General features: G+C 35.8%; 4 protein-coding genes across 4 annotated transcripts; 3 read left to right on the top strand and 1 right to left on the bottom strand.

The window, feature by feature from the left end:
* The first annotated feature begins 39,739 nt into the window (after positions 1-39,739).
* LOC121429420 lies at positions 39,740-47,472 on the top strand. The gene is made up of 5 exons (XM_041626400.1): positions 39,740-40,036; positions 42,637-42,745; positions 44,719-44,921; positions 45,313-45,356; positions 47,347-47,472. Exons 1-5 carry the CDS (start codon positions 39,953-39,955, stop codon positions 47,465-47,467), a joined length of 561 nt encoding a protein of 186 aa, XP_041482334.1. The 5' UTR covers positions 39,740-39,952; the 3' UTR covers positions 47,468-47,472.
* Positions 47,473-50,385: 2,913 nt separating this feature from the next.
* On the top strand, positions 50,386-57,068 carry LOC121430222 (adhesion G protein-coupled receptor E5-like). The gene is made up of 8 exons (XM_041627500.1): positions 50,386-50,478; positions 50,954-51,101; positions 51,566-51,632; positions 51,807-51,873; positions 52,248-52,333; positions 53,375-53,510; positions 54,282-54,323; positions 55,447-57,068. The coding sequence occupies exons 1-8, from the start codon at positions 50,386-50,388 to the stop codon at positions 55,543-55,545; spliced, it is 738 nt and encodes a 245-aa protein (XP_041483434.1). The 3' UTR covers positions 55,546-57,068.
* A 14,195-nt stretch (positions 57,069-71,263) lies between these two features.
* LOC121430221 lies at positions 71,264-121,488 on the top strand. The gene is made up of 21 exons (XM_041627499.1): positions 71,264-71,815; positions 73,885-73,927; positions 80,818-81,090; positions 81,507-81,922; positions 83,089-83,137; positions 87,736-87,999; positions 88,752-88,915; positions 89,738-89,792; positions 90,894-90,998; positions 93,259-93,452; positions 94,339-94,382; positions 99,531-99,639; positions 103,280-103,386; positions 104,478-104,580; positions 104,966-105,113; positions 115,745-115,811; positions 116,918-116,984; positions 117,518-117,603; positions 117,874-118,009; positions 118,826-118,867; positions 119,399-121,488. Exons 1-21 carry the CDS (start codon positions 71,747-71,749, stop codon positions 119,501-119,503), a joined length of 2,646 nt encoding a protein of 881 aa, XP_041483433.1. The 5' UTR covers positions 71,264-71,746; the 3' UTR covers positions 119,504-121,488.
* A 12,917-nt stretch (positions 121,489-134,405) lies between these two features.
* Positions 134,406-135,701, bottom strand: LOC121430220 (dopamine D2-like receptor). Its single transcript, XM_041627498.1, has one exon. It carries the CDS (start codon positions 135,699-135,701, stop codon positions 134,406-134,408), a length of 1,296 nt encoding a protein of 431 aa, XP_041483432.1.
* Positions 135,702-144,179: the final 8,478 nt, after the last annotated feature.

Below are 144,179 nucleotides of genomic sequence, written 5' to 3'. Positions count from 1 at the left end.
CAACCGAATTCCATCTGAATACATCCCGAGTGAAATTTGTCGTGGCCACATTCGGGAGTGTTTCGGAGAGTATTCGGTGGCCTTTGAACATTTCAAAACGAACCTCCACGAATGTTCCGAATCCTTCCCGAATTTTATCCCTTTCGAGGTAACAAAAGAGAATAGGGCCTTCTACCAAATTCTCCCGAATACGCGATTCGGTTCCAGTGTAACCCTGGCCAAACAATTTGTTTTAATACTTGAGGACCAAATACTTGAGACTACATCACATGATCTGTTACAACTCGGATTCAAAGTGATTTGACTATTCATTTACACCAGTCACTACCATTTATTCGAGACATTATAACTGGCGGCCTTTGACATGCTGCACATCTCACTCTCCTTAGCCTGAAATTTTGGATGCCATCAATATGAATAAATTTATCTTAGTTTGTCTGCAAGTATGCGTCCCACTGCTTGGATACCCTATCGTGGTAAGATCTTTATTATTCATTCACTTCATTTCGTCCTGCATTAAATTCATACATACATATTAATATAGAAAATATCATAAAAAATGATAATAATTGCAACTGTGAATACACAAATCAAATGACATTGTAGACAATTAGAAATAAACATAGCAGATAAATTGTATCAGGACAGAGACACAATCCAAAATCATGCAAAAATAACATTTCTATCCAACGACTAATGTATGCAGCTAAAGCAATGTAAAAAATGACATAACGTAACAGCTACGCAAACTGAATGAATGTATTAATATGCATTCTCCCACCACATGAGTCTCCCCCCATCAGACGATTCGATGGAAAACACGTATGGTATAAATTGAAACTTGTGCTTCTTTTTTGGTCATGTTCTCTGACTAACAAAATAATGTAAAAATGGCAGGAATATGCACTCGGTCTCTAATCAAGGTATATGAAAACGGACTCCCCAAGATTTCCTGTAACTTTTAAAAAAAGATATACAAAGTGATTTTGACTACATGCAAATTAATGATTTCTAGATCTTATACTACCATCATCATGTTATTTGTGCGAGCAAAGAAACCATATCAACGGGTATGTGACTCAGCTTTACATACAAGTGGAATGCCTCTGGCCGTCTCACCTGCATCACGCGGTTCAATATAGCAGCAGTGCTGACTTTGAATACTACTCTAACTCGCACAAGATGTTCAGTGATACATGGTTACTCTTATGTCCACTTTTTATGAACTAGACCAATAAACTTACATAGATATGATGGTTATTCAACAAAAAACCCCAACATGGCCAAAGTTCATTGACCTTACATGACCTTTGACCTTGATCATGTGACCTGAAACTCGAACAGGATGTTCAGTGATACTTGATTACTCTAATGTCCAAGTTTAATGAACTAGACCAATAAACTTTCAAAGTTATGATGGTAATTCAACAGATACACCCAATTCGGCCAAAGTTCATTGACCTTTGACCTTGGTCATGTGACCTGAAACGCGCACAGGATGTTCAGTGATACTTGATTACTCTAATGTCCAAGTTTAATGAACTAGACCAATAAACTTTCAAAGTTATGATGGTAATTCAACAGATACCCCCGATTCGGCCAAAGTTCATTGACCCTAAATGACCTTTGACCTTAATCATGAGACCTGAAACTTGCACAAAATGTTCAGTGATGCTTGATTACTATTATGTCCAAGTTTCATGAATCAGATCCATAAACTTTCAAAGTTATGATGGGAATTCAACAGATATCCCCAATTCGGCCAAAGTTCATTGACCCTAAATGACCTTTGACCTTAGTCATGTGACGTGAAACTCGTGCAGGATGTTCAGTAATACTTGATTAACCTTATGTCCAAGTTTCATGAACTAGGTCCATATATTTTCTAAGTTATGATGACATTTCAAAAACTTAACCTCAGGTTAAGATTTGATGTTGACGCCGCCGCCGCCGCCGTCGCCGTCGGAAAAGCGGCGCCTATAGTCTCACTCTGCTTCGCAGGTGAGACAAAAATGAATAATGAAGTTTGACATTGTCGACGCCATTTTATTGAGCAAATCATGCAATTACTCGATTGTTTTCTTTGTCGGGTTTAGATGAGTGTTGAACATGAGAAGTTATCATGCCTCAGCTAAAAGCGTGTATTATTTTCACATCCAGGCATGCAAGAACAGATAATACAAGAGTGATCATTTATTTTTACATTTGTAACAGTGTTGAAACCTCTTTTATCTTAAAGGGAAATGAAACCCTTGGAACAAGTAGGCTTGTGTCCAAACAAAAAAAATCAAAGAATAAGAACAAAGAAAGTTTGAGAAAAATCGGACAAATAATGAGAAAGTTATAAGCATTTGAATATTTGAATATTGCAATCACTAATACTATGGAGATCCTCTCATTGGCAATGCGACAAGGATGTGTGATGTCACATGTGAACAACTTTTCCTTTTGATGGACTATAAAATACCCTCAAAGTGTCTCTTTTTGCTTTTTCTTATGGTGATACAACTCTTTATCCAAGATGTATTCTTTAAAAAATCTGTATTACATGCCCTCCTATAGAAAGAAACATGATCTACTGATAGATGTAATAAAAGAGGCAATTTAAGTGAAATTTATACTTAAGTAATGGGGAGAATTGTTCACAAGTGACATCACACATCTTTGTCGCATTACCAATTTGAGGATCTCCATAGCATTAGTGAGAAGAAAATGCTCATAACTTTCTCATTATTTGTCCGATTTTTCTCAAACTTTCGTTGATCTGTTTCTTTGATTTTTCTGTTTTCACACAAGCTATATTGTTCCAGGTTTCATTCTCTTCTCAAAGGGAATAGAGAATAATCATTGACGGAGCAGTAATCACTGCTATCCTCCCTTTTCGAAAACTTGGTGAGGCCGAAAAAATGTTTCTGCCGGAAATTCAACCCGGGCCCCAAGCATCGGCGTACTTAGATAGGCAAAGATGTGCTGAATTATATACTTATGATAGAAGCATCACTAGATTGTGTACTTAAAATTGTTAACATGGCTAACCGAGATCAATGGTGCATCAAAGTTATAAAATAAAATGAGCTTTCTTGTATTTCATATTTGATTAAGAATAATATTTAAATCTCATTCTTACAGTCAATTCCAGTAATCACAATGTTCCAGCTTTGACGTTCTTTAGGCGAATTTGTCATAATAGCTGAATTTATTTTTTGTACATTAGTTTCAATTCGTAGTAAATATTTTTTTGAGGGGTTCCCAATATGGGGCGATATTTGCAATGCATCTCCACATTAATGTGGCCACATCAAAGAAGATTTAAACAACCTTGAGGCTGGTGCCCGAAAAATTGCATTTAATGGTAGCTTTAAACTATACTAAGATCTACCGTTTGGGAAAACACTATTTACTTCCAGGTGTATATTTTCGCTAAAGTCCACCTCTATATCGCGCGGGAAGGTTAAAAAAGAACATCTATACCCATTTAGTTTCATTAAAAGTAAAGATATAAAACAGTCTGGTCCATGTCCTACCATAATTATGTACTGCCTGTGTGTATCATGGTCAGTAACGTAATTTTTACATTTCTCTTATTTTCTTTGCAGTTGATAACTGAGGCTAATGGATCTTGTAGTGTTCTGTCGATCCGTAAGTTGTTATCAAATGATGTTATCCTACCAATTAGCTCCGGTTTATTCCTTACTGGGAAATTACGGTAGACTGATTTTCATTAACCCTTATGGATTTCGATCAAGGAGGGGGGGGGGGGTATATCCCCCTGATATTTAGATGGGAATGGCCAGTATTACCAACCCCCAATACTTTCCGGTGGAACCTCACAGTATCTAAGATGAATTGTATGACAAGTATAATCATGATGATAAGTAGTGAGTACAAGATCACCATGTTCATGATGACACTGATAATGGTAATAAGCATGATGACCATGACTTGTATCGTTATCGAATGAAACCTTTCCTTTTAGAAATTGTAAGAAAGTAATGGATGGAAAAGCAAAAAGTCCAGGATGAAAGATAATATCTTATTCATGTTTCTGTTGGCATACATGACATTATCTTTTAAAAATTCTCCCTTTCCTACAACCATTTGCCCAACATGCCCAGTTTATTTCACCAGCCTTTTGAATGTCACTTTGTTTGTTTCCTTTATCCCGGTTTATGATGTATATCAAGTAAAGAACATTAGAAATAAAGAAAAAAAAGAACTAGAGTCCTCAGAATGGTTAATTTTCTGGCCATTTTCCCCCAAAAAATTTAGCTCTCGCTTCGCGCTCGCAATATTAATCTCGTCCTCTCATGTAATTGATACAACTAGTCTTGTTCTGTCTTATCGGCTATTCCCCCCCCCCCCGGTTTACGATCAAGAAAAATAGTAGTCAAGAAAGAAAAGTTAAAGGAAACGGTGAAAACGTGATCTATTTTTAGAAAATATGTTAAACTGCAACACAATATCAGATGTTTGCCATATAGGTCGCTGTTCTTGCTTGCTCACTTCGCCCTCTTGCAGTTTTTTTCTTATATTTTTTTGCCCTTTACGCCATGTCTGCCATTTTTTGCATTTGCTATGCCCTTGACCACCAAAGAAAAATCCCCCCCCCCGAGAACAAAATTTCTGTCAGTCATCTCCCAACCATGAACACCGATCGACATGAATGTTTTCCCTTAAAAATCAAATACATTGGACATTGGACACGTGTGATTTGCCATTTTGCACATCAGAGTATCTATAATGAACTGATATGCATTCGTATCAGAACCCACAAAACCTTTCAAATGTTTGTCCCAGGACAGTGAAATATTTAGATGTTAACTATAAAAACAATCTTCGATTACCGATATAACTACCAACATCGAATAATGATAGTCTTTACTGTTGTCTCACAAAGTTCAAGTTTCATACCATCTCATAAATTTCCTGGTGCTATAGCCAGTCTAAAGCTTTAGAAAAGGGTAAATATTGTGAATGTAGTACAATATGACATTTCCAATAGTAACGTGAAATAATAATTTAATGTTCATTTTCGTTCGTATTTTTGTTTTGTTTTGAATAATTAGTAATTAGTATAGCTGCATTTACTACGTATCTATCTCCCTCTCTTGGTAAAGATTTCATATTATAAAAAACAACACCTGGAGCACCAATCTAACATCAGAAACCTGCAAGGATTTTTATCTAATTTTTGTATAGGACAATTCAATACTTAAAATCCACCAAGGTACCAAAATTAGCAAAATATGTAAAAATGCAGTCACATTTGCATTTATTTGCGAAATCAAACCGATGACCAACAATTTTTCAATTCGTCGGGAAATTTTAAACATGTTATAAATTTCTGCGCGAATTTGAATAATCGCAGCTGTTAGTTCAGTAGATGTACGAACCCAAACACGAAGGGTAAATATGATTTACCATTAGTTACCATTTAAAACGACAAAAAAATACCTTTCGCCAGCCATCGCAAGGCATATTTCAGGCAATTCGGTTAGATGTGAGGGGGCCTTATGGTATGAGAGGGCCTCAATTCAGTCATTGTATTTGAAAGTCTTGAAAGAAGATACTTATCAGAGTAGTTTCGTTTATTTAAAAACAGTAAAAAATAGGGGAAAAAATAGACAACTATTTTTAAAAGTGAACAAGAATTATGCTTGTGCTTAATAAATATAATAATTGATTTACGGACAAAAAGATCAGAGTTGCCGTGCTAACCATTGATCTTGCTTATTATATTTCAGCCACAACTGGAGTGGCATGTCAAGAGCCTGAAAATGCTCTCTTTCCTGAACCTGAATGTGACGCTGGTGTAAGGAGTTCTATTTCAGTGACTAGTGCCAACGTCACACACTCTGGGATCAGCGTGGACGCCACTTCAGCAGCTAATGACATCATACAATGTAGCGAGAAGTCATGCATAGAGCTGGCTTTCTTTCTCCTCGTCCACTACTCAGAACAGTACTGTGTGACGTTGGTGGACATTGGAGGTGGTATAAAAACGTTAACAGCAAATATCGCAGTTTCTTATTCAGGTAAGAGCAACTTATTATTAAAGAGATACTGATCAAGAAAGGAGTGGGGGGGGGGCAGGAGTGGGGAATTCAATTTTCCTTGATGTGACATCTAAATTGTTTCAATCAATCAAATGATCCTATGGAATTATGTATTAAAACTTGAATGGCTGTCAGAATGGGAACTATTAAAACGCCATCGGGCATTTGGGGTCTTTCGCTACAAATTCGACCTCGGAGTCTATACTGTGGATAACCGCTTGTTAAACGATCTTCTTTCGTTCACGTCTGCTCCTGAATCAAGGAACTAATGCACAATTTTTGCAACTGATTTTGATGTGATTTGTTTTAAACATCATATCAAAATCCGCCATAACAAATTGATTTATTTAAACGATATTTTGGCTCGCTCGTTTCCCTCACTCATTTAATTTAGAATTAATCTTGCCCTTTTTGTCGTGTCTTGCCTTGAAATCTTTAGTCATTACGCTACTGACCTCCTCCCAAACTAGAAAAATAAAAACCAATCAAACAAACAAACAAAAAAGATCCCTCACAAGAGAACAAAACAGCCCCCAATCTTGAATACAGATCGACACCCACAGCTTGCCAGTATTCATGCTAGAACGGTGGTTTACTTTGAATTCTATAAAGATAATTATGAAATATGACGCTGTTATTGACAAATTTGCAATAGTTTCTCAACTTCTCATTCAAATCATTCCTAGTTAATATTATTTCATTATTGTCGCCATTTCACATTTTGTTCTATACATTCAATTAACTACTTTTCAAAATCAATGTTTATATTATATTTATCAATTAATCTCCTGTTTAAATCAGTTTCAATTCAATTTCTTCTAGTTCACAATTATCCAATTCGAATTATTGATGCATCAAGGATTACAGTTACATTTGCGATTAATGAATTTTAATGAATTTGCATTTTAATCATACTATTAGGTATTTATATTCAACAATACTTGCGTTCATTATTATTCATTTCAATGATATGTATTCAATTTTGATGTATTGATTTATGTTTTAATTTATATGTAAATGCATCACAATTCGGCTTGGCCGCCATGATGTATGAGTTTTATCAAATAAACCATTTATCTATCTATCTATCTTAAACATTTTATTGACGTCGATGGCGCTCTTAAATATTGATGAGCGAAAAGCAAATTAGAAATCAGAGAGCCGACGTCATGTTAGCGGTGCGATTGTCCGAAAACAAATCACAGAGTGGAAAGCGTGTTGCGATTTGCTTTTTGAGTTTTTGCAAACAGAGCCACAGAGTTTATTTTTGATAACACAAATTAAGAATGAGAAATTAGAAAAAGCCCCAAAGTATGATTTCAATTTTCTGTTTAACTACAAAAACGAAATCACAGACGTTTTTTCTCGTTGTGATTTATTTTTTGTGTTTTCAAAACTCAAACCACGGGGCTTTTCTGTTTTCGCTTCTAGTCCAGCCAATCTAGCCAGAATAGTGGGGTAACCCACCACCTATTGCAACACGGGATATTCGGGGTCCGACCACTTGACCGAAGGTCCGCGAGGCCGAGGGTCCGCAAGACCGAGGGACCGCGAGACCGAGGGTCCGCGAGACCGAAGGCCCGCGAGACCGAAGGTCCGCGAGACCGACTTTTTTTTTCATCGGTTGCCGCGGTCGAGTGGTTTAAGACGCCTCGTTGCAGTGGCGTAACAGGTGCCTGTTTACGGGGGGGGGGGGGCAAATAACTCCCGGTAACTATATAGTATCAGTGGCGTTGCTAAGATTTCATGACTCATGAGAAAGACACACATATCTCACCAACAAATTATAATGCGAGCACGCCTGCTCACCGCCCTAGCGGTGGTGCGAAACACGTACTGCGCGCACGAAATGTCTCTCTAGGGTTTGGTGCAGGGAGGGCGTGTTTCTGCTAACTTACAGTATACACTTACGATCAGAGGCGTCGATCCTGGGGGGGGGGGATAGGGGGGGCAAACATATCGTTTTACCCCCCCCAATAATTCCGGATGTGTAAAAATAAAATAAGATTGTAATGTTAGACAGAAATCGGCAAGCGAAATTGAGATGCGCAACTCGTTCTTTATTCAAAATCGTGCTCAAAATATCCGTTTTTTCAGAGTGGAATATAAAAATTTTCAGGTCGCGTTTCGCGCTCGCATCACTTCTTAAGCAATAAACCCATACTTTTCATGATAAAATAGGTGAATAGAATGTCCCGTTTTCAGGTAAACCTAAAAAAAAAAAACTCCCGCTTCGATTTGCAATAATAATATTTGGTTGGATATTCATCATGTTCTTTATTGAAAACGTCTATTAAACTGTCAATTTTTTCAGATCGAAATATCAAAATTTTCACCTCGCGCGCTTGCGTCAATTGTTTATTTAGTTACCCATCTTAATCATTGTTACCAAAAATGCTTGGAATATCAAGCTTTCAACCGGCAACCGATGAAGGGAAAAAAGTCGGTCTCGCGGACCTTCGGCCTCGCGGGCCTTCGGTCTCGCGGACCCTCGGTCTCGTGGACCCTCGGTCTAGCGGACCTTCGGTCTAGCGGGCTGTCACCGGATATTCCACTGCAGTTCTTTCCAGGAAGGTCCCCTAAACAACACACTACAAGTCCCCAAAAATCCAAGCAATGAAAATTTATGAAATTTGCTTATCATGCAAATTAGCCATAAAATAGAAAAAGAAGGGAAATAATCCAAAGATTACAAAATAAGTATACAAAACAATTTAATTTGAATGAAAGTTGATAATAAATAACTGAATTCAATGTTTTCAATCAAAAGTGCAAAAAATTCTACCTCATTTGGCTTTTGCATATTATGCAAATAAGCATTCTATATATGGAAAAAAATTCAAGATATTACGATTTTCTCATGACTGCTTGAAAACATTTCATTAATGTTGACATTTATATCAAACTATCACTAAACATGTTAGTTCATCACAATGCCTGAAAATCAATATGCAAATTAGCCATAAAAAAAAAATAAGGAAAAGATTACAAATTAAATGTCCAAAGCAAGTAATTTGAACAAAAGTTCATGATGAATAAAAAAGTTCAATGTTTCTATTTAAAAAAAGCTAACAAATCTGCCTCATTTGCATATTATGCAAATAAATATCCTTACATGGAAAATGTCAAGAAACTTTGATTTTTCTCACATTGATTGCATTGAAAACATTTCGGTTGTTCAATTTAATATCGCTTTCACTAAGAATGCAAATTTGTCCTTATATAATTTATAATCAAGGAAAAAGAAGTTCGCTTCCTAAAAGCCGCGTTGTTTGTCTGACAAGATGATGGGATTGGCAAGAACAAAGCACAGTATTTAGATTGGTGTGAAGTTAATGGGACCGACATAGACTTTCTCGAAATGTCACTGTTTAAAGAAGGGAGGCCAGAAAAAACAAACTTATGGCAGGGATGATTCTAATGAGTAGTCTCTTTAAGAAGTGTAGCAGAGATTCCATCTGGCCTATAGTAGCTTCATGCATGTTATTTTCTTTAACAATTTCTTCAGTAGTTTGGCTATTGTCATGTACCTGCTTGTCTAAATATGTATAATATGGCAATGTCTGTGTCAGGACTGGGTCCATGGTCTTGTAGAGCAGCGTCGTCATCATCACCATTCCCGACCTTTCGTTTGAGGACGCGGACGCTTATTTACAACGGTAGTTGACTTTGGAAGGGACTTTTTGGGCCCGTCATCATGGTCGTAAAACTCAGTCCTGCAATGCAAATTGTGTGATATGAGATTTTTTTTTCGTTTCGCATCTGCGACGGAAACATTCAATATGCGTTTCGTGTGCAAAATTCTGGTTGCTACTATGGTAACAGCGATTTATCCGATTGAGGACGACTTTCCAAAGCCACATTTGACTCCTCCTAGAGCTCGAGAGGCCGCCCGGGGGGCCCACTTCCATTGATTAGTGGATACCAGTAGCGACCACCCGTAAAAGGGGACAGAGTGGGCAGGTACGTTACGTATATAGGCCTATGTAACGTTATAAGGGTGTCAAAACGATGTTTAAAATGCTGAAATAAGGGATATATATTCAATACTTGTAGGGTTTCACAAGCCAAATACTTGTTAAGAGATGCGTTTTCATAATCTGGAAAAGAATTGCTTCCCTTGTTTAGCATGTTTAGGGTACTTTTCGAAACCCCATGGTCGTGCTTGGTATCCACTCATCAATGGAAGTGGTCCCCCCGGAATTTGAATCTAATCCCCATTTCTGGGGAATGTAAAATATAATGCCCCTCACATCGTGTGCGAGAGGCATATCGTTTGTGTATAAGGAGTAAACAAAAGAAACAAAGAAACAAAAGGAAACGAGTTCAAAGGTGTCGCATATGATGTGTACATATCAACGCATGCGAAATGTTCGGCTGGAGAGGTTGATCTTATCCATGAAATCAATTGCCAGTGATCCACCAATAATCCACATTAAATGTAATATCGATTCGATGGACTGTAATGATCTATATTTAAGCCTTCATTCAGTAAGTTTTTCCTCACTCAATATGTTCTCGATTTGTTCGAAAAACCACTTTTTTCTCCATGTCATAAATCTATTTTAGGTCCTGCATTTTGAATATCTCCAGCCATCAGTCGTAATATACATGCATGTATGCGGTACGGGTGTCGCCGAAAGGGATTTTGCACACGAAAAGCAGATTTGTAGGGCCTGTAACCCCCCTGTTACACAAAGCTTAGCATTGATCGTAGAGCAGTTTTCTACGTTTGATTCTATTGACTGTAATGCACAATCAATCTTAAAAATCAAGTGTATGATTAAGCGTTAACTTTTGTGTTAGGGGACCCTAATACTAGCGTCCGTGATGATTGCGAAAGGTCCCAATTATCAGTCGTGAATACTGAGACTAAAAATCTTTTGCCTTCCTTTGATAATGCTATTCCAATGTAGTCATAGCGCATGGTATTAAGGGCCCCCAACACTCTAAATATTGTTACAGCCTGGATCATTGTCAATCCGGTCAAGAAAATATGTATTATAGGTTTGTCTACAAACCCTTTTATGGTCCTCTTTAATGCATTGTAGTAATTCTTAGCTTTACTTTACTGATTTGGAGCTGTAACAGGCGCAAGCCTTCCTAGCCTTACTATAAAAGTCTTGTCTTCTTCCAACACAACGTATGTCCGTTGTCTGCAACTTGTGTCAGAAGAAGACATGAGTAACGATTCGGTTCTTGTCTGAGCATGCATGGCATTCATTCTCCTATGCACGACTTGTCGGATTTCAGTTCAGTTAGTTGTATGATTGCCCAAAGTACATCTGCATCACGGGCGGATCCAGCCTTCGCCAAAAGGGGGGCCCGGAATTTTTTTTCAGCCACATTTTCCCTGATCGGCCGCTCGAAGTTAATTTTTGTTGTTTCTTTGAAAAGGTAGTCCTAATAGTCACTATATATATTATGCTGCATATACTGTAGAGCGCTTAGAGACTTCTGACAAAGTAAGTATGAAGCGCTATATAAGCAAGTATAATTATTATTATTGTATATACAACACACACACATATATTATATATATATATATATATGTATATATATATATATATACATGTATATATATATATAATATCTTAAGCCTGATTTAAAAAGTGTGAGCGCGAAGAGCGAGGTATTTGTTCATTTTATGTATTTTGTCTTAAAACTGAAACATTTTTGGCAATGTTCATGATCCTGAAAAAAAATGCTTATCCAGTATACGTTTTTGATCTGATAAAAAAGGATCTGTTAACGGCAGCTTGTTAGCCATGATGGCGTTACATATTTCAACTATCAAATAATGCGAGCGCGAGCTGAAAAATTTGACACTTTTACCTGAAGAATGAAAAAGGATTTAAAGTATATAACAAAATAATTGATATGAGCGCGTGGCGCAATCTGAAATATTCGAGATTTAAACATAAAAATGAGACACTCTATTCATATTTTGTAAATCATGAAAAGGATGAGTAATTGAAAATCCTTCTACATTAATAATGCGAGCGCAAAGCGCGAGCAGATTTTTTTAAATATACGTTTTGATCATTCTGATCAAAAAAGATCTGTTAACAGCTGCTTGTTAGACGAGAAGACGTTACATATTTACCTATTACACATTTTTACGAATAATGCGAGCGCGAGCTGAAAATTTTGACATTTCTACCTGAAGAATGGAAATTCTAAACACTTTTTGCAATTGTGAAAATGATAAGTCTATGACTTAACAATCGATGCGAGCGCGAAGCGCGAGCGGAAAAATCTGGACACTCTATTCATGATTTGTAAATCATGAAAAGGATGAGTAATTGGAAATGTTCTTACACTAATTTCATATGGTGATCTGAAACTGGATAATGATTTAAATAGAGAAAAAGCTGCGTATCTCAATAAACGCGTGTTTCAGATTTCGACCTGGAACTTGGGTATTCTAAATACCTTTCTTATCATGAAAATCAATAAAGCGAGCGCAGAGCGCGAGTTAAAAATATAAGATATTCCGATCTGAAATATTTTAAGCACCTTGCGGGAAAATTTAGAGGTGGATATGGATCACAGTTAAAAAGAGCTGATATGTTTCATTATTATTACTTTGAGTTTGACATAGGACCGGGACATTCTATAAGAACATCATATGTCATCATATGAAAATGATGACTATCTTCCTATTTCTCTTCCTAAAGGCCTGGTCACACCACCCGAGCGTCGTTGGAGCGGTCGTGGAGCGGTAGGGAGAGAGGATCGAATTTCGCTCACAAAATTGGGGAAAAATCGAAAACAAAAATCGAAAGCAAAAATTGACTATATATTTCCAGTTTCAGATCAGAATATCGAAGTTTTTCCGCTCACCCTTTGCGCTTGCATTATTAATTTAGGAAGGTACCAATTTATACCCTTTTTTCATGATTTACAAAATATGAAGAGAGTGTCCTGGTTTTTTAGGTTTGAAATCTCATTTTTTTGCCGCTCGCATGCATCAATTGTTTGGTTATATACTTATACCGTTCATGATTACAAAAAGTGCATAAAACGTTATTTTTTAGGCCGGAACGTCAAAACATTTTCAGCTCGCGCTTCGCGCTCGCATTATTTAATCATTGAAATATGTATCGTCTTAATTGCTTACTGCAAATCGTCATTAAGAGGTCCCTTTTCGACAAAGCTAGAACGCAATATAAGAGTTTCTGCTCGCGCTTTGCGCTCACAGTAATTATCTAATTTATATAGTTGCATACGCATCTTCTTCAGGTTTACAAACATTCCCCAAAATGTTCAACTGAATTTTTAGGACAAAATACATGGAAATTCAAAATTGTTTAGCTCGCACTATTTAAAATGGGACTTATGAAATTATTACACATTTATGTATAAGAATAAAGCTAAGAAATTACTGTTGGGACATGGGCGTTTTGTCACCCCCTCTAAAAAAATCACGATCACGAAAAAAAGAGAAAAGGAAAGGGAATAGGGTGAAATATAATATAATTTTCCAAATATAATGTTAGAATCTATCATGAACTTGGATTTTTGTAATAAAAATGTCACAATTTAAGCTCGCTCGTAACTCCATTTCGAGCCCCCTCAATTTTTTTTTTGGCTCATTACGCCACTGGGACAACCCCTTCAAAGAAACCAACAAAAATCAACTTTGAGCGGCCGATTGGTGAAAAAAAATCGCCCCCCCCATATTGGCGGAGGCTGGATCCGCCCATGATCTACGTCATATCGCTGGCATTGAACCTTCAGCCTGCGCTTGTGTTGGACATACGTCCTCCGCTTCCTCCTTTTGACAGTGTTTGATGGGAATTCCCAGCGCAGACTACTGAAGCAGGGTATCAGTGAGTGCCCAATCCTTCCTCAGGGCCGTGAGAAAGAACCAAGAGGATGAAAGCGTCCCAAAAGAACTGAACAAACCATATGCAACAACCCAATTGAATAATGCAAACAAAAACACAATGCATAAACACACAGAATATAAACAAGTAGATCCCCTCAGAAACAAAGGACATGAAGGACAGATTCTGGGCTCAAAGTATTAATTAGACGATAAACTTCTTAAATCCTCAATACCTGTGTAAGCTAATATGTGCAATCGTTATTTCCAATGAAAGTGCCACTTACCTTATTTACTCTTTTGTTTTACACTCCCGGTGTTACATAATGTCTGTGTTATCAAATATCATGAATGCGTTTAAGCGGAGTGATTCCCATATCATTAGCAATATCCAGTTGTAAAGAGTTCATAATATACATCTATTTTTGTTATTCTGGATAACTATACTGATCCTATAATTTTACGCTTCCAACTCTTTCCATTTTGTAGTTGCAGTTGTTAAGAAGGTGTTCTATTTAGTTTTGCGAAATCACTGTGAAATAGGGGTGTACTATGATACTTGTACACCCCAGTAAAAGTTTATTTCAATAAAAACAGAAAAAAATAAAAAAACACAATGTTGAAAATTATTTTGAACAAAATCAGGAGGTAAAATAAAAAAGTTTCACAGTTTTAAAATTGTGCTTAGTTCCACAAAACAGTTATATGCACACAATCGGTCTTTTCATTGGCATACCGACCAGGATGTGCATAAACTGTTTTTTTAAACTAAGCACATTTTTTGAAATTCTGCAAACTTTTTTTTTTACATCCAGTTTTGTTCAAATTTTCAGCATTATTGTTTCTTCATTTGTCACTTTTTATTAAAAAAAGCCCTTTCCAGAGGTGGACCCGTCCCTTTAGAGTAATAGGCTTATAATTTTTTAATTTATTTTTTGTAGAGAAATGTTTAACTATTCGATATGACAGATATACGTGCATTGTATACAATAACCAATTTCGGTAAATAATCGCTACATACCGATGAGATTTCCAAAGCTATTATTCCACCCTTCACATAGATTGTTTGTTCGATCCCCATCATGAAGGGCAATCTCATGTACGTTCCAGTCTTCTGGAGGAAAGCGTGGAGGTGTAACTTGTCCATCTGCTCTGACTGTTCCGTTCCCACAGGTGCGGTCAAGATAATCAACCACTTGCTGAAGCGCAGGAGAAGGCATTATGCGACGTAGGAATGCCATTCCTTGAAGTACGTCTTGCGGAGGGAGAAATGCCAAGCCGTCTATCATGCCTTTATAGACAGTAGGGGACCGTGACCCGGAGGAGACAAAGCATTGGGGGGCACTGCATTGTCTGTGAACAATGCCGTGCCCCCCACACCCCCCCATGCTTTGTCTCCTCGGGGTCACGGTCCGCCACTGGCCTTTAGAAGTAGTTTCGGACTTCCTGATCTGCGGAGCATTTGTCCCTACATGCGGAGCAAATGTCGAAGGAGCAACTGTCGGCGGAGCAATTGTCGACGGAGCAAATATAGGCGGAGCAATTGTCGCCGGAGCATGTGTCTTTCGGGTAGCATTTGTCGCCGGAGCGTTTGTCACTAAATGTGGAGCAATTGTCGGCGGAGCAAATGTCGCATTTTGGAGAGCATTTGTCACAGGAGCAATCGTCGCCGGAGCATCTGTCGGGCTACCGCTTCAGTTACCCTGCTGGTGCGATGAGATCTATCAATATCCCCAACTGGATCCAACTGCACTCCTACAGTTTTGTTTCTATGTTTTCCTCTGATACCTGAATTCAGTGTTCTCGCCTTTCTGTTCGGGATTCTGAAGATTCGAAAACATTACCTCCTGCTGGGAAACTGCCGTTTCGTCTACTGCCAACTCGTCCACTCATCACATTGTCTCCCTTTTATTTAGTCCAATGCCATTCTGTCCATCAGCATTCCGTCTAACAACCATAATGAAGGTCCAATATTCCCTTAATTCGTGTACAAATCCGTCTATGACCATTTCGTCTCATAACCAGTATGTCTAAAACCCATTTTATTTTCATTTATTTTGCCCAATTAGTATATGGACGAAATGGTTATTGAGCTTACTGATAATTAGACAAAGTGGTGAGTGGACTAAAAATGAGTGGACGAAATGGCAATTAGACCATATGGATAGTGGACGAACTGATGGTAGATCGAATGATAGTAGACAAGTTTGTAATTGGACGAATCGGTATTAGACCAATCAAAAAGAAGCCCTCCTGCTGTACTGTTCCATGTGGTTCATTGTCCTTTCTAGATTCAGAATGCGATTCTCTTGACCATTCAGCTTCCCTTCTAGCATTTTTTTATCTCTCATTCTTCTTTTACAAGCAATTACGCAAGGCAGTAAAAAATATAGCCCCTTGGTGGGATTCAAAAGAGATAAGAATTTATTTTCCATAGCACTGTAAACTGCAGATTTTAACAAATTCCTGGTTCACAAGCAAATCTTTTATTGGTTGGCAAGTATTGTTAGCTCTTCCATCTTTGATGGAAGTCGGTTGTTGGTCATGGTGAATACTCCAAGTAATGTAAGTAATCCAACAATAAAAGAAGTAATACCTTTTCAGGTGGACGGTTTGAACTTGATAAAAAAAATCCAGGTCACCTGTATACACGCCAAGAGGCTACACGAAATTTGATAAGGTGGGACTACAGTTGCAGATAGTTACCAAAAATCCAAGATTCTTCCCAAGTAGTTGAAGTTCAAGGTTATGTCATTATTCCAAACACATCCATTATTTGAGATCCTATGGAGCATCAATAGCAAGAATTAATAAAGCAATCAAAGTTTCTTGTCCATTTCTTGCAGATGCATGTTTATGTAAAAAATATAAAACATTTCTAAAAGACATGTAACATTATACAGATATTCACTGATAGGGTTCTTTGGACCGCCGGATATATATTTTTCCAAGGGGTTATGTTTTCCCGAAGCGCGCAGAGCTGAGGGAAAATGTGATCACGAGGGAAAATATAAATCCTTTAGGCAGTCCAAAGAATGTATTTTTACACACCCCATCAGTCGATATCTGTTATATTAGATAGCCTTGAACGAAGCTCTCAACTTAAAGTTAGGTCTGCAGTCCGTGCATTAGATTAGTTGTGTATGATATTAACAGTGACTGATGGAAATGGTATATTGTCTAACGCATTGAATGTCCATTTTCTAATCAAAATCAAGTTTGTTTAGGCCTTACTTGTTCGATCTAATTTAGAGTCCAGTCCAGCTCCAGGACCCAAGACAGATCAAGAATGATTGTTGAGCCATGATATGGGGCAGATTCTGATCTAGCTCTAATGGGGAAGAGATAAACATGAGTATGTCAGACTTCTGTTTGTGGTGGTCCTGATCTTTCCGTTGTCGAACCAGGTCCAGGACCAAATCTAACTAGATCTAGGATCTAATGTTTTTCTAACACTAACTTACGTTGTCGTTAGCAATAATTAACGTTAGATTAGATTCTAATCTAGATCTACTCTATATCTAACACGTTAAAAAGTTAGACCTTGGCCTAGGCCCAAATCTAACGTTAGATCTACTTACCGAATTTTATCGTCCAAAAGTTGATCTAATTATTCTTCATTGCTCATCGGACATCACCACAAATCTTTGACGTTAGGCCTAGACCAAATCCAAAAGTTTTAAAAGTAAGGTAAGCTTCAGTCTCTATCTGCTAAACTAACTGTCATTGGCTCCACTCACCATGCTCACCAATAACTTATTTCCGTGTAATTTGTAACGTCTAATCCACAAGAGGGCGCCATACACGTAAAAAAATATATTCATGGACCGGCTGGTCAATATATTCATCGAAGGTGGACCGGCTGGGAAAATACATTGATTTCGATCATGTCACGTGAAGCGCTATGGACCAATCGCGCTTGGCTATCTGTCTTGGCTATCTAATATTCTTTTCAAATTTATATTTCAGTGATTGTATTTTTTAATGGTTTTTAATGTGTAATAAATGAAATGAAAACTGGAATTAAATTATAAAGCTTTGTCGTGTAGGGGCAGTAGGGCATTAATTTTGACAATATATTTTCTACGTTCTTGAAAGCGTTTGCATAGCGGTACAAAATAAATACCCCCTAATTATCTTTCAACATTGTGTATTATACAAATATTGACTGCGCATGAAGATGACTGTTGGTGTCACGCGCGTAAAACATTCTCCATAGACCTGTGTGTTAAAATTGCACTTACGGAAAATTCTTTAAAAAATAAAAGTGAAATTAGATGGTCGAGTGTTTACTGCCATTGGATAGGATATATATCTGACATTCCATATCTGACCAGAGAAGGGTACCGTAGCCAGCTCATTTTAAAAATAAATCGCCCTTTATGAAGATAACTATAACTAGATGGGATCAAATCTATCAACTGAAACAGTAAAATAGCCCTAATTCTTCCGCCATTAAAAAACAGTTCCGATGCGCGTTATTATTATTATTAGCCAAATTGAAAAAAATCGAATGGGTTTTGTTAAACAAATAATAGCCTTCTTGTTGCAATTGGGCTCATGGAACCTGTGTAAATTATCATTCCCGATGTGAATTTCACGCCCGGCCTTCTATCACTCAATGCATTGGCCGAGGGGTGATATTCAGCGAATTGCACTATGGCATCCAAAATGCACTATTCTGCACTTTAACGTCATACCAACTGTTCTATCCTGCACTCTGTCGTCACACCACATGCACCATCCTGCACTCTGTCGGCAGAATGCAAGATAGTGCGGGGTCTGGAATTGTCTATAATTTAGATCAAATATAGCATTCAGGGAAACCCGGTAACATGGGGGAGGGGGTTGTATAAAACAAATAATGCATGCATTCTTCTGCATAGAGGACCTATGAACTCTGCTCGACTCCCCAAGTGGATATATCGCACCCGGTCCTGCGGATCTCGGCGCGGTATATATATTGGCTTTTGCCGCACATACGTCAATTATTTGGCCCTGCATGCACGCGCTTACGTCCATTAGTTGTATACTAGCCAGCCAGTGGCGTTACAGGCGGGGGGGGGGGGGCAAGCTGCCCCCTGGCGGATTTCACCAGGGAAAAAAAACTGGAAAAAGAAAAAAGGAGGGAGAAAGAAAGGAAAAGAGGAAGGAAAGGGAAAAAGAAAAGGAGGAAAAAAAAGTAAAGGGGAAAGTGAAAAGAAAACGATTTTTTAAAGAAAAAGGAAGGAATTAAGCGGCAAAAGGAACGAAAGAACATTTCAGAAAGAACAAATCATTCCAAAATAGGCCTATGTACTGCCATAGCATGATGGGAAATAAATCAAAGGATGACAAAGTGGCAAACAATAGTGCGAAACGAAGGTAGAAAAGAATTAGTCAAAGCTAAATTGGAAAACAAAGAAATGGGATATGAAAAAAATAACACAACCGGGCTGCCGAGGATTTAATAAAAGTAAAGAGCGGGAAGAAGATGGACAGTATACCACATCGTGCTATAAGCTTCCTAAACTTTATGCTAATAAGCTACCGGGGCTTTGCCCCAGACCCCCCACACAGTAGGGTCGCTTCATCAATAACATTCAAATGGCTCTATAACGCCCCCTTCGGGTAGGGACCCTTCCTACATTAAGCCTTATGTTCAATCACTGGCATATAGGCGGAGGGGGGGGGGGGGAGGGTCTTGGTTCCACACTTAAGAGGAAATAATTATAGGAGACAACGTATAATAAAATTAATGGAAACAATGAAATGTGTTGCTGCATATAATGGGAAAAAATCTATCACGTATTTAGAATTTAATTTCAATAGGCACTTTTTGCAGCACGCTTTGCTCACTAGCGACGTTACAAATATTCCCACATTGCTTTGTTTTGCACCCTCAAATATGACAAAATATTTGGTTCATTACGCAACTGGGTTGAACAAAGGTTTTGTGTAAAAGCTATATTCTGTATTTACCCGCGATTTGATTAAAATAGCGGCAATTTGCGAGGTTTAAATGGCTTTGATATGAAGATCCCAACCGCATTGCACTGCCGTATATGAGTATGGAAGGGTTGGGCCATGGCCCCAAAGGTTCTACAACCAAGAGCAAAAAAAAGGAGTAAAGAAAAGCAAAGGAAAAGTGAAGGATATGATTTCATTTACTGAATATAATGTCAAAAAATATCTGAAAGTTAGATTCTCGCGAAAAGGTGAATTTTTTTTCACTCGCTTCGCTCGCTCGGGAGTTGGGACTTATATTCAGCAGCTTTTAGCAAACGCGCCATACTGTGCTCTTCACGCTACTGTCGAAAATAATCCTGTTCACAGTGGGGTAAAGACCAAAAAAAAAGGAATGGAAAGAGAGAAGAATGAAATATATCATTTTCTGAATATCATGTCAAAATCTATCACAAAATTGGCTTTTTGTATTAAAAATGTCAAATTTTTTTCTCGCACGCAAATTTTTTTAAAAATAAATTCTGCCCGATACCCAATATCTGGCCCCCTCAAAATCGTCGCCTCATTACACCATTACGCCTGTTCATACCATTATATGACCGGGAATATTTTGCTCTTGCCCCCCCCCCCCCCTCCCCCCGCCACCGACCCCTGTAACGCCGCTGTAGCCAGCTATATGCGCGCGTACAACACAACTTGTAACCCAGCCCTACGGGGTTACAACTACTATCAGAGGGTTTAGAAGAAATGTACAGTAAGTAAAACCCCTGAGACGATGATAGACGAAATAGCACCTCGTCACATGATGCAGATTTGACCAATCAGAGATAATAATCTTTATGAGATATATAAAACATTTTATTTTACGTGGTAAGATACATCCGCTACGTATCTCGTTACGTTGAAACGCTGTTATAGCTCTACTGGAATCTCACCATGACTTTACTCCAACATAGAGGTTTGCGATCATCCAAGATTGTTATTTTAGTATTCTTTCGGTAAATTTGAACCTCAATTATGAAGATACTTTTCAGAAATTGGATAACAGTCGTTAGGTATGCGGTGGCCTTTTCGTCAACATATGCCGTAGCGAGTCAAAAGGTCGACATACAACTCTTCGTAAGTCGACTTGGCAAGATAAAATATTTAGTAATTTCATCGTCGATGGTGCTATTAAGTCACTTTGCACACACTACGTCGCTTCGTAGGGATCGTAATTTGCGCAGTCTAATTATAATGTTCATTAATGTTACGTCACTTATAATCTGCATTCTTCTTTTTTAAATATCCAATATAGTTCGTAATTGCTTCGTATATACTTTTATTTAGCTATGAAACTGAAGATATTCAAATATAATCTGTTTAAATTCATTCAATTGTTGTGGAGCAAAAAGACGATTCTACACGAAATTGTATGAAGGTGTTAATGTGACGTTTAATGAAATAACCAATGATGCAGTTTTGTTTGACGTCAAAAAATGAAGTACAAGATTGTTGTCTCTAGCATTTTAGCACCTAGCATATAACGTGAAATCATTAAGCTAAAAATTACTACATTGAAGAATATAAATGCGGATAAGCGCATGCAGTGGCATACCGTGAGTCACGGCATTGGGGGGGCACCAGCAAAAATTTTGAGTCACCAAGTGAGCGCGCGAAGAGCGCTCAGATGCTAATTTTGCTGACCTAATAGAGATATTTTAAGGACAGTGTCATAAACGGATATGTATGTCACTGATCACATAATGCGAGCGCAAAGCGCGAGCTGAAAATTTTTATATTCAGACCTAAAAGAGGAAATTATAAACAAATTTTTGTAATCATGATAAGTACCTGTTTCGCTAAACAATGCGAGCGCGAAGTGTGAGCTGAAATTTTTGTATATATTAATCCAATCAGACATTTTAAGGACTATATTTTAGGAATCTATTAAGAGTATACATATCTCACCATAGTATTCTAATGCGAGTGCGAAGCGCTTGCTGATTTTGTTAGATTTATATGCATCCAAACACATAAAGCAATTGTCATTGTAATCATGATTAAAATGTGCATCTCACTTATCAAATATTGCGAGCGCGAAGCGCGAGCTAAAAATTTAGGAAATTCAGACCTGAAGAGGGACATTTTAAGGCTTTTTTTGTAGGAATTCACGACGACCCTACGTATTTCATTAACCAAATGAAGCGAGCGCGAAGCGTGAGCTGAAATTTTTGTATATATTGACCCCAAACATTGATATTTTAAGGACTATCTTTAAAAGAATCTATTAAAGAGTACACATATCTCACCATTTTTATCTAATGCGAGTGCCAAGCGCATGCTGAGTTTGTTAGAATTACACCCAAAGACATACTCTTTGTAGTCATTGTAGTCATGATTATCATACACATCTCAGTAGTAAAATATTGCGAGCGCGAGCTGAAAAATTTGGAAATTCACACCTGAAGAGGGGCATTCTAAGGCTTGTTTGTAGGAATTCGCGTAGACCACTAACCAAATGATGCGAGCGCAAGCTGAAATCTTTGATATTCAGATTTAAAAAAATTGACATTTTAAGGACTTATTTTAGGAAATCATGAAGAGCAGACATATTATCTCACTAATCCACTAATGCGAACGTAAGCACGGACGGGGAATGTTTTATATTAAGACCATAAAATGATATGTCACTACATAAAACAATAATAATTCGAAGGGCGAGGAGATATATTTGGTGTATATTGACTTGAAAACGGGAGGTTTTAGTACAACAGGATTATATATCTCGTTAAACAGACAATGCGAGTATCAGGAACAATGAAGACATAGGCCCTGAGCAAATTATGTTTCATTAAGTTATGTATATTTTTTATTTTTATGTAATATAACATAACATAATTAACAATAATTTCTTCCTTCCCACTATGTTTCTTTCACTTTTTGCCAGCCGATGGGGGGGGGGGGGCACGTGCCCCCCATAGTTACGCCACTGAGCGCATGTAAGGGTATATTGTATTTTTTTTTAAACGTTTTTATTAAGTATAACCATCTCATACACATATCACTAACAAGTTTAATAACAGTATAAAATAACAATGTACAGTATGGATAAGTTACATTTTGATTAAAAAAAATACATACAAAACCAACAAAAGGAAAAGAATTGAAACATAGAAAAGCAATACAGGTCTGTTCGTCTACATTACCCAAAATCTAATAGATTCCATTTTTTAACAAATCTATACATAGAAGTGTCCCTATAAGCAATACATTTTTCTGTTTGGTACACTTGTTTTAATTTACTAATAAACAAGTCAAAACAAGGAAGGATATTAATATATCTACACAGATATAAAGTTTTCTTTGCTACAATAAGGCAATGATTTAATAACACATCTTGCTTGTTTTTAATTCCGAATAAAATCTCTTCATCCTTTACTTGGACAGTTTCCTTTTTAAATTTAGTATGCCACCATCTTAGAAATTCATTCCAAAAATCTCGAGCATGCACCAGTAAGTGTACAATTGTTTCCTGTTCTTGTTTACAAAAAGAACACATCTCATTGTCTACAACTTTCATATTCTTTAACTTTGCATTTACAAGTAGGCATCTTGTATTTATTTTATATTGAAATATTCTTGTTCTTGTATCTGGAATAACTTTAAAAGGCAATTCATAAATAAAACTAAAATCTTCTTTACTTATATCATACCTTGATCTCCAATATATTTCAGAAGTAGGGGTTTGGTATTTATTTTCCTTTAATATCATATTTATGATCTTGGTTGACAATTTTGATATAAACATTTTTTTATTACCAAAAACTATAAAAATATCTAATTTTTTTAAAACAAATGTCTCCTCTCGAAACAACGAGCTTTAACTATCTGTGGAATAGCAGAAACAATTGAACGCCAAAGAAGATAGTTTTTAAAGCCAATTTGTTGCCATTTTAAAAAAGGGATTAATTGACCATTTTCATCAAATAAATCTTGTATAAACCAAATACCAATATTGAACAATTCCTTCACAAAACAACTCACACCAGCTATTTTTATTTGTCTATTATTCCAAATAATACTTTCATGAGAAAATGCATCATGGTTACTCAGATCTCTTAACTCAAAATAGGCATATAAGACCTCTTTATAAAAAGAGGGTACAAATCTTAGCTTTGAACAATCTTTTTTATCAAAATTACAATAGAGTAAAAAGTGCCCACCATATTTTCTTATAAAATGATTGAAATACATTTTCCATGAAGAAGATCCTTCATCAAAAAATCTTACTATCCATTTTATTTTGAGTGCCTTAAACATTGAACGAATATCGATCATATTCAGTCCCCCTTTAGAATAAGGGGCAATCAATGTTGACTTCTTTATATAGTTCTTTTTTCCATTCCATAAAAAAGTATGTATAACTTTCTCAAGTTCTTCTACCACATATTCAGGGACAGATAAAACTGAGGCACAAAATATGAACTTTGATAATGCAAAAGTTTTTAAAATTTGTATCTTTCCTATCAGAGTAAGATTACGTTTTCTCCAAATATTTAGCAATACCTTTACATCTTTGATACATCTGTCAAAGTTAAGCTTTAAAGCTAAGTTAGTATCATAAGAAAAAAAAATGCCAAGACCCTTAATTGGGTTTTCTGGCCACTCAATATCAAAATATTTATCTTGAGATTCTCTAATCGAGCCCAACCACATAGCTTTGCACTTATCTCTGTTTATTTTCAAACCAGAAAAGGAGGAAAATTTATCTATAACTGAAAATGCTTTCTCTGCAGACTTTTTGTCAGCTAAAATCAATGTCGTGTCATCGGCATATTGGGCCAGTTTAATCATATTTTCATTTATAAGAATACCTGTAATATCATCCCTTTGCCTAATCTCACATGCAAAAGATTCAATACAAAGTATGAATAAATACGGGGACAAGGGGTCACCCTGTCTAACCCCTCTATTTAAATCGAAATATCCTGATGAATGTCCATTACTACATATGCAGCTACTGATATTTGTATAAAAAGACTGAATGTACTTTATAAATTTCTGACTAAATCCAAATTTGCTAAGGGTAGAAAAAATAAAATTCCATTCTAAGGAGTCAAAGGCTTTTTGATAGTCTAAAAATAAAAGCAAACCTGGTATATTATTTTCTTTTGTGTAGAACATAGTATCTATGATAGTTCGAATCGATTCACCTATGTATCGATCTTTCATGAAACCTGTCTGGCATGGATGTATCAATCTAGGTAAAACTTTGCAGAGTCTAGTAGCAAAGACTTTGGATAAAATTTTAATATCTGCATTAAGTAGTGAGATCGGTCTCCAGTTTTCTACATAGCGTTCATCTTTTCCCTCCTTTTTAATCAATGTAATAATTGCTTGTTTTTGTGACGTTGTAAATTCCCCCCTATCCAAACTTAGGCTAACCGCCTCTATATAGATATCTTCTAAAATATTCCAAAAAACTCTATAAAATTCGGCGGGAAGGCCGTCATTTCCAGGGCTTTTGTTAATCGACATACTATATAATGCTTCTTTAATTTCTTTCTTATTTAAAGGTTTGTCTATAATAATTCTCTCACTTTCATTTAAAGAAGGCATTTGTAAATTTTGTAAAAAAATCTCCGTCTCCTGGTTTGCGTCGTTTTTTGTTCTTGATTTATACAATGTTTCATAAAACTCCTTTTGTATCTTTAAGATATCTTTTTGATTTGTAATCAATTCCTGCGTATCATCTTTTATAAGAGAATAGCATACTTTTCTTGTTTGGTTTCTTTTTTCCAATCCTAAAAAGTAATCATTGCTTTTTTCTCCCTTTTCATACCATCTACATCTAGCCCTTACCATAACACCTTCCATTTTTATGTTTTCAATTTTAACAATTTCTTCTTTTAATTTATCTATCTCTTGAATTTTGCTTGTATTGTTCACGGTTGTTAGACCCTTTTCAAGGATTTCTAATTTCTTTCGCAGATCATTTTCAGCATTATAAGATTCTTTATTCTTATTTTTTGAGTATTTAATTGTAAATGATTTAATTTGATACTTTATCCAGTCCCATTTTATTTGAGGGTCCATATGCATAAAGTCTATTTTCCATTCTTTAATACTTTCTGATAGTGCTTTAACATAATTGTCATCCTGCAATAGGGATGTATTTAGCTTCCAGTATCCCTTTCCTCTGTTCACGGTTGTTAGATCCTTTTCAAGGATTTCTAATTTCTTTCGCAGATCATTTTCAGCATTATAAGATTCTTTATTCTTATTTTTGAGTATTTAATTGTAAATGATTTAATTTGATACTTTATCCAGTCCCATTTTATTTGAGGGTCCATATGCATAAAGTCTATTTTCCATTCTTTAATACTTTCTGATAGTGCTTTAACATAATTGTCATCCTGCAATAGGGATGTATTTAGCTTCCAGTATCCCTTTCCTCTGGATATTTCACTCAACTTTATTGACATACATACTGCAGAATGATCTGTTCGTAGGGCAGAAGTTATATCAACTTTCTTAATTTTTTGCCTAAGATCACAATCTATTAAAAAATAATCTAGCCTACACTGGACAAAAGGCCTTTTTTGTCTCCAAGTAAAGCAGGATTTATTTACATTCATACTTCGCCAGATATCTATCAAATTGAAATTAATCATAATATCTTTGATCCGTTCAACAACATTTTCTTTTACTAGATTTTGTTCCACCCATTTTATCTATGTTGGGGTTTAAGACACGATTAAAATCTCCAATTACTATGTGTTCTTCACAATTCCATTCCTTTCTGATAACATTCAACAGATCTTTATAGAACTGTATTTGCATGTTTTCTATATTTGGTGCATATATATTAACTATAAGGAAATGTACGTTTCCACAATCTGCATGGATACATAAAATTCTTCCACAATAGTATATTTGTCTGATGTTTATATCTAATCCATTTCTAAAAAGGAAGGCGACTCCTTTGCTGTGGGTTGTTCCATGACAAAATAGCATATTGCCACCCCATTCACTTGCCCAGTAGCTTTCATCCTTTTTGGCAGCTATGGGTCTCCTGCAACATTACAATATCTACGTTTTGGTTTCGCACCCAATGAAAAATACTCCTCCTTTTAATTGCGTTTTGCATACCTCTCACATTTAAAGATAACATATTAAGGACATTATCATTCGTCTCGAAAAGAGATCTGCTATTTGACATATTTTATAACCTGAAAGTTCAAACACGACTAGTAAAAATTACAAGAGAAGAGAAACGAAAAAAAAGATCATAGAGTTCTGGCAATGTCTGTTTATATCAGCCTGTCCCTTGTCTTGAATAAAAATTGCATGCATTCTTAAGGCCCTGTCAAAAAAGAAGAATAATCCAATTTAAGGCCAAAATATCCTGCTAGATCAATCAATACTGTTTCAGTTCACTTGTATTTATCAATGTCTGTGACGAATACTTTCCTAAAGAGTCCTTCTTCAGTTTTGAAAAGTACGTATGCTGGTACATTGAAGGGTATAATTGCGAAGAAACCTTGTTCTCTCAGTTTTCTCTTTACTGGAAGTAGCTTCTTTCTATCATCTCTCACTGATCTTGCAACATCATCTGTAATGAATATTTGTTTACCCTGCATTCTTTTTTCTTTCAGAGATGACGCAGCAGATTTCAGAACTCTTTCACGATCTCGGAATCTCAAGAAAGCCACGTGAATTGGCCGAGGTGGTGTTGAACTAGCTTCTATCTGAGATTTTGCCTTTTTCCCTGGAGGACTTCTGTGTGCTCTTTCAATCTCTATTGCATCTCCATTTTCCAATTTCATAAAGTTTGTTATGGTATCTGATATGAAATCTGCACAGCCGTTAAAGCTATCCTCAGCTCCTTCGGGAATACCCCAAAATACAAGGTTATTCCGCTTCATCCTACTCTCCATGTCATTACATCTTTCTTCTATCTTGTCTATCTTTCCTAGCTTCTCTTCACCAAATTCTCTCTTTTGACTCTTTATTTCTTCAATTTCATTCATAGCATATTCAAGGCAATTCTCAATATCGCCTACTTTCTGCTTAGTGGTAGAGAATTCTACTTCCATGTGTTGAAACTTCGATTCCATAGTATCTAGCCGTGTAATCACGCACTCGAGCATAGAAGTTATCTTATCAAGCTTACCATGTACAGTATTGCTGCTATCAGTCCCACTCGCAGACTCCTGTGCTGGAAATGAATCGGGTGCATCTTTCGAGAGCGGAGAGGCCATTTTTTCTTGTATTCTCGTCGATTTTCTAGTCTTTACATTCGAATCCCCGGGCTTCGTGCCCGTCTTTACTAAAAAACGCTCCAGCGTGTTGACTTCGTCACTTCAATACAGGAATTTAACGAAAAAACAATGTTGTTTTGACCGAGCCAAAAAGAATAGGTGTTCACATTCTTCGGAGCATGCAAAATCCTTCTCACTTTCAAATAAATAAATAAAAAATAGAAAAAAAAAAAATATTGTATTGTTTTTGCTTGAAAAAGACCCCATACTTTAGCTAAAATGACATGCTTGTATTGTCAATATTTTAGCACTTTCAATAATAGCTTGACAATATTTTCGATTCATGTTAAAGGTTATTTCATTGGATTCAGTTCTAACTTATGATTTTCTTCATTAAATATCTGAAATATTTATGAAGCAATTATGAAAGTAATACATGTACAGTACGTATATCAACAATCCTTTTTATATGGTATTGGAAAATTATACAACAAATTCAACTTGAATTTGGGTATAAAATACTTCACTTGAAAATGGTACGATCATACTAGAAAGTAATATTTCTTGAATTAGATATATAAATCATGGGAAAAATTCTACCTAAGTTCGATGCTTTCTTCAATGTTCTTTTCCATTAACATCAGAATTTCTTGATTTTATACCCCTTTTTAACATAACGTTTCCTGTGTAATCTTTACCAGGAAAAAAAACACGTGGTAAAAAGTGAAAAATATAATACAATTGTTAAGTTTGACATGTAGGGCATTAATTTTGACAATACATTTTCTATGTTCTTGAAAGCGTTCTGCGTCGTTCTGTCATAGCTTCACCACGAAAAACACGTGGTAATGAAATTGATATAATATCAAGTAAGCCTGAACTGATTTTTATTAGAATTTGTTGTTCTACATAGGCATTCTGGCGTATGATATACACGTTAGGATTGCTTGTTTGCTTCCAATTATTTCCTATCGAGATTAGATTTATGTACTATTACAAGAACTCGAACTTAGCTTTTACACGATGGTTAAGTACACTTCTTTGGCAGAATCTAAATTCATATACACAATTGAGATTTCAAGCACTGACTCGGTCGAAACTCGTGGCTCTGGTTATTTTGCATATTTTAAAGCTGAAATTAATTGCCCAGACACAACACAAACTCATAACCTATTGTTCAGCGATCAAGAGAAACATTTTTTCCTTTATTTTCGAATCGGTCACTGCATGATTTTCCATCTTGGACGGTATTAGGAGGATAATTTCCAGATTATGAATTCGCTTTTTTAAAATTTAATTTAAAGAGGAAATGCACTGACAAATTGTTATGTCAGGAAAAATAACACATCTGTAAAGCGCTTAGACACGTCGTTCCGATGTTTTAAGCGGTTTATAAGTCACGCCAAATGATAAAACGAAAAATAAAATGTGACAAACACCGGCTGCAGACTTCATCAACTTAGTTTGTAGAAAAACATATTTAGGATATTTGTGATAGAAGTGAAGTAAATAAAATGCGTAATCTGAAAAGCAAAACAACAACAACAAATCACCCAGTTTTTCTATGTACAAACCTATGAAATCACAACGTTCTAACCGGTCTGAGGCCAGTGAAAATTACAAGAAAGTCTATTTTCGAAATATCCCGATAACTTGAATCATTCTTAAACAAAAATACTAAGCTCGTAATCGGAGAAAATTCATAAAACTTCCATTATTCTGTTTATCATTATTTTTATAAGATATTGATTGATATATGAATTGTTTATTTCTTTTTAGGTCTGACTTGGATCTTTAATAGAATTGAATGGCAATATAAAAGATTTATGTATCATAGTGAATACATTGCTTTCAAATACCCGTGTCTATTTGATCTATATAATAACGTTTATGTTATCACACAGGTGAAAGTCAAAGGGAATTCTCAGCTACGTTTGATGGATGGAACAGCAATAGTTTTTTCGCAGGTAGAAATTTTTTCGGATGCACACACTTCACTATCTCATCCAAAGAGTCCCGTCCAACAGCGACACCAGTTGTGAGCTCAAATCTTACTCGATATACCAATGGCGACTGTGATAACCAAGCAGTTGCGTCGTCTCCCACTATGACGGATTCGACAACGACGACACCAGCATCTCCGTCCAATACCCAGACAACATCGACAATGTCAACGACATCTGTGTTAATACACCCTTCATCATTACAGTCTACTATCGCATCTCTTGTAAGTAATATAAAGATATATACATATACATCTGCGATAATCTCGATTAGCAAAAATACATTTTTCACTTCTGCTGCATCCCCTCCCTCAGTGTGTATGTTTGTATGGGCTATTTTTTTGGTTTTCTTTTATACTGTTATAATTGTAAGCCTTTTATTGACTGACTGCACATACATGAGAAAATATAACCGACTAATTAATCACTGACTACAAAATAGACAGAGGGACTTGTTAGGCACGAGGGGGGGCACTTACTTTTTAATTGATTTGACTTTTATTTTTCTATTATTTAAGAATGGTGCATTAACCCATGCGTCCATATCACGATCCATTCACTATAGCGTTGAGTCTGTGATCTGCAAGCCTCCCGGTTTTGCGCAGTACTATAGTTAACTACATATATATAACTTTTTTTTACACAGGCTAGCTTCAATAATCATTACAAAGCACTGAGATTGGTTCAATCGCAGAGAGGTTATAGCTTCTCACATTAATTATTGTCAGAATCCAAAGTCGCAAAATCGAAAAAGAAAGATCACTAAAAAATGTGATGGGATTAAACAAGATCCACAGCTTATTACACATGTCCTTCGCGGGCATGTTTAATGAATGACTCGATCACAAATAAGCTACGGAAAATTAACATCAAATTTGAAATGCTTGAACCAATCACAAAACCCCACACAAACCCCCTGGGAATGTCCCTGCGAGCGGGTAATAATGTAAACACGGTGCGTGTTTGTGTGAATCTCACTCAGCCACACACACACAGATAACACCGTGTTCATATTATCCATCGCTTACCAGATTATCACCCAGGGATCTGTTTGTACATGTTAGATTGCTCCAGTTATTATAACTTTTGATTTTTAACTTTCTGTAGCTTATTTGCTAACTACCCAATCGCTTCGAAGGACATTTGTGAAAAAAATGTTTGTTCTGTTTGTTTAATCCTATATAATTTTCATTGGTCTTTCTTTTGCCAGTTTGTGAGTTTGGAATCTGAAACCAATTCACGTGAGGGGCTATAGCCTCTCTGTTATTTAAGCAATCTCTTAATTATTGATGTGTGCTTTCTGAGCATTGTTAAAGCTACACTGTACAAACTGCCGTGTTAAAACTGACACCAATTGGTGTTAATAGAGGACCACACCCTGAGGTGTTAAAATTACACCCTAGAGATGAAACATAACACCAAAGAGTGTAAATGTAACAACAAAAGGTGTTGTAATAACACCTATAGGTATACCACCAATCTAACACCGGTGTAAAATAACTGTTGTGGTCCTATATGTACACCGGTTAACACCACAGTTTTTGCTGTGTAGCCTGTTTAAAAATATTTTTCATCTTGACTAAGAGGAATTGTGCAGTAAAATTTGATAAGTTTCTTTTGAAACCTACAGTTTATTTTAACCTATCTTCCTATGTGTTGTTGGCTACCTCAGCAATGCACTATCACAATAACCTGGCAGGTGTAAGCTCCTGCACTGCAAAAACTCAGGTGTTGATTTAACACCAGCCAGGAAACTATATATATCCACACCAGAGAAATATTGAAATAACACCAGTTTGGAATCAAACCGATGCTTTTTTTATGCTGTTTCTTTCATAGCAAAAACAATGTCTCCTAACGATTCCTGTAAATTTGGCGCCAAAATTTCTTAGTTTAACGCTACGCGTAACGCCCTCACTAGACTCTCCGATATTCCTCCAGTAAAAATGTCTAGTCCTGGTTGCATACGCCGTGTTTTGTACATGAACGATGGCATATGAAGTATTTTACCAGGTGGTTGTTTCATAAAGCTGGTCTCGCAAAGTTACGCATGTCTTTGTGCATGACTCGAATATGTTACTATAGGGATGAGTCTACTACTCATTGATATATATCACATAGCTCAAGACAGGATTTCCAGTCAAACACTGGGTAAAGTCAATCGTAACTGACGAACAGCTTTATAGAAAACAACAAGTGGAATGCCTCTGGCCATGCTGGCCGTCTCACCTGCATCACGCGGTTCAATATAGCAGCAGTGCTGACTTTGAAAACTACTATAACTCGCACAAGATGTTCAGTGATACATGGTTACTCTTTATGTCCACTTTTTATGAACTAGACCAATAAACTTACAGAGATATGATGGTTATTCAACAAAAAACCCAACATGGCCAAAGTTCATTGACCTTACACGACCTTTGACCTTGATCATGTGACTTGAACTCGCACAGGATGTTCAGTGATAATTTTTTTTTTCTTTTAAAATAATTTTATTAATAAAAAATCACATGTAATAGTTACATAAAATGTAAACTATGTCATACAAAGCATGAAATATTTTCTTCAACAATACTGTTTTCAAAAATACACAAATGTTTACTTTTACAACGCTTCTCTATTTCTAAACGATTACAAATCAACCTTTTGAATAAACAGAGTATTCCAAAATCATGAATTCGACAATTCCGACTTTCTGTTCGAATAAAAATTGAATAAATAGCATACCTTGCATACATGATTAGAAGATTCAAAACTCTATGCTTTTTGTTTCGTAACTCATATCCTTTTATCAGAGTAGCAACATTAAAATCAAAATTAATGCCTACAACTTTATACACAATGCCACTAAATTGTTTCCAGAATAATTGTGTTTTTTTACAAGTCACAAATAAATGTACGCTGTCTTGAATTTCATTGTCATGTGAACATAAAGGATTATCTATTAACTTCCATTTATACAAATTATATCTATGGGGTAAAATATTGTGTAATAACTTAAAATTAAACTCTGTTATTCTATTTTCGTTGACAGTTTGTAAATTAAATAACCATACAGATTTCCAATCAATCTCTTCTTGTAAAATATTTTCCCATCTTTCTTCAGCTTTAGGTTTAATACTTATCTTATTCAAAATCATGGTGTAAAATAACTTTGAACCTCTTTTCCTATTTACATTCATCAAAACATTCTGTGTAATATCTTCACTCTTAGGTTGCAGAGTCTCAAAATATAACTCAAACTTATTCCTTTTCCAAACATTTGGTATGGCATTCATTACAATGTTATACTCTTGAAAAAGACTTGCATGCTTTTTTCCAAATAAACCTTCCATTTCCTTTAATGATTTGAATTTGGAATCTAAAATAATGTCTTTTACCTTAAGAATTCCAATATCGAACCATCTTTTAAAAAACAATACATTTCCATTGTGATCTTTTATTTTCGAATTAAACCATAGATTTTCCTTTTCGATCTGGATATTCTGAAAACCTGATTTATCTTGAACAGTTTGCTTAAAATTAAACCAAGCGTAAATGATCGCTTTATAATAATATGGCATTTTTATTTTGTCTATATGTACTTTAATTTCTTTTTCTGTACAATTACTATGTAATACAAAATCAAATCCTCCATATTGAGAAAGATAACTATCAATAATTGTACTAAATTTCGATTCTTTGTTATTATAGTAATACAAAATCCACTTCAATAAAAAGCTTTGGAGTAACATATTCAAATCTACCATTTTGAGTCCACCTAGATCACATTGCTTACAAACAACCTTTCTCTTTACTTTATCAATCTTTCCATTCCAAAGAAAAGAGAACAATAAGGAAGTTAAAAGCTTTACAACCTTCTCTGGCATTTTAATCATTTGAGCATTATACAAAATTTGAGAGATAAGAAATGTTTTGATTACAAGTATTTTTCCTATTAAAGTTAGGTGACGTGCATTCCATGATTTAATCAAACGTTCTACTTTCAATATTTTCGAGCTCCAGTTCAAATCGGAGAGATTTTGTTCATCTCCTCCAAAATAAACGCCTAAAATTTTGACATTTGAATTAGTCCAAGGAATGTTTTTTACGTTTTCGTTAACTGAACCATCTTTTAGATTAATTATGGAACATTTTGTTTTATTCAAATACAATCCTGAAAAAGAACTATACTTTTCTACCTCGTTAATAGCTTTGTGTAAAGCAAGAGTATCATTAACGAATATTGATGCATCGTCTGCAAACTGCAAAATTTTGATTTCAACTGATTTAAAAAGTTTGATACCTGTAATTTCTGGGTCATTTCTTATCTTGACAGCTAATACTTCTGCAGCCAGGATAAAAAGCAATGCCGAAAGGGGGCACCCTTGGCGCACGCCTCTCGATATACTAATATTTTCTGTTAGCCATCCGTTTATGTTCACAGAACTTTTTACATTATTATAAAAAGTTTTAACCCATCTGCAAAAATCATCTTTAAATCCATATCTTTGCAAACATTCAAATAAAAAATCTCGACTGAGGCAATCAAAGGCTTTTCTAAAATCGGTCAGTAACGCTATTCCTCCTTTGGCATGGTTTTTAACGTAATAGAATATATCCTCAATTAATCTAACGTTTTCAGCTATACTTCTTCCTTTTATATAACCTACCTGGTTATCTGAAATTAATGTAAATATAACCTTTTGCAATCTTTGAGCAATAACTGAGGCTGCAATTTTATAATCATAGTTTAGGAGGGAAATAGGTCTCCAATTTTCCAATCTAGATTTGTCACCTTTTTTGTACAATAATTTTATAATGGCTTGTCTTTGGGAGTTTGATAATTCGTTACACTCAAAACTTTCATTTAACGCAGGCAAAAGTAGAACTTTAATTTCTGTCCAAAATATTTGATAAAATTCTATATTGAAACCATCACTCCCTGGTGACTTATTTTTTTCAAAATCAAATACAGCTTTTTTGCACTCTGATTCAGATATAATTCCTTCACACATATCAGCTAAATCGCTAGATAACTTTGGAAGTTGTAAATCAAGAAAATATTCTGCCAAGTCTTGACATTCTTTTGACTTATATAATTCTGAATAATATTTATACACATACTTTCTAATGTGTTGCTGATTTTTTATGCTTTTACCTTTATCGTTACGTAATAACAAAATAGAATTATTATCAATATTTCTCTTTTCTAATGACATAAAATATCTTGAGCACCTTTCACCTTCCTCAAACCAATTTACTCTTGACCTAATAATTGAACCCATACATTTTTGTTTATATATTTTTTCTAATTGTTCAGTAGTCTGTTCATAATCTTTTATAATCTCTTCATTGTTATCATTTTTTGAGTTCCAAATTTTTTCGTTCAGCTTTAAGAGTTTTTCTTCTAATATGCCTTCGTCCTTTTCTTCTTTTTTCTTATGTTTTGCATATCTAATGGAGTATTCTCGTATTCTTATTTTGCACAATTCCCAGGTTTGACGCCAGGACATTGATAATTCTGTCTTTTCACGGACTAGATCGCCTATGATTTGTCTAACCTCTTCACAATAATCATTGTTTGTTAATAAATTTGTATTCAATTTCCAAACACCTGGACCTTTATTCGTTCCATTAATTTTGATTGTAATGGTGATAGCGTTATGGTCACCATTGACTACTGGTCTTATATCAGTTTTAAGTACTTTACTTCTTAAATCTTTACTAATTAATATCATATCAATTCTTGATGATATTTGCAAGTATTTATTACGCCACGTAAATTGTTTTTTATCGACGTGAACCTTTCTCCAAATATCGATAAGATACAGTTTTTTCATAAGCTGTTTCAGGGAACAAGGAGTTTTGTATTTGCTTCTTACATTAAATGTGTCAATACTTGGATTTAATACGCAGTTGAAGTCTCCGCATAAAATTAAATGTGATTTTTCGTCATCTGGACAAAACTTTTGTTTCAATATATTGTAAACATCTCTGAAAAATGCCTCTCTTTTTAAATGGATATTTGGTGCGTAAATATTAACAACTACGTATTTAATCGATTGTATTTCACATTCTACAATAAGGAACCTTCCAGCACAATCTTTATGTTCTGATCTATATTTTATCTCAGTCTGTCTTTTAAGCAATATTGCTACCCCACGTGCGTTAGTATTGCCGTGGCTGAAAAACACCGGACCATTCCACTCATTTCGTATAATGTTTTCGATATCTTTAGTCCAATGAGTTTCCTGAATTAAAACGAAATCAGCAGTTTGTTTTTTAAACCATTTAAAACACATTTGTCGTTTCAATTTGTTTCGTAGTCCGTTACAATTCTGGGAAATTGCTAAAATGGACGTAGTCATGTTTTAAATGTTCTTCGTTAGCGTTCCATCATTCATCATCCTTTCATCACAACTTTTTTCCATTTTTACGTTTTCGCTTTTTACATTTTCGAGCACGATGTGGATCAGCAATCGCTTGATTTACTGCGTCTACTGTAGCTTCAGTGAGCTCATCCTCGGTGTTTACTTCTGATTCATCTGATTCAGAGGAGGAAGATCGCTCAATGTATTGTGTGATCTTACTTTGGCCACCAATGGTTGGCGCGCTGTTGCTACGCGATCTGAACTCGGCTAAAGCTCTTACGACTTGACGAGACTCGTGACTGACCGCCGTAGGCTGTCGAGAATCGCGACTCTTGCCTTTTGTCGCCGTTTTCGATCGCGTTAGGGGTGCCGATGACGTAACACTGTGGGGTGTGGCCGATTCAAGCGTTGCTACCGGATCGCGTGTGGATATCTGTGAAGTGGTATAAGGTGTTCCTGTTTGCGTGGTTACCATCATAACTTCAGCTGAGCCGTCTGCTCGGAATGCGTTTGTCTTCGGAGTGGGTTGTTCTGCTTCGGGGCACCTACTTTGCATGTGACCTGGTTTTTTGCAAGACCTGTTCAGTGATACTTGATTACTCTTATGTCCAAGATTCATGAATCAGATCCATAAATTTTCAAAGTTATGATGGTAATTCAACAGATACACCCAATTCGGCCAAAGTTCATTGACCTTTGACCTTGGTCATGTGACCTGAAATGCGCACAGGATGTTCAGTGATACTTGATTACTCTAATGTCCAAGTTTAACGAACTAGACCAATAAACTTACTTTCAAAGTTATGATGATAATTCAACAGATACCCCCAATTCGGCCAAAGTTCATTGACCCTAAATGACCTTTGACCTTACCGGTAATCATGAGACCTGAAACTTGCACAAAATGTTCAGTGATGCTTGATTACTATTATGTCCATGTTTCATGAATCAGATCCATAAACTTTCAAAGTTATAATGAGAATTCAACAGATACCCCAATTCGGCCAAAGTTCATTGACCCTAAATGACCTTTGACCTTAGTCATGTGACATAAAACTCACGCAGGATGTTCAGTGATAAGTTTCATGAACTAGGTCCATATATTTTCTAAGTTTATTATTATTATGATGACATTTCAAAAACTGAACCTCAGGTTAAGATTTCGATGTTGATTCCTCCAACATAGTCTAAGTTCATTGACCCTAAATGACCTTTGACCTTGGTCATGTGACATGAAACTCTAATAGGATGTTCAGTAATACTTGATTAACCTTATGGCCAAGTTTCATGAACTAGGTCCATATACTTTCTAAATTTATTTGATGTCTTTTCAAAAACTAAACCGCAGGTTAAGATTTGATGTTGACGCCGCCGCCGTCGGAAAAGCGGCGCCTATAGTCTCACTCTGCTATGCAGGTGAGACAAAAAAACCCACGAGAACATGTTAATGAAATATTTATAAGTGTATAATTCACTAAAATCAGAGTGTGTTGAAAACTCCTTACTATACTAAACTCAATAACATCCAAGAACAAAACTTACTGCTTCTCTGTTCACATCTACAGTAGATATGATGCACGTGTTTGTGTGTTGCATAGCTTAGAATACGGGGATACTCACACTGTAGTACTTGATAAAGACACGTACATACTGAGTAACTTTAGATAAATGCCAGTTGTAACGATTTCGAAATGAGTTCATGGGCGATTCCATGCAAGAAAATACAGCCATTTTCACATTTTTCAATATGCTGTCTAAAAAAGTGAGGAACTTCAATTGGCTTTGTGGTTAAAATAAAGTATTACTGGGTAGTCCTGTAGAAAAAAAAAGACAACTAACCAAAATGTGCTGTCCATGGATGAATTAGAGGTGCAAGTGTTGCGTGTCGTTTCTGAGTCCCGTTTGACACACAACATTTTCACCTTTAATTCTACCATAATCAAACTATTTCTGTTGGTTATCAGTTTTTCACATGACAACCCACTGGTACTTTATCATTAAAGAAAAAAAATTCAGTCAAGCATTCAGTTCACTTTGTTGTCGAAATGTCCTGTACGCCACGTATGGAATGACCCTCGTACAAAATTCAATGGAATGACTACCAAAATGTCTGTATGTATAAATCAAAATCATGAGCAATGGCAAGACATTGTCGCATTGTGCATACATTGTCATACATTGTGCTTGTCTGTGTCGACGATCTTCAGTGTGATTTTTTTTCAGCTTTATATAGCGTTCGTAATTTCACAAAGTTCCGCTTTATCTAAAGGATACCAAAATACAAGGACAGGATCCATCTAATCAGAAAATAATATGGGAGGACCAATCTAAAACCGGTTCCACCAAGATCGGTTATAGAATAAACAAGTAATGGAAGTTTGAAAAATATTGTTGTACTTCCTATGGAGATCCTCACATTGGTAGTCATGCTTCAAAAAGGATAATTTTGTGGAAAACTCTTCACTAGTTTAGTACACAAATTTGCCCATTATTTTACACATTTCGCTTTATCTTCTCCTGACCTTGTCATATGCGGTGTGAATTATATTTTCCAAAGTCATGCTCAGAAGGAAGCAAGATGCAATATGAATAATAATGGGGGAAATCGGAAAATTTGTGTACAAAAGAAATGGAGAGTTGTCCACAAAATCTGTGATTCTGAATCATGGTGGTCAATTTGAGTGAGTACAACAAGACTCTATTAAACGTCCATAACTTACAAATTTTTTTTTTTAACTTTTTTTTACATTTTACTCTTTCCAATAAGATTTTCACTTACCATATTTATATAGGTGTACGATGATATAGTGACTCTTTGTTTTACAGACTTTCTCATGAAACCAATGTTTATTGGAACTACATTCATTTATCTTAAATGAGTGGATGCAGTTCATTTATTATGGCATTTACGTACATTGAACAGTAAAAGGGAATGTATTATGTAGTGTGCCTGGTGAGCAGACAGGTATCAGGAGTCGTGGTTTCAAAATAAATCATAAAGCATGGTTTGACATGAAAAATGACCAGGCTTAATTTAACAAATAAGTTGTATATGTATGTATGTCTGGGGTTAGTGGCGGACCGTGACCCGGAGGGGACAAAGCATTGGAGGGGCACATCATTGTTCACAAACATACAGTGCCCCTCCAATCAATTGTCTCCTCCGGGTCACGGTCCGCCACTGTCTGGGATTGAGCATTTACAAATTAGACGCGAAACACGTTGCCGCCGAGTTGAATACTGGTAAACTGAAAGGCAACTTTAATAGCAAAGTGCATTATGGTGGTGGTGGGGGGGGGGGGGTAGTAATCGCATTTGATCCTTGTATGTTATGATATACTCTTGATTATGACAATGGATCACTTCGACACAGCAAACGACACCACCAGCAACGACGTCAACTACGCAGGCATCAACGGCGCCATCTACACAGGCAACGAGACCACCAGCAACGACGCCAGCAGCAGCGGCACCAACAACTACGCAGGCAATAACGACTCCAACAACTACACTGACGATGACGCAGTCAACGACGATACAACCTGAAATGGCATCAGTCGCATCATCAACTTCAGCAATACGGCCTTCTACCGCATCTCTTGTAAGTGCCCCCCAGGGGATCTTAATGTTTAATTATGATGTGCTTGGATAACTTTAACATAAGATCCCTGACATTTGATTCGTTAAAAGGTGTACAATATTTGACACAATTTCTTAGAAAAAAAATCCATTCCCACCTACACATCCTATTCGTCTGTGCGCATAGTGTGGGGGGGGTGTTACCATTTTGTTTTACTCTTGTAATTATTTTAGTGAGGCTGAAATAATAATAATAATAATAATAGTCAATTTTTATAAAGCGCTTTTCCCAGAATGGCTCAAAGCGCGTTACAGCATATTATTACCCCGGTCATTGGATTCATTTCAATCCCGCACGAAAAGTGCACAATTTCCACTCCCTGGGGAGCATTCGTTGCATTCACCGCAGCCTCATTATGGCGCTGGCAAAATCAAACATACAATATCTTTCGCATCCTACCGGGTACCCATTTAGCACCTGGGTCGAGCTATTCGACACATCATATATCATTTGCTAATTTTGAACAGGTGTATTTGTGCGTGTTCACATATTTACAGCAGACATTGAAAAAAAAATCATTGTTTATTCACCGACTAAAAATTTTAGAGAAAGGGAGTTTTTTGGACACCTGGGGGCACTTACTTTTTATCTATTAATTTTTACTATTTTGAAAGTAACGTAGAGAATGGTGCGGTCATTCATTTATCCGTATTACAATCTATCCGATTGCGTTGATGTTGTATATGAAAAGTAATATTTCGCTCGCTCATACTTTAATAGGTTATGACCCCCTTAAATCATTTAGCTCATTATGCATGCTTTAAAAAAATAAAAAAAGATTGTGGAGGTTGCAGTTCGTTTAGAATTTTTTGACATTTTATGGAATATTACTGCTGGTTTGTATCTTGCTATAAAGTTTGTTTTAGTTATCACTGTACCTCCTGTTGATGGAATAATTTTAGTTTAATGTTATTGTAAAGTGCAAGAGAATTAAACATTAATTATTATGTGCTTAATAAATCTACTTCGTTTTATCTTCAACTTCAACTGAACAAAACTGCCTATAATTTAGACCTCATGTATTTCAAAAATTTTAGTGCATTCATTTCAAAGAAAGAGGTTGCTCTCAAGATTTTGAGTCTTTTGACATTCAACATCGTGTGGAGAAACAGTGTTGCAACTAAAAACGGGTTATGTTCCCTTCTGCGCGCTAAGCTTTAGTTAACGTGTGACATGTAACATTTTGTCCCCGCATTTGCTTCAAAAGGTGTTCAATATTTGACACAATTCATAAAACAATCCTTTCCCACCTACACGTCCATTTGTCTGTGCGCATAGTGTCGGGGGGGGGGGGGTACCACTTTGTTTTACTCTTGTTATTAACTTATATACAAACACCCGCACCCCATGGAAAACAATGGCATTTTAATGAGCCTGAAAAGTAGTATTCGACACATCATGCATCATTAATTTTGAACATGTGTATAGCATACAAGGGGAGAATAGTCATTGTTTATTCACCGACTCAGAAATTTGAGAGAAAGGGAGTTTTTAAACACCTGGGGGCACTTTTTTTAAAAATTTATCAATGTTTACCATTCTAAAAGTAACATGATATTAGAGAATGTGCATTTATTCATTTATCCATATTACGACATATCCGATGGCGTTGATGTTTTTATGAAAAGTAAGATTTCGCTCGATCATTTTTCATAGATTATATCCCCTCAAGTTATTTAGCTCATTATGCATGCTTTAAAACATCAAAGATTGCGGAGGTTGCAGTTTTCGGAATTTGTTGATATTTCATGGAATATTACTGCTCGTTTATATCTTATTTAGATATATAAATGCTGTAATTTTTTTCAGTTATTAATGTACCTCCTGTTGACATGTTAATATATCTTATTGTAAAGTGCAAGAAAATAAGTATTAATTATTATGCGCTTAATAAATCTAATTATTATTATCTTCAGCTTTAACTGAACAATAAAGCCTATAATTTAGACCAAATGCTTTTCTTAAATATTAGTGCATTCATTTCGAGGAAAGGGGTTGCTCTCAAGATTTGGAGTCATTTGACGGTCAACATCGTGTGGAGAAACAGTGTTGCAACTAAAAAAGGGATATGTTCCATTCCGCGCGCTTAGCTTTAGGTAACGTGTGACATGTAACATTTTGTCCCCGCATTTGATTCAAAATTCAACGCGCACAATAATCATCTCCCATGTAGAATGCAAAGAAAACTCGAAGCAAGTGCATTCGGTGTCTTTTTTTGCGAAGTGACGCGCGAGTGGATTTTAAACTTTTTTATAGAGTCTTGATCAACATTCATGCATATTTCAAAATTTCCTTCATCTTTATTGCATTCACTTTTATCCCTCATCTTATTTTTCTATTGATCCGTTTCTCCTATCTATTTATTCTAGCATTTTCTCTCTTTCTACCCGCTTCCATATTTTCGCAGAGAGAGGGGGGGGGGGGGTGGGGGGGGGTTGGTCTGTCGCCCTTGGATTGGCCTTGGATTAAATGTGATGTAATCTTTACCTTTCTGTACATGGGTTAAAATTTTGATATTAGAATATTCAAGATTACTTTTTATTTATACTGTATATACCTAGGACTGTGGCAGCTCGTCCGCAGAGGGGGCATATGACAGGCACTGGTCAGGAAATCAGCAATGTGGCTCAACATTCACCTTCAGCTTCGGTTCAGTGGATATTTCAAACGGTGAGTCAACAGGAGGGTCTGTTTGATAGGTAAAAATGATTCAATAAAAGGCTTGATTATGGAAAGCCAAAATAATGATTCGTCCTTTCCGTCTTAAAAAACGGAAATTTCATATGCCTGGCCATAATTTTTTTAGTAAAAAATAAGCATATGAGCTCGATACTGATAACAAAATGTGACAATAATGATTAGCGATGATCTTCAATGACGTGTCAAATCAATTATTTCAATTTCTTTTCTCCCGTTTCAGTCTGTGATATAGTTTATTTTAATTATCATCAATCGTTTACTCTTACGTCATTTATGTATCTATTTGTTTATTCATTCATATATACATGTATGTAATTATCGTACGGGGCATTGAAACATCGAAGAGATGTAGAAACGATTGCCTCATCGGGCATTAACACTGATTATTGTCACCCTTTTAAAGGGTTGACATGGTTGCAGCTGTGTCAGTTTGTCACATTTCCAGCGAGAGATAGTATTTTTTATTTAATTGTATTACATGTCATTTTGTCCAAAATCATTATTTTTTATTTGTACTCGCCCAAAGACCAATTGTATTAAAAATATCATTAAACTGAATAACCAACAGTAAATGAGGACCCGTTTCATAAAAAAATGTTTGTGGAATATCACCTGCAATGACAACAGAGAAAATTCTGCTTCGTGATTGGCTCTTCTAATGAGAATTGCTAATAGTTTCCGGATCCTTTGATACCCTGAATGCAACATTTCAATCAAGTGGGCTTACAGCATTCATCCATTAAAATGATTTAATATTCAGTTTCGGTTAGTTTATTTTCCATAACTCGTATACAGACATTTACATGTTTGACATGAGTATAACATGATTATCTTGAGTTGAAATAAATGGTTCTTGACACAGAAATTATACACAATAAGAATTTAAATCAGTGAAAAAAATGGAGGGGCCCAAGTTGAAAGCAGATCTTGTGAGTTATAGGCCCCAATAGGAGGAGATAAGATATGAGGCTATATAGTAATTAAAAATAACAAGGTAAAAGAAAAGCCAAAGTTTATACAGGTATAGTGAACCAATTGGTTTAATCACATCTGTAGCACGCCCTGGAAGGAAAGTAATGTTTTAAAGGAAGGGAGGTATGGTGGTAAGATGGAGCTGCTGAATGGTTTAGATATCTACTGCTGCCTGAACTGCATAATCATTCAGAAAAGTGTAATGTTGTGATTCGAAGACACCATAGCCTATGCTATGTGATTATGCTGAAAGTGATCAGCTAGATTCACTGTACGTTTTAGACAAGAATAAAGGAACAACGTGACTCGGTAAACATGGACTAAGGTATCATTTATTGAGATGTCTTGCATCTTCACAAAAAGTATGTTTAACTTTACTTTTGAATATAAACAATGAATTAGAGTCAGAAATATCTTTGGATAGTCCAATTTATAGTTTACAACAAATATATACATTATGTTAATAAGAAACAAAAGATCATGTTCATCACATACATGTAACCGCAATATGTCATGATTAAGTATCAATTGCTTTATCGTATGGGGGGGGGGGGTGCGGGGCTTGCGCTGAAATCGTCCCCTTACAAATACAAATTTTAGACAAACACCGGTGACTTCTGGGCCCGTTGCAGAAAGAGTTGCTTTTAAACGCAAGTCAAAAAATCAAACGCAAGTCCCAAATGCGCGCTGTTGATTGGTTGAAAATAAGGTTGCGCATGATTTTTGAGTTGCGATTGATTGCAACTCTTTCTGCAACGGGCCCCAGAAACCTATCACCGGATAAATTTCTACACAATTTCAACAGCCTTGTTTGATTTTGATGTAAAACTTATGCATTGTGTAGCGCTCTTTTAAACCGTTATCTGCGGCACGATATTTTTGTATCCTGATTAACTCCACTCCACTCCACTGAGCATGTCGAGCATGACAGGTAGTTACTAACTCTCTGTAACTTTGTTACTATCAAACAGTCACTGTGCACTACTCCTACGAGATCCGAAATAGCAGTGACAACATCCAGCTCTTGGACATCACTGACAATGAGAACACGAACAGCATCATCAGCTCGGTGATCAGGATCGAGCTCATTGACGGAAACACGACCATCAACCTCTCCAACGGGACCATTCAAATAGAATTCATGATCCAATCTACCGAAGGATTCCCACCCACGGTAAGGCAAATCACGGGTGCGTCATTGTATATGGCGATAGGGAATGTGGCAGAAGGCTTAAACATGCGTTTCACAGACGTCAAGTGAATAAAATATTGTTGTCTAGTACTGATGCCATTAAGTCGACGCGGCAATGATGGCAAGATGAACTATGGCCATCTCATCAAATCGTTGGGACACCCCTGAACACAGAAGAACTGCCCCTTATTCGCTGCATTTCAAATACAATTTCGCATTTCGAGTAATCTGTAATAAAAATATATGCAGTCAATTTGGTTAGTGAAAGGTTATGTTAAAAGGTAAATAACATGGTTAAAGTATGTAAATGCATGGTTTCGATGCGATTTCGATGATTCATCTGAACATATATAAGATTTCTCGTTTATTGCAGGATGGTTCCAGCGAAGTGCATTGTGTTTACCAGGTTCACGACAGGTAATGATACCAACTAGTACGTTTCGCACACAAACACCAACCACCATTTAAAATAATTTAAGGAAATTTCCCAAATCGTCTGCAGGACTAAGTGATTACCCAAATGCAACCTTAGCCATTTCCCTTTTGTCATGTATCTGAAGTGTAAAAACGAAAATGACCAGACAATTCCAATTCTATAAACAATCAGCAACATCCCGATAGTGTGGTTTAATTGGGATGGATATTAGAAAGCTAACTTCATCTTAGAATGCTAATGACAATGATCATTAGTCTGGAATTTTCAGCTCATTCCTTGCCTAAGAAGGCACTTTATTTGAACAAAAAATAAACAAATATTATGATCGGGCACCCAATCGAAGATTGTAATGTTAGCCTATACAGTGCGTATCAAAAAAAAGTTTACACTTAGAAAAAATCCTGTAAAATTATACATTTGTAATATCCTGAAGATTTTTCCACATTTTAACGTTGGTACAGATCCGTTTAAGCAAATGACCAAAGAACTGTCGAAAAATATTTCCGCTTCAGTGAGCACCACTTACTTTTGAAAAGTTAGTGAAAAATTATTTGCGCAAAACTTTGAAATAGTTATGCGAATAAAAGTAGACCTTAATCATGAAGAACACATTGAATTTAGCTAGTAAAATTGGTTTGAAGGTATCTTTTACCTTTTTAACTCGTTTCCTTGCCCAGAACACTTCGAAGAGTGCATTTCGCCCCACCCAACTACCCAAACACTGAGGCCATCGTGACAACATTTGCTTTACATTGAGCTGTGATTTACATGAAATTGCTTAGGCTTCACTTTCAATTTGTTAATCATTGGCAAGCTTAGAAAAGGTGTGGAGAAACAAGTATTAAATAAAAAATGAAATGAAAACCCACTTTAAATGATGAAAACTTAGTGAAAAAGTGCTAAAGATGTCTGATAAAAACTTTGTTCAGATTTAGTTATGTCCTCAGATTCAGCTGGCACAAAAAGGTAAAGGTTGTGCTTACTAAATGTTGAAATTTCAACAAAATTGTTACAAAATGCTTGAATGTATCTGTTTTATTTAAATTGACTAAAATTGCAGGGGAAATGTATGAGAAATGTTTCGCAGGGTATATTTGATTTTGCCCTTTCCCCTTGACACAGCGTGAAAACTAGCATTTCTGCGCAAACAGATTTCTGCGAGCTTTGCAAATATGGACAATGCTCACTCAAGTGTAATATTCTCTCAAATCTTTTACATTCTTTGGATAGATGAGACCCAAACCTAAGATTTTATGTGGAAAAATTACCCACATGTTGTATATTTTATAATTCCCAGGGCTTTTTCAAAGTGTAAACTTATATATAAGAGATTTTAGTTTATATCCTTAACACCACAACCGTTTGGGGGAAATGCATTAATATAATTTAGTAATGGAACGGAATATCGACGTGCACTTTAGAAGGGAGATTTTAAACCAAAATTAAGATTTGCTTTAAAAGAAAGCTTCTATACGACGTCTGCAGAGATATTGTTCAGGTTACCACCGCACACCTTATGACTGTTTGCAATCCGATTTTGGAACAAATCGAATTTTGCTCATTTTCTGAAAATGTGAATGGGACATATCACTTTGAGGTTAAAATTAATTAAAAGAATACTAATATAACCATTTTGAATGATTGCAAGCCTTTATTTTGGAGTCAAGGCCAAATTAGTTTCAAATCGTAACCAATCGTACGACTGCTATGACGTCATTACGACTAGATATTAAATTCGCTTTTATTCTAAGAAGGATGATACCATAGCCATAGATTTTAATATAGGTATTCGTACGATGATTTAGAACGTTACACAGTTAGATATTCCAAGTCTCAATATTAACATCAAATTCTACTACATTTTATTCTGGAATCGGGTCGCAGACCAAGTAAGGTGTGCGGTCGCCTTAAGTGTAGTTATGCTTACATGTGGAAATCAACTAAGGTTCCCTTTTTTGTTGTTGTCGATAGTGTTTGGTCAACAGAAGGACTTCAGGTTGTGTCTGTCGATTCTGAGATGGTCGTGTGTAACAGTTCTCACCTCACAAGCTTCGCAGTTCTGCTCTCTCTTCGGGTACGTACATGTAGTTGATAGCGCTAAAATACACGATAATGTACAGTGCGTCCCAGAATAAACGAAACCGAGATTTAGCGATCATTTATCATAACTTAATCATAAATAGAATAGACAAATTACCTACCAATTAAAAGCTAAGAATCTCCTCTTTCTTCTGATATTACTTAGGTCATTTCTATTCACGCATGAGTGAGCAAAACAATTTGAAGAAATGATACCGAAAACTCATTTGGCGGGGGTATCTGGGTTTCAAAAAGAAAACCACATTTCTGAAAAGTTCAATATCTGCTCTTTAATTTGGTACCTCAATTACAGAAAATGGTCAAGAAATAAAAAAGTTCTGGTCATTTGAAATAAGGCTTGTATTTCCATAATTCTATGAGATAACGTGTTTTCACCGGTTTCCCACAGATGCTTTCGCATGGTGAACAAAAGATTTATGGCTGATCGTCAACAAAACACAGTGTCGAGTGAGTTTGAAAGCCAGCCTGGAGAACCTCTTTATTTTATGAAATTATTGAAATTCAAGCCTTATTTCAAATGACCAGAACTTTGTTATTTCTTGACCATTTTCTGTAATTTAGGTATCAAATTAAAGAGGAGATATTGAACTTTTCAAAATGTGGTTTTCCTTTTGAAACCCAGATACCCCCCGCCAAATTAGTTTTTGATATCCTTTCTTCAAATTGTATTTGCTAACTCATGCGTGAATGAAAAAATAATCTACGTAATATCAGATGAAAGAGGAGATTTAAGCTTTAAATTGGTAGGTCATTTGTCTATTTTATTTATGAATAAGTAATGATAAATGATCGCTAAATCTCGGTTTCGTTTTTTCTGGGACGCACTGAATATTGTGCTCTAAGCATTGATATTACATTTTTGAAATCTGCAGAGCTACAAGGTTCAATTTGTCAACTGTGATTGAGTGATGTTCAAGCCCCGAAGGGGGACAAAATGGCTTAGGAATAAACTTACTCGAAACAGCATCCCAATTTCAGTCCATATGCTTACCTGTGGAACTATAATCTTCCAAGGGGGTTGATTGAATGATGATAAGTTTCTTTAAATTCAGTCACATATACAGTTGCGATCAAAAATTAGTGAACCCCACCCACAAAATGCGCTCCTTCATGTTGAGTGTTGAATGTAGACAACTGTCGCTACGGGAAACAAACTTTATTGAATGTAATATTTCATCATCCGACTTCACAATCAACTATCTAAAATATGGCAGAATGTGAAGACATGTTGATGTTGATTTTCTGGTGGGGTTCGCTTTTTTTTAGCACAAATGTATCTTAGATTAGTCTGCACGAATTCGATTTCTTGTTGTTCCTGGGTGTTTGTTTTATCGATATGAACATGAAATAAAACAATCGATTGTTAACCGTTGTCTTTACTAGTGATCATATCCGTTTGCACAAAGGTTACTACAGGGATTTCCCTATTCTGGTAGAGACTGGAATGACTTTTATACCACGTCGATTCTGACTAAAAGCAATAAAGGTTCTATAAACAAGGATTAGAAAGATTTCATCAATGAATTGGAAATTAATATTAATTTGTTAATCAAACGCGAATAACTAATTCTTATCGTTTAGGTCACAATTATAGATATTTTCATCGTTACAAAAGTAAGATATTAGAATGGGATTCACCATTAACTCAATGCTAATTCCTTAAGACTTCATTATCTTCAACCCTGTTTATATATTATTCTCTCATTGACGGTTAGCCGCCAGATGGAGTGCTTCAGAGTTATCTGTCTTACATACTTGGTGGAATCTCCATCGCATCATTGACACTTGCTGTGTTCATCTATTGCGTGACTGGGTGAGTAGTTACATACATTCTCGCCTGAAAAAAAAAACGGTGTGAACACACAGTGAAACTGCGTTTTCTAGATTTGGTTATCTAGTATGTGAGTCAGTGGCGCATTGAACCCAAAATTTTGCGGGGGCTAGATATGGAATAACGGGCAAAATTCATTAAGAGTTGCGAAGCGAGCGAGCAAAAAAAAATGACACTTTTTCAGAAATATCCAATTTTGTAATAGAGTTTGAGAGAATATTTCTTTTTTTTTTCTTGTTGGGGGGAGCGCTCCCATGCCCCTCCCCCATCTGCGCGCCACTTGTGTGGCTGTGTGAGTAGTTCCAGATCACTTATAAAAAAGAACACGATATACCAACAGGGTGAACAGATGTTTTTGCACTGATAATGTAAAAATACTGCTTATAAGTTATAAACAGTGTAAAAACGGGCAAACATACTCTGCGTCAAACTATAGACACAATGTTTGACAGTGTTTATTTCAAGCAGAATCTCAGGATTGTTCAATTCTACATGTACAGCGCCTTGGCTACTTTTGACAAATTTTATGAGAGGTGTACTGAACCAATTATCAATGTTCTATCTATTCTTACAGAATGATGTCCCATCAGGACAAACCCTTCAAAGACAGTTTCTTAGCATCAACTTCCATTTACAGTATTTAAACATAGTTTTCTGAGCTATTCAGGCAGAGTTTGATCATGGGTCCATGGTTTGATATCCACAAGGAATTCTACAACTTTATTATTGAATAGTTGTAGAGGAAAGACTGTGACTTTCATTCTATAGCCGGTGTGTTGGTTCAGTTGGTAGAGCGTCCGTCTCATAACCGGGAGGTCGGGGTTCAAATCTCGGCCGCGTCAGACCAAAAGACGTTAAAAGATAGGAGTTGCTGCTACCATGTTTAGCGTTCAACGGTTAAGGGAAAGAGCCTCGTCGATCTGGCGCTGCACAGCAGCTGTCGGGTCCACGATCAATTGGGCAAAGCAAATTTTCGGAGTATTTCATTTCATGTCTAGTTCGAACAATAAAATCATGGATTATCTTAATACTAACTATGACTTTATATCGTTTGTCAACATTATTACAGAACTTGCAAAATGTTGAAGATTCAGATCCACATGAACCTTGCTATATGTACGGCCCTAGGACAGACTCTTTTTCTCGTCTTGGCCGAACAGACAGAAAACAAGGTGAGCCAATTTTAAGGCCACTAAAAGACAGATATATCATCAAAGAATTTATTTAAAAAAATGGAGAAATGAAGTGTAATAACATAAGTAAGATAAAAAAAACCCGTATGTTTGTCATAATCGGCTCATAGATTTAGCATATAATTCTTTCTTTACAAAACAATTTGAAATTTAAATTACTAGAATTATTGTTTTTATGGTAGATATTACTGTCTTTCGTCTTATCGACGTGATCAACTTCAATAACCAATTCCTCTCCTAACACTAGACAGTAGATGACATAAGGTTTCTATGTTGAAATAGTTGATGTATATATTTTTTGCGATGTTTCTTTTCACGGATTCGATTTTAACAATTTTCTAGAACTCTAAGCAATGATTTCTCTTTCCCAAACATCCGCTTTCTCGGAAGGAGGTAAAAATTGATTTTCATAGTTTAACAGTGGATGTTGTGTTCTGTTGTTCGAATTCGGCAGACCTTTTGCAAGGGTGTGACGGCGACACTGCACTATGTATTCACATCAGCTCTTGCATGGACGGTAATTGAAGGGGTGTTCCTTTACCGGACAACTGCAGTAGGGTTCAAGCCACTGAGGATTGGATGGCTCTGTCTCCTCGCTTACGGTAAGATCCAATAAAGATATCATTTGGGTTCTAATAAATTATCTTTCGGTCTGTCGAATATGCTAATTCGGTGGCGCCGAAATTTTCCGTTCTTGGACTCTGATCAAACGTTCCTCAAAATATTTTTCCCTCATGTAAATATATTATTTTAATTTCTCATGTATTTCTTTGTTTTTCAGCTCTTTACTGTTTTTTCCCCAATATGAATCGTTAGCAACAGTGCACTGGTGCGACAATAAACAATATTAAATTGGTTTTAATCATTATAAAATAAAACTTATGCTACATTCGGGAGTTGTCTTAAAATGGGTTTTTCAATGGATTCGTACCGAAAATCTCGGTTTTCCTAGACTTGAAATCAAACATTCATTAAACGTTGGATAGCTCTAAGTACTTCGTTCATTGACAAGTTCAATTATAATTGTTTTCATTATTAAATTATATGATTTATTTTTTATTTTTAGGGGGCTCCTTTGTGGTAGTTGGAGTGTCTTTTGGTGTTCTCTTCGAATCATATGGAATGGGTAAATTGTAAGTATCATTACATATACTACAATGTTCCATGTTTTACTGAAGCTTTTTTTTTTACTTATTTGTTTTGTGCTCTGTGATACATTTCCTTTATTCTCCTTATTTTTTTTCTTTTTCAAACTTTCAATAGCCGACTTGAATTATTATTACCATTGTTTTTTTTTTCTTTTTCAGCTGTTGGCTGCGCGTCGAGGACAAAAGTATCTTCGTCTTTGCAGGATGCGTCTTCGGGACAGAGTTGGTAAGATGTAGTAATTTTTTTTTACAAAGAAAAAGATTAAGAAAAAAGAAAAAGCAATTCCTGATGTGTAATTTCAACCCTTAAGGTGTAGTACTTAGGGAAAATCAATTGGTGACAGATTTTAAACCCAGGTGTGTCGTAAAGCTGTTCGTATAAAGTTAAGCGTGATTTAAGAACTGGTGAACCTTAAGCGCTAAATAATTACCATTGAACATTTAATGGTGAATATCATTTACCACAAGAAGGATCACCAGTCGTTTTCACAGTCACTCTTAACTTACACGCAGCTTTAAGGAACGGCCCCCACTTTTCACAAAGTAGAATATGAATTTAAGTGCTTACCTGTTTCCTTATTTTGTTGTTTGTACCTGTAGTTCAGTGTGATGATCCTGTGGTTTGTTATGAAAGTGTTCAGTGCGCTGAAGGCAAATAAGAAGAAGGATGAAATCGACAAAATAAAGTAAGTATTTCACTCTTATCCAATTTTCATTATAGATATGTTCATTAAGTTACGTATTACTTGACGATCATACCGGGCAAGCACTATAGAACTTCAGCCACGACAGCTTAAAGGACAAGTCCACCCAAGAAAAAATTTGATTTGAATAAAAAAAGAAAAATTAAACGAGTATAACACCAAAAATTTCATCAAAATCTGATGTAAAATAAAAAAGTTATGGCATTTTAAATTTGGCTTTATTTCACAAAACAGTTATATTCACATCTCAGTCGGTATGCAAATTAGGAACTGACATCACTCACTCACTATTTCTTTTGGATTTTATTATATGAAATATGAAATATTTTTTTATTTTCTCGTCGTCCTTGTCATGTGAAGTGAAGTTTCCATTCCTCCCTGAACACGTGGAATTCCATTATTTTAACATTTTGTGCTTCAGGCAAGGAAGTCCTAATCGTCAAATTCGTAAAAATTGAAATATTGTATAATTCAAACAATAAAACACAAAGAAATAGTGACATCATTGACTCTCTTATTTGGATATAACTGGCTCGTTACTATTTTGTAAAAAAAATATGCAAAACTTTGAAATGTCATACCTTTCTTAGTTTACATGCGATTTTGATGAAATTTTCAGCATTGTGCTTGTCTGATTTTTCTCCATTGATTTAAATCAACATTTTTCTGAGATCGACTTGACCCTTAAGTTTGATGCATTATTGCTATTTCCATCGAAACAAATAGTAGTGGAAAGTTTGTTGTATGCAAGATTTAATCAACAGTAATAAATGTTGCACTCTATGTGCAAATGACTTTTTGGTATCCCCTCTTCAAATTGTTTTACTCGCTCATGCGTGAATGAAAAATAATCTAAGTAATTTCAGATGAAAGAGGTGATTATAAACTTTGGAATGGTAGGTCATTTGTCTATTGCATTCGTGATTAAGTTTATGATAATTCATCGAAAAATCTCTGTTTTGTTTTGGTGGGACGCACTGTATATATCATCATTATCATGTCTTTGTTATTATGGTATTACAGAGCCACTGCTCGTGCTTTGATCATCCTCCTACCAATCCTTGGTTTAACCTGGATCTCTGGAACGATTACCAGTTCCACGCAATCCCCGAAGGTCACCTGTTTTCAGTATGCATTCATAATCTGCTTTTCCCTCCAGGTATGAGAACGAACAAGTCATAAATCCATTCCAAAATTAGAAATTAAATTTGCGCATTTCATAAAACATGTGCGCAAATTGTTACTCTTTCGTGTTAATAGATTTGTCGACCTAGGCTTACAAAAACTCTGGCAATTTTTTGGCCAGAGTTTTTTAAAATGTAATTTTCAATTGCACAATTTTGTATGCCAGAGCTTTTGTTTATTTGCCCGAGATTGTTTTTATGGCAAACGTTTTATGCAACGGGCCCGTGGGGAGCGTTTCGGTTTTATGACAGGACTTGTCAGACATTTTTATCGGACAAGTACTGTTTTATCCATCCGACAGTTACTATGGTAACAGTGGTACTCGGCCAATCAAAATCAAGGAAAATTGTCAGACCTGACAACTTGTCGGACGAAAATGTTGATGGAACGCTCCCCTATTTACTCAACACCTTTGCATTCATATTTGATTGTTAAATCTTGTAATTCATGGATTCTTTTAGAGAAATTAGTTTTATATTTGAGAATAAGCGTCCTCTGTTGGAATGTGTTTTTTTTTTTATTTACTTTTAAAATGGCCTATTCAACACTTATCTCAAAAAGATGTTTTATATAAAAAATGTATAAATACGATTATAATCTAAAAAATGAGCCAATGTCATGCTCGAGATATAGTTTTATGTTGGGGGCCAAACTAAACAGCTCGAAAATCCTCTAAAACACGTTATAACAACGTATACTTATTCTGGCATTACACAATTCCTCTCTTATTTTCATTTTTTTACAGGGTGTCGCCATATTCGTGTTTCACTGCTTGCTTGTCCCGGATGTAAGTTTCGTCCCAGTTCCTTTCGATTTAAAAAGGCATTATCCATGTATGCAATGTGTGTCGAATAAGAATTGTTGGGAACCTTTGATAGATTATCATGATTATAAGAGCCATTTTTTAATTTACAAAATAATCGCTATAGATTAAACTCAAACCTGTGATTCATATACAATTTCGAAAATAAGAAAAATTAAGAGAGATAAGTCTCAATTCGAATTCTTATCTCAATGTACTCTTTGAACGCCGTTGCTCATACTTCGTCAAGACCAAGTGATTTGTTCAGTATACGACTCAAGAGAATAACCAGCTTTATTTACTAATTAAGGCAATAATTTTCAGATTGAAAAAAGGGACTCGCTTCCAAGGGAGGGGGGGGGGGCACAACTACGTTGGCACTACATACTACATTACAAACTGTGATTATGCCTCTCAAAAGGGGGGTGCGGGATGGGTGTGCCCCCTCCCCCCTGGATTCAACATTGGGGGTGATGTGGTTAAAAATAAATAAATTTGAAAAAAAATAGTTTCTCAATTTGATAATTTGATAAGTTGTATAGAAGGCCATTGCCAAATTGAGTAGTGAAGATCGCGAATAAACCAGATTCTTAGGTGGTGATCTAGTGGGCTATTTTATTATATAGCCAGTGTTGCCCAAAAGTATTGTTAGTGAGCGAATATAAGAAACTTATAATCACCAAGGATCGTAGATTAAATAAATACACATACCTTTACCCTAATCATGATAATGTCACTTGCATGTGTGTATCTCCCGTGTTTTAACCCAAGTTCAGTTTGAAGCCAGCCATGAAAAGGCAGTCCATGCTATAAGAATTGTGTGGGTTTGCACATAATAATAGAGATTTTTAATGCACAATATTTTTTTTTTGGCTTGGCAGCCAAGGAAGGGGGGAGGGGGTCAACCCCCCTAGTCCCCAGTAGATTACAAAAAAAAATTGAATTGAATTTATTTCCGTTAAAATGACGAAATTGACAATTGAAAAACGGATGGCCCTACTCAGCAGCATCAATCATGGTGCTGCTGGTCTACCAAGGGGTCCTCATCCGCCACTGATCTCTTGCAATCCTAATTATTAATTATGTTGCTACCCTTGGTAATATTCAGGTAAAAACGGCATTGAAGCTTCGGATGAGCCGTCGTGTTGTTGACAGCACCTGGGCAAAGTCAAGGACGACCAAGTCAACCACCACAACAAGCTTCTAAAGAGAGGCAACCAGGCGGACGATGGGGAATATCAGCATCACATCTTTACTGCATACACTGCAAAAACTCTGGTGTTGCTTTAACACCAGTCTGGAATCTACATACTGTATGTCTACACCAGAGAAGTGTTAACACCAGTTCCATTTTGGTCTAAAACCAGATAGGTGTTCATACAACACCAATTAGTATTACAAAAGCATCGGTTTGATTCCGAACTGGTGTTGTTTCAATACTTCTCTGGTGTGGACATATAGATTCCGGGCTGGTGTTAAATCAACATCGGTGTTTTGCAGAGTAGGACAAAGTCTGGGATGACCAAATTAACCGCCACTTCAAGCTTTTAAAGAGAGACAACAATGGGGATGATGGAATGTATCTGCAGCCTTTTCCTTTCTGCACCTTATTCATATTGTTCAAACAATCTTCAGTATTCTTATGTCAGTTCAACTGTCATCTTGAAAATGTATATTTACAATATACATGAAACAATGTAAATGAACTGTACGCTTTTCATTTCTTCATTATCGAACAAAAATGAAAAATAAAAAAATCTTTGCAGGCCATGAGTATGCATAGTACATCAATTTAAGTCTTTATTTTTCCTTTACTTAAATACTAGTACTCTTCTCACCTAAAGGAATTATCTAACCATGATACATATTGAATATACGTAGACGTTTAGTATAGCCTTGTGCAAGTCTGAGTGTTGTTGATTAAGAAATATTGTTTTGTGAAAGTATAAATCCTAGACAAAGTGCATGCCGATCTTTATCGCCATCGTGTGTGTGCATATGTGTGAATATATGTGTGTGTGCGTGTGGGAGTTTTTTTTTGCATCAAAATATCTGGGTGTTTTTTTTAAATTTCATTGTCAAAATGTGCGTGTTCCATCAACTTCTAGATATATTAACCATTAAAAAAATTGTTTTTCACACCTGCAATGTAAATATTCTCGTTCGTCAGTCTATGAATATAGTAACATTGGAGACGTGTTGATGAAATTCTTATGCATATGTTGTAGCAATAATGAAATTAAATTGTATACAAGCGTAGATTTACACTATGAGTAGGTGTATAATATTACCATGATAAGCGTACGGTGTTCATATTGGTTTAAAAGGGATCGTCGAACCCATTTATCACTTTCTGTCTGTCTCTGAATGAGCTGAGACACACAGGAATCCCTCGAACGTTTAGCGTACTAAACTAATATACTTGAACTCATCGAATCTCTTGTTGTATATCTAATGTAAATAGGAAAGTGAATGGCATTTATCACTCTGATGCCACCATTGTCATTATGTTAATTATGTTAATTTATTATCATTGTAGTGAATATTAACCATTTAGAGATTGCGCATTATTATCATTTTCATTATTACTGTTTTCATAATAATAATAGTTATCATTATCATTGATATTATCATCAATAATAATAATGATAGTTATTGTAAATTATTACAATAATAAATTATTATCATTGTATGTAATGAGCATTAACCATTTAGCAATTGCGCATTATTAATTATTATTTTCATTATTACTGTTATTTTCATAATAATAGTTATCATTATTATTGATATTATCAATAATAATAATAAGAGTTATTGTAAATTATTACAATCACGCTTTATTATCATTGTAATAAGCATTAACCATTTAGCAATTGCGCATTTTAAATTATTATTGTCATTATTACTCTAATTTTCACAATAATGGTTATCATTATTATTGATAATAATTATCATAAACCACTGGATCTTAAATAATTGCACTCGATCACCAAGTCAATGAAAATAGCGTATGAACATTTCATTGATTACTTCTGTAAAAAGCCCTTATGATGCCTTGTTATATATAATTGTACATAATGCTATTTTTGTCATGGCTCAACTCAACATGTTTTAATAACACCTTACAAGAAAACAAATGTATTGTTTTCTACAAACATTGCGAAAGTAAAGGACAATGTATAAAAACCTTATGGTAGGTGATTTTCTTTTCGACGGAAGATTAAAAAAAGCCTGATAAAAACCAACGTATTCATAAATATCATTGGCATCACCAGAATCGAAAATATTGAGTTTTATGAAATATCTTTGATGTAAATATTATATTGCCTTTTCAATTGTTTTATTTGCTTATGACACTAGTGGAATATACGCCCTCTTTGAGAAAAAAACTTGCTAAAATATATTGCATTTTATTTCTCGATGCCTTTATACACTTACGTTTCTTATAACATGTATGAGGATTTTTTTTAAATTATCAAAATATTATATCTCTCATTGATAGAATAGCATCTAATTGTCAATATAATAGCCACTATTATTCTTTTATATGAAATTTCATGATGTATTCGTGTAGTCTCAATAAATTCCTGCTGCGACATTTCTATAGCAAAAAAAAAACAAAAACATGTGCAATAAATCATTCTCGCATACTCCTATCAATATTATCAACTTCGTGTATAACCTTGATATATTGACAAGCATAAAATAAAGCGGTCATTGCATCAGAATGCTTTTCTATAAACTACAGTCATGACATTGATATATTACGGAAACATGATCTAGTTAAAGAATAAACCAATTTCACAATGTGCATATACATCTGATCTTTTTTTTCTTCGCGATTTAAAGAGTGCTGCGAATTTGCCTTATAAAGATATATACGTTTGAAAATATTGTGAAAAAAAATGTTTTTATTGCATTTTCATCGTGCCTTGTCCTATTCTCAGTATGTTTCCTCGATAGTACTGACAATGACTTTGCCTTCAAAAAATCTATATTTTTATCACTTTGTTTAAATGTATTTTTGGAAAGGAAGAGTTATGTGATATATAAAGAAATACAATACACTAGTATATACTATGGAAATATATTCACGCAAAATATATTTCAATCGTATGTTTAAAATTCAATGCATCGGTGTGTCTTTATCGCTAAATATTTTCACAGGCTACACTCTAAATTACAAGGATTTAAAATAAATCCCTTTCGGCTATGAATAGTGACCAGTCGATGTTAGGATTCAAAATCAAGATTTAAATGTTAATAAATTTGGATTTGGAAATGAATATTTAAGATTTACACTTAAGGGATTAATTTTAAATCCTAATATCTACTGGTCACTTCATCCATGTCATTTTAGAGTGAACGAAGCCTACGGTGGTCACTTCATGTATGGTATAATATTAACAGTCATGTAGGATTATGATGTGCATTTGTTTCATGAATAGTGAAAAAGCAAACTTACCTGTCATACATACTTAAACGCACGCAAACTTACTTCAAGACAAATTGACATGTATATAATTATTTGGGAGATGCATATAATTGTTCTACATTGCACCTACCTTTGTATATTATTTTATCTTGTATCTTTACCGTAACTTTAAGATCTTATACACCCTAAAAATGAGAAGCTAATTTAACATTTACATACCTTGTATAGTGAGTGAACTTCGAAGTGCTGGTATTCTAGTTCAAATTTGAATTATTAAATCAGCACTCCGAGGTGTAGTCACCATAAAGGTTATTAGGTGTTGAATTAGTTAATTGTTCATTTTTAGAGTGCAGTACGTGTATAAGTTTGTACCACTGTAAGCAACGGTTCAAATCTGTCCTAACTACGGGTGCCCAATCGTGGCACGATTCTCTCCATGTGGTGTACCCATTCTCACTTATAATATTTTTGGGGGTTGGTAATTTAAGTATGATAATGCATTTACATTCAAGTGTCAAAGCTGGACTATGCGTGCCCATCCCCCTTTCAATAGACTGACAAGGAACAAATCCAAGGTTCGCTCAAAGTTGTTTTATACGGCCAAAATAATGTTGCCGGTGAATTTTCTTTAAAACAAGAAAAGTAAAGAAATAAATACAAAGGAATGCAAAATGAATTAAACAACGACATGCATAAGAAATCTAATCTATTACCAGATTATTTTCATTTGTAATTGTTAGGAATGCTATGGAACTAATAATAGCATGCGGGAGCTTTATTCGGTGAATCAAAGCAAATGCTATGATATCATGAACAGATCAGTTCGGTATAATTAATTCATATAAAATGAAATATGTGAAAATAGTGATATTTATCTATGCAACCTCGTTAATTACATTATTCTGTCATTGTGCAAAAAAATTCGTCGTGATAGTAGAATCCGCCGTTTGAATGTTTGCTGTGATTTTTTTGTCTTTCAAACGCTTATTTATTTGTTTAATCACTTTGCAAAATACTTGCATCAAGGGAGCGACGTTCATTTTATATTTTAAATGAAATTTACGTTGCAAACACTACTTACATAATGTTGAAGTATAAATTAAGAGAAAATTCCGGGAATTATTACGATTTATACAGCTTGTTTCGATACACGGCAATAATTAATTCCTAGAATAAATTGAAAGTTTTGCCCCTTAAACAAGGTGTCTCTACACGCGACAATTTTGAAGAAGTCTTTTACAAAGTGTAGATAGTGATAAACTTTGGTCGGGAGAAAATTCGATGGAGAGTACCACTACCATCCCCACCATATAACTGCACTTATACCATCCTAGGATTAAGGTTATGTCTGGACATATAGACCTGCCAAGTATTGATATTCACTTCTCACATTCGATTTTTTTTTGTTGTTAATGAAAGTTATTATTTTAGAGGGAAATGACGGATGAATTTAAATTAATGAAATCCAACTTTACTGCGTTCAGGAAGTGCCTACATTGAACGAATTGAAGAATTTATGAAATCTTATGCACATTTTAGTTTCCAACATTCAACTGCTTTTTAAAATCTGAAACAATATTCATTGACCTGGCTAATGTAGATTTAGATCAATGACATTGGCCACAACGCATATTTTAAAGTTTCGCAACAATTTGCCCATAATGATTATGTCTGATGTACCTACATGAAATGTGAGTAGATTTCATTGTCAGTACACTCTAAAAAATATTGGGTAAAACTGCTCCATGAGAGTAATTATGTGTCCAACCATCATTGGGTATTTTTATTTTGATATCCAGTCTGATGAAAATTTGGCCCATTCGAAAGTAATTGCTACTTATTTTTGTAACCCCACTGGACAATATGCTTCTCGCATTGGGTAAAATATTGCCCCAAATTGGTTGGACACATAGGCGGCGGAAGCGGGGGGGGGGGGGGACGTGTCCTTCCCTAAATTTGAAGTGGGGGGGGGGGCGATCCCCCTTAATTTTTTGCTGATGACCTTTTTTCCCCTTTTTTTTGCTCGTCAATATTTTTTGCCTGTGTCCCCCCTAAAATATTTGGCTTCCGCCGCCAATGGTTGGACACATAATTACCCTCGTGGTGGTAAAAGTTTTACCCAATATTTTTTAATATGTACGTTATTTGGATAACTGCGTAAAGGGATATGCCGTTGTAAATTGCTAAGAATCAACCTACTTTAGAACCCCCATAAAATATGGTAATGAGCAATGAATTGAAAAATGTATTTTTTGCTCGATTAAATAATTTTACCTAACATGTTATTTGCAATTGTTTTCAAAAATTGAATTGTATCAAATTATTGACCTGTATCATGCAGGAACAAAAGCAGAAAAGGTCTTTACGATTGTAAATTTAAGCTTAATTTTGAATTCGAAATTGTTGATAATCTCACATTTTATCATTCCAATATTTAAACATACATGTAAACATCATTATGTATTACAATTTTTAAGAAATTTGGCAATTGATTATTCTTTTAATGTCCATATGATGTCTGGGAAAGTGAAGTTTTCAAACTTTAATGCATTATCAGATAAAATGAAAGCTTATTATAATAAAACATAATTTTGCAGGGTGGAGATACAATAATACTTTTTCATATAAAAAGATTTGATGATCCATCTGGATTGATTCTATATTGAATTAAATCTTTCCTTTTTTATAAGTCAACAAACATTATTGATCACGACCCACTGCAATATTCAAATCTTACCAATACATCTAAATGTTAATCATATCAAGGAATATATTTAACAAACATTTAGACAGGTTTTTATCCATGTAATATTGATTATCGGTATTAATGTCAACATTATTTTGCAATTCAGATAAAAATGATTGAGAAACAAACTTGGCTATCCCAATCCCAGCCATACTCATAGTTTACTGAATAATATCACGAACAAATTATTGACGTTAGATGATGTAATTTTCGAGAATGAGATCGCAATTATGGGTATATGAAGCGTAAACATGATAAAACGCCTGAGGTTAAAATGTATGGAAAACATATCTACCAAGTTTGATACACATTTGATTGACAAAAGATATTTGACTACTATTGTCCTATGTTTTATGTTGACCATCCTGCCTGATGGTATTGTTTCCCCACACCTCAGCAAAACTGTAGGGCATGGGGATATTTATGAATTTCAGATAAAATATGACTTTTGATTGTCCATTCAAACAATAAAATGCATTTCATTTTTCTCCCTGATACATGTGTTGTGTGTCTTATATGTGGCTCACGCGAGAGTAAGTTAATAATTTTTTTAAAAAAGAATTATCGAGTTCCAATATAAAAATAAAGACCAAGTGAATTTTACCTGGCCGGAGAAAATGTGGTGTTAACCGGTGTACATAGAGGACCACACCAGTTATTTTACAACGGTGTTAAATTGGTGGTGTTTGTTCTACACCTATAGGTGTTATAACAATGTTGTTACATTTACACTGTTTGGTGTTATGTTTAATCTTTAGGGTGTAATTTTAACACATCAGGGTGTGGTCCTCTATTAACACTAATTGGTGTCAGTTTTAACACTGCAGTTTTACAGTGTTCGGAGAAACCCCTCTACAACTCATCGATTCCTTTGAAAATGCACGTCAAATCAAGAAGTAGAGCTGAGTGGCTTCTGTCGAAAGTTGATGGACTGGGAGAGCAGATCATCCGAAGATTTACACCAGACGAACATTGGCAAATGTCGTTGTCAAGAGTCAAGAGATTCCGATGCTGTCCCGGTCCACCAACTTTCGATAAAAGCTTCTCAGCTCTCCACTGTGATTTGACTTGCATTTTCAAAGGAATTAATGCGTTGTAGAGAGTTTCTCCGCAGTAAATGCGAAAAGTCCGGATGACACCTTCACCACGGTCAGACCAATCCTAGACCGATCAGGGGCCCGTTTCACAAAACTTGTTATAGCAACTAATTTGGAATAAAATTTAAAAGCTACTGAAATCCTGCTATATGATTGGCTGATGGTAGATTTGTTGTAGAAATTGTGCATTTGGTATTATGACAAATCTTTACGAAATGGAACCAATAGCTACAGGCATGATTACTGTATTTCGAATAGCACATCATTGAACGGTTTGTAGTTGGTCCCATCGGTGAAACTGTAGCCTTCGGTCCACGGTTGTGGGCAAACTACACATGTTGCAGTCACATTACGGCCACCGTATGGAAATTCGAAAACAGCCGTTTTATCTGATTATCATTTATACCACCCATATGTAGCATGAACAAAAAAAAATGTTAAATCGGCTGTTTTCGACTTGCCGTACGGCGACCGTTGGGGAAATGTTATTGCACCATAGAAATATACTTATCAATGACCTCTCAAGCCATTTTCATCGAAATTCTATTTTTCTTGATTTGATAGTTCATATCAACTTCTACATCCTGTTTGGATGTAATTAGAAGGTAATTGACTTAGACATTTTGAACAAAGGACTAAGTTAACGGAGTATAGATGCGTTTGTCTTTCAATTAAATAACTTTTAGGCAAATAACATTCGATTCAAGAAAATGGGAAGCAAAATTCTATTGAAAAAAATTGCTATCCTTTTATGTAGTATGATATAATCGGATAAAAGCTCTAGAATTAATTATCTGCTATAATTATGACCATGCTATAATTATGACCACCCTTCCCCTTCCCATTAACAAGATCTGTAAAATTAGTCTTCAATTTGGAAGGGTAGGTTTGGATAAGCGACGTTGTGTTTCTCCCACTTGTTGAAATAATTATAGCGATTTGCGACGGCATGCAACAGAATTGTATCAGAAGTTTGTGAAATATCTTGGATGCGTTGACCTGAAAATGACCTTTGACCTTACCATGTGACCTCCGACTGCAGCATACCATGCAGATCCCCTAAGTGCACCAACAGCCCTAGTTTTTGTGAAAAGTGAATTTCGGTTGAAGAGTTGTGTGTCATAAGAGTCTTGCATGAAAACTTTAACGTTAACCTTGAAATGACCTTTGAACTTATTGTAACCTGCGACTAAAACATAACATGCAGGTCCCTTAAGTACATTTACCATCCAAGTTTTATGGAAAAGTGACTTACAGTCACGGAGTTATGTGTCATAAGAAAGTCTTGCACATACACTTTAACGTTGACCTAAAATGACCTTTGACCTTAACATGTGTCCTCTGACTGCAGCATAACATGTAGGTCCCCTAATTACGTCTAAATTGCATGTTTGGTTGAAAAGTGACTTACGGTTGCGGAGTTATGTATCATAATGTCTTTGACGGACAAACGTATGACGGACGGACGACATTTGGATCCCCAAGTCTCGCCTTCACCTCTCGTGGGCTAGGCAAAAACTAAATGATTGTGAGGTTTTAATCTAAATTGAACACTTCACAGGTTTTGATTAAATCTAAAACATAACGTTGAACCAAAGGCATCCATGATCTTAGGTAATGATATTGATGATTGATATTAATTGGGTTAATTGAGATATTGGTAGCCAACATCCAGTGAAGTTACCATGGCTACCGAGGAAAATATTTTTGTTGTCTCCTGCCAAACGTACGTCGATTGCGAGCACATGACAGGTAAGGTACATGACTGTATGGCCGAAAAGGTGCACGAATAGTTACATTAGCACTCACATCTGAGTAAAAGTAGCTACGATTTTGTACCTTTTCAATAGGTGACATGACATATGCTCCTGCGATATTTTGCTCCTGTCTTCATATCTCAAATAGGGCCTAGGATTAGAGTTATGATTGCATTTGTTTTTTGTTTCAGAATATATACAATATAATATATAATATATATATATATATACATAAATGTACACATAACGATATTACATTCCGCGTGTTGGACGTAGATGATTTTAATGAGGCAAAGTGGTAATGCGTTGTACTTAGTTCCAACTGAGTTTATTTTGAATTCCAAATTTTCGACGTTAAACACACGTCTTCCTCAGGGATACAAGAAAACTTACAAGACACGTATCAATGACCTCTCAGGCCATTTTCACTGTGAGCTTTCTTCTATCCCTGAGGAAGACGTGTGTTTAAAGTCGAAAATTTGGACTTCAAAATAAACTCAGTTGGAACTATTAAAGTACAATGCATTACCACTTTGCCTCATTAATATATGTACACACACACACATATCGATTTCATGATCAGGGTTGGGATTTGTGTTTGGCACGCATAATTTCCATCGGAGCAACTGTCTCCGGAGAAAATGTCATGGAACCTTAATCTTGGGCATATTCATGATTGTGAAAGGCATGTATACCACTGTCTACGTAAGCTTTAAAGTGCCAACGACTTGTTGAGATGGTGAGGTATGTTTTCTAGCCAAGTCGACACAATTATGAAACGCATGTCAGCATAGCGAGGAGTGTTAGCACGCTACGTCGACTTATGAAAATTTGTATGTCAACATAGCGAGCAATGTTATTTCGCCAAATTGACATATATTAAAAACGACTTACTTTCCGATCTTGTTATATCAAATACCTACGTCAAGGAACAAGAACCGCTTTGGAAGAGTGGCGATGAATTCAAATCGTACCCAAATTACAATCGAGTTAAAATTCATATTGTTTAACTGCATATATCAACCAATCGCGATATGACTTTGATTTTCGCATCTATGTGTAAGAAGGGTCAAGATTTCGCCGTTATATACCTCGTCTCAATAGGAATACCGCATGTCCTTATGCTAACGAGTAAAAACATGAAGGTATAAAAACCGAGGAACTTTCTTTCTCTTTAATAAGGTACAACTATTTCATCCTCAATGTAAATTCAATCTTGAATTCACAATAAAGAATTTTAATCACTCCCAGCTCATCAAGACATGTACAACCTCTAAGCGTCACGCATTTCACTTGGAAGGAAATAATCAGGGCATCCCTACTGACATAACAGTAATTTTGATACAATGCTATGCATGGGCATCTATAGAAAACTGAAATTATTCATTTAACAATATTCCTTTCATGCAGAAATTACTTTACCCCTTTTGAAAAGACCTCCTTTGAAACCCAAAACGCATTTGTCTGCTCTACATTGCTTCAACCTTGCTGAGGGATGATTAAACATGAATATTTTATCAACTTAGATAAGAAACAATTGCCGCAAATGCATTATGAAATTAAAGACTACTATGGGCCACTGAAGCGTAAGGAATGCGGTCCATTAATCAAGCTAAGCCAATTATAATAAAGAAATACTAAAGTTAATCGCCAGGAAAAGTCTGGTCTGGTGCTCGAGAAATTCATAATGGTGTTTAACCATGGTAGTAATATAATAATTGAGATAATTGATACGAGACCATGGGGTTCTATAACAAAAACCCAAAGGGCCATCACCCCCTAGCAACTACTTCAAGGATTATCCCCATACTTCTTACCGCCGGGGACTGTTAATACCCCCTCCCCGGAAATTTACCTTCTCGACAATTACCCGGGATAATTACCCCTAGTATGGAGCCTTTGAAATGCCACCGACTTGACGACATGGCGATATACTTTATATTGTCATGTCGACTTAACAGGTTATTATGTCGACGTGGCAAGATATATTTTCTTGCCATGTCGACTTAATAGCCTTATTATGTCGACGTGGCAAGATACGTTATCTTACCAAGTTTAAAAATTGCATGTCGACATGACGAGCTACTTTATAATGCCATGTCGACTTTTAAAACGTTATATGTCGACATGGCGAGATGTGAAGTGTACCAGTCCAGGCTATAATCCAGACATCTCGCCATATCGTCAAATTGATGGCATTTTAAGTCGTTGTCTGAGGGTAAATTCCGGGGGGGGGGGGGGTAACACACCATGGTCTCGTATTATTTGACCTTTTGACCTCTCGATAACGTTTAAACTATATCCTGATCGGAATTTTTACACACATCGCGGACTATCGGACCCGCGGACTGATGGACCCGCGGACTATCGGACCCGCGAACTAACGGACCCGCGGACTATCGGATGTCCCCAGACTAACTACAAGTACCACTACTACTACTAACAACACTACTACCATAACTACTAATATAACAATTATGATAATTGATAATAGCCATAGTAAATCATTTCAGATTAGAAGGCAATTCAATTCAATTTGTTGGGCGACAACAATAACAAAGAAATTACAAAGAAAAAGATGTATGTAAACGAGCCAAGACCTCTTAAAAGCAGCCTGTGAATGTGTTCGCAGTTGGTGTAGTCATCTATGTACACCGGTAAACCGGTACACTTATACCACGACTACACTCTAAGAAATGAAATCTGAAAACAATTGAAAGGTTGGGAAATTGTAACCTTTTCCAAATGTTATATCTAACTTTGCATGAAGCCAAATCCAACCATTTTACTTTTTGGTCAGACAATGTAGAGTGGTAAATGCAACATTTAGAAAAGTTTGCCCCCCTCTTCCTCCTTTCAATTGTCGATTCAAAATTTCATTTTTTAAAGTGCATGTGTAATTATTTCTGTTTTTTTAATAACAGTTTTAATCACTCCTCGACACCAGTCTGTCACGGTCGGGAAGCACCATTATTATCATCTCCCTGTATGGTCACGCTTCGCATGATGGCAATCAACAACCGATTGTTAGATCATCGGCGGCTTTTGAAACTGGTGTTGATGTAAAGGTGGTGTCACACCTTGGCGTTTTAGACAGCGTATGCCCGACGTATCAAAATTTCTCTAAAACGTCGGCATACGCTGAACTTTGATTTTTTTTCAACTCTGGGCGTATACTTAGCGTATTCATAACGAGTTGGACGTATACATAACGTCTTAGTAACTTATATCGAACGCTGCGTTAACTTATAAGTAACGTATTCAAACGAATGCTTAGCGTATTGCTGGCGTACACAACTTATGCCCTACGATAGCCAAACTTACGCATAGCGCGCGGCAGCATATCGCTGACGAACACGTGTCGTAGCCTATAAAAAGGCTGCCGCTCGACTATTCAAATCATAACCGCACGATACATCACCGTATCAACACCACCGCCATGCCGAAGAAAACTCCTGTGAACCCCACCTTTATATACCAATTCCTATAAAAACGTTGTTAATACGCCATTATACGGTAGCTGTAAGTTATAAACACGTTCAGTAAGTTTTGTGGTCGTCCGGAGCACGTCTTCATACGTCAATATACGTTGGAGTTAAGTTACACATACGTTCAAAGCACGTTACTCATAGGTTAAAAGTAAGTTATAGGGTACGCTGGACATTATCTCGACGTACATCGACTTATGAGTAACTGACGAGAAACGTGTGTCAACGTGTATCAACGATCGCGTAACTTGCCTACAACTTTTGGCCCGCGTATGCGGGACGTATGAGCCATACGCTGGCATACGTAGAAAAAATTTGTGCTTGCACAAAATTTTTCGACCACCCCGCCGTATGACGACGTATACCAGCGTGTTTTAGCGTACTCTTAACGTATGCAAAACTTACCCGTAACGTATTCGACGTACGCCAGCGTATTCGCCAAATTCCTCATACGTCGGGCATACGCTGTCTAAAACGCCAAGGTGTGACAGCGCCTTTAGGTACTGTAACGCGTCAGTGTCGCTGTACGTTCATGAACCGATGACGTCATCATTCCTCATTAAGCACAGTATATTTATCTATTCATCTATGTATTTATTCATTTATTTATCTTTTTACCTATTACTTTGTCTATTTATTAGTATTCTTTTGGTGGATATGCTGTATCAGAATATATAAATATTGTCCTTAGAGGCCCTACGACAATAAAAACTCTCAAATATATTGATAAATAATGTCAAGTAAAGACAGGTATTTAAAAAAAATAAACAATGAGACATAAAATAACAAAAAGTGATACCTCATTGCCTAGGGCTCGTATAACGCTAAACTAAATGGGAAAATGAGTATTTCTAAAAAAAAAAGCTTTAAAAAAGACACTGCGCCAGTCATTGCATAGTTTTGTGTTTTTTGTGTGTTTTGTTTCCCCAAAATTGTCACAACAAAGTGCGAGGTAAGGTCGCCTATTATGGCAGAAATGTTTGTAAGTTATATATTTAAAAAAAGTGAGCTGTTTTGTCGACACATGGCACTCGTATAGTAACTTTTCCCACTTTTTGTGTCTCAAACAGTTCTCATACGGTTTCCTAGACAATTCTACAATAGATAATTATTTTTTACACTTTACAATCTATTTTTGGGAATCAGTTAGTTTTACCATCCGCAGCCCATGGGTTTATCTGAGAAGTATACCAACTTATGGCAGACCAAATATAAACCGTTGTTTAGGACACTGAAATGAAGCTGAGTCGAGAGGCCTTACCAGAGGCTAATTCCAGTGGTTGCTATGGACCCAAGTCACATAATTATTGCTTTATGAAGGAAACAATACAAAGCTGTACGGAGAGCATTGCCATCAATGATGGATGTGTCGTAGGAGGGCTCTTACTGGAATTGTAAATGACTCGGCAGAGAGCTCGTTTGTTTTCATCTCACATTTTGATTATGTTTGACTGAATGGCGCTGGTATCCATTAACTAAGCTAAAATTTGACCGACAATGATATTGGCCGGGGATGATGGGTTGTTGGTGGATTTCAGAGTAATAATTATAGTGATAAGAGCAGCATATTAAAATTCAAAAGGAAGTGATGTATAATCCGTTGTGTGTTTCCATAGGAAGAATGGCTGGTGGTAAAAATGGTTGCGAACAGAGTACATTGGCAGCATATAAGGTTTTTAATTAAGTTAAGATAGCATCATATTCAATCGAAGGTCATAGAGAAGAATGTAATAAAGCACTTTTTTATTACTGAAGCATGAATATTCCTCTTTACAATCATGTGTCATTTGTAATGCGCAGACCTGATAATTATGCAAGAAATGTATAAAAAAATGACAATTGTTGCGAAATTCGTTCAATTCAATAGTGAATTTCCAATTGTTTCGAGGATGGACCGAATTTCATTTGCGCAATTGATTTAGTGCGTTTGCAATAATGTTGAACCTTGTCATTTCAAAATTTTTATGATTTTGAACTGAAAAAAGAGATGTTAGTTTCATTGTAGAAAGATTTCACTCCAAGCAAACACTAAATCACGCAAAGTTTCATCTTTTACATTTTTAATGACACCCTCCATCAATGACCACCCGAATAGCATTCACGCACATTTCATTCATTAAATAAAGCACCATTCACCACTGACACTTTTGCAAAACATTCACTGTCACACCCCTACATGGCCAAAGTTATATGGAAATGGAGACTCTGGTTAGAAAAACAATGCATTTTGCAACATTTCAGTTATGATTTTCCCTATATTCAGGTTTAATGCTCATTCCATGATTAGATAATTACAGCAGATGGCACATCGTTGTAAAGCGGAATAACTAAGCTTTTCTATTATACCAGTCCCATCTTTTATACCTCCGTAAAAAATGCCATTCCTCAAAACTGAGTTGCAGAACTTTTTAGGGGTTTACAACCCATTGAACCCATATGCACAATCACAACATTTAAGTAAATTTAAATACTTGTCTATTGTATATTCCCATGGAAATCAAATGGCAGTTGTAAAAGAACGGGAATAAAACAGTATCTAAGTTGCTTTTATTTATACGTGCTAGGATTTCCAATTCAAACGAATCCTTCCCGTTGATATTACAGTATGAACGTTGTGACTTTCAAATTATATTCAAACTGAAATAACATTTTGAATAATTACAAATAAAGAATAACTCTTGTGTATCAAGTATGTCAAGGGCGTCATGGTGTACTTGTTTCGATTTCTATCTCTCAATGTCAGGGTCGTGGGTTCAAATTCTATACTTCAGCAGTTGGTTTCTTACGGCAAGAAATCCATCCATATTGTGCAGCACTAAACCCAGGTGACTGAGGTAAATGGTGAGCTAGCAGGAAATTAATTTTGAACGCGTATCAGCAGCTCTGCTGAAGCCAAAGGAATCATGCTGCATTTGGAGAGCGCTAAGTTTTATAGTTCTTTTAAAGAGGTGTTAAGTGCAATATTAACGATTATGATTATAATTATGATTATAGCCATAATAACAAGTTCATTATTGTTCATTAATTGAGTGCAAAAAAGTTAATATGATTATTGCAATTATAGAATGAAACAATATCAATAAACGCAAGAAAAAAAGTGAGGGAATAGATCAGCAGGTGCAATCGAACTGCCTTTAAAGAACGTTCATTGGTTAATACATAAAGGAGCTGTTAGCACGTCATGCGCAGTATCGCTCAATTATTCTATACGAGATCGAAGCTCTGAGTTTCCGAGCGCTCCTATTGGATAGTCGTGTGAGGTCACGTGCACAGAACATTTTGGGAACGCCCCCTTCCATTAGTTCCACCGTAAGGTGGTATTTGGTATGACACCAAACTTGGTAGCGAGTAATAATTTTCCGGTTTGATTCGAAATCGATGGGAAGGATACAGATGAGCTTAGACAGCATTTTGCCGATCACGGAGAGCGGTCGCCAGAGCTCAGGCAGCTAGCAGCACCCTTCTACTTGGGGGAACCACGGGAAAATACTATTCGCAAAACCCTTGCACTTGTGACGGATATTTTATCGACACACATTTTGAATAAACAATTCTAAACATTCAACTGGTGATGGAGCTCCTCATTGGATAGTGTATCTGTCGTTAATGCAAGCGAAATTCTTTATCTCGGTTGTCAGTGAAACATTTAAGGCGAACAGTTTGGGCGCCTCTTTATCAGCTTGGTTTGGATTTGTTCGCAACTCAACTGAAAATAGTTGATCAACTTTGGGAATTCGTTCAATGCTGTGAACACTCGTTTAGTTCTCATCATGTAAAATTGGTGATGAATCAAAGTCCTCTGTGAAATGGTTTTTAATATGGATAAATAATCGAACATTCTTTGGACATCAACCAATAATTTCGTTCGTGGAATTTCTCAGAGAAATGATTATGGAAAATCAACAGAGAAGAAGCCTTTTGGATTTGCTGAGGATTGGACTATTACTGAGTACAGTAAGTACATTCAGATATCATTTTTCCCACGTAGCTTTGTTTTATTGCAAATGAAAGATGTAACGTTTTAAATACGAATTTTATTTTTTAAAGAATGACTAATACATGTAAATGGTAAATAGACCATAAAACTTTTTGCATTTTTGTTTTCCTCGGAGCGTCGGTGGATATTTGCTGCACATACAGTAATCATATCCGGAAGAATCGCCCAAATAAAGCCTGTTTAGTCATCGCAATTTACCAAGATGAGCAATGTTAGCCAGCAAACTTATTTTGATTATCATGATTATATATGTTTTATAATAAAACACACTAAAACATTGCTTAGACTTTTTATACAACACTGTTTCTTATAAGTATGAACGTTACAGTGGTTGTTTAAACGTTTAAAGAAGTGTTTAAATTATTAAACATCATTAATTTGTTATTGTTTAATTCACAATGAATAAGGAATGGTTGTTTAAATTGTATAGCAATTACTGTAAGGTTCTTATAGTAAACAGTGTTGTATAAAATATTAAACCTTTTTATATGTAATAATGATAATGATAATAATAATACTATTACTACTAACAATAATAATCGGATTTATATCGCGCCAAATCCACTCTGTGCTCAAATGCCCACGGCACTTTTCAAAGAGTTGAAAAGCTATGTTCTTAGATGCGTATTAAAAGTTTCAGAAGTTAAACATAAAATCACATGCCGGTCGTTATGGTAAACCGTACCGCTACAGACGAGTGTTAGATGGAAAAGTTCGAGCAATCACTCAGCGAGCATACAACATTAACAAAAAGAAAGAAAAAATAAAACCAACACGTTTCCAACAGTTATTGATATTTGGAAAAAAATATAAAGTTGTTATTATAATGCTTCGTTTCGTGTTTTGATTTGGAATAGATGCCCAGATCATTTAATAATGAAAAAAAATTGTGAAAATATTCATAATTGTTAAAATCTGAAGTCATACCGAAATTATTACTTTCTTGCTGAATTATTTGCATAAATCCACCATGCTTTAAGATGAATAGCCTTCCAAGGTCGATGTATTTGACAAAAACTTCAACTTTGATCTCATTAAAATTTCAATGAAAGTTTATTCTCTTTACAACTGTAAAGCTACACACTTTTGAGCTTTAATCGAAACAAAAAACACGACAACATGGCCTTGGAAGGCTATTCATCTTAAAGCATAAACAGCATCCCTGGAAATCAGCTTGGTATGCTAAAAAGTAGAAATTAACCAAATCACCTTCGTTTTGGAGCAAAAACTATTTTTTAAGAACTTGTATATATATATTTTTTGTTTGACATTATTTTTTCTGAACAAAAATCGCCTTCACTTTAGAGCGTGAAATTTTGAGGGGTCTTGTCTTCTCTTTAAAAAAAAATCGTATTCAGTGCATTGCACGACACTGGATGGGGATCAAATTGTTTTCTCAAAGATGGAAATTAGATGTTCACATGTTGCACACCAACTACAATTTTTTCCCCATTCATGATAATGTTCCTTCTCTATGCGAATATGTTAGAAGAAATAGGGTGTTTGGTGTCAAGCAAGATTATCTAATACTTTTTTTTTTTGCTAATGTATGATACAGGGGCCGGTCATGAGTATTGGCCATAGAGATATATACTTATAAACCAAGCAAGGTATTGGCGCATCATGGGCACACGTCCCCTCTTTATATCGAGAATAACCCATTAATACCTTGGTCACATTTGCTCAAAGGCGGCTGTACGGCGAGTCGAAAACAGCCGTTTTGTTAATTTTAATACAAGCACCTACAGGTAGCTCGTAAATAACATGTTAAAACGGCTGTTTTCGACTCGCTGTACGGCCGCCGTAGAGCAAATGTGACCAAGGTATAAACGTACATATGTTACAGCATGGACCTGGTTACAGCTAAATCTAAGATATTGTCGTCCGCGCCCCACCCGTTTGTTTTTTAATCCTGGATTCCCGTTTGTTTTTTAATCCTGGATTCCCAATGGTGAAAATGTATTATGTATGTCCTAACAAAAGTGAATACATGCCTTGTGTTTTATTTCATTCTTTTTCCGTGGAGATGGCAACTGGGACCAGTGGATCTTGTAGTCTTCTTTCAATACGTAAGTCTTCGTCACTCTCCACCAATGGCCCCCCTTTTTTTACTATCACAAAATAACTGTAGACCGACTTCAGTTGCTAATGAAAAATTACATGCATGACAATAATTGTCACTGTACACCTGTAAAAAAGCAGTTGTACAAGGAATAAAGAAATGCCAGTTCTCCGATAAGGTTTGGATGTTTATGATTATAAAGGATTGAATGACTTCAATTGTTAATGCTATATGCTTAAGCACTTTTTTTTTTACATTTTGTGTTCTTTATGTGATCATTTGTCATTTCATTGTTCCGGATCTTTCTCATTGTACTTTGACTTGGGGACATTGTGCTAAGACTCTTTTAATAAGGTGTATGTATTACAAAAAGGGCAATACGTGCAATTACAAACTCTCATCCCAGAGCTCCCTCTGGTCCTCTTAAAAAAAAATGAATGTACCTAGTATAGTTCAAATAAACGAATTGCAGGTTGCATCATTTATATATATGCATAATGAAAACTTGTTACCAACATTTTTAATGAATTGTTTCAAATAACAAAGGATGTCCACCCACATCATACTAGACATGCCAATGATCTGTATTTTCCTCTGCTAAAATGTCAGACTTCAGGACAGTCAGTGAAATATTCTGGAGTAATAACTTGGAATGCAATACCAGTTGACATTAAAATCGCCTCATTTAAACGAAAGTATAAAAAAAAATCTCGTGAATTAATCTTAGTATCTAGTTTGTATACAATTTTCCCATTATAATTACTCACGTATCTCTGTGGAGCCGGCGTATGTGCAAACGCCGGGATATGAGGAAACAACGGTATATTTGCAAAATTTCGCCGGGAATTGTGCAAACGACGGAATTTGTGCAAACGCCACGCCGGGAAATGTGCAAATCTGTCAAAATTAATCAACGGCAACGTGATGACGGGATATGTGCAAATTAACAATTTTCACTGAAAAGTGCAAATCACTGTTTTTTATCAATATTAAGGCTATTTCTCATGAAATGTTTCATAACATTAATGCATAAGGGAGAAGCTACAGTACCATCGGCAATGAAACGCTTTTCAGAGAGGCAGGGAGGGGGGGGGGGGGACAGAGTAAAATTTGAATTAGGAATAACATGGATGTAGTGTGTAGTCTTTTAATCCTCCAGACCCGGTCATTTAATCATTTGAAGATCCTTCTAAACTAAGATCATGTACTAAAGCATACGTAAAGAGCATAGCCTTTCAAAAATAATTAAAATCTGCAACATCTCACCGTCTACCGAATTAGGACCTTGTATAAATGAATATAGAATGTAGTCTTTACCCCAGACCCTGTTGTATCAATAATAAAAAAAAAGAGAATCAAATTTAAGACTCCCACCGCCTCATCCCAGTGGAATGAGATGGGTTTAAAGTGTAGTCTTTACTCCAGACCGGGTGATTAAACAAAAACTATCAAAGCCCCGCCCTCTTCCACTACTAAGAATCTGTTATAAAGAACGTTTATATAACGTATTCTCAATTATCCAGACCCGTTCATTCAAACAAATTTTCAAGACCCCACAGTCTCATTCCTGTGAAAAACGAATGGATATAGAGTGCAGTCTTTTCTCCCTCCAGACCGTTGATTAAAAGAAACCTTCAGAATTAAGACCCAAAACTAAGACTCCGTAAGAAAGGTACATAACGTAGTCTTCACTCCAGACCCGTTTAAAAAATCATGTTATAATCTTCCAAAATATAAGACCCTGTAATAAAGCATGGATATAAGAGCATAGTCTTTACCCCAGACGCTGTTATATAAAAAGCAAATTAGGAGATCTTCAGTTTGAAAACCCCACCGTCTCATCCCTGTGAAAAAAATTGATACAGAGTGTAGTCTTTACTCCACACCTGGTGATTAAAAAAAATACTAAGACCCCATCATCTTCCAAACTAATAGTTTATAACAAAGCACGGGTCACTAGCATAGCCTTTACTCCATTCCCATTTATTAAAAAAAACTACACTTTACACTGTACACCCACTTTATGATTACACTGTATACCCATGTGCTACATTACAGGGTCTGAAGAATACGGGATCGAAGTTTCGAAGATTCTTGATTTTTTTTTTTCAAATGACTGGGTCAGAGAATAGAATAACTCTATATCCACATGCTCGGTGTTGTAGCGTGCGCCTGTAATCCAAGCTGTGGGGAAGTTACAAATTGATGCAGAGGTTCGAGCCCTGGTGATGACGTTAAAGGTAGGTCCCAGACGTAAATAATCATATCTGATTGATACACGTCTGACAAAACTAAAAAAACACAGACACACACATACGCTTGATAACATGGCAATTGTTTAGAAGATGGTGAGGTCTAAGTTCATTTCCCTTTTTAACCACCGGGTCTTGAGTAAAGTCTACGCTTAGCTAGTTCAGGCATAGCGTTAATCCTGTTGCTTGGAAAAATATATGGCCAAGACTGAGTATTAAAAAGTAGACTAATAACATTCATCTTGTATGGTACGGTCGCATTGGGTCTGGAAAAGGAGAATACCAGCATTCGTTTCGTATGGATTTGTCACAAATTAAAGGGTCTAAAAAGTAGAGTAGAACCCTTTGTCTCATACAGAACGTTCCACTAGGTCTGAGAAAATAGATAAACATTCACCCAGGGTCGGCAGAACGAAATTGATAGTGGGGAAGGAGGGCACAGCGAAAAAAGGGCACTTCCTCTTTTGAAAAGGGCACTTGAAACAAAAGACTTTTTTTGAAAACAAAATAGCATATGTACTGTTCTAGGGTAATAAGCAAAATAATTGAGGGGGCAGACATGGCGTATGGGGCAAAGTTTCTTTAAAGCTGCAAGCGAGCAAAATCTTGAAACTTTTAATGAAAAAAAAAGCATTTGTGATAGATTTTAACATAGAGAACAATTATATTTCACCACTTTTCTTTCCTTTTCTTCTTTTCTTTTTCTTTGTCTTGAAAACTTTTGGGGGTCTATGGATCGAGGTCCATTTTTAAGGAGGCAAGTGCCCCCCCCCTTCCCCGGTTCAGATGCCACTGCAGAAAAGAAAGGACGCTAATTGCAAATACATAATGTATTAGCTAGCTGGACATTGAACAAACTAGAAGAGACGGGGCATTTATCAGAAGTAAATGAGGACACATTCATATGGGGCACTTGATCAAAGCTGAAAATGTACACACTACAGAAGAAGAATTTCACTCCGAAAAGGGGCAACTTAAGGGGCGCGAGGAACATTTCTTAAAATGATTTTATTATTAAAAATATGCACTTTTAGAAGGGATAAGACCGCGAAATAAGGAAAACGGGCGATGATCGGGCATGAAAAGAGCGGTTGCAAGAATGGAAACGTATCTGATACGAGAATGGGCACTTATATTCAGGGTTGGGCGGTAAATAGCGGTAGCGGTAATTACAGGTGGTAAATGCCGGTAAATACCGTCCGGTAAATAAGATGGGCGTCCGGTATATATGTAAAAAACGGGAAAAATGATTTATAATTATTTTTTTCAATAATTTTAGTTGTTTTAGCCTCAACAAGTGAAAATAAGTGTTCTGAAATAATTAGAATCACAAAACTCATAGTAGAAACACACAGATAAAATCCATACTGCATACATGTACATACATGTATGCAAACACACATAGGATCTAAGTCCACACATACGGACACAAACTCAAATTATGTTCCTGGAAATTGAATAATCATATTAAAACATATTTCTCCAGGGGTTTAACTTTTTCCTTTAACCCTAAATCTCCTAGGGTATTTTGATTCTTGTCATTCCGGGGGGGGGGGGGATAAGATCTCAGCCGCGAATTGTGCCATCACAAAAATTTGCATGATGGTAGAGAATGACGTAATCTACGCAGTTGCATTGGTAAATTTCACTGAATTCATATACATGTATTTTTATTTTAATTTATTCATGAAATCATACGTTTTGCTCTGATTCACTGAACTAGTCTAGAATGCAATTATTTGCTGAAAATATTCTTTATAGCATTCCTAATAATTGTGAATGAAGAAAATTCTGGTACCAAGACCGATTTCTTATGTATTTTATTGTTTATTAAATTTCTCTTGTATTTCTTTGTTTTTTATTGTTTTTTCAATGGAAATCGTTCCAGACTTAATTCTGATCATAAACAAGCAAAGTTAATTAAGTTTAATCAGTAAAAAAGAAATAATGATACATTTATGAATTTTGGCTAAATACACAATTTGCATTGGATTTGTACATGAAATCACGTTTATGAGCAATTTTGGGTCTGACATGCACTTACATAATTTTGCGTAATGTCGTCACCGTGTACCCGGGCGTCACAAATTTGGTATCAAAATATGCGTGAGACTTGAAAGTAAAAAGTCAGTGAGCAGCGAGGTCAAAAAATTTTGCGCAGCAGATATACAGCGAAAATTGTCGAGGGGGGGCATTATGCCCCCCCCCCCCGAAGGAATTAGGGTTAAGAAATATAAAATGAATTCAATAACATAATTGGCATACTTTTAGCTACTGCATGTTTCATGGGAAATGTAAAATAAATAACTTGTACAGTTTGTCATATTCATATTGATTGAAAGCTATTGTAAACAAATCAATCTTGGAGCATGCTCCATTGTTTCCCTTTACAATAGCTTCTTCTCTTTTTAATCAGTCACAGTGAGATCAACAAAATTTCAAAAGAACGTCTGGTGCACATTGAGACAAGGATATCCTCAATGTACATGTATGACCAAGGAGATGGTATGATGAAGAAAGATATAGCAGAGATACAATGTAGTGACATCAATGAGGATGACAGAGAAATTAAAGAATCTAAATTAGATGTATATTTGGGATCTTTTTAGTATTTTATTTTTTCCAGCATTTCATGATAACAGACATAGATAACACCCAAACACAAACATAAACACACAAACAAACAAACACACACACTCACACAAATGGTACACACCAGAGCAACCATACTGGCCACCTTTCTTTTTATATTCAAAATTTGACAATCCCTATAGAAAACTGAGTGGAAAATTATATTTCCCAGTATTTCCCGGAGAAAAGTGGTAAATACCGCTTATTTCCCGGCGTCCGGGAAATAAGCCTCCGAAGCGGGAAATATGCCAACCCTGCTTATATTTATAAAAAAAAAGTAAAGGGGCACTCTTTAACACAAAAAACCGATCCCTCTAAGATGAAAGGGGCACTGAACGCGTTGAAAGGGGGGAAAGTTCTTAGGTTAAAAGGGGAAAACTTTTTAGTGCTTCAAAATGTGGGGGTACTGTACACCCCCTGCCCCCCGGATTGCAGCCCCTGCATTCATATCTTATGGAACATTCGTTGTTAAATCGAGGTGTATGAATTACAACCTAAAAATATTGCATTTAGAGAGTAAAGTGCACCGCATCTGTGGGTATATAGTTCAAAATTAATGCCTCTTGTTGGTAAAGTGCGCCACGATATTTGTGGGAAATATTATATACGTAAGTGAGTACAGAGTTTTTAAACATGTACCTGTTATTACACTAGCTGGCGTCTGTACATCACTTTGTGTGTGTAAAAAGAGATAGCAAAGACTGCCTTGTTTGTACATTCATAGATTCATAAAAATCAACATCAAATACTATTGTAATCAAGACATTTTGGGTTTATAATAAACAAATTATAAACAAATTCGACAATTTCTGATTAAATTTGGAAATGAAATCAACAGATCAAGTTCGATGTGTGTATCAGTGGAAATCATGCCTCTCCCACCCCCTTAATGAATTGCCCCATGCAGTGTTCGAAACAGTACGGAATGTTTCTTTATCGTGACACGACAATATGCTCCTGCGACATCTCAGAGGGCATAGGATTAGTGTTAAGATTGTGATAGAGTTTTTGGTTCAGATTATTGTCATGATTACGATTAGGATTGATTTAGTTTTGGAGGTTAGCTTTTATGTTTCGCTTATAAATGTGTAGATTTTCCATCGGAGCAATTGTCGCCGGAGCAAATGTCATGGAAACCCTTTTAAGCCATATGCCCCCAACCCACTGCTTCTTTGAAAAGCGTTTCATTGCCGTTGGCACTGTAGCTTCTCCCTTATGCAGGCATGTTTCTCATTTTTAACAGTAATGCTATGAAACTTTTAATGAGAAATAGCCGTGATTTGCACATATCCCGGAGGTTTGCACTTTTCCCGTGAAAATTGTTCATTTGCACATATTCGCACATTTCCCGGCGTGGCGTTTGCACAAATTCCGTTGTTTGCAAAAATCCCGGCGAAATTTTGCACATATACCGTTGGTTGCACATATACCGTTGGTTGCACATATACCGTTGGTTGCACATATACCGTTGGTTGCACATATGCCGTTGGTTGCACATATACCGTTGGTTGCACATAACCCGGCTCCACAATCCCCCGTTCGTCTCTCTCTTTATTTTGTATTATCCACTATGGTATTGGAGCCCAGCCGACGAAAGGCAAATGGCCTCTGCTGGCTCCCCATATTCTTCGTATTATATTTATATGCCATAATTATGTTGTATATCGATTGTATTTATATGTTTTTACGAGAATTGGAAATAAAATGAAATGAATGGAAAAAAAATGATTCAACGGCACTTATATTAATTATCTTATGCTTTAAATGCAAGTTAATTATTTTATTTCAAGTGAAAGTATAAAAAGTGTATTTATTTTCTTGATTTAATAGATATGACCATGTCAAAGAACAGTGTATACGATTATGATACCCCGTATCAAGATCATGAATAAGTTAATGCAAGATATTATTACTGATTCTTAACGGATTAAACCAGAGAATTTCTAAAATTATGTCGTTTCATAAAAATTCATTCATTACAACATGATAATTGACGGGTTGCTTAAATTTTCAGCTACAACGGGAACTGCATGTAGTATAAAGACCTTTACTGAATGCAGTGCTGCTGTAAGAAGTGGAATTACAGTGACAAGTGCCACCGTCTCCCACTCTGGAACCAGCGTGGACGCCACTGTAGCAGCTAATGACATCATACATTGTAGCGAGAAGTCATGCATAGAGCTAGCTTTCTTTCTCCTCGTCCACTACTCAGAACAGTTCTGTGTGACGTTGGAGGACTTTGGAGGCCTTTACCCGTTAACAGCAGAGATCACAGTTTCTTATTCAGGTAAGAGCAACTGATTATTCAGGAGAAAATGATCGAAGGTATGACGTCTAAATTATTTCAATTAAATGATCCTATGGAAATATATATTAAAACTTGTAAGGCTCTCAGAATGGGAAATATTATGACGCCATCGGGCATTTGGGGGTCTTCCGCTACAAATTTTGAGTATCGACTTCTTGCATATTGTGTGTTGTGGCTGTCCTCGACATATATGATTTGAAAATATGGCACGATGATAAAATTCATTTTTCCAGTATAGGCCGTCAAGATGATATTGTAATTGCCACTGAATTTGAAATAAATTTATTTTGGGTGCCATGAGGAACATCTAATAACAATTAATTTCATTGAGTTAAATTAATGAATCAAAATTGAACTTTCTTCACTTCTTTCTTTGTGTATAATGTTATCATTAGGTGGAATTCAACCAGACTTCTTAGCTAGTTTTACTGGATTGGGCGGTTTGAGCTATTTCAATGGTAATTATTTTACTGGCTGTACAACATTCACTTTCTCGTCCCTAACTTCGAGTGTATCTGTGACACCAAGTGCGGACTCAAGCCTTACTCAATACACCAACGGGGACTGTGATGAGCAACCAACGACACAGCCAATGACACCACCAACAACGACGCCAGCAACGACGCAGCCAACGACGACTCCAACGACACAATCAACACAGCCAGCGACTTTACAACCGGAAACGACATTTGCAACTGCAACGCCAGCAACGACTCCAACGACACAATCAACACAGCCAGCGACTTTACAACCGGAAACGACATTTGCAACTGCACCGTCTTCGGCAGCACTGTCTGCTACCACATCTCTTGTAAGTACACCAAAAAATAGGAGTGTTTGAAGTATATTCAGAAAGATTTTATCGTATCTTTAGCACTTCGATAAGGATCATTCTAATCAACTATAAAAAAAAAGTGAATGGAATATATGTAAAGTTAAAGGACAAGTCCACCCCAACAAGAAGTTGATTTGAATAAAAAGAGAAAAATCAACAAGCATAACACTTAAAAAATTTCATCAAAATCGGATGTAAAATAAGAAAGTTATGACATTTTAAAGTTTCGCTTATTTTTCACGAAACAATAATCCTGGTGGGTATACAAATGAGGAGACTGTGACGTCATCCACTCACTATTTCTTTTGTATTTTATTATATGAAATATTCAATTTTTCTCCTCATTGTCAAGTGATACGATTAATTCCTCCCGGAACATGTGGAATTAGCAAAGTTAATACTATATGGTTTAGTCATAGTCATTAAAAAAATGAATATTGTATAATTAAAAAAAATAAAAGAAATAGTGAGTGATTGACATCATCGACTGACTCACCTAGTTGTGCATATCACTGTTTTGTGAAAAATAAGCGAAACTTTAAAATGTCATAACTTTCCTTTTTTACATCCGATTTTGATAAGATTTTCAGCACGATGCTAGTTTGATTTCTCTCTATTTATTCAAGTCAGCATTTTCCTGGGGTGGACTTGACTTTTAATGACTATTCAAGCCTTAATGTTGTGTTGCCAGCTCTTTGACCAAAGTCAGAAAAATATATGATAAAGATTTCCTTGGTGAAGAAAAGGTAACGAATGCAAAGTTAGCAATTTGCTATCGTTTTAGGGCATTTAACAAAAACTTGAGACAAATATCGGAAACTTGCAGTTTTTAGCAACTGGATGTCTTGAACTAATCAGGAAATAGATCGCGGTTTTATGTATATTCGATTATCATTTTAATTGAAGTTCTTTGTAGCTAAGGTGGTAGACTCTTTCGAAGGCCTTGTGATAGATTGAACAGGTCATTTTAGAAACAGATAATTTATACCACCCATGGTGAGGTAGCTACTACTGATTATTTATAAAGAATCATATAAGATCACCAAGTACTTGTTCAAGTTAAGTATTAAGTTCCAGTTTTATATATAATCGCAAAATTTTCCAAACCTACTTCAAATTAAAACTGTTTCTTTCCACATAAGGGAACTACTCCTGGAGGTGATAGGCATTGTGGAACATTCAAAATTGGAGGTGAGTCTCGCAAATTTGATTATTTCTAGAATTAAAATTAAATTCCAAATTCTATCATAACCTTACTACAGTCCACTTGTAATGATTTTATTTTAAATCCCTTCCATTGTTGTTTGTAATGAACTAGTTAAAATAAATAGATGAAAGGGTCAGGTTTAAAGTGAAAATTCTATTTCATTCATATTTGAATATTTATTCAAACTTGACTAGAACACGGTCTTCAATGGGTAGAAAAAGAAATATGAAATAGAGGCAAATATCATTGAACATATTATCAATTTCACTCAGCTATTCCTGCAAATATGGTCATTGTATTAAGTTTGATTGAGTGTACTCATAATAATACTCGGCATTTTGTACCCAAGTTCAAACTGTACAGTTTTATCTTTTTTCGAAGTAATCAAGACTTTACACACTGGTAAAACATTATACCAGATCTTCCGATACTCAATAAAACAATATAGGCCTACTATTCATCCTAAATATGCGTTATCTAATGGAAGTATTCATTTTAATCATTTCTAATTTATGATGTAATCTGGATACTTTGGGTCTACCAAGAGACTACTACTAGTCCAGGATAGGCCCCATAGAAAATTGACCAAACCTTGTTTTTTTATATATACATTTTTTGATGGTTTCTTGTCAATTCGAGGGTGCTGATTACGAATCTGGATGATGCCACTCGTGTAACCTTGAGCATTTTCCGCAAATTGGCAAAATCCAATATGGCCGCCAAAATATGCAAATTACCCATGAAAATCATAAAATTGTCCGCACATTGGCTGTGAAATGCATGAAATTGTGTGGCAGGAGTGAAATACAATCTTGAAAAATAATTTTTGACAAAATATTTATTTTCCTGATATTCAAAATGGCCGCCATAGGCCATTGTATACACTATCATGTACAATATGAATAGGGAAAACTAATTTTCACAAAAATGAGCACTAAACTGCAAAAATCGCGATGTATGAACGAAGTAATATATGCAAATCATCATTACTAATGAGATATATTATTTATTATGTCATATATGGGAACATTGCTGTATTTTGATATCTAAAATAGCCGCCACTGGCCCAAAGAGTATTATGTACAATGGCCCCACAATGGCAATGGCCGGGGCCAAAAATATGACAAGATTGAGCATTAAAATGCATATTATTAAGATAAACGAGTTGAATACTGACTAAAAACATCATTGTAAATATGCCATTTATGTGATAAATGCTGTATTTTGAAATTCATAATGGCCGCCAAAGCCTCTATATTCATCATGTACTATGCGAATGGAGAAACAAATTTTCACACGAGTAAGAATCATAAAATGCATGTTATTTAGACTATATAAACAACAAAATATCAAAGTGCGTCGGTATTTTATTTAAACTCAGACATTATTTACCCCTATCTGCTCTACTTATTTTGTATAATTCCTTAATATTACCTTATTTAATATATTGTATACCACTTTGGGGCAATTGCAATCAATCAAAGCTAAACACACTATTTAAACTACAAAAAAAAGCAGTCCGGATTTGCACAGGAAGTCATTATCTTGCACATTCTGCACCATTATTTAAAAAATTAAACATATTGAATGTTTATGACTTATACATTTATTATACTGCCGTTCTTGGATTCTTTTATTTTCAAAATGTTTTACCATCGAATGTTTTACAGATGTTTCAGATAAATAGCAATGTTCACAATTACAACACTCGAATAAACAATGATTTTCATTTATTTAAAGTTTCCTCAACCTTCACAAAAAAATCATTCCGTTTTAGTTTTCCCACTGTTTGGAATTCCATTCCTCGTAACATACGATCATACACAAATCTAAACTTATTTAAAAGATGTCTTAAAAAATCCCTTTTATCCAAGTATTAATTATTTTGCTCTCCCTTTTTTTTTTTTTTTTTTTTTTTTTTTTTTTTACATGTTTTTGATGTCATCCTACATTATTATAATGATCTAGATATGCCTGTGTAATATATATTATAATTTCTTTTGAGAACTTATTCTCACAAGGCCTCTGTGCTTTTCTTCTCAAGTTCTCTTTCATTCAATTATGATATTTAATCAAGGCAATGTTTTGTTTATTTATGAAATGATTTACTCTGTATTATTGTATGCATTTTTAATTTGTTTGCATTGTACATATGTTTTTTTTAACCTATTTGAACTTGAATGAATAAAGAATTGAATTGAATTTAATTGAATTGAATTGTGATCTATGAGTAGAATATTGTCTGACATGTTTTATAGGAAGACATATCATTTCTTTCTGTCATGCATGAGATAAATACTGTATTATAAAATTCAAAATGGCCCCATAGGCCCTATCTACAATGTGAATTGGGACATATAATTTTGCAAGAATTAGGATATGCTTGACTATGACATCCATATAATCCTGTTGTATAAGTAAAACGTTATTTGAAAACATCTTTTTAATCATCGCATTTCTTCATCCATATAGGTGATAAAAACTGTATTTTGACATTCAAAATAACCTCTACAAGCCCTAACTAAATTATGTAACATGCAAACAGGGAAACTAATTTTCACAAGTCTAGAGTGAGAATCATAAAATGCATATAACTGTGATGTACGAGTAAAGATATTGTCTTAAACGTAATTTCTAACTAAATACATCACATATTGGTCGTGGACATGGTGTACATGTAGGTTATAAATGCTGTACTTTGAAATCCAAAATGGCTGCCATAGGTCCTAAAATTATTGTGTACATTGTAACATGGGACATATAATTTTGACAGAATTTGGCTTTGCTTGACTCTAAATATTGCATAAAATGGTGATTGTGATGTAAGTGTGAATTATTGTCTAAAACCATAGTTTCTAACGATATATTATCATAATGTTGTGTAATTAAAGTGACAAATGCTACATTTTAAAATTGAAAATGTCCACCATAGGCACTTATCGTATAATATACAATTTGGGTGGAGACAAATAATGTTCACAAAAAGGCCATATGGCAGACATTTTGAATGTTGAAATACAGTATTTATCACCTAAATTACATAAAATATGACATATTTTGTTATAAATCATGTTTTCAAACAACATTCCACTCATACATCACCATTTGACCAAGCAAAGCCAAATTCTGTTGAAATGATTTGTTCCCATTCATATTGTGCATAATACCGTAAGGGACTGTAGCGGCCATTTTGACTTTAAAATAACCGTATTTCTCACCTAACTGACAGAATAAATGATATATCTTAATAGAAATTATGCTTTCAGACAATATTTTACTCATAGATCACTATCCAATTAGTTTATCACATATATATGCATTAAATAGCGCTCACTCTTGTGATTTCTTTTCTCCCATTTCTCATTGCGCATAATACTTTTAGGGTATTTGGCAGCCATTTTGAATATCAAAATATAACATTCACCACATACATGGCATATTAATAATATATTTCGTTAATAATTATGTTTATAGTCAGTATTCCACCTGTTTAATCTTCATAATAAGCATTTTAGTGATCTCTCTTGTGAATTTTTTGGCCCCCATTGCCATTGTACGCAATACTGTTTGGGCCAGTGGCGGCTATTTTAGATATCAAAATACAGCAATGTTCCCATATGACATTATAAATGATATATCTCGTTAATAATGATGATTTGCATATATTACTTCGTTCATACATCGCGATTTTTTGCAGTTTAGTGCTCATTTTTGTGAAAATTAGTTTTCCCTATTCATATTGTACATGATAGTGTATACAATGGCCTATGGCGGCCATTTTGAATATCAGGAAAATAAATATTTTGTCAAAAATTATTTTTCAAGATTGTATTTCACTCCTGCCACACAATTTCATGTATTTCACAGCCAATGTGCGGACAATTTTATGATTTTCATGGGTAATTTGCATATTTTGGCGGCCATATTGGATTTTGCCAATTTGCGGAAAATGCTCAAGGTTACACGAGTGGCATCATCCAGATTCGTAATCAGCACCCTCGAATTGACAAGAAACCATAAAAAAATATTGTATATATAAAAAAACAAGGTTATGCCTCTTCTATCCTGGACTATACATGTGTTCATTTTAGACAAAGAAACTCAAGCTCCAGTTGAGGGCCTGGTCGCCAGGATCATCACAATACAATACACATCACAATATCAATATTGCTTATTATACCTTAGTCACATTTGCTCTACGGTGGCCAAAAGGCGAATAAAAACAGCCGTTTTATTCATTTTTATTGAAACCACCTATATGTAGCTATTACCAAAAATGTTGGCTGTTTTCGACTCACTGTACGGCTGCCAGCGAGCAAATGTGACTGAGGTATTAGTGCCCAAGTTGGACTGAATGGAAAAATCCAAAAACATTGTTTTCTTTTTGCTACACGGGTGACATGGCCGAGTGGACTACGGGGCCTGACAATGCAAAGTCCGGGGTTCGGTACCCGGCCCGCCCGCACCGATTCCCGTGAGCAATGCTCTTTTTAACCTGCATTTCAAATGAATGGAAATGCTATCTGCATCATTGATAACTGTGCGTTTGTTATTCTTTCAAAAAATCTGTATCACTTTTCAGACTCCTATGAGAACTGTCTGCCTAAGATATCGCCTTGCATTATCCCTGATTTCAATGCGAGTGAAATTACTGTGGTCAGCGCAACGTTGCGGATGTCTCATGAACCATCTGAGGACATCACCCGACTTGTACAAGGCGTCATTGCGTGTAGCCAGGATGCTTGTGAGGGCGCTATATACGAGGTCATCCAACTGTATTCCAGGGTCGAATGCCTGAGTGCAGAGGAAGGAATGGAGACCATTTCTATTGACATTGAATACACATGTAAGCATTGGATATTTTTCTTCTTTTTTCTGTTCTTTTTTAATATGTGGAATCATCCTAGTCAGTTTTAAAACTGCCATCTAGTTCTAATGCAGATCTAAAATTAATCAAATTAGACAATTGGATTAAAATGGTTGATGCCATGTAAGTTTTCCTATTTGCTTTGCTGTGCAGACCGCAGACCTGTATAGCAGAGGCATGCATAAACAGCGGCCTTGTTTTAAATATAAATTGCACAAATCTGCTTTACGATCAGTCACGAATTGTTCAACATCGGCAATCAAAGCCATTACGAAAAATAAAACAAAAAAAGTCCATGCTCTTCAATTAGTTGCATTTGTACAAATTTTAAGGCCAATGACAAAGTTTTGTTCATTATAGGTTGGAATTCTTTAAATTACCTTACTAAAAGTATTTTATTCAAAATTCAAGGAACAAATCCTTCCAATTAATCACCAACACCATCATCATCACTACCACAACCATTATCACCACCATTGCCATATCACCATATACATATAATCTTCAATCATAAACAAAAGTTTATGATAATGCATACACATTATTTCAATTCTTTATAGTACATGAATACACTTTTATCATTTCACATGAGCTACATGATTATTGTCAGTGACATACCTTCGAGCATAGTATCGCCAACATATGATAAGTATCTAAAACTTATACTATTTAGACTACATGTACTTAGGATTGATATAAAACATTTTCCTTGCTCCTTCTGACCACTTTAGATGAATCCGTTACATTCAACATCCAAGCAGACAGCATCTTCACCATTGATGAAGACGGTTTGCACACAGAGTTCTGTGATAATCTTTACTACCAATCAAGACCAAATACAACTTCACATACAATTGATGATGACCCTTTCGACTGCGCCTTACTTGATGAATCGGTAAGTTATTAAATTTGCAAAAATTCAATATTTTCTCTAATAACCCAGCAAATAACTTTACACCTGACTATTGCATACATTAAGTAAGGTGTATAATATTTAAAGGGTCGATGATGAAAACCAAAAAGGCTCAAATTTACAAACCGGGCTTCAACCATGACCTGAAACTACAGTTTTATTTATGAACAAAATTAATATATATAGATACCTGAACATGTCGCAAGGTGCTAGATTCATGCTCGTTACCAACTTACAGTAATATTGATTTCAGTTTACTTATGTGAGAGAAGAAAATATACCGACATAACGGAGCATGGGTGTGTAGGTGCGTGCACGTGTTTGTGTGACACACACACACACGCGCGCTAGGAAGTTGCGGGTGTGAGCCTTTTCTGCGTGTGTTATTGATTCTTACATTTAAAAAAAATCATTGTTTATTTTACTCTTGTTTGTTTTAATTCATTGGAATTTTTTATTGAATAACATTGATTTGCTTTGATGACTCTATGAAGTTAAATTATTTCATAGTTGTTTTTAGGCTCATTCCCGCCTTTCTCCTTTTCTCACTATAGATCTTCAGAAAATATAATTATCTAAAGCAATAATGCATTCAATTTTAAAGGGATAAGATACAAGTAAGCTCCGATTTCTTTCGAGCCTCAGCTGATTCTGTAAACATATTTTTATTTCGTTTATTGATACAATATTTTCATTAAAAATTATCGAAATGAAAGTTTAATACTTAATTACTGTCTATCGCGGAAAGTCTTGTGACTGAAATTTTCAAGAGACAGATCATTTTGTTAAATTGTTTATTAATAGAGGTATGGCGATTCATCGACCACCGACACACCAGGCTCTACAGAGACAAGAAGAGGTAGGAAATATTTTTTAGCAATTATATTACTGAAAACTAACCAATAACTGATCTGGGTCCCGTAACATAAAGGTTAGCGATTAATGCCTGTATAGATCATCGTTGCCTGCTCATTTCGCTCGGTAGACTGACAACGAACCAATCAGAATTATTCTTTCAAATTAAACAATTAATCGCTAACCTTTGTGTTACGGGGCACTGTTACTGGTTAACACAAAAAAAGTAAAGTAAAAAAGGTGAGAGAAACAATGAAGTTAATAAAAAGGTCCCATTTAAAGAATAGCAAATGCATGTACATGTATTTCAAAGATAAATTTTGTGACGTCATACGCGGGCTTCCCCTCTTGAAGTCATGTGATACAAACCGAAAATAATTCACTTATGCATCAAACATATCATCCAACACTATTCTCCGCACACGCGTCTATTAGCAAAATATATTAATTTATTATGAACTTAAAAAAAATGGATTTGATTTATTCGAAATAACATATTGGGTACCTTCAGACAGTGACATCATGGACTTTCGGTCAACCTTCATATGTTTGTCGTAATTTTCATTTCATTTTTTTAACCGACTTGATGTCTTCACGCGATTGGATCTTTTTTTCTGTAGGGAATTATAAAACCAAATAAATATAGTACATATAGATTCAGACTAAATGAAAAATGTATCTCACTGTTATAAAAAAAAATCGCCATGCATGAATTTACTTGTAGCGTGTCGTACATTTTATTTCGTTGGTTGTTTCTTAACTTTCTCCCTAATCTTTTTCTTCTTGCAACTCATATTTAGTAATGCAGGTTGATAGGTTTATGATCAGACATTAAATCTTACAAAATACATTTTTCTTTCCTTCCATCTTGAAAAGTTGCCTGATCAATAAAGAAAAAAAAATATTATACATAAATTAATATCTAACACATAGTATGCTCATTCGTACCTTAACATTTGTAGAGACAATTGTAAGTCAAAGTACACGAAATACATGTAATCATTTGTCAAAGCAAAACATTTCACGGAATGCAACCCAAGGCAGGTTTCTCTAGAAAATTTACAGTTTGATGTGATTTTACTGTTATATGTTTTTCAATATTAAGGATGTCCTCGGGTGACTATTGACTTCGTGGAAGACATATCAATAGGAGCAGATTCTTGCGGGCCAACGTTCTTCATTGAATCTGACTCACCAAGTGTTACGAACGGTAAGTGGAATCATCTCAGATAGAGGTATGATAAATGGTTATGATGATGATGGTGATGATGATGGTGATGTCGAAGGTTGATGATGGTGATGGTCATGATGGTGAGATGATGATGGTTGATGATGCTGATGGTGATGATGATGATGATGATAATGGTGATGGCTGATGGTTATGATGATGATGGTGATGTTGATGGTTGATGATGGTGATGATGATGGTGATGATGATAGTGATTATGAAGAGCATTTGTATAGCGCCATTTATCTGCCCAACATGTCACATATTGTTAAAAAAAATCGGTTGCAGGAAAAGGGAGATATGTGGTCTGTAGTAGTTTGAACCATCTATCATACTCTTTGCAGATCAAATCCACTACTCTTGAAAATGGTGAGTAAAAAGTTTCCCGAAATTGTGAAAAGGGTAACATGCATGTTTCTAGGGTAATGAAAACATGCGTTATGGTTGATTCTTCCACATAATTACCCGATAAACATGAACGTTCACTTTAACCAAATATATCGCAAAACGCCTTTTACCATGTTGAAGTATACCGCAGTGAAGCTAAATCATGACCAAGAGGTCGCGGAAGAGGCGGGCTGGATGTTCTCCAGCCCCCCATTTTTTTTTCGAAAACCGTGGACAAACACGTCAAAATTAACATCTAATTGTGAATTTTTGCATGGCGATCCCCCCCCCTTCCACATCTCAAAACCGTTCCGCGGCTCCTGTGACCAATGTCATTTGCACGGGGTATGCAGTTTTGGACACCAAAAGGGAAATATGGCGATTTTTTTTTTGTCGGTAACAAAAAAAATATGTAGGGCTGACTATAAGTTTGACACACACTAATAACCCGGCTGTTGGTATTGCAATTTTAATGATATAGTATGAAATAAGACGTGTTTTGCATGGATTCGACAACATAAGTGGAATCATGTAACACTTCCTTCACAACAGTAATATTTAATCGATACTTTACACCACATTGATTTTATTTTCCAAACAAAACAATATTATCACTTACTGCTATATTTTTACAAGGTTAAAACCAGCTTTGTATCCATATTTTTCTACTATTTCCCCCTTCTGTTGGTCTTCTTTTCCATATTTTGCCTTCATCTGCCCCTCCTTTACCTTTCCTTTCTGTTTCTCTCCACCCACTCTTTTCCCTTGTCAGTTTTTTCATCATTCGTCCTATCTCATCCTCTCTCTTTTTCTTTCTCTTCCTTTCACATTTGCTTTTTATATTTGTGATTCCCGTAATATTGGTTTCTTCTCACTATCTCTCTCCCTTTCTCCTTTTTCCCCTTTATTTTGTCCCTGTATTAGCATTAATGCCCTAGTTGCGTTCTGTTCGAATTACACTTTCACACTTCTTGACGCTTGTACATGCTTCATTGATCAATATGTTCCTTTTTAAAGTGTCTCTCTTTTTCTTTTGGTATATCTTTGTATGATTTTATGTGTAATATGATTATCGGTTGGTTGTAATTTTTTGCTTTTATTTCATCTTTATAATATTGTACTTTGCCTTTGTTTATACTGTGCACTGGATTTTTCAGTCTTTGGACTGTTTTGCCAGTTTTCTTATTGAATAAATACCTACTACCTACCTATCATATAATTCCAACTGATCCTGTTGCAGTTCCAGAAGTGACAGAGATAGGATGTAATATAGTACACATTTATTGGATTTCGAAGCAATATCGATGAGAAAACAGTATGGCGAGGTGCAGTGGCCGAGTGGTCTAAGGCAGTCGACTACACCATGAAAGTTGGGGGTGCGATTCCCGGCACGGCCCTTGACCAAGACAATTTTTAGCTAACATGCTCTTTATTTTCCATCAAACAAATGGAAATTCTCGATGCATTATTGATACCATCGTGTGCATGTGTTTTTTAAAATAAATTTTATCTTCAAGCGCATGACATACCTACGAAATATGACAGACTTCCATGTAAATTCTCAGTTTATCAACAATTATATCAGACATCTTCAGAATTATCTTTTTTTTTTATTGAGAGTTTGCACTTGATAAGGGGGGGGGGGGCGGGGGTAATGTCGTTTTCTATAAAATTTGATGCATTCGTTGCACCTCTCATTGCCGCTAAACACTAGTCATGCAATATTATCTACTCATACATCATACACATGGCGTTATAGTAAATTATCTAAAAAGGCGTATTATATCTGGCATATTACAAGGACTTTAGTTCATTAAATTGATTCATTCCTGCTGTATTTCAATTTATTTCACAGCTCGGGTGTCCTTCGAGTCCCAGGACCAGAACGAAGTTGTTGGAGGAGCCATCAATGTTAGCCAGGACGGGATCGACTCCTCGGGCAACCTCCTGCATGTCGTCAGTTTGGTCATGATCATCGACATCGAGGATGGGAATTCAACCCTGGATCTCAATGGTTCCGTGACCATTGATTTCGCCGTAAATCTTACAGTGAGTTTGTCTGAGAGAAAAATAATGTCCTTATTATGATAATCATGGTCGGATTCGATTATGGCCAGAGCATTCTACCATATACCCTCTCCAGTTTTTTAATTAGACTCCAGATGGGTGTTTCATAAAGATGTTTGTAAGTTAAGAGCGACTTTAAGAACGACTGGTGAACCTTTCTTACGCGCTAAGTAATCACCAATGAACATATCGTTTACCACAAGGATCACCAGTCGTTTTTAAAGTCGCTCTTAACTTGCGAACAGCTTTATGAAACGGCCCCCAGGTTTATAGTTGAAAATACTAACAGTGCCAAGATATTTTGGCAAGGTGAGGGGAGGGGGGCACATACATGTATTAAAACGTAACATCTTTTTTTTTTCATTTATCAAATAATAGGATTTGTAAATAGATACTGGTCAAAGATGTGTATTTGTACCCTGGCTTCTTTCATTTCCCCCTCTTTCCCTCTTTTGATATCTCCCTTTTGAACAGAAGCCTATGGGAATTGCTAGTCTCGCACCCCCTCCCACTTGAAGCCACGAATCGCAGGCTCTGTTAGAAACATTAGAAATAAAAGAAATAACTTTATGTGCAATTTGGAATAATGTGGCGTCTTGAAAATACGTCGAAATAAAGTGTACTTTCTGGAAAATTTGACAAGCAAAAAAAAGAAGGTAAACACCCAAAAAGTAACGTCATCTCGTCCAAAATACATGTTTTTTTTAATGATGTATTTTTCCACTAAAAAAGTAGGGGGTTCCCCCTAATTTCGGTACGGGGGACGCGTCCCCCTGGGATTTCCGCCCATGCACCTGATGTGTACTGATATAAATGTATTATACTTTGCAGACACTAAAATTAAAGAATACATTTTGTTTTATTTCAGGGCTCAGGCAATATTGTTTACTGTGCCTTTATCGTCAATGAAAGGTAAGTGGAATGGTGTTTGGTGATACGATATGTCAAATTTCATTGATTCTTGTGTGAGGTGTAACAAAGATAAGTTAGACTTTCTCTCTTTAAACACATTAGTAAATAACATATTATGAAGATTTTTTTACCTAAATGTAGCGAAATATATCAGACCTGAATATGACCTAGGGTTCATCGCCAATATATAGTTGAAAGGGGGGGGGGGTTCATATCACTTTCCGTCGACTGGTTGCAACCCTAACCCGAATCACCACGACAATCACAAGAATATCAATTTTGCTACCCCAATCATCATGCAGGGCCATCGATTTTTCCCCAGTCTTTAAAAACAAACAAAAATAAAATTCATCATTTCCTTCATCAAACTGGTAATACAGTTGACTCTATGATTACATTCTCGCTCAATTACACTTGAAAAGGTCACGTCCTGGATTTTTTCCCCATTTCTATCATGTTTATGATGTATAATCAATCACTGTTCATTACACCACGGTCTATTCCCAACTCCATGATTACACAGCCAATTGGCAGAGTATTGCCAGTGTCGCGAGTGTTGAGAGTTGATCAATCAAGCCTATTGATTGGATTCGATGGAGTAGATTAAAAGAAGAATTCATTGTATTATCAGGCAGAGTAGAAACACATGAACAGGGATGATTTATTAATGTCTATACTTATATACATCGATACACAGTCCTTGGCAAACGCTGCTTCGGTTGCTACGAACATGACAATAATTGTCCGCCAGTACTTTCTGCACTGCGTCGCAGCGTGTATGGGGGTGAGAGTGTGGGGGATGTGTGTGTGAGGTGTGCGGGAGGATATATTGGATGCCTAAATGTCACCTCACTTTAGTTTTTCTCAATATACAGAGGGATTTAAAAAAATGTTACATATTGTAGAAAAGTTTTCAAAATAAGGTTGCTACATACAATGGATAATGTTTAGATATTGAATGATACAAGTTTCCACAATGGGCAACGTCTTTTACTGCTTGACCACATGCACACTAATCATGTTTTTACTTTCACTGAGCCAAAAATCGAGTACTCCCTATGCAATGAATTACTATTCGATTGTGCTTAATACTTACGTCACTGTCACACAATATTTTGTTTAGTACACTTCACGAATGATACAAGATAGATAATCTTAGGTAACTTTATAGTTGATGTGAGAACGTTATCCAAACATTTTAAGCAAAGAAAGGGAAAGAGGGAAAAAAGCTCGGCACGTCAATTCGACATACATTTAAGCCAGTCAAGAAGAAAGATTCCATTCCATTATTTTGATCATGTCCAAAGCTGCCGAATGGGCAACATACATGTAACATACTTCATTTTTTATCAATCATCTCATTAAAAAGTAGCTATTACAATCATAATTATAATAAAAATGCCTAAAGTAGTGTGTATTCCTTTTCTAGGATGCCCAGCAAGAAATTTAGGAATCTCTCCCCCTAGTTAATAAAACAAACAAAACAAAAACTAAACACACACACCCACCAAGATTTTTTTTTTTACAAATAAGGTTGAATAATGATATCTGGGATATTTATGCTGGAGCTGCAACAAAAGTACAATTTAGTGAACATCTCAACAAGAATATCACCAGTGTTCTTTTTTTACATGTTTCTAAAGCATAATTGGAAGATGAAAAGTTTTCTCTTAAAATGCAAGTTAACTCTGTAGTTGTGAAGTCGCAAAAACCTCAACAATTCCTTGTTCCCCGCCGTTCGCAAAATGTACGCGAGGGTATAGCGAATGCAGAATCAGTTTTTTAATAAGAACTTCATTAAAATGTATTTGTGATTAATTACGGCTATGCCATTCAACATGCACCCCGTGAGCGGTAATGTTAGCGCGATAAAATTAAACTATATGCCACACAATCAGTATCCAATCAACGTAAAAGCTCATCGTATTACCGCGAGGCCTATAGTAATAATTTCCATTATAAAAGCGTTGAATACAGTGCGATTAATAAAACATTTTTCTTCTCACTCACCAACCAGAAATGACGCAGTCATATTTCTCCTACGGCGGCTGCACGCGAGTCGTAAACAGCGGTTTTAACATTTTTTTGTACCAGCTACATAATAGGTGGTTTAAATAAAAATGAATAAAACGGCTGTTTTCGACTTGCCATACGGCCGGCGTTGGGGAAATGTGACTGTATCATTAACATACGGTGTAAATTTAAAACACCCATTTCGGGGGGGGGGGGGAGCCTTCACAATTGTATTTCACAATATAAATATGAAGATGATATTTTCTCTAGTGTTCTCTATTAAATGCCCCCAGTCCTGAAGATTTTTGCACAGCGTCGAAAGTAGTTTTGTGCTAAATTGGGAAGGGATCCAATTAGCAGTTGAATTAAGCGTTCCCATCAAAGTGACTCCTATACAAATTCACTTTTGTTTATAATACAAAATATGTGTAAATATACTATCGTGATTATAATAGATTGATGAGCGTGGCTGAGGATATTTGGTGTTGAATAAACCACACGATCTAGAGACTCAGTGAAATAGAAATTAAGTCGGGAATCATAGGGTCTAAATTACCTTCTCATCATTACTGACAGTGACTCTGGAAATGGGCGATGAAGGAATAATTAATTTGCATGAAAAAGTTTTCTCATATGTTTATATTTGAAATAATATCAACATACTACCTTCTTGATTAGATAATTAGCAGGTTGAATTGATGTATCTGCGAGTTAAAAATACTCTGTGTGAAACCCATCATACCCCGCCAAACAAAATACAAATGAGAAATGGATATTGGCTACCAAAATGGCTTCCACAAAGAAATTAAAAAAGAACATTAGAGGTACTCGAGTCAGAAAGCAGATTGGATTCAGCAGTGTTCCTCCTATCTGGCGCAAACCATTTAAAGGGATGGTCCGGGCTGAGAGTATTTATAGCTTAATAAATAGGGTAGAATTTACTGAGCAAAATACCGAAAATTTCATCAAAATCGGATAACAAATAACAAAGTTATTGAATTTTAAGGTTTAGCAATATTTTGTGAAAACAGTTGTCATGAATATCCATTGGGTTGACTGATGATGTCACATACCCACTTATTCTTTTGTATTTTATTACATGAAATTAGGTTTATTATTTTCTTTTTCTTCCAAGAGCTACAATGTAGAAAAATTGGATTGACAACCGATTTAGTGCATTAGATATTTATTGCTGCAACGTATTTCATTCTAAGGGAGACACATTATTCACACAAGTATGAAATAATGAAAAAAAAAAGATTTTACGTATTAAAACGGAAAGTGGGGAAGTGACATCATCAGACCACCTAATGAGTATTCATGATGACTGTTCTCACAAAATATTGCTAAACTTCAATACCTTTATTATTTGTTATTCGATTTTGATGAAATTTTCTGCATTTTGCTCAGTGAATTATACTGTATGTATTAAGATATAAATATTTTTGGCCCGGATCATCCCTTTAAGGTAAGGTGGAACGCAGTGACGCAAATGGCTATCAAATTACAGAGGCACAACACAACGCACGGAGCAGAATTTTCTCCAAATAGGGGGGGGGGGGCTAGCAAAAAATGTCCTGTTTAAAATGAGAAAATAATCTTGCGACAGATTTTGACATAATATTCATTTAAATCATATTATATCTAACCCTTTGTCCTTTCGTCACTTTCTTTCCTTCATTTACTTTATCCCCATCTTTTTTATTGTTTATCTCTGTCGTAGAAACTTTGAGGGGGATTAGGGTCTAGGTCTGAGATTGTTGTTGGGATACGAATTATCTGAGAGAAGAGGCCGAGGCGATCGGTTAAAAAAATAATGCTGTTTTCAATTCGTTTAGGTTTTATTGATGATTTTTGTTTGTGTATTCGGAAAATCTCTTTCTTATATTAATATTTAAAACCCGGAAAAATTGAATGTGTTGAATTAATTGTACAAGTTCATTCTTAATGCATGTTATTATAATCAATTTTTTTATACATATGTATGAGAAGATGTTTGATATTGTGTTTTATTGTAATACTTAAGGGAAAGAAATAGTCTTAAATCTATGAGTTGTCAAGGAATTAATTCATCAAACTTTTATTTGTTATTTGTATTTTAGTTTGTATATGAATTGAAGGATCTGTCTTATAAATTACTATCAATATCCACCTCTTTCATTTTAAAACGTAAATATACAATTCAAGAAATGGAACATTTTGCTTAAGAGCTGTATACATACCATATATCATTGTGTATCATAGATGTCGAGACACATGCCGTTGTCTTCAGACTACAGAGTGAAGAAAATGTATAATCCAATACGTTTCAGATGTTATTAAGCTCAAATATCTAATATCCAATAATACAGATTAAAAAGTAAAACAGCTTCATTACAAAATCACTAGAAAAGAGTTGGTGCGGGAAGGGAGGCACGGGGGGGGGGAGTAGTATTAGAAAAATACTGTCACAAAAGATAATTGAGCATGACTTTTCGGTTAAAGACTTCTTTTTAAATGGTGGCAATTGCCATATTTTCAGTTTGATCAATAAATAAAGAGCAAGGAGGTCAATTTTCAAAGCCTATGTTATCATGGTTCTAGAGCAGATTAACCTGGTTGTCGTTTATACGTTGAGTTCATTAATGATCGGAAAAATTGGTGCAATATTGATCCAATGATATTGAACGCAATATACAATGCTGTGAACTCTGCTCACAATTCATTGATGTGCACGAAAAAAAAGTAAGAGATGAAGTTGCGCAGATTTTGACGACACAAAAAAATCCATCATTATCTATTTATCTCTTTATTTTTTTTTCAAATATTTAAAAGGGTAGCCCAATCAGCAATAAGCTGGTTTTCGTTGGGGCCCTTGACGTCACCATGGTCACAGTGGTTCTTGACACTATTTTCCTTCTTTGGTACTTGATCTTTACTGATGATTCCCTCACTCCGCAACCATTTTGATGTATGATATTTACAATAAGGCATGCTCTATTTTCATCGTATGCAGGATATATTGCATTAAACTGTATGAAGGTTGCACTCGTCTACGACTCGTGTAAGCAAGATTTCAGACATTACATTGAAAAACGGTTCGTTTCGTATACAATATGTAAAATAATGTGGAGATATTATGTTCAATGCATACAGCTCTGGAGTCTGGTCTAGTAGCGGTATGGAAGTGGTGTCAGCAAACTCCACTTTGGTACGATGTCGCAGCAATCATCTCACAAGCTTCGCCGTTCTCCTATCAGCTAAGGTAAGCGGTTCAATGACATTTGCTCCGGCGAAGATTATTCCGCTGTAAATTCCACACACTACCTTAAACCTAACATAAAATCATATTGCAACCCTAAGCCTAAGCCTGGAGCATAATGTCGTGTCCCGAAGGTGAGCAGCATTTGTTTGAAAATTTATGATAAATAGGCCTACATATAATGAGATTTAATAAGCGCTTTGTTAAGATCATTTCAAAATTACCCAATAAGACATAAATCATTCAAACAATTATAAACATAATATATAGCAGCTAATTACAGAATTGCAACAGATAGAGTCTATCATAAATAAACCTATTAATGAATGAATATTATTAGCTATCGGAATCGAGTTCATCTATATTTCTAAAGAAGAATTTTAAATAAAACATAAAATCTCAAAGAGAGGAACCTCCCCTAGATCTGTTGTCTCATTCAGAAATACGTGAAGTGAAATTTTCATGTGGGGGAGAGGGGTAACCGTCTAACCGACAGTATGAGTCAAGGGTAATGATGCAACCCTCCCCTTTCGTCAGCCCCTATAAAATATATTTCGAATAAATCACAAGTTGCAAGTACTGCAGGTGTATAGTTAGACCAAGAAGTTTCTATGACTTGAGTTCCAATAGGCAATAAATTTATTCAAGCAGCTGTTCATTTCTAAAGAAGCACAAAAGAAAGAACAGCAGTTAAGACCATTTTGATGTCCGCCTTCGAAGCTACCAGTTTCAGTGAAGAAATCCGAGGAGTGAAATTTTACGAATATCCATTTGGATAAATTTTCCATCTTTTATATTAATAAACCAACATAAATTTGTACGCATGACAAGAAATCAATAACCAAGCACTGTAACGCTGTAACGCTGAGATATTTGCCCAGATTATATCAATTTACCTTTAATTAGTGGAAAAAGTCAGAATTTGACCTTTACTGAAACTAGATTTTAACACTTTTCCGATCATTTGCGGCAAATGAAAATTTCAAATGTGGTCGATGAAATATTGCTATTCATTATTGTATATGCCGGATGAGTGCCCGTACATGCCCAGTCGAGGAAATTTGAGTCATATTTCAGGACATATTGCATAGTTTATTTTCGGATGCCTCCATATATGTACTACATAACCAGACCAGATGCGGCGAAAAAGTAATTATCATGACAATAACATATTTCCCTATATATATGACCTCCTTGGCTAGACCAAAGCCACTAGGGACACTGCGGCCGGTCCGTACGATGGTAGAGTGGTCACTCAAACATGTCGGGAATAAAACCACTAGCTTTTATCTGCGAAATGGTTTTCACTGGTTCATCATTAAAAAATAATAACGAGATTGTTTTTATCGGAAATTGATTTATTTTACCGGATCGTAAATAGGGATCTTCTTGGTTTAATGGAGTCGAACCTCTTTTGACATGTACACGTATGAAGGATGTGTGCCCCCGAACCACTGAACCACTCTCATTTTGTCTGCTCCCTCTCTTTCTCTAAATATGCAAATAAATTATCATCTAGATAAACTTCATTGTTGTCTCTGGCATGGCACTTTAAAATGTGTATTATTTTTCCCGAAGGGCTTCAATATCCATAGAATCAAGGAAAAAAAGAAGAAAACAACAAAATATATAGCGCAAGCCGAAACAATGACAATGTCTATACACAGCAAAAACTGTGGGGTTAACCGGTGTACATAGAGGACCACACCAGTTATTTTACACCGGTGTTAAATTGGTGGTGTTAGTTTTATACCTACAGGTGTTATTACAACACCTATGGTTGTTAAATTTACACTCTTTGGTGTTATGTTCAATCTCTAGGGTGTTATTTAACACCTCAGGGTGTGGTCCTCTATTAACACCAAATGGTGTCAGTTTGAACACCACAGTTTTTACAGTGTAGCATTGCGACTTGGTGAATTAAATACATATAATCACTTTCTGCTCTATAAAACATCCATTCAAAGGCATATTTAGTTTTGAAATCGAACATGAATGAAATAAGTGAGTGAGTAATAAAACAAATCAGAGTGTAACCGGGCTTACCTGATTGAAAAGCAGGATATCAGGTCCAATAACTAGCGTCTTCAGCCAGATTGGATGGGTTTCAATCTGAACTAGTGGTAAAGATCGATCTATCCAGTAGTACATCTTCATAAATCCGGGCATTGGCCTAGATTACGAAAGAAAAGTTCTGTATGATTACACAGCAAAATGAGGTCAAATCTAGTCAAATCTATACTTTTAGAACGTTTTCAGTTTCTTATTTTATGTTCCTTGGATTCAGTGTCATTCCATAACCGACAGACTTTTTAGATGCAGTCTACCGCAGTATCAAACAACAACGGCGAAATCACTTTGCTTTGATTGACGTTGGAAAGAGTGCGCTGTTGATCCATGAAGCAGTGTGTATACGGCTGCCTACACAGCGCGTATGGCCGTTAGCTTTTAGTTTTCCATTGTTAGCGACATTCCATTGCTCGCTCAAAAGAATGCGAACCACCTGCGACAAAACAATAGCGCGCGGATGTTCATTGCAGCGTGGACATGGTAGATGTGTATTCTATACTCGGTTTGCATTGAACTCTCGAGATTATTGAGGAAGATAAAAAGTGCAATATCAAGTTTCTTTATCTCTTCATAAATGAAAACAAAATGAAAGCTGTTTATAACTTATCTTAACAGTAAGGGTCAGTCGACATTCCCTATGTAAAACTCTTATTATGAAAAACTATTTTGGTTTTTATTAATATTACGTGAACGTTTGAAAAAAATATCCACTGATGATCTCATGTTTTAAGTTTATTTGTATTTTTTCCTTCGATGATGCCTATCAGCAATAATATCGTGAGAAGAAACATTTCTATTTTGCTTTTCTATATTTTTCCATGAATGGTTTCATCATAATCATTTCCAAGTATTATTACTCCTACGACTACTCTTTTTTCTCCTTCTTCTACTACTGCTACTACTAATATTACTACTGCTGCTGCTACTTCTTCTACATATTCTTCTGCTACTTCTTCTATACTACTGCTACTACTACTACTTCATCTACTTCTATTATTACTACTACTACTACTACTCCTCCTCATACTACTACTATCATTGGCGGCGGAAGCCAATAAATTCAGGGGGTGTCCACCTGAAATTTTGGGATGGACACATGTAAAAAATAGGACAAGCGCCCCAAAAAATTTTGACAAGCAAAAAAAAAAAAAAAAAAAAAAGTCATCAACCAAAATTTTAGGGGGGGATAACACACGTTTCAGGGGGAGCCACGTGAATTTAGGGGGGGACGCAGGAAAAAAAATTGACAAGCAAAAAAAAAAAAAAAGGTTATCTAAAAAAAATTTAGGGGGGGACCCCCCCACTTAAAATTTAGGGGGGGACACGTCCCCCCCCGCTTCCGCCGCCTATGACTACTATACTACTACATCTTCTACTTTTACTTCTAATATGTAAACTACTCCTACCATCACTACTTTTACAAGAATTTTACCAAGTATTATCATTTATATGGATTAAATATTGACATACATTCATACCTTAATTTACCAAACAATGTTCTATCCTCAAAAATTGAGAAAATATTATGTTTTGTATTTTTCCCATTTCTTTCCCTTTTTCTTGTATTTTGCAGCCACCCAAAGGACTAAACGCCGTTATCCAAAGCCACCTGTCCAGAATCATGGGTTCGCTGTCCGTATTGTGCCTGACACTGGCTCTCTTCATTTACGTTGCCACAGGGTAATCATTGATCGGCCCGCTTACAATTCCCTCTCTCATTAGATCATTGATAGTTCTATTCACCAATGATCTGTTACAGGGCTGCACAAGTGCCACATAACCATGTCAGTTATTGTTGTGATTTTTTTTTGCACTTTCATCCCGGAGCCCCTCACCTTTTTTTCAGTACACAGGTAGAAATACCCCCAGGGGTCTTCGATTACAAAATATGCTGCAACCCAGCGACCTCTTGTTCGAATTAGTTGAATTGACACCCTCGAATTTTATCAAATTCATACCCAGGAAGGCATAATTGAAAGGGGCGGGACCAATCGTTGCAATTGCAATTGATAAAATCATGCAGGGGGTCTTTTATTGCCCCCTCCCCCATCCAATGGTTAAAAGATTAATTCCAACCCAGAAATATGTCGATTTGAATCAAAGGAGGAAAATCCAACAAAATAACGCTGAAAATTTCATCCAAATCGGATGTAAAATAAAAAAAAGTTATGACATTTTAAAGTTTCGCTTATTTTTCACAAAATAGTCATATGCGCTATCCAGCATGCTCTGTGACATAAAAATAAAATAGTTGATGGTCTCCCTCACTCACTTTTTCTTTTGTTTTTTATTGTTTGAATCATATATAATATTCCCATTTTTTTACAAATTTGACAAGAAGGACCATCTTGAATGAACCAAAAAATGTGAAAACAATGGTAACTCCACATATGCAGGAAGGAATAAATCTCCCTTCACATGACAGTGAGGAGAAAATTAGAATACTTCATAAATTATTTCATTTAATGAAATACACAAGAAATAGTGAGTGGATGATGTCAGGTTCATCAGTCGCCTCATTTGCATACCGACCAGGATGTGCATACAACTTGTTTTTAAATAAAGCGAATAAAGCGAAATTTTAAAATGTCATAATTTTACATCCGATTTCGATGAATTTTTTTTATTTTCTCTTTTTTTTCAAATAAACCTTTGGTTGGGTGAACTTGTTTTTTTAAAGGGTGAAAATAATATAATATTGTCGGCGTATTATATTCCAACGTGAAAACAAAAAATGTTTTTATTCCTCATCCCATCCTCTGATCATACAGGACATGGAAGCAACTGAAGATTCAGATTCATATTAACCTTGCTGTCTCAACAGCCTTGGGTCAGCTTCTCTTTATGACCATGGCAGAAATGACTTGGAATCGTGTAAGTTATTTTCAATATTAATCGAGGGGTATAATATTTCAAATAAAATGTAATAGATATAAAATGTATAATGATGTACGATATTAGCTTCTCCTGTGATGGCAACGAAAGAAATCTGCATGTAAATAATCCTGAATATGCATTTTAAAATGAAAAAGACACAATGACTATAAGTGTGAGAATAGAGAACTGACAAACTGGTCGTTATTTGTATTAGAATGTTAATAACTAAACAATTATAATAAATTATCTGATTTAGCCCCCCCCCCCCCCCCGCACTTTTCTTGATACCAGAAGTCAGCACAGTAACTGTTATTAACCATTTCCATACCTGCTTACTCAGATAACGGTCAAAGAATTAATTATGTGCGTTTTTATTACATAGATCGTCTGCAAAACCATTGCCGTGACCCTTCAATACCTCTTTACCTCGGCTCTCGCTTGGACGATGATAGAGGGCGTGTTTCTGTATCGTACAACTGCCGTGGGCTTCAAGCCTCTTCGCATTGGTTGGCTGAGTCTGTTTGCTTGGGGTAGGTACCTACTTGCAAATAAGGAAGCCAAATCAAAGGACAGCGACCGAATGGCATAAATATTCTGGGGAGGGTAGGACATGGCGTATCCCTATATCTGAAATTTACTAAATAAGCAAATGGGAAAATTTGATTTTTGCTATCATAAAAAAGAAGAATACCAGATTCTTAACTATGCCCAATAAATACTTTTACATTTTACCCTTTCATTTAATTCATTTTCTGTTTCCAATTCGAAATTTTCAAAAGAAAGAAGTTTTTATTTTAAAGGAGCATTATGTATTTGTTCTATACACCATCTTCTTTTTTATAACAAATGCCGCTGAAAATGTGAAATAATCAACATTCAAAGAAATAATGCTTACTAGAAACGAGATCATTTTTTGATTAAAAAATGTAGTCAGTATGTAACATTTGAGTTGGCTTTCGTCAACCTTACAAAATATAACATTCAGAAGATATCGTAAATTTTAACACATTAAATGTTATGCTGAATAAATGTAGTCCCTTTGTGAAATAAGAGAGAGAAATATAAAGAATATTTACATTTTTACGCATCCTTTACAGGTAGATACTACAGTGCGTATTAAAAAAAAGTTTACACTTTGAAAAAGCCCTGGGAATTAAAATATATTCAACATGTGGGTAATTTTTTCACATACATTATTGGGTTTGGGTCTCATCTATCCAATGAAAGTAAAAGTTTTGACAGAATGTTACACTTGAGTGAGCACTGTCCATTTTTGTAAAGCTCGCAGAAATCTGTTTGGGCAGAAATGCTCGTTTTCACGCTGTGTCAAGGGGAAAGGGCGAAATCAAAGTTACCCTGCGATACATTTTTCCTGCATTTCCCTTGCACTTTTAGTCAATTAAGATAAAACAGATACATTCAAGCATTTTGTAACAATTTTGCCCCCAAATCTAAATTTCAACAGTTAGTAAGCACAACCTTTAACCTTTTATGCCAGCTGGATCTGAGGACAAAACTGAATCTGAACAAATGTTTATATCAGACATCTCCAGTAATTTTTCACTAAGTTTTTATAATTTAAAGTGGGTTTACATTTCGTTTTTCATGTAATACTTGTTTTTCCACACCTTTACCAAGCTTGACAATGATTATCAAAATAAAAATCAAGCCTAAGCCATTTCATGTAAAACACAGCTCAGTGTAAAGCAAATATCGTCACGATGGACTCGGTGTGTGGGGAAGTGGGTGGGATGCAATGCACTCTTCGAAGTGTTTTTGGCAAGGAAACAAGTTTAAAAAGGTAGAAGATATCTTTAAATCATTTTTACTAGCTAAATTCCACGTGTTCTTCATGATTAGAGTCTACTTTTATTCGCATAACAATTTCAAAGTTCTGCGCAAATCATTTTTCATTAACTTTTCAAAAGTAAGTGGTGCTCACTCAAGCGGAAATATTTTTCGACAGTTATATCGTCATTTGCTTAAATGGAACTGTACCAATGTTAAGCAAGGTTTCCACTTTGGCGAGTTAACATCGCGAGTTATGGCGAGTTATAGCGAGTTGCCAAAATGATGCACTCGCGATAACTCGCATAAAGCTCACCATGAAACTCGGGATAACTCGCGACAACTCGGCATGGATCGGCGGAGCTCGTTCAAGCTCGGGACAACTCTCCTTGAAGTCGTGAGCAGTTTCAAAATTTTTGAACATGTTCAAAAATTTTGCTAACTCGCTGTAACTCGTGCTGAACTCACCTAAACTCGTTATATACTCGCAGTACTCGCAATAACTCGTAAGAAGCTCGAGATAAACTCGCAATAACTCGTAATAACTCGCCACATCTGAGAATACGCGAGTGCGTTCCGAGTTTTCAAGAGCGAGATACGAGCATTGCGATCGTTTTACGAGTCAAGTGGAGGTGCCCACGAGATAAGCGCGACTTTAGATCGAGCACCCCGAGTTACAGCGAGTTTCGTATGAGTTTATTCCGAGTGTGTGGCAAGGGCTCAGAGGCATGCCAGCTGAATGATAAATGTCCAGTGATCTATATTTTCCCCACATATAAACCCCTCAAAAGGAGTTTGGAAATCTGAATTTAGCCATTAATTTCTCCCAACTCCAAAATTTACACAATGCATATTTGACATCATTTTAAAGGTCATTCAATTGTCTTTATAATGATACCATGCTTGTTATGATCATACCATCACGAAAAGAGCAGGATTCAAAAGTGTTGGACGAAGTCTGAATTGAAAAGCTGCAAAACGAGCAAAAAATTTTGGAAATCTGAGTTTGGTCATTAATTTCTCCCGACTCCAAATTTTACACAATGCTTATTTGATATCTTTCAAAAGATCATTTGATTCTCTTTAAAATGATCCCATGCTTGTTATGATCATGCCAACAAAAAAAAGAAAAATTGAAAAGTGTTGGAGGAGGTCTTAAGTGAAAAGCTGCAAAACGAGCAGAAATAGTCATGAAGGGTCAAACATGATTCTTTTGTCTGTGTCAATAAAGATGAAAATCATTTCAAATCAAACCCCTGCTTCTTCATTTCATAATGTTTTGGTGGTTTATGTTTGTTTGTTGTGTGTTTGATTCCATTTGAATTTTTACCTTGCCCACATTTCAAGGCACTGCACCTCCGTGTGAACCATAATCATATCATGTAGGGTATCATTTTAAAGAAAATTAAATGATCTATTCATTGATATTAATAACAATTGATATTTACTAAAACCGAGGAGGGATTTTTGATCAAAGTCAGATTTCCAAACTTTTTTTTGAGGAGTTTATTTTAAAGTGAGAGCACATTTTAACTGACCCACGCAATGTACACGTACTTATAAAAAGGCTGTTGCCACTGCATTATTACAACTTTCAACAAATAAGGAGAGAAATATGCTTCGATCCAAAAGATCCAAGAGTTGTGGCCATTCAGGTAGGGAAAGCGAAAGAAGATGTCATTCAAACAAGGGTAGAAGTAGAAGAAGTGCAGGAAGAGACAACTGAAACGGAAGACAATACACCAGACGGTGGACTGTACTGTTTCCAGAAGAAGAGGAGGTCAATGACGAGCAGAGACAAGGTAAAAGAACTAGACATCAAACTAGACAAGGTCCAAGTGGAGCGCCTCTGACAGTCCCACCTGAATCACGCTTTTCAATATAGCAGAGGTGCTGACTTTGAAAACTACTATAAAATAATTATTTAAAAAAATCATAGAATCATACAATACTACGTTCATTTGACCTTGATCATGTGACCTAATTAAGACTTGTCAGTGATACTTCATTACCCCTATATATCCACATTTTATAAACTGTATCTAAACTTTGAAAGTTATGACAGCAGTATAGTATTAATCTCCAAAATGGCCAAACTTCAATAACCTTACATGTAAATGACCTTTAACTTTGGTCATGTGACCTGAAACTGGCATGAGATGTTCGGTGATACTTAACTACTCTAATATGTCCAAGTTATATGAACTAGATCCATACACTTTCAGAGTCATGATGGTTATTCAACAAATACCCCCGACATGGCCAAAGTTCATTGACCTTAAATGACATTTGACCTTGTTCATGTGACCTGAAATGTGCACAGGATGTTTAATGATACCTGATTACTCTTATGTTCAAGTTTCATGAATAAGATCCATAAACTTTCAAAGTTATAATGTTAATTTAACAAATACCCCGATTGGCCAAAGTCCATTGACCCTAATTGACCTTTGGCCTTAGTCATGTGACTTGAAACTCAAGCAGGATGTTTATATACTTTAATGACCTTATGTCCACGTTTCAGGAACTAGGTTCATATATTTTCTAAGTTATGACATTTCAAAAACTCAACCGTAGGTTAAGATTGTGATGTTGATCCCCCAACATGGTCTAAGTTCATTGACCATAAATGACCTCTGACCTTGGTCTTGTGACCTGAAACTTAAGAAGGATGTTTAGTAATGCTTGATAAAGCTTAAGGTTAACTTTCATGAACTAGGTCCATAAGCTTTCTAAGTTATGATGCCATTTCAAAAACTTAACCTTCGGTTAAGATGTGGTGTTGACGCCGCCGCCGCCCCTTGGTCGTATGAAACTCTTATCACTCGTAACAAAATCTTGATAACTCGTTCATAGCTCGCTTTAAGTCGTATAAAGGTCACCGTAGCTCATACTAAGCTCGGCCTGACTCGTTTCGCGCTCGGTCTACTCGTACAGCGAGCGTATTGAACTCGATGTTGAGTCTTTTGTCACTGAAGCAAATTCCAGGAAAAAATGTAAATTTCACGCGAGCTTGTGCGAGCTAAGGCGAGTTAGAGCTCGCGCGGCTCGCGTATGACTCGCAACTCCAACTCGCCAAAGTGGAAACCTTGCTTTAGAAAATATCTTGTAAAATCATACATTTGAAATATCCTGAAGATTTTTCCTTAAGCAAGGTTTCCACTTTGGCGAGTTGGAGTTGCGAGTCATACGCGAGCCGCGCGAGCTCTAACTCGCCTTAGCTCGCACAAGCTCGCGTGAAATTTACATTTTTTCCTGGAATTTGCTTCAGTGACAAAAGACTCAACATCGAGTTCAATACGCTCGCTGTACGAGTAGACCGAGCGCGAAACGAGTCAGGCCGAGCTTAGTATGAGCTACGGTGACCTTTATACGACTTAAAGCGAGCTATGAACGAGTTATCAAGATTTTGTTACGAGTGATAAGAGTTTCATACGACCAAGGGGCGGCGGCGGCGTCAACACCACATCTTAACCGAAGGTTAAGTTTTTGAAATGGCATCATAACTTAGAAAGCTTATGGACCTAGTTCATGAAAGTTAACCTTAAGCTTTATCAAGCATTACTAAACATCCTTCTTAAGTTTCAGGTCACAAGACCAAGGTCAGAGGTCATTTATGGTCAATGAACTTAGACCATGTTGGGGGATCAACATCACAATCTTAACCTACGGTTGAGTTTTTGAAATGTCATAACTTAGAAAATATATGAACCTAGTTCCTGAAACGTGGACATAAGGTCATTAAAGTATATAAACATCCTGCTTGAGTTTCAAGTCACATGACTAAGGCCAAAGGTCAATTAGGGTCAATGGACTTTGGCCAATCGGGGTATTTGTTAAATTAACATTATAACTTTGAAAGTTTATGGATCTTATTCATGAAACTTGAACATAAGAGTAATCAGGTATCATTAAACATCCTGTGCACATTTCAGGTCACATGAACAAGGTCAAATGTCATTTAAGGTCAATGAACTTTGGCCATGTCGGGGGTATTTGTTGAATAACCATCATGACTCTGAAAGTGTATGGATCTAGTTCATATAACTTGGACATATTAGAGTAGTTAAGTATCACCGAACATCTCATGCCAGTTTCAGGTCACATGACCAAAGTTAAAGGTCATTTACATGTAAGGTTATTGAAGTTTGGCCATTTTGGAGATTAATACTATACTGCTGTCATAACTTTCAAAGTTTAGATACAGTTTATAAAATGTGGATATATAGGGGTAATGAAGTATCACTGACAAGTCTTAATTAGGTCACATGATCAAGGTCAAATGAACGTAGTATTGTATGATTCTATGATTTTTTTAAATAATTATTTTATAGTAGTTTTCAAAGTCAGCACCTCTGCTATATTGAAAAGCGTGATTCAGGTGGGACTGTCAGAGGCGCTCCACTTGGACCTTGTCTAGTTTGATGTCTAGTTCTTTTACCTTGTCTCTGCTCGTCATTGACCTCCTCTTCTTCTGGAAACAGTACAGTCCACCGTCTGGTGTATTGTCTTCCGTTTCAGTTGTCTCTTCCTGCACTTCTTCTACTTCTACCCTTGTTTGAATGACATCTTCTTTCGCTTTCCCTACCTGAATGGCCACAACTCTTGGATCTTTTGGATCGAAGCATATTTCTCTCCTTATTTGTTGAAAGTTGTAATAATGCAGTGGCAACAGCCTTTTTATAAGTACGTGTACATTGCGTGGGTCAGTTAAAATGTGCTCTCACTTTAAAATAAACTCCTCAAAAAAAAGTTTGGAAATCTGACTTTGATCAAAAATCCCTCCTCGGTTTTAGTAAATATCAATTGTTATTAATATCAATGAATAGATCATTTAATTTTCTTTAAAATGATACCCTACATGATATGATTATGGTTCACACGGAGGTGCAGTGCCTTGAAATGTGGGCAAGGTAAAAATTCAAATGGAATCAAACACACAACAAACAAACATAAACCACCAAAACATTATGAAATGAAGAAGCAGGGGTTTGATTTGAAATGATTTTCATCTTTATTGACACAGACAAAAGAATCATGTTTGACCCTTCATGACTATTTCTGCTCGTTTTGCAGCTTTTCACTTAAGACCTCCTCCAACACTTTTCAATTTTTCTTTTTTTTGTTGGCATGATCATAACAAGCATGGGATCATTTTAAAGAGAATCAAATGATCTTTTGAAAGATATCAAATAAGCATTGTGTAAAATTTGGAGTCGGGAGAAATTAATGACCAAACTCAGATTTCCAAAAATTTTTGCTCGTTTTGCAGCTTTTCAATTCAGACTTCGTCCAACACTTTTGAATCCTGCTCTTTTCGTGATGGTATGATCATAACAAGCATGGTATCATTATAAAGACAATTGAATGACCTTTAAAATGATGTCAAATATGCATTGTGTAAATTTTGGAGTTGGGAGAAATTAATGGCTAAATTCAGATTTCCAAACTCCTTTTGAGGGGTTTATATGTGGGGAAAATATAGATCACTGGACATTTATCATTCAGCTGGCATGCCTCTGAGCCCTTGCCACACACTCGGAATAAACTCATACGAAACTCGCTGTAACTCGGGGTGCTCGATCTAAAGTCGCGCTTATCTCGTGGGCACCTCCACTTGACTCGTAAAACGATCGCAATGCTCGTATCTCGCTCTTGAAAACTCGGAACGCACTCGCGTATTCTCAGATGTGGCGAGTTATTACGAGTTATTGCGAGTTTATCTCGAGCTTCTTACGAGTTATTGCGAGTACTGCGAGTATATAACGAGTTTAGGTGAGTTCAGCACGAGTTACAGCGAGTTAGCAAAATTTTTGAACATGTTCAAAAATTTTGAAACTGCTCACGACTTCAAGGAGAGTTGTCCCGAGCTTGAACGAGCTCCGCCGATCCATGCCGAGTTGTCGCGAGTTATCCCGAGTTTCATGGTGAGCTTTATGCGAGTTATCGCGAGTGCATCATTTTGGCAACTCGCTATAACTCGCCATAACTCGCGATGTTAACTCGCCAAAGTGGAAACCTTGCTTAAGTGTAAACTTTTTTTTGATACGCACTGTATAGTAATTAGAAAGGCCTCTTTGGTATTGTTAACGATTGATATATCACGGTAGCATAGATACATGTAGAGGTATACAATGTCCGAGTGGGATTTGAAGGAGTTGGGGTAATCCTCATTTACCTGATCTTACAATGAATCTGGGTCCCATTACATAAAACTTTGCAATTTATCGTAAAGATTTTTATGATTGATTGCATTGACTATTGGGTTTATTATCAGGCGTAAAACAGTCTCAGGATCAATCCCTGAGCTTCATGTTACGGGGTCCTGGGCCCCGTTTTACAAAGAGTTACGATTGATCCGACCAATCACAACTAGGGAAAGACAGGAATAGTCCAGGATAGAAGAGGCATGACCTTGTTTTTTTATATATACAATATTTTTTGATGGTTTCTTGTCAATTCGAGGGTGCTGATTACGAATCTGAATGATGCCACTCGTGTAACCTTGAGCATTTTCCGCAAATTGGCAAAATCCAATATGGCCGCCAAAATATGCAAATTGCCCATGAAAATCATTAAATTGTCCGCACATTGGCTGTGAAATGCATGAAATCGTGTGGCAGGAGTGAAATACATTCTTAAAAATAATTTTTGACAAAAAAATTATATTCCTGATATTCAAAATGGCCGCCATAGGCCATTGTATACACTATCACGTACAATATGAATAGGGAAAACAAATTTTCACAAAAATGAGCACTAAACTGCAAAAAATCGCGATGTATGAACGAAGTAATATATGCAAATCACCATTACTAACGAGATATATCATTTGTAATGTCATATATGGGAAAATTGCAGTATTTTGATATCTAAAATAGCCGCCACTGGCCCAAACAGTATTGCGTACAATGGCAATGGGGGCCAAAAAATTCTCAAGAGTGATCACTAAAATGCTTATTATGAAGATTAAACAGTTGGAATACTGACTATAAACATAATTATTAACGAAATATATTATTAATATGCCATGTATGTGGTGAATGTTGTATTCTGATATTCAATTTCTGCTGCCAAAGGCCCTGAAATTATTATACACAATGAGAAATGAGAGAAAAGAAATCCGAAGAGTGAGCGCTAAAATGCATATATATGTGATAAATTAATTGGATAATGTCTAAAAACGTATTTTCTAACGAAATATATCATTCAGGTTTCAAGTTTGTGTTAAATACTGTATTTCGACTTTCAAAATGGCCGCCATCGACATTAACCGTATTATGTACAATGCAAAGTGGAAATCAATATTCACAGGAGTGAGCACCATAAATGCACGTAATAGTGAACTATGAGTAAAATAATGTCTGAAAGCATCATTTCTATTCATTCTGCCAGTTAGGTGATAAATACGGCTATTTTTAAGTCAAAATGGCCGCTACAGTCCCTTACGGTATTATACACAATATGAATGGGAACAAATCATTTGAACAGAATTTGGCTTTGCTTGGTCAAATGGTGATGTATGAGTGGAATGTTGTCTGAAAACATGATTTATAACAAAATATATCATATCTTATGTAATTTAGGTGATAAATACTGTATTTCAACATTCAAAATGGCTGTCATATGCTCTTTTTGTGAACATCATTTGTCTCCACCCAAATTGTATATTATACGATAAGTGCCTATGGTGGCCATTTTCAATTTAAAAATGCAGCATTTACCACCTTACACAACATTATGATATATCTAGTTAGAAACCATGGTTTTAGACAATAATTCACCTTTACATCACAATTCACAATTAAATGCAATATTTAGAGTCAAGCAAAGCCAAATTCTGTCAAAATTATATGTCCCATGTTACAATGTACACAATACTTTTAGGACCTATGGCAGCCATTTTGGATTTCAAAGTACGGCATTTATTACCTCCACCATGTCCACGACCCATATGTGATGTATTTAGTTAGAAATAATGTTTAAGACAATATCTTTACCCGTACATCACAGTTATATGCATTTTATGATTCTCACTCTTGTGAAAATTAGTTTCCCTGTTCGCATGTTACATAATTTAGTTAGGGCTTGTAGAGGTTATTTTGAATGTCAAAATACAGTATTTATCAGCTATATGAAAGAAGAAATGCGATGATTAAAAAACATGTTTTCAAACAACGTTTTACTCATACAACAGGATTATATGTATGTCATAGTCAAGCAAATCCAAATTCTTACAAATTATATGTCCCCATTCACATTGTAGATAATACTGTTAGGGCCTATAGGGGCCATTTTGAATTTCATAATACAGTATTTATCTCATGCATGACAAAAGAAATGATATGTCTAGCTATAAAACCTGTTGTCAGGCAATATTGTACTCATAGATCACAATTACATGCATTTTATGTTTCTTACTCGTGTGAAAATAAGTTTCTCTATTCGCACATATGGCGGCCATTTTGAATTTCAAAATACAGAATTTACCACATAAATGGCATATTTACAATTATGTTTTTAGTCAGTATTCCACTCGTTTATCTTAATAATATGCATTTTAATGCTCAATCTTCTCATTGTTTTGGCCCCGTCCATTGCCATTGTACGCAATACTGTTTGGGCCAGTGGCGGCTATTTTAGATATCAAAATACAGCAATGTTCCCATATTTGACATAATAAATAATATATTAGTGATGATGATTTGCATATATTACTTCGTTCATACATCGCGATTTTTGCAGTTTAGTGTTCATTTTTGTGAAAATTAGTTTCCCCTATTCATATTGTACATGATAGTGTATATAATGGCCTATGGCGGCCATTTTGAATATCAGGAAGATAAATATTTTGTCAAAAATTATTTTTTAAGATTGTATTTCACTCCTGCCACACAATTTCATGCATTTCACAGCCAATGTGCGGACAATTTTATGAGTTTCATGGGTAATTTGCATATTTTGGCGGCCATATTGGATTTTGCCAATTTGCGGAAAATGCTCAAGGTTACACGAGTGGCATCATTCAGATTCGTAATCAGCACCCTCGAATTGACAAGAAACCATCAAAAAATATTGTATATATAAAAAAACAAGGTTTGGTCAATTTTCTATGGGCCTATCCTGGACTACAACATCGGCATTTAAAATTCACGTTTGTTCAAAATATTTAATAGATATGATGTATATTCATACATCCATTCTTTAAAATTCTTTGTGCCATTTATTTTTGTTTACAAAGGACAATGAGCAAATTTCCTGTGGGGAAAAATGATGACATTGATGGATTTCCATATAGTTCAGAGGTTGATCGGATCAATCATATCTCTTTGTAAGACGGAGCCCTGATGTACTTAATGTAATTTATATGCAGGAGGCTCACTTGTTGTTGTTGGAGTCTCATTCGGTGTTCTGTACGATGGCTACGGATCCACTAGCTAGTAAGTTATTTTTTTTATTTGTCAATAGCTAGTAAATTGTACATTTTAGCATTTATTTTCAGCAAAGACTGTAAGAATCTGTAATTACCTGCATGAAAAAAGGAATTAAAGAATGATATTCAACAATTCACAATTAATGAAATGATCTCGGGTCCCATTCATAATGAGTTACAACTATCGTGACGTTGTCCTTTTTGACAAATACCATGGTAACAGTTTTTAGTATCCAACCACAATAAAGGATTCGTAGGTAGTTACATAAAGGACAAAGGAGAGGAAGTAAGATAAAGGAAAAACAAGCTGATTATAATAATGAAGAAAAATAAAGTAGAACAAAAATAGAAAAAGGAGGAGGGAGAGTAAAAGAAAGGGAAAGCAACAACAACAACGAAAACAGATTGAGTAAAATAAGTAAAGCGAGCAAATAAAAGAAGATGAAAAGAGGTGTGGGTGTGTGTGGGATGGGAGCTGAGAAAGAGCGATAAAAAATGATAAATGCTAATACCGGAAAAGCAACAACAGCATGATTAATGACCCATAATAGACATGAAGTCGGTTTAGAAAAATAAAGCTTTATCCATTTTGTCATGATAATGCCAACAAGCATCTTATCCTAGCGATTTGATCCAGAAATAACGAATTGAGTATATTACATGGGGATCAAGCGGGCTTGACTATCATTTAGGATTCATTCTTGCCTTTGTACAGACTGATGTCTTGGAGTAGAATATCAACGATTGTTTTCAGATAACATCTTTTCAGAGCAATCCAAAACGGAACTGAATAAAATGTGATTGAACTCAAAGCCCTGCAGCCGATCACAGACAATAGTTGATGGTAGCTCCATAGTTTAAAATTAAGTTTTCCTTATCATGTTGACTATAGTGCGCTCTGTTTTGCCTTTATAAAGCTTTAGGTTTTTAGGATGTATTTCTCATGTTTGGGGAAATATAATAGACTTGTCCAGTTTAGAATATTAGAACATTTATTTTTTTCTGAAATATTTTGTTTGTATGATTTGCTAAGATATGACAATAATGAGTTTTATATATGGAACTACAGTATATAGCTTTAATTTGTCAGATTGTCTTTTTTTATTTTGACAGTTGCTGGCTTCGCCATGATGATCACACCATCTACGTCTTCGTCGGATGCGTCTTTGCCGTTCTATTGGTATGTGGGCATCTCCACAATTCGGGAATACGATTTTGTGTGTTGTTTTGCTCTTTTATGTTTTATAGATTTAATGGATCTCAACGCCCGATCTTAACGATGCATCTTTCCCAGCATCTTCCACAATGTGCTTCTTATTTTAGTATTATCATTATATTTTTTTTTTTGGGGGGTAACGAAATAATTCGATACCTTACTAGATCTATGTTGACTGTTGGAGCAGTTGTGGCTCAGTGGATTAGACTTCAGATTTGATATTGAGGTTCCTGTATTAATGTGTCAAATGTCACAAGACAGTGTCTATAATCATAATGGTTATATGAGCCCCAATTCTGAACCACTATATGTCCGGCGTTAGAATTTAATGTCTTGAACTATATATCGCAATGTTATTGAAAAGATGTGACTATATACATTCCCGTTACCTTTCAGTGATATTATTAGTTGTTTAATACCCTGTTTTGATGTAGATTTTGCTAATGGCATTTTTTCTTTTCTGGTGTTAAATGTTTGTTTTTCGTGTGTATTTGCAGTTCAACTCGATGATCCTTTTCTTTGTGATGAAGTCCTTCATGGCTCTCAAAGCCAATGCCAAGAAAGACGAGTTGGAGAAATTCAAGTAAGTCTTTTTAAAAATCAATACCAATGTCTCGTGTCTTGAAAGGGTGAGGTTCACGTATCGCAACTTTTTATTTTGGCAGAAAACCTAATATCATTAAAATCGATTCACATTAATTCATACATTTCACCGATGAGTTAATCAATATGAATATAATAATAATAACAGTTATAAAAGCGATAATAATAATAATAATTACAATCATGATAACAATAATACGCATATTTGACGATTAATCATCAATACCATTACCATTTTGATAACTATTAGGGCAATGACTCGTGCCATGCTGATACTCCTTCCAATACTGGGTCTCACGTGGTTTGCGGGGGCCATCACAAGTATCACCAAATCTGATCACGTGATCTTCTTTCAATATCTTTTCATCATCTCTTTCGGAATGCAGGTATGTACTGAAATAATTCCCTTAGTGTACGTACGCACATTGGTACTATGATGACTGACTACCATGACTACAGTATTTACATTTATTTTTGAAGTGTGACAAAGGGTACTTACTGTTGATAAAATAACATGCTCACGATGACAGTGAATCTTGTGGCCGGTAATCTAACCTGGGGGGTGTTTCACAAAGATTTAAGTTTGACTTAGAGTCGCACTTAAATACCGAGTTGCGTATGGTATGAAAGGCTTGACCGCATTGGTCAGATCGTGTCATGAGGACGCGCACTAATGCGTATCTATCAATAAGATCGCGTGTTGCATATCATGTGCGCGTCGGCATTTAAGTGCGACTTAAGTCATGCTTAAATCTTTGTGAAACACCCCCAGGATATACATGTGGCTAGTTAGGCGCGTTAAACCACTCGACCACCATTCTTCCTCAAATCGTCAAACCCCGTAAGATAATCATTTAACGTTTTTTTTAATTTAATCGATTAATCACATTAGAGTATATTCCACTCTTGTGTAGCTCGGGGACATAGAGGAGCAATCGACCCAACAATTCTACTAAAAGAAACATGGTTTTTTACTGTACATGGTGAAAGTTCATTTTATGATCAAATAGACATTTGTATATAGTTACAAGTAGTTTTTTTATAGATTTATTTTGTGCTATTGGTTATGCAAATGCTATACTGATGTAATCATTATACGACATGCAGACAGATGCAGATAACTACAAGCAGATCAAATAAAGCCTCAAATTATCAATTTTCTTGAATTAATATTTATATTAATTAATATTCTTCCATTTTAGGGGATCTGTATTCTCATTTTCCACTGCCTCCAAGTGCCAGATGTAAGTCTTTATTTGTTCAATCAATGTAGATATGCCTTTGGTAATTATTGTTCATCTGGATAAAATAATCATATTTCTAATCCAATAATCGCATTCTCATGACTATACACTCTTAAAATTTTGGGCAACATACTGTCTACGTAGCAATTGGTTAAATATTATCCAACTCTGGGAAGTTTTCAAACAAAACTGTGTAATGTTTTACTCAAAGCACACATTATCAGTTAAAAACTACCCAGAATTTGATAAAGTTTTGACCAATTATTGTGTCAACAGTGTGTTGCCCAACATTTTTAAGAGTGTAGAAAATGAAATAAACAGATTTAACATTATCACTTCCCATCCCTTCATATATATTTTGCAGTTTATTTTTCATCGATACGACAAAATAAATGTGAAATTAAGATGTATTAAAAGGGTCATGGTGTGACGGTAATAAATGTCTTTCTGGAAATATCTATTGATGAGATCTGAAAATAAGCTGATTTCAACTAATAATCATGTCATTCTCTCTTCTTCGTCTATTTTTAGATTAAGGCGGTATTGAAAAATCGAATACATCGACGAGTTAAGGATAGCTCCTGGACATCGAAATCAGGAGTCCAAAGGTCTACTACAGTTACTTCTACTTTTTGAGCAAAAGAGGGAAGAAAATGTTTCCCTGTTGGATAACGGGGTCGATGCTCGATAGGCCTGAGTGTTATACAGTCACATCTCTTCAGACTATGGCTAACGTTGACGCAATGCATGAACTATCGTGACTAAGTAATCATGAAAAGTTGGAGCATTTTGATTGATAAAATTTTACTTTGTATGATAAAGCGTGTTGTCTTGCCTTATAAATTCACCTTGAAAAAATAACCTTGCTTTTTACCTTGACAAAAATATCTCCTAACGTAATATTAAAGCATGTGAATTGTCTATGTTCTTACTAAGTTATATGGAAGTAGTTGTGCGCATGAGTTGCTAAACTCGAGAGAAATTGATGGAATTAATTAATCATTTATAGTTGAATACACAATGACTGTGTTCGCGAGAGTGTATGATATACACGCAGTAATATAGGAATATCTTTGGTCCAGCGAATGTGAACAACATGTGACCTGCATTGCTAACGGTGTAGCTTTTTGATTTAGTGATGGGTACGATGACACTCTTTCGACTCGTCAAGAATGCCAGATGGCGCATTAATTTGGCCATATCACTTGGTCAATATTGAGGTCATATATCTTGTAAATATGTGTGATTGTATTTATTTAATTTATTTGTAGCTTTATCTACACAGAACATCACATAAATTTTATAGTATACATAATTCATACCCTCATGAGTGCTTTATTTTTCATACGAATTTAGTTCTGTGAAGAGGGGGCACTGTCAAGAAACCTATATTTTCGCATGAAATATTAATAAAAAATTGTAAGTCATATAATGATAGAATAATTTTATATCCATGTATGTGTGCATTTCAGCCAAGCTGTGTACAGATGTATATACAAACATTATTATATTGTTTCGGTGTACTAACGTATTTTTTATTCGTTTATTTATTTTTAAAATTATTTTTTTGTTGTTGGGGGTGGGATGATTTAGCTTATTGTCGCCGTTTAGTGGTATTTTCTTTTTAGATATCGATTTTTCTTAAGGTTAGATCCTACAAAAGTAATTCACTAATGTAACAAAAAAAATTGATGTTAATAAAATATTACAAGTTTGCTATATTTTCTTGTATTCATTTAGCACTTGACATAATACGAGCTAATATATAGATATTGAACCGAAAGCGATTGCGATTCTAGATCGCCATAAAATATCAGGGTTCCAATTAGCCAACAGAGGACACTTAAACTTAATTTGGTAATCAAATTTTATTTTTTATGAAGACTCAAATGATGACAGAAGAAGAAGATTTCATTGCTAAAAAATAGAAATTCAATGTCCCTAGGTTTACATAAATGTACCTTTTATTCGTGCTAATAATGTGGTGAATGATATAAATGCATATCCTTGAACCTTGAAGATTAATCCATTTTAGCAGCTTCAAACCTATCCCGGGATGAAAACATTCTGTGTATCAGTGCGAGGTGCCATGGTGAAGTAATTTGAAATAAGTGAGTGCACCATGCAAGTAAAAGATGCCTCTTGGTTTACAGCATAAGAGGGCCACAGGAGGCTGCATCACACGGATAAATGGCAGTGCTGCCTCTCTAAATACAGCTGGGTTTGTTCCTATTACAAGAGATCCTGGTAAAGGTGATTCAAAATGTTGACAGTACGCGGGAAGAAAGAGGGCTTGTAGGTATTTGTGGTTGCTTTCGGGATAGCATATTTAAGGCTGTTATCATGTCGTCCCATATACAGCAGTACTATTTTGATTTTTAAAAAGAATACTGATTAATACTGGAAAGGTGGGGGATTAAGACGCAATTTCTTCGAAAAGAGTTATTAGTGTTTTAGTGATTGTGTAGTGGAAGCGAAAGTAATGTGCCTTGTTCTGCCTTAAGTTTTACAGAGTCGATGATTTTATGTAAAATACAATATATAGACTCATATTTCATTAAAACCGTTATAAATGTAACTATCAGGACAACCATAATAATCAGGCAAAATATTCTATTAATTATATTTTGTGAAAAAGCATATAATGTACATGTATATACACTATCTTTGGTAAAATTCTTTGATATTGAAATCGATTTCCTGTACATAATTAGAGCTACGTGCATGATACTTGTTTCCAAATTAAGCAGTCTTTGTTCTACGGAATCCATACTAAAATTAATTCAATGGAAGAAAGCGTAACAATATTAATTTGTGAATATTGCTTTTACATGATTAAGAACATCTTTGCAAGAACTCGCGAGTGATTTTAACTCTACATCTCGAAATACAGTGTTAGTTGTATACCATGTATACTTTGAGTTCCAATTCTAGATTTATAGTTATTGTTGTTTGAATTAACTAATCATGCATGGGTTTCTTAATGTATTTACAAAAAATGGAATTTCCATGGAATTGATAGTATTTGTCGGTTTCCAAATACTTCAAGTATGAAGCAAATCTTAGCACGAACAATTGCAACCACTTTGGCATTTTTTGGTATGTATTCGTCAATATGCATGCATGATTTTACTACAAATTTAACTAATCATGCATGGGTTTTCTTAATGTATTTACAAAAAATGAGATTTCCATGGAGATTGATAGTATTTGTCGGTTTCGAAATACATCAAGTTTGAAGCAAATCTTAGCACGAACAATTGCAACCACTTTGGCATTTTTTGGTATGTATTCGTCAATATGCATGCATGATTTTACTACAAATTAAGAGTTTTGTTTCAAAAGGGGCTAAAACCACTTTTGGTATTTTTCTGTAAATCAAGTTTTATTATTCAACACTTTCCATAAGCCACTGCTGTTTTATTTTGATATACTTGATAGTACTGTCATCTTAGATTAATTAATTATGTTTTCAAAAATCTAGCATTCATTATCAATTTTCAAAGAGTTGTTTAAATTACATTTTCATTGATGTAGCTCCATTTGGAACATATACCTTAGTAAAATGTCTATTTTTGCCAATTTAAACATGTTTGATATTGGAAATTGAACACGAAACACATAAAGATGACTGGCAGAGTACATTTCCCATCTTTTCTGAAGTTTATCCATTAGCAATTACAAAAAAATGTATTCTCATCTTTTGAAGGACGTTGGCTTTTCGATATCTAATTCCAAAAGGAGCTAAATCAAAAGAATATTCGTAAAAATTGCAAAATTCTGTTATTTTGATCAAAATTTCCACTGATAGTGTAAACTTGTATCCACAACATGTACCTAAAAAATGAATACATGTAAAATAGGAAAAATATCCGTATAGCGGATTTAGCTCCTTTTGGAACAAAACTGAAATTAATTCCAACAAGCTTGTGTAACTCTTAAATCACCACTGCATTTGAATGACCTTGATTAGAAATATGAGATAAAAAAGAATATTGGGACCTTATCATGAGTTGACTTTCTCTCAGTTCGTTTAGTAATTGCGTTTTTATAATTGCACAGAATATGGTTTATTATCCTGCTTTATATTTGTAATTGTAAAGGCCCATTAGAATATGGCTAGAATTAGAGTTAGCCTATATTGATTTCTATGCCCTTAGTTTACTAGCAGGTGGAATAACTCTCAAATCCCCAAACGACATAATGGCTACATCCACTTTGTTTTGTTTGGTCCAACGATATTTTTGTCTAATACTAAATTTGTCTCATTGTCAAATTGTCTAATATATACGTACATGCATTTTTTTCACTTATGCCAATAAAATTTGGTTCATAAAGGGATCTCGTTATATATAGACTAAGTGGTCTCAGACCGATATAAGGGGGTGTAAATGCCGGAATATGCAAAGCATCTCGGAGATATTAAAACAAAAAATGTGTGTTTTGACGGTGTGACTATATAATTAATGTTAAATGATTACCTATCCAAGCCTATTTATTTGTTGTTAATCAAAGGGAAATTCTCTTATATCTGTTTGAAATGGTCTACAAGTGATTTAAGATGAAAAGAAAAATCTCTTGAAGTGTTGGTCTAAATTTGTGAGAATGAACTTATTTTGTTATGCATATGGACATAATTGGAGAGTAACGAGTGTAATATATGTAATATGCATCATGCTGGGCTCACATGGTGGGAGTTGGATTCCTTGCGAACTATTAAAAAAAGAACTATTATGTCAGTGGAAAATTAAAGTGACTTTCCGATTCTTGCCAGTGGTTTATTTTCGGTTGATTTAATGCCAATTCGTCCAATTACCAACCCGTCTACTATCATTTTTTCCTAACATCAGTTCGCCCACTATTCACATGGTGTATTTGCCATTCGTCCACTCACAATTTCGTCTAATAACCAGTTGGTCTAAAATCCATTAGGTCCATATACCATTTGGTATAATTTGACCAAATGTTAATTGGGCAAAATTACACGGATATTAGACCAACCGGTTATGCTGTCGTAAACTATATGTGCATCCATAAATTTCTTATTTGAATAAAAATCGCGATTCAAATCTCCAGTAGATATAAACTTATCATAAAATGAATAATTGTTCGTACTCCAGACAGATGACTTTATTAAATTAAGTAATTAGATCGCACCCCACTATAGATTGGTACGGTTTCCACAATATCAAGGCAGTGGTGGTCACATGTGAGAGTGTGTGTTTGTGCAGCGTGGGTGTGCTTGAGGGGGGGGGGCTAAAAAGGGATTACTGCTCAATTTGCTTATTGTAACTACGCAATGTAAAAAAGTCAGTGGCGGTTCCATGTGGGTGTGTGTGTGTTTGTGGGAAAGAGGATGAAAGTGTGTGTGCCGAGGGGGAATCAAAATAGAATGATTCAAATCTCCAGTAGATATGAACGTATTTTCAAGTATATAAATTGTTCGCACTCAATTTAAAATAGACAATCTTAGACATTATTTTAATTATTTACCCATTCCCACCCCAGTAGATTAGTACATTTTCACAATATTAAGATAGTCACATGTGAGGGTGTGTGTGTGTATGCGAGAGGTGAGGATGTGTGCCTGAGGGGGGAGGCTGAAAAGGGATTAATGCTCACTTCTTGTATCTTCACCCTACTGGAAGCATTATACCTTATCGCATCGTTCCCCCTCCCCTCTGTCCTTCATCTTTTCGATTTCGCGATAAAAAAAATGTGTGACGATTTATTTTAAAACAAAAAACAAGTTTCATGTAGTATGGGTACGATACTATAATAAGTATCGAGGTCAAATGTTATTACATATTTCAATATACCGTATATCGTTCTCGCGATAACTGAATATTTTGACGAATCAAATTAAAACATGGGTCATGTAGTATTATGGAGTTGCTAATATCCAGTGGTTTAATGAGCGAAAAAAATAAGGGGCTCGATATGTTATATCGCGTAAAATTAATAAGAAGTTGCTTTATTACAAAAATCCAAGTTTGTGATAGATTTTGACATAGTATTCGGAGAACAATATCATATTTCACCCTTATCCTTTTCCTTTTCTCTTTTTTTCTTGATCGTTTGGTCGCAAGGTCGGCAAGAGCCCCCCTCCCCCGTATTTTTACGCCCATGCTAATATTCACTTGGTATGCTTCTCATATATTTTAAATACATATTTAAATACATTAAAAAAAATTAAATGCCTTTACCAATAAACCAAGAGGAATACGAAGACAGGGTCTTGTAAATTAGACGGTGATATAATAAGCATATGTGTAATAGTTTGACGAAAATGGGAAACCGTGTTGCTCAATGAACCTAATTTCTGATTGTAATATGATTGACCTGTCATTGCCTGTCTTATGTAAAAAGTGAATTACAATAGGTTACTATAGGCAAAATACAGTTTATAAAGTTTACCATTTTCAATGAACCTAGTTGACGAGGTTTATTTGTGTTATGCCACAAGAAAGCAAACTTAAATAGAGAATATTATCTGTTGTATAAAAACCCAGAAAAAACACACATTTATACTTTCTTAATGGGTCTATATTGAAGTAGCAGTATAATGATTGTTGCCATTAAAACGTAGATTAAGCACTTGACCAGCGAATTGATCGAGTGCGCAATCGCTGGCAATGAGCCAATTAGTCTGCGTATCACTGCTATCTAGAAATTCGAATAAACATGATAACGTATTGTTTCAAATGCCATAATAATTTCGTGTATGCAAGTAAGCTACGGATTTGCTAAGTATGAAGTTGCATTTTGGGGACTTTCTTAGTCACGTGTTTGTCAAGTCATAAGGCATGAGGATATTGTTATTTAGAAATAATTTCTATGGATTGACAAAGTAAGAGGTTGCTCTTTGGGACTTTCTTAGTCACGTGTTTGTCAAGTGAAAAGGCGTGAGGATATTGTTTATCAGAAATGATTTCTTTGACCTGCAAGATTTTGATGTAGTTATTTGGGCATAGAGAGAAGGCTTGATTGCCGAAGTAGAATAAGTATTCATTGCTTTCTTGTGAACATTTCTCTCTTGGAAAATGAGATATATTTATCAAACAAGAAGTATGATCAGAAAGTAAGATTCCTTGGATTTGATGATTGAAGATTTGGAAATTTCGTTTTGAGTAAAAATGCAAATTAAAACATCTCATTATTTTCATTTGAGGCTTATCTGTTTCAGTTATTTTGGTAGATAAGTATACATAGTGTGTGTCTGTTTATATGTTGTGGGGTGCACGGATCTGGGTGCGTGTGTGCGTTTGGTGGTGAGTGTGTATATATAGTACATTATTTAAATCTTTGTTACATCATAATGCAGTGATATTCATGCAAGAAATTGACCCAGATTGTGCTGTGCCTAACCCAGTTAAGGTAAATTGGTACCTGGCATGAATTTATTCCTCAAAATACTTGTGCGCTGTAAAAAAGACAAGGTATTAATATCAATATTAAGTATTTAAAAGCACCTAGATATAATGGTATATGCAATGCGCTATAGAAGAACTGAACATTATTATCATCATCACAGTTATTATTATTATTTATGTTTATATATGCGTTTTATGAAATATTTTCCCCATAATTATCGTATGACCCTTCCGAAACGAACGACTTCAGACCCCACAAGCATCGTGTACAAGCACTCTCTCATAATCAAATTGAGCAGCCCCATCTCGTACATCGAATCTTTATATTCCCGATAACAAAAAAATGTCAATTATTCATCACGGTAATGGGTCTTTCCTGCTTAGATTATTTATTATAAAGTAGTTAGCAATTCAGCTTATCTTTCAAAACCGCGCAAAACACATCGTCTTCCTGTACAACTCTCAACATCTCTCTCTCTCTTTCTTTCTCCTAGTCAATTTCTCTTTTTCTCTCCCTCCATCTACTTCTCTCCCTCCACCCCCTCCCCGACAAGTACACTTTTCAAACCTTACACTCCCTTGACTGTAACAGTCGTTTCCTCCATTTAATAACCAAATCTGATAGTAAAAGAAAAAGGGCAGTTGGTACCGTCATCGTGTATGTGTGCTACTAAAATGATAACAATTCTGCTGACGAATTTGTTAATTAAATATGAACAAGCGAAGTTCGCTACCGAATGAAAAGATGGAGTGGGGTCTATTGGAAGTGTACTCGGTACAAACTATCATGAAGGATGTTACCTGTGCCTGTGGACACTCGATTGAGGAAAAGCAGATATAGAGACAATAAACATGATAAAGAATAGAATGATTATTTACCCCGCGTGGTAACACCTTATGAACATATACCGCTTAAGAATCCGTCATAATATAATTTTGTTATAATCACCTTTTCAATCGTAGATGCCGGGGAACTAGCTAAAACGTATGCCTGAATTGAATATTTCTGGGGGTGTTTTTAATTATCATATGGTATAGGAATAGAGAATGTTTTCCCTGTTGCATGAATTTCTTTTAATCTCTTGTTAATAATTAACATTACTACAAACCCTTTTAGAATTCTTGAAAGCCGAATCTGCCAGAGGAACATGACGTTGTTGGACTCGTTAAGATAATTTGACAAGTATCTTAAAATGACGACGTTGGTCCTAATTTAATGATCTCGTTGTGCGCCTGCACGTGTCAAGGCGTTCATAAAAAATACTGGAAAATAAATGAAATGAAAAGTTGTTTCATATCTACGCTTGATAATGCACGCAAAATTATGCAAAGATGTTGTGGTTCATTGGACCATTAAACCATTAGGTTCGGGATTCAAATCCCTAATCTTAGGGCAAGGTTGTTTTCATTCAAGCGTAGTGATGCGAAACCGGTAGGAAGAATTTCCTTGAAAGCCCGAGCGCCAAATCAGGATAGAATGTGCTGAAGCCTGGATAATACTGTAAGCGCTTAGAAACACTGCACTTAGCGCTATTAAAATATTTACATACTGATATTAGTGGAAGAGAAAGATTGTTTTTGTACTAACTTCGCTTTAAATTTGTGTGGCTATTTGATATCAGTATCCTGTTCTTCCAGTGACGAAACATGATTCCATTTACTGGATTTTAGTATAAATAAAGTACGATATCAGACAATTTTCGTCACTTGATAAAGAGTTGCAGCGGCACTCGAAAGCTCGTGAACTTGTAAGCTAGTGAACACTTTTTGCGAGAGTGATCACGAATTTCCTTGTTGACCATAGTAGATTGCGAGACAAATGAATACCCTCTAGCGATGATTCCATTTGATGTCTTTAATCATCCTTATTTGAATTATTATCATTATTGTTATTACTTTCATCGTCACTAAAACTCTTTCAATTATTTTTATAATTGGGAATCGCAAGACGACATTACAGATTTATACCTCTTTGTTACTGTTCTTTCCCCCTATTTTGTCTTACTTCGTTGTTTCTTATATCCTTCTCACTCAAAATAGAAAAATCATAGATTTGCTCATATCTCTGTCCTCCTCTGTTGCTCCGGTCTTAACTTTATTATAAATACTACTTAATAATAAAAATAACATTTATCCAAGAAGTTAGAGAGGACAACCCCAAAATTACAACGGAAATTAAATCTTTACACATTAATGCTTTAAAAGTACAGGTAAACTTCTGAATTTCTCAACAGACAAAACGCGAGTCAAATGTATGCTGAAAACCAACAAAGTTTTAATCAAATATGGGTGCAACACAAAATGCAAACGACTTGTATTGACAACGTCAACCGATCTCGCTTAGCATAGTTCTCAATATGATTATATGCCAAGTGCGTTTCATAAGAATTTATTAAATGGTTTGTAATAATGCAATATATTTTGAACTACGGTGTGCACTGACTTTTGACGTCACTGTTCATCCATTTTGTGATGAAAAAACTTGCACTTTTTTCTCAAATGTGCTATTCTGTACATTCTGTGCTATTTTTCTGAAATAAGCATATTTAATAGTTATTTCTAGTGGGCTAAAGACATACAAAAGAGCAGTTGCTTTCAGGCAAGCACAAGCTGGCAAAAGCTTGTGCCATGAAATAACACGCATTCAATCGAAAACTCAGATTATGAGTAAATACTCTTTTGGTGGCACCGCAATCTTAACCTATTAGAGAAAAATAAGTTTTAAAACAAATCATTGTCATTAGGTACAAATCTTTGACCATCACAGGGCATGAAATTGTGGTTCCGCCCCTTAGTGGGTGTAAGGGTCCCTGCGTTATCTTATGCAAAGCTTAGATAAACACATTCTAGTTGTTTATGGTTCTGTTTACGCGACCAGTATGTAAAATGTTCAGTTAGTATTAATAGTAAAAAAATATTATGGAACGTAATTTTGATGCCATTTCCTCCATACATTACGAATCTCTATAAAATATTCATGGCCGTTGGGACGTATCATAACCAATTAGCTTGTTTTTCTTGGGATTTTTAATCTCCATGTTTATGGACTTGTTTTTCTTTTCTGTTTTCAATTGCAGGAGTCGATCCGTCAAAGCCCAAAGATTCTCTATCAATTTGTAAAAAAAAGATAACGCCTTAGTAATTAGTGGGTATTAGAGGAGTGGAGTCACAATATGGAGTTCCTGTGATCAAACTGATCATTGCTCTTGTGTTCAGTCATCATCACCAATTCCATCCAGAACTAAATAAAAATGTTGATAAAAAGTCATAAAATATCTTGAATTTCTTATACTACTTTTACGGTCGCAGCGACCGAACCCAGCGAAAGATCGAACGTGCTTTCAACATGTTCAAACCGCCATCAAAATTTGGTCAGGCCCAGAGCGATCGCTGTAAGTTTGTGCGCATCACGATCTGCGCATAATTTATGCTATGGACATTGTTTGGTCTATGAGGAGAGAGGACGGGGGTTCATTCTGAATCTTGTTAAATGTAGAGTAATTGGCTTCTGGTTGAGAATTTTAAAAGGACATGAAAACAAATATTCCAGTGTGCTATCGAAATTTACGTTTAGGTCGCATAAAGATATGAGCTTACAGATTTTAACTCTCCTTGGCAAAAATTTTATTGAAATTACGTTAAATCAATCTTGCCAATCAAATTTCTGGCTTGATTGATGTAATGGTTTGAGTGCAAGGATTGTCATGAATACATAGGCGGCGGAAGCGGCCTATTTTTTTTTTCTTGTCAATATTTTTTGCCTGTGTCCCCCCTAAATTTTTTTCTGATGACTTTTTTTTTTTTTTTTTTTGCTTGTCAATATTTTTGGCCTGTGTCCCCCCTTAAATTTTTGGCTTCCGCCGCCAATGCATGAATATACGGCCAAATTGAGGTTAAAAGATATTCTGTGTCAGGACTGGAATGCAGCTCTGTGGTCGAATCGTATTTGCAAAAAATGCCATAAAAGTAACCATGAATATGAAAATTATTTAGAGTGCTTAAATAAGAAAAACGCTATTCTAAATTCAGATCACATGCACTACCTGTTACAAAGGCCGTTTAAATGCTAACATCCCTACTTCTAAAATGCAGTGTACACTTTGCCTTTCTTCATAGACTTACGAGAGGAATATCCCTATTTTTGTTTATCGTTTTTTCACAAGGAGAGAATGCTATTGGTGACACAGAGTATTCGCCGTGCATTGAAGTCCCAGGTGTATTGGTCATGGAAAAGCGTTTTAATCCTAGTTCAGTTCGTGTACCTGAAGTGGTAGGTTAGTGAAACGGCCAGTCAATTTTCTTGTGTAAATAGATTGTATAATACCCTAGAATCTCTTCTTTCTACCTCATTAACACGCAAATGCCATCTACAAATGCCAGCGGCCGTCATTTGCAAATCAAAGAGTCAGAAAGAAACGGATCGAGGGTATTTGTATTCCGGTTCATCGTGACTTATACCAGAATAGCTTGGTGGTTGAGTCACTGCCCGGCAAGCAGTATATGGCAGGTTCGAATCCCACTGGTTCTAATTTTCTTTGACTTGTGAATTTTCGTAACCGAACGAGCATGCGATCTTAAACACATAGGAGCAATGCCAAAAAATGTTTACAAATTATAATTTCCTCACATTAAAGCCTCTTTATTTACAACAGATTGTACAATGTTATATCAATTATTATATTGAAAGTTATACAATGTACGCATACATTGGTTTTATAATTTGTTACATGTTGTTTATATGTTGTACTGTCCATCTCCGAGAGGGAGTCGATAGAGTGAATAAAATCTTATCTTGTTTTATCTTATCAATGTCACAAAGGATGAATAGGGCATTTCGATCGTTCGCTGAGTACGATGTGCCTTCACATCAAACTTGCATCAGTCGCGATCGGTCGCTTAAGTAATCTCCAACCGTCCTCAGCAACCGATTGTTTTTTTACCAAAACGATCGGTCGCTGAGTACGATGAAATGCTTTCACATAGTGATTTCATCGGTCGCTGCAACCATAGCCAGCGTCTGTACCCTGATGGAAAAGCAGTAGAGCTGGCCGTACTCAGCGACCGACATTTTTTTCCTTTCACGTCGTGATTTAATCGGTCGCTGGGTTCGGTCTCTGCCACCGTACCCAGCGATCGAACCTTGGTTTGAAAGCAGCTGGAGTCAACGAGGCTCGTGTTAGAATGCTTACGTCACACACACTTCACGACGTCGAAATTTAAAGGACAAGTCCACCCCAACAAAAACTTGATTTGAATAAAAAGAGAAAAATTCAACAAGCATAACACTGAAAATTTCATAAAAATCGGATGTAAAATAAGAAAGTTATGGCATTTCAAAGTTTCGCTTATTTTCAACAAAACAGTTATATGAACGAGCCAGTTACATCCAAATGAGAGAGTTGATGACATCACTCACACACTATTTCTTTTGTATTTTATTATATGAAATATGAAGTATTTTTATTTTCTCATCATTGTCATGTGAAATGAAGTTTCATTCCTCCCTGAACACGTGGAATTCCATTATTTTAACATTTTGTGCTTCAGGCATGTCAGGTAAGGATGTCCTAATCGTCAAAATTCGTAAAAATTGAAATATTGTATAATTCAAACAATAAAAAACAAAAGAAATAGTGAGTGGGTGACATCATCGACTCTCATTTGGATGTAACTGGCTCGTTCATATAACTATTTTGTTGAAAATAAGCGAAACTTTGAAATGTCATAACTTTCTTATTTTACATCCGATTTTGATGAAATTTTCAGCATTGTGCTTGTCTGATTTTTTCTATTGATTCAAATCAACATTTTACTGTTGTGGACTAGACCTTTAATACCGTTATGTAAGATTATTCGGAGAGTCGACGTATTTGGCTATTGTTTAAGACGTATTTGCCCATATTCTCTACCTATATCATTCTTTTCTTTTTATGTATCAATATTTTTACGGACTCTAGTAGCATGACATACAAATTCGTGCGGAGACCGGACAGCAATCTTGCTATTTCCGAAGCCTTCTCAACCACTAAAACTTATTTACAATATTAGTATCATACAAGAAATCGTACGGTTTATATTTAGTGGTTGTGCTGAGATAGTCCACACTGTAAAAACTGCGGTGTTAAAACTGACACCAATTGGTGTTAATAGAGGACCACACCCTGAGGTGTTAAAAATACACCCTAGGGATTAAACATAACACCAAAGAGTGTAAATGTAACAACAAAAGGTGTTGTAATAACACCTAAAGGTGTAAAACTAACACCGGTTAACACCACAGTTTTTTGCTGTGCAGGTGCTTTTTTAACCTCCGTATAGATATCATTACTCCGCATGTCGACCCAATATCACTGCACGATCAGCCCCACCTGTCACGATCGTCACTGTGCAAAGTCTATTTGATAAGCTTAATGGCGAACCTGCTTGATGGACCAACGTACGGAGTCCGTGAGTCTATTATTTTGTACATTTCCGGACCATGTTACGAACTGACAAACGACCTCTGCACAAAAATTATACGATTTGTGTGCGATACGGTAAGATTTATTCATAGAGTCTGGGAAACTGCAGTGTGATTTCAGGGTTCATATGTGATATCTGATACTATGGCCTACAAATAATGCCAGAAATTGAAGGCGGCGCGGATAATGTGTACGCGTACTTATTAAATCGCAAATGAGTAGATTAAGCGAACTGATGACGTCTGCAGTCAAATGTGACTTATAGCACACAAGTATACAGGTAGGAATAAGATGTCAGATCAGACCTCTGATAATGTTTTGTCTCGATCGTGTATCATAGTCAATACGTGCTTGCAAAATTATTTATACAATTAAACCCACGTCACATAAATGATTTTGAACGGCTTACTGACATTATGCAATAAGTTAACAAAAGCCTAATAGTAAAAGCTATCGCCTACCTGAACCAGGGGACCGTTTCATGAAAGTTGTCAGCACTGACAATCGGTCTTTCTCCGACAGTTACTGTAGTAACAGTGAGAGACCAGTGCTTCTTAGACAATCAAAACCAAGGATTTAACTAATATTGTCAGCACTGACAATTTAGCCAGTGCTGACAACTTTCATGAAACACCCACCAGATTACGTTTGTACACGAACCCTATCGGAATAAGCCAGTTCGTAGTTCCTTTCTGCGCATGATAAAAAGATTCTACGCATGATCAGAAGAAGGTCATTTGTACTAAAGTGACATGGTGCTTTAAAATGTAATGAGATAAGCACCAACTTTGATGTCTTGATTATTCATATTTTCTTTTGAATTGTCGTTTTTATTAACATCCACAAAAAACAACAATGCTTCCACGAACGACTGGTATTTCACAGTTTGTCAAGTACATTGTGCAACATGCTAAGATATGCATTCAAAGTAGGAATGCAACAAATACCTTCATTAAGTGTTCATTGGTGTGCTATTCTAGTCACCTGGTCCATTCAATTTCTTCATCCTGCTATGTAAGGCAAGCTTACGTAATATCTTGCTTTGAAATCTGCCTTTCGTGACGAAAGAAATGAAAGGTCATTTGACCAAAAGTTGCCCATGAAGTAACTACGAACTTATCAATTAGAAAAATCAGTAGTGAACAGGATAACACATTTCGTTTTACAGTGAACATTCTAATGTGATACATGATAAGGCGCACCAGTAGTACCGAAGAATGCCACAAAAATTGGTGCAATTATCTATGTTATGACGATGATCAATTAAACAAACATGATTTACATTCTGATAATACTAATAATCTTTGTTTGCCATGCTGTTTCCCTCATGGCGCAACTCCAATACACAATACAGTCTATCGGGGGTACCATTGTGCCTTTATTTACAACAATGAAGGTTATGGTGTCAGGCAACGTAAAAATCCAGCTAAAATTAGGGATAAGTAGCAGCACTGAGCTGAAAATAGGTATGAGCTAAATAACATGTTGGTAATACAATGATGTGCAATACGACGCCTGTCGAATGAACCAGGGGCCTGTTTCATAAAGGACTTGCAACTGTTGTAACTTTGCCATTGTGGCAACTACCATGGAAACCTTGATTCTGATTGGCTGATGACCCCTGTTACCATGGTAGTTGCTATTATGGCAAGGTTACAACAGTTGTAAGTCCTTTATGAAACGGGCCCCAGGTCATGCAGTGCATTAATGGCAGTAAAATGATTGGATCATGGATTTCAATTCTCTCTGGTAGATCTTCAGTCTCAGTGCGTAAATGAAAGGATTGATACAGGTATTCAGAATGCCCATGACCACTGTCAGACGATAGAATGTGGATTTGAAGTCCAAATAGCCCCCGAGGTTAAACTGCAAAAAAGCCCACTGATTGGGGCTCCAGCAAATGAGGAATATGATGTAAACAGAAAAGAGGACCTTGGTTGTGTTGCGTCTCTGTATCCTACCGACTGCATTATCCTGGATTGGGTTTCTCTGGTCGTGAGGTCTGTTGGGTTCTCTCGAAGAAGCAGAGCTCCCAGGTCGGATGGTACTGCTGGCTGCCATTTCTCCAGGAACATGTAAGGTTTTCACAGCTGGACGCGAGGCCACCACCTCCCTCAGTATCCTACCGACTGCATTATCCTGGATTGGATTTCTCTGGTCGTGAGGTCTGTTGGGTTCTCTCGAAGAAGTAGAGCTCCCAGGTCGGATGGTACTGGCTGCCATTTCTCCAGGAACATGTAAGGTTTTCACAGCTGGACGCGAGGCCACCACCTCCCTGTTGACCGACACTTCTTCCGGCGCACTTGGACCTTGGATGGGAAGTGTATTCTGGATCTCACGCGTACGCGCAATGGCGATCTTATTTAGCTCCCGAAACTTCACGATGATGGAGAAGAAAGAGAAAGTCATTACACAGATGGGCATGAAGTACTCCCAGAAAAACAGGGCTACGAGGATCTGACTGTACTTGGGATAGTAATAGCACTCACCCTCCTGAGAAACCCCGTACTGAGTGGACACCGTTACTATTTGAAGAACCGGGGCTAAACACCACGCAAGCGTAATCAAGATAACCATTGCACGTTGTTTGAAATGGGAAAGGTACCAGATAGGATGTACGACAGCTATGTAACGTTCAATGGATATGGCTGTAAGATTAAATGTTGATATAGCAAAGCCCCCAAAGACAATACTCAGAGATCCCCAGAACTTACAGAATATTTCCCCGCTAACTCTGTCCATATTCTTGGGAGATACGCCTGCGATTTGTGTCGAGACGGCTGCCACGAGAAAGAACGAAACGAGGGCATCAACAACTGCTTGGTTGACTATCAGCCAGTTGGTCTGGTTACGGACTGAACGGCGGCCTAGAACAAGAACACTCGTCAGGTTACCAAAGATTCCAAAACATCCTATGATGATCTCGCATATCTGAACAAAGTTAGTAGATGACTCCTCTTTGGAGATACTCTCTGGGGAAAGTGTTTGATTCAACGCCATCGCTTACTTAATGTAATGAACTAGTCGATGCCTGTTTTAGATTAGGTGATGTAAGTAATGGACAAACGTTTGTCGCCACGGAGACAATTCTAACTAAATTAGAAAAATGTAATTTGTTTAATTCGCAATCGAAAAGGCTGTAGATAGCAACATGAATGGTGGAATAGCAGCTATGGAAGAGAGAAAATGAATGGTAAAGGTGCATCCAAACAATAAGTATACAGCATATTTTTCTCAGAGTAATAAACGTCTGAAGTAGATCTTTCTTGTTTATCACTAACCTTCAAGAAACTTCGGGATACGTGGATATGATTTTTTGGAGAAAAAATAGAACAGTTTAAATGCATGGCTCGTCTGGCCTATTCTCTGTATTGAAATACCTTGTTGAAGACTACATACAAAATCTTCGCTCGCTAAGAGAATTGTTAGAGAATTCACTTTGTCTACCAAATAAAAATGTAGAACGGTGATAGTTTATTCGATGGAAGTTAACGAGTGAAGGGAGTACAAGCACCAACCGCGTCAAGACTTGACTGAGAGATTTACAATAAATGCCAAGAAAATATAATTCAGCAACGCAAATGATGAGAGGTTGAGCTTTTGAGAGGAAAAAAGCCTAATCAAAAGACAATATTTCAGGTGATACAGCAGTAGACATGGTAGAGGACAATGAACTACCATCATTAGTCAACTGCACACGTGCATGCGACCTTCCCACTGCTACATGTTTTTTCCCTTGTTATCGTCTCTGTGTAAGTATATACTTTAGGAAAGTATCATCCGACGTTATGCATTGATATTATGTCGGATCTGTTGCAGAGTTGGGAGGCGCCACAATAATTTGCATAATTACCCGTGATCGTTGCTGCTTCATTCAGCTCATTCGAGCAATTGCTTATTACATGTTGTATAGATAATACTGAGCTTGTCGGAATAATGCTTTATTCGTTGCGTGAGCCAAATTGTATATTCGTGGAAATTCACCGTATATTCGTAGGCCTGATACTTATTCTTTAATTTTTGTACTAGTGAATCAATAACATATATACATGACATAGCAACTTTTCTTGGGTAACCGATATTGAAAAATTACAAACATGAAAGGTGGAATGAAGAAAAAGAACAATAAGTCATTTTTAACTGCTCGAATTAATTCAACAAACGATGCGATACAGACACAGAGGTGACGGTCGGAGACATGGAGAGAGAGAGTAAGCACCCGTCCCCTAAAAAAAATACACGAGAGGAAAATAAAGACATTTCCAGAATATATGACTATGATGACAATCAAAGTCCGACTAAAGAGGCAAAATGTGCGCTTCCCTAGATCAACTTCTTTAACGGTAACAATTGAAACTTCTCGGACTAGTGATTTTTTTAATAATGAATCCACAAAGCGATCTTCGTCATTTTCACTTCGTAATTTGATTATAGTCAATAAACTTCATTCATAAGTATAAAAGTTTTGTTTGGAAATGAAATATTTTTGAAAATAACATGAAAATACACTGTTAAAAAAAACACGATTTTACAGAGAAAAAAAAGAAGATTTTGCAGAAAGCAATAACAGAATCATTCTGTAAATTCATTAAACAGGAATTTTTCTGCAATTTCAAAGAACAGGTCTGTTTAAAAAAGGGAAAAGGGTGTTTTATTGAAGGAAATTAGTAAGATTCCATGCACCAAATACCAATTTCCTGTAAGATTACGCAATCTGGTAAGATTACAGGTGTTCTCGAGACTCTGCTGCAGGAACTTCTTTATAAATTTTCTAACAGCGTAATAACAATGTATACATCAGGCATCGGGGCTTGGGAATCATCCCCATTCTTCCTCTTGTGTTATCACAGTCACGATTACAATAGCAATCATCATTACAATGATGATTCAAGACTCACGTGTGGAAAGGCCCTTGAATTCACCTCCGGAGTAGAATTTGAATTCGTGATTGTGATCAGCGTTATTGATTCTAGTTTGGTTTCACACGTGCTAAAAAAATTGTCATTAGCCTTATTTTTCACTGGAATTATCATTCAAATAACGATTATTTTTACCATGTGAAAGGGCTGTTACTGACATTTCGTTCCTTCTGCGATAGACATCGATAAAGTTTACACTGTCAATAAGAGATTTAAAAAAGGGGAACAAGGGCAAACGAAATAATGAGAGTTTAAAGCAAATCTGGTAAATGGAAAGGGAAGGCTATACATTATGAAAATGATGTCAGTATGACAATGAAAATCTATTCCATATTTGTGACAATTTTTTTTTTCTTACAAATGACTTATTTGACGATCGCTCTTTTATAATGCTCTGTTTTCTGCCCTGGAAAGGGGATCATCGCGGGGGGGGGGATGGTGTGTCTTAATGGGGCATGTAGGGGTGGGTGGCGGGGGGAAGCAAAATCACCCAACGGTGGTGTTGTATTTTTCTTTTCCTCTCGATTATATTGACCTCTCCTTATTATACTTTTCTTTACTGTGATTCCTGTTCTCAATTATATCTTTTCATTATTTTTACTTCTTCTCAAGCCTTCAAAACTCACAAAGGGGCGACACCTCCCCCCCCCCCCCCCCCCCCCTCCCCGCCACAAACGCCTCCGTCATGCCGGACCTGAAATGGCCGTTAATGCGATTTCATAGCGATTATATGCCCAGGGCATGAACCTAAAATTTGGTCATCATCATGCTTATTAGATATTCCTTTTTTTTCTGTAAGACCTTATCGTAAAGTCACCCATTTGCAGTACGAAGTTCGGGATCTTTGGCGTTTTAAGAGTTAAGCAGGTTTACAGGCAACTATGGGGGTATTATGCTAAACAAATTCAACGTATATCTCTCGATTAAATCCCTCATCGATCTTAGCATCTACCCTAGATGACAAAAAGGCAGCAAACAAGATATTAATCGAACTTCAGATATGGATAATTTCATAACTTACAAACTCTGTTCACAAAGGTAACCTTCATTGCGAGAATAAATACAGATGAAGCATGTATTGCCGTTTCTCATCTTTTATTGCCACTGGGGGATTTTCCCCAGGTAAAACGACATTTACAATTTGTTACCAAGGACTTCGTTTCTAAACAATATTTATCAAGCAACAATTAAGCACATTTTAAGGGAGAAACCGGGTCACGTGACCTCCCAGAATGAAGATATCTAAACGGGATTCCAGAACAGATGTTTCCTGGAGTGCAGATTCCCCTCTCTACATTTATCAGCTATTCAATACAAGATTATCTCATGTGTGTGAAATAAAGTTGGGGAGAAGCTGAACGTGAATTCTTGGAAGGGGAACCTGCCGGAAGACATCCAACCGGACTTCCAAGCAAGGAGACTTTTGGAATTTGGGTTTCCCTCTCCCGATTTTCTTGACATAATTAGTATACAGAGCCTGGTGTTGAAATTTGACCGATATAAAAAAAGACTCAATAATCATGCCGAACACCAAAACAAGCCCATCCGACCAACCAGAACAAGCCCAAGCAACCATATCAAACCCAATCGACCGTAAGAAGCTCATCCAACTAACCAATGCAAGTCCATCAAGCCAACCAATCCAAGCCCATCCAACCAACCAATACAAGCCAAGCCAGCCAACAAAAACAAGCCCAACCAACCAGCGATATCAAGCCCAACCAGTCAACTATAACAATAAAAATATAAATGAAATATACATCCTTTAATAATAAAAAAATGCCAATACATAACAATTGTAATCACAATTAAAAAAAAGTTTGGTTGGAAGTGAGGGCATCCATAAAGAGCACTCCTTGTAGGGCGTAGATCCCTATGAACATAATAACCAACCAACGAACAATAGCAAACTCATCCAACCAACGAAACCAAGTTCATTTTCAATTTCTATCATACATCATAACCAAGTACAAATACAAATCAAATATGCATCATATACGTAGATCAAATGTCAATATTTATCAATTTTAATTACAAGCATTGGCGGCGGAAGCCAAAAAAATTTAAGAGGGGTCCACCTAAAATACTGTGATGGCCATAGGTAAAAAATTGGCCAGGAAAAAAAAAGAAAGGTCGGGTCATCAACCTAAATTAAAGGGGGGGGGGGGAGGCAGGAAAAAATATGACAAGCCAAAAAAAAGACAAAAAAGGTTATCAACAAAAAATTTAGGGGAGGACCGTCCCCCCACCTCAAATTTAGGAGGGGACCTGTCCCCTCGTCCCTCCGCCGCCTATGATTACAAGTCAACTACAGAAAAATTCTAAAACAAAATTGTACAATAGTATTATAATAGTAACAGCTTGGTCGGAAATGAGTTATAGAACTGCTTGTATAGCGTGGGTCACTATGATCATAATAACCAACCAACCAATCATAACAAGCCCACCTATCCAACCAATGCAAGAACATCAACCATCCAAAACAAGTTCGTTTTCAGTGTCATTCATGTACATCATAACCAAACACAAATATAAATTGAATCTGCACCATTTGCATAAACAAATCCAAATTCATATCAATTATAATTACAAATCAACTACAGACAAATTATTTAAAAAATGTACAAATGTATTAACAAAAACTCGTTTAGAACTGAGGGGATCCACTAAAAGCATTGATTGTAGAGCATGGATCCTTATGATAATAACGAATCATTTAACCATATCAAGCCCAACCAATCATAGCAAGTCTATCTAACCATGCAAGCCCATCCTGTCAACAGATACAAGCCTATGCAGCCAACCAATGCAATTCCATCCAAACACAAGCCCAGCCAACCAACCAGAACTAGTCCATGTTACCCAGTATAACCAGCTAAAATAACCCCGGCCGTTTCAATCAACTGTAACCGGCACAACTTGCCTTTTAAGCAGGCTCATTCAGCAATCCTGAACCCTGTCGTCAAGTGCCGTTGAAATTTCGCTATTATCACATTTAAATTGATTAGCACAATTGTCTCTGATAGATTCTTGAGTACTAACAGAAATCACGACAAAATTGTTAAGGTACGCTACTGCTGTGCCCACGTTGTAGTTGGCTAGTTGTCACCAAGGGCGCTGCGTGACAGCGCCGCCCATGCCTTGCCAAGCCAATCACAGATCTGTTGATGGGGGCGTGTCCGTGGAGAATTCCCACGGAATCCCAAGGGGCGCGCATTGATTTATCGGACCAATAATAGCTTTCTTGTAAATCTGCCTTCTCTTGCAAACGGTCTTATTCGCTTATTCTATTAATCGGTATTCTACGAGTCATCATGCAATGGTATGAATATTCACCGATTTCACGTGTAAGATAACCACTGCTGCTATAGTATAGTTTCAACATGTACAAGGGAGACATTATCCCGATTAATGCATACAAAAATGGGTTTTATGTAATAAGATAAGAAAAAAGAAACATGACATCATCAGTCTACCTTTTGCATATTAATGACTGCGTGAATATAACTATCTTAAGAAATTGCTTATTCTTAAGATTCAATAAAACTTCATTATATTTTAGATTTTTATGAAGTTTAACAAAGATCTCTGCTCTATTTATTTGGATGAAATTATTTCTAGCCCAGATTTTTGGCTCATCCCTCTTTGTACGAAATGACAACTGGCAAAGTAATACAACTCCATAATGAAGTACTTATTGACACCCTCCCCCCCTTCCTTATCTGTCCCGTTGATATAAAGGAATATTCGTGTTCCTTGCAAGGATTCATTCCATTTCATTTGATAAATAGCAGGATTAGTGTTATACATGTATATTTGACATTAACCACGATAGCATCTATTTAAAAAAAAACTTTGACAGGCATTGAATGTGGGCATTTGAAATCGCTCTTTTTTGCCTCCTTTAAAAGGCTTTTCAGAGTTTACCATTATATATATCATATATATCCAACCTTGATTCCGCTTCTTTGAGGCCTTGGTTTGCTTAACGGTCATGACCATCCCGCCAAAATCTTGAATCGAATGAATAATGGAAGCAAAACCAAACAAGTATTTGAAACATTATGTAAAATTTAAGATTTTTTTGACATCTTTCGCTTTTTTTATACAAAAGAACATATAAATAAATGATAAATAGTGGGATTAGTGTTCGGTATTTGACATAAACCCCAAGAGCATCTATTTTTCTAACATTTTTTTTTTTTACAGATATTGAATGTTGGCTTCAGATGTGGATTAGAGCCCCCATTTAAAAGGCTTTTCAGAGTTTGGTTTACCATTGAATATCCAACTTTTGTTCCACTTCTTTGAGGTCTTGGGTTATATAACGGTCATGACAACCACCGGCAAAATCTTGATTCGAATTAATAAAGGAAGCAAGAACAAACAAGGGTAAAATCGTACGTAAGATTTTAGATATACCTTAACTTTCTCTTAATTATGTTTTAAAAAAGTTGTATGTACAGCCCAGTACCATAGGACTCCTTAATGTCCAGGAAGAAAAAGAAACGAATGTCGTATTTCATATTATAAGGAAAAATTACAAAATTACGTATTTCATATAATAAACCAAAACAATAATTAGTGAGAGGATGGCGTGCCTGTAACTTAGCGTACCTAAGGGGGGGGGCAGGGGGCAGACTGTCCCCCTGACAAGTGAGTGTATATTTATTTCATTATGGATTTAAAAAATCATTTTCAAATTGCCTTCTTGCCTTTTGAACAAAAAGGGTTTATACTCCCAAAAGGAAGAAGGAATCTTTAAAAGCTTGACTGGACTTCTATACTCTATGTTCACACTCTGTCCACTGTAAGTGACGACAAGGATTACTCGAAGTTGTATAGAATCTACAGTTCGCTTACGAACGTTTCACGCAGAATACATTTCAAAAAGAGTGAAATACAGGTAAAGTTTCTCATATTTTAATTTCATGATTAATTTTACCCTCTTCCCCAAGAAGTGAACTTCTCACTAGATTTATACATGTAGATTTATAAAGAGAGTAAATTTATGTTTCCAATGTGTCTACGAATGGGATGTTCTAGCGGAGTCATGTATTATTTCTTTCCTCATTCCTGCTTGCACGTCATTTTATTTCAGATTATAGGCCCATAAAGATATTGATTGATGGAGTGTGTAATATAATCATTCTTTGCCATTTAGACCGCAGGATCTATATTTTTCCAAGGTGCGCTGAGGGAAAAAAAATGATCATGAGGGAACATATGAATCCTTCAGGCGGTCCAAAGAATGTTTTTCTACACACCCCATCAATGAATATTATTATTTGTTATATTAAATATAAGTTAGACCTAGCCTTGATTGATGAAGATCATTGGGTAGGGCTTGCTCTACGGTGCATGCAGTACTGTATATTGTTCAGTGACAGTAACTGGAACTTGTATAGGCCTAGATCTAGATCTAAGTAACGTTAGTCTAACGGTAGGTAGATAAAGATCTAGGCCTGCAGTGAATGACCCTTTTTAATCAAAATCAAGTTTGTTGGTTTGTTTTTTATCTAGATCTAGAGTCCGGTACAGGTCCAGGAGTCAAAAGCAGACCGAGAATGCATCATTGCATGTTGAGCCATGATCAGGGGCAGATTCTGATCTAACATGGGGATCTACATCAGACTAACCTGGGTCGCAGTTGTACTGTTGGTGCCTTGGTGGTGGTCCTGATCTTTCTATTGTCAAAGCAGATTCAGGACCAAATTCAATGTTTTGTTAGCAATAACTTCAACTTGGATTAAGTTAGGCCTAGATCTACGTTGGTGTTAGCAAGATTGACATTTCTCTAATTATTAGAGAAGGGTTAAACAACACCAGTTTCGTTTCGGTCTAACAACATAAAGGTGTTTTTACAACACCAATAAGTATTAAAACAGCATCGGTTTTTATTCCAAACTGGTGTTGTTTCAATATTTCTCTGGTGTGGACATATATAGATTCCGGCCTGGTGATAAATCAGCACCGGTGTTTTTGCAGTGAACCCTTTTCATCACTAGGATAATGTTAACCATGATGAGTTATTGCATGTCATGTCTTGAATCCATTACTAATTATGACCGTATGCAGCGCACTCCAAGAAAATGTTTCATCAACATTTCAATGCAGTTCAATGGTCTTCATTTTTCATGTGTCAAAAGGCCAGTTAGAAGGTACAATGTAACAATATAACAAAACATAACACAGAAGGATGGAATTAAATTGGCAATAAATCTTAGATACGTAGACAAAATCCACAGCTTGGTTACATAAAGAAGCAGAGCTTGTAAGAAATAGCACTTCTCTGATTCAGTACAATTTAGTCATGAAGTCAAAATAAGATTGCACATACAAAATCATTGACCACTAAATTATTGCCTTAGAAAAGGTTAGGAAACACAATTTTAACACATGCACTTGTACACATGTTTCATCTTGGTTTAAGAATTTTTAAAATCGGCTGTTCACAAAGTTAAACAATACCTTTAAGCATTGGTGCATTGAATCTACAGTTGATGGGTCTAATCCTTCGAATCGGCGCACGATAACCGAACGTTTGCGAGGCAGCAAA

This window comes from Lytechinus variegatus, chromosome 16 (genome assembly GCF_018143015.1).
Source record: "Lytechinus variegatus isolate NC3 chromosome 16, Lvar_3.0, whole genome shotgun sequence".
Taxonomy (NCBI): Eukaryota; Metazoa; Echinodermata; class Echinoidea; order Temnopleuroida; family Toxopneustidae; genus Lytechinus; species Lytechinus variegatus.
Note: the sequence above shows the minus strand (reverse complement) of the source record. Positions and strands in the feature narration are given on the sequence as shown.

Bases quoted from the DNA above. Each gene is read 5' to 3' on its own strand.
- LOC121430220 (XM_041627498.1), bottom strand. From the start codon at position 135,701: ATGGCGTTGAATCAAACACTTTCCCCAGAGAGTATCTCCAAAGAGGAG.
- LOC121430221 (XM_041627499.1), top strand. From the start codon at position 71,747: ATGATTATGGAAAATCAACAGAGAAGAAGCCTTTTGGATTTGCTGAGG. The intron at 71,816-73,884 runs GTAAGTACATTC...TTTTCCGTGGAG, and splicing joins TTGGACTATTACTGAGTACA to ATGGCAACTGGGACCAGTGG. The intron at 99,640-103,279 runs GTAAGCGGTTCA...TGTATTTTGCAG, and splicing joins CCGTTCTCCTATCAGCTAAG to CCACCCAAAGGACTAAACGC.
- LOC121429420 (XM_041626400.1), top strand. From the start codon at position 39,953: ATGACGCAGTCAACGACGATACAACCTGAAATGGCATCAGTCGCATCA. The intron at 42,746-44,718 runs GTGAGTCAACAG...ACTATCAAACAG, and splicing joins TTCAGTGGATATTTCAAACG to TCACTGTGCACTACTCCTAC. The intron at 45,357-47,346 runs GTAATGATACCA...TGTTGTCGATAG, and splicing joins GTTTACCAGGTTCACGACAG to TGTTTGGTCAACAGAAGGAC.
- LOC121430222 (XM_041627500.1), top strand. From the start codon at position 50,386: ATGTTGAAGATTCAGATCCACATGAACCTTGCTATATGTACGGCCCTA. The intron at 51,874-52,247 runs GTAAGATGTAGT...TTGTACCTGTAG, and splicing joins GCGTCTTCGGGACAGAGTTG to TTCAGTGTGATGATCCTGTG. The intron at 54,324-55,446 runs GTAAGTTTCGTC...GGTAATATTCAG, and splicing joins ACTGCTTGCTTGTCCCGGAT to GTAAAAACGGCATTGAAGCT.